At 44.1% G+C, this 139596-nt stretch overlaps 5 protein-coding genes, 1 long non-coding RNA gene and 1 other non-coding gene across 12 annotated transcripts; 4 read left to right on the plus strand and 3 right to left on the minus strand.

The window, feature by feature from the left end:
* Window positions 1-2761: 2761 nt before the first annotated feature.
* On the minus strand, window positions 2762-21974 carry MOK (MOK protein kinase). Its single transcript, XM_075427152.1, is given in 14 exon segments — window positions 2762-2842; window positions 2929-3129; window positions 4078-4189; window positions 4406-4579; window positions 4995-5096; window positions 7501-7679; window positions 8592-8640; window positions 9118-9173; window positions 9176-9198; window positions 12928-12998; window positions 14572-14661; window positions 16420-16534; window positions 20591-21187; window positions 21875-21974. Coding segments are annotated over 14 exon segments (1950 nt in total).
* TRNAI-AAU (transfer RNA isoleucine (anticodon AAU)) lies at window positions 21610-21683 on the plus strand. The gene has a single exon. It is a non-coding gene; the product is annotated as a tRNA-Ile (tRNA).
* Window positions 21975-21987: 13 nt separating the features above from the next.
* Window positions 21988-35275, plus strand: ZNF839 (zinc finger protein 839). Of its 2 annotated transcripts, none has more exons than XM_075426575.1 (8): window positions 21988-22588; window positions 23440-24369; window positions 26372-26623; window positions 27389-27481; window positions 27834-27986; window positions 29697-29837; window positions 30839-30977; window positions 32731-35275. In XM_075426575.1, exons 1-8 carry the CDS (start codon window positions 22082-22084, stop codon window positions 33708-33710), a joined length of 3195 nt encoding a protein of 1064 aa, XP_075282690.1. In that variant the 5' UTR covers window positions 21988-22081; the 3' UTR covers window positions 33711-35275. The 2 variants fall into 2 exon arrangements, with proteins under 2 accessions (XP_075282690.1, XP_075282688.1); XM_075426573.1 differs by having other exon boundaries at window positions 22006-22588; window positions 23443-24369.
* A 92-nt stretch (window positions 35276-35367) lies between these two features.
* CINP (cyclin dependent kinase 2 interacting protein) lies at window positions 35368-44281 on the minus strand. 5 transcript variants are annotated; one of them, XM_075426584.1, is made up of 6 exons: window positions 44222-44281; window positions 43488-43656; window positions 42187-42313; window positions 39361-39490; window positions 37599-37876; window positions 35368-35600 (listed from the first exon to the last, which is right to left on the minus strand). In XM_075426584.1, the coding sequence occupies exons 1-5, from the start codon at window positions 44226-44228 to the stop codon at window positions 37674-37676; spliced, it is 636 nt and encodes a 211-aa protein (XP_075282699.1). In that variant the 5' UTR covers window positions 44229-44281; the 3' UTR covers window positions 35368-35600; window positions 37599-37673. The 5 variants fall into 5 exon arrangements, with proteins under 5 accessions (XP_075282699.1, XP_075282696.1, XP_075282700.1 ...); XM_075426581.1 differs by lacking the exon at window positions 44222-44281 and adding an exon at window positions 43850-43954; XM_075426585.1 differs by lacking the exon at window positions 44222-44281 and adding an exon at window positions 43812-43830.
* TECPR2 (tectonin beta-propeller repeat containing 2) lies at window positions 44282-89022 on the plus strand. The gene is made up of 20 exons (XM_075426578.1): window positions 44282-44403; window positions 49011-49295; window positions 49419-49547; window positions 49960-50091; window positions 51060-51217; window positions 52310-52622; window positions 53424-53556; window positions 56845-57309; window positions 57949-58943; window positions 60349-60532; window positions 62503-62676; window positions 64856-65036; window positions 66491-66632; window positions 67967-68207; window positions 69009-69098; window positions 69920-70153; window positions 73836-73984; window positions 86712-86853; window positions 88079-88228; window positions 88491-89022. Exons 2-20 carry the CDS (start codon window positions 49062-49064, stop codon window positions 88646-88648), a joined length of 4404 nt encoding a protein of 1467 aa, XP_075282693.1. The 5' UTR covers window positions 44282-44403; window positions 49011-49061; the 3' UTR covers window positions 88649-89022.
* Window positions 89023-106696: 17674 nt separating this feature from the next.
* On the minus strand, window positions 106697-108193 carry ANKRD9 (ankyrin repeat domain 9). The gene is made up of 2 exons (XM_075426579.1): window positions 108095-108193; window positions 106697-107805 (listed from the first exon to the last, which is right to left on the minus strand). Exon 2 carries the CDS (start codon window positions 107742-107744, stop codon window positions 106866-106868), a length of 879 nt encoding a protein of 292 aa, XP_075282694.1. The 5' UTR covers window positions 107745-107805; window positions 108095-108193; the 3' UTR covers window positions 106697-106865.
* Window positions 108194-108670: 477 nt separating this feature from the next.
* Window positions 108671-120337, plus strand: LOC142362004 (uncharacterized). The gene is made up of 3 exons (XR_012764583.1): window positions 108671-110598; window positions 111115-118850; window positions 118965-120337. It is a non-coding gene; the product is annotated as an uncharacterized LOC142362004 (long non-coding RNA).
* Window positions 120338-139596: the final 19259 nt, after the last annotated feature.

Here is a 139596-nt window from a genome sequence, read left to right on the forward strand (position 1 = left end):
ATGCCCAACTCCAAATATATTTACACCAAGCAACTCACCATCTTCCTCTCGGGAAACAGCCCTGGAAAAGCTCATGACCCCTTGTGCTGGGAGTTCCAAAGGTAAGAAGTTGGAGGGTACTGTTACACCGTGTTGCCTGTAGACCTGCAGTCCTTAATTCCAGTTCCTAAGCTTAGCATCACACCTCCCTTTTATATATATATACACATATATACCTATGCTAGGTATTCAAACAAATACTGTATTGCCGTGTTGCTGAAGCTCTCTATCTGTTGGATCGGTAGTATCTGCTAACACGAAAGCACGACGAGCTGGGGAGATGATTCGCTGTAGCAGAGCAGTGAATCTCAGCCAGTGCCTCTGTCTTTATGCACCCCCTGCTGCACTTTGAGACACCACGGTCGGGAGCGTATTTTCTGCTTGGAACCGGAGGAAAGAGCACGCATCCAGCATGAGTCTGAGCACAATGAGAAAGAGCCGTTAGCTATACCCCTATGTTCTGCTGTTGAATTCTCGCTTTATTGTGATGTTCTCACTCTACTGGTGTAGAGCACTTCCTCCACTAAGACTCTGCTTCTGTATTTGTTCAGTCCTAGTGAGACAAATCTGCCATTCCTCTGGCATAGCTAGGATGAGTAGCAGCAATACAGGCTTCCCTGCAGAGCCTTGTTCATGTGCTACAGCCTTATTGTACAAGAGTTCTTGCCAGGGCTGGGACATTTTTCCATTCTTGCTATTGAGATTCTAGAAGTTTGCTATGAAGAAATAGAATAAAATGAGGAAACATACAGTAGGCCGTGATGCAGGTGCAAGATACTCAATTTGGATAGCCAAATTCGAATCAATACCAAAAAGTTACTCCACAGTATGCACCACAAACATTTAGCCTGCTGATATTTTCACATTTTAAAAAAATCTGGTAGCGAATGTCGTGTTGATCCTCAGCACAGTATGTGAAAAGAATACCTTCTTTGAGATGTGAAGATAGACCTAAGGCAGACAGGTGCTTTTAAGCAGTGGATCTCAAAAGGATTCATAAAGAACTTGAGTCTCGTGAGCTTCCCCACACTGAAAAGCTACGCTGTGGAATCTGGGCGTGCTCGAGGTGATGCAGCAGCTGAATGGTAGAACAAGGAATAGGATCTAATGCAGTCACAACAGAATCCCACCAGAGTTGAGACACCAATTCTTAAAAAAAACCAACCAACCAAAAAACCACAACAAAAAAGCCACTTCCTGGAAAGCCTCTGAGTGAGAAGAACTGTTATTTTCACAAACGCATACCCTAACACAATCCCAGAAGGAGAGCTGAGAGCATAATGGCAGAACACTTACTCTAGATGAACTGGTGCTTTTATAAAACCTTAATGTGTATTTTACTGCCTTGTTTGAGCTGCACCTTAACTAGTTAGAATAAACAGCTTGTCTGGATTTAGAGCATCAATCTCAAATTGATGCTCTGGGGTTGGCTTAGTAACTTCAGCGTGATCTGCTACCCAGTGCACTGCCTCTCTTCTTCATAGTGCCTCATCTGCAGCAGTGACTTCTAACACAACCTGCCCCATGCCTGCTTCCTCTCATCAGCCGTGGGCTGGCTTTCACTTTGCTGTTGCACAGAACATTTTGAACAGCAGCAGCAGCAGCCCCAGCCCCCAGGGTGTTTGGTTACTGGAAAAAAGCAGCTGATCACTTCCCAGCTGTGAGTGGAGTAACTTTTAGAACTATTGAAAAACAAACAAAAAACCCTTATCTGCAAAACCTGTCTTGCATGCATACTTGTAGGCAGAAGATTTTTGAACTCCCAGTTAAGTATGACTTGTACAAACTCATTTGCTTTTTAAATAGCAAAACAGTTTTCTAACACATTACCGAAGTGTTGCAAATTAATTATTGCAAATTTTTAGGACTTCTCAGGAGTTTTAAAATCAACAGTATCAAATTGCAATAACTACTCTTTGTAAGTAAGATAAAAATGCAGCCTTTTAACTCTTACCTTTTATAGCAGGAGCAAACAGTAACACTGTATTAAATTGTTACTGATGATCTGTGTGCAAAGTTTCTGAAACACGCTATGTTCCTTTACTGCTCTTTTAAGCAACTAACTGTAATACCAGTCACTGTTAAAATTTTTGATTAAGATCAATGGCTTGAAGAAAACTATGACTAAATTTTATTTCCTTTTGAATCAGATAAAAATATGCTTTAGCTTTCAGCTATGGTTATATAAAAATATTCAGCAGTTATAGAAACTGCATCAAAATCAAGTATCTCATATGACTGCATAACCTGCACGTTCTCAGTAAAGCTTGAGGTTGAACTTATTAAATACAGGAGGTGAATACTTTCCAGAGTTAACTGAAAAATAAAGGTTTTTTACATCTAAAAAATATACAAAAGTTAGCTGCTGTTTAAAACATGAAAACTTGTATTTTGTAGAAAAAAATTCCATTCCTAATACTGAAGCTCAAAGAATCCTTTCATGTTATTTTTAAACAACCTCCTCCACCACCAGGTTCTAACAGGAAAAAATACTTAGAAAGTTCAATACGGAGTGCTCTCTAAGCTCTGCCAGAACCATGCTTTAATTAAATATTGATACCCCTCAGGAACAGAATACCAAAATGACAGGTCAGCAGCCCATCACAGAAACACCAAGTAAGGCACCGCTGTTCCTGGGAGCTCTCTAACAACGGAAGCGTGGTTGGCGCGCTCTCACTCCGTGGTCGTGCTTTCCTCGCCCTCCGAATACTTTACAAGGTGGTCAGTAACCTCCTCCCCTTCGTTCTATAGTAGGTAAGTGGAAATGGTTCGAGGAAGACTTAAGTGCCTGCTGTTTCTCAGACTGTAGAGGAAACAACAGAAGTTTGAAATATGCTCTGAAAAACACATTTTGCTGGTACGCTTTCATGAGCAAGTTCAAGCCTGTACCTCTAGATTTGATCCAAGAAATCTAAAGGGCTGCAACACAGAGGTTCCACCACTTCCCTTAGGTGCCCAGAAAACTGAATGCATTGTAGGAGGAGGACAGGAAGTCAATTTGGCTACTCCAGAAAGATTTAATTTTGGTAATTCTCCCCGAGGAGGTCCATGTTGTTGTGTTGTTTTTTCCTGGACTTTCCTACAAGAATGCTTTCAAAATAAACAAGATTCAATTTCTTTCTGAGAACATCTTAATGAATAAAATCAAAAGAGGAAATCCAAATAATCAGCAAAAATCCCCAAACCAGCCAAATACTACTTCAGCTAATTATATTTTTTAAATTACTACCTCACTTGATGTTTCTTGCAATTTTTCCTGGAGGAACTTTCTTACAAAGCCCGCATTGATGAACCCCAGAACTAAACTGGTGGGAAAAGTGGCTAATCCTCTGGAAGAAGAGTTCATGCTTTCAAGGTTAAATGCGTAGCAGAAATAATTTATAATTTTTTTGCTACTGTAATTTATTTTTTTGAGAAAAAAAACTGTGTTTGAGAGTTTTTCGTGTAGTGCTTCTATCTCACCTTGCAGATACAGCGAACCCTTAAGAGTGAACATGTTGAGTATTTTTCACATAGCTTGAATATAAACAAAGTTGTAGTTTGCCAGACTTCTTAATCAGATTTTAGTGTCAAATATAAGTTTAGGATTTTCCCAGATATCATCTAAATAAATTATAATTACGTTTTAAAAAAACCCTTATTTGTTCAAAATGTAGACTGAAGGCCTGAGAAGGCACAAGCACACTTTCTGTCTCCGCTACAACTTCATTTGTACAACTTATTAACTCAAAGGCAGACAGCAAAAGAAGAGGATGAAGATATTTTAAAAAAATGTGGAACTGACCCTCTAAGTAACAGCAACTACTACAACTATCTGGTGAAGGGATTATGTGGTATCACACCTTCTAAATTGTAACTCATGATTTTCAGGGCTTGTGGAGCGTTGAACTGCATCAGATCCAATAAGGATCAGTGTTGAGGCAGACTGAATAAAACCAAGTAATCAGCTTAAGTAAAACATTTGTTTCTAGCTAACAAGCTCAGTGTCACAAATTACTTTCTCTAAATGGGCTAACAATTCTTCCACTTCAACATTACCTGTCTTTGACTTTCCTTTGAAATTTGCCACAAATGCAGAGGTACTTGCCCTGCTGTATTTCCTAATAATCTTAATTTGTTGTGCGTGGCCAAAGCTTCTCTATCAGCTGCCCTAAAAAGTTTGGGGAAAAAAGAAAAAAAAAAACCAAAAACCTCAGTTGTGCTTTAAGTGAAGTTTGCACTCAATGCAAAGAATTATGTTCATTGTATTGCAAGCCAAAGTACTAGCACTGTAAGCAAACTTCATTTCAGCCCAATTTAAATGATAAGCACGCAGTGCTCTCCCCACTTTATAGTCTTCAAAATGGAAGTATTTGAATTCACTTGCCAGAGTTCTTGAAAATAAGGATGCTGTAATGCTTGATGGGCAGCAATTCTCTCATCATGATCATATTTTATCATTGCATACATTAGAGAGAAGCCTTTGGGAGACAAATTGCACACCAGAGGAGGTGTTCCTTTTCCTTTCTTAAAGGGGAAATCAAAACTCGCAATTCTTGACCTGTATTAAGCAAGTTGAGGACGGTTATTTGTGCATATTCAGAGAGAATTACCATTTACTGAAAAAAAAAAATCTCATATGATTTAGGTAATCATTTATTAGGGACAAGTAAGTAATACTTGGAAAAAAAACATTTTCTTTCCTAACAAGTTAGGTCATTGGCCTCAAAGATACTACGGGAATAAAAGGCCACAGAAGGTTGACATGGGCTCAGATTTCCTCTGCTCTGCCTACAGGGACCACAAATGCGCGACTCTCTCCAGGCAGGTACAAAGGCACTGCTCTTTGGTCAGCAGCCGCCGCAACAGTGTTAGATTTTCGTGGTGGTTCCCGGAGCAGAAATTGCACACAGTTGTACAGTTATATTGTGGACATTTAAACAGTGAGATTAACAACTGTGGGAATGCATACTTACTGCTTGAACTTGTTGAGAGTTTTGTTAGCAGGAGTGCCTATAACGTCATGGATTTTTGAAATTTGGTCCAGCTCATTAGATCCAGGAAAGAGATGCTGAAGACTGCAAGGTATTAGCACTAGAGAAGACACAATTAAAGTAGTTTAAGTGGCATAACTGCCACTTCAGACAAAAATTTTCATTTAAGATGAAAGTACATTTTAGAATTGTTAATTTGTGGACAGTTTAATACCAACCAACAACTGAAGGATAAGATGTGAGGAGCAGATTAATACAACTGCATGTTTTGATGCAAACAGTATTTTGGGTTATTGAACAGAAACCTGAAGTTGCCCTCTCCTCATAGCTTTTGGATAAAATGTGAAGATAACATCCCCCCTGGTGAAAGGCAATGGATATGGGACTGTGTTTTCTTCTAGTGAACCGGCAAATCCCAGAAGTCAAAGTGTTTTCCTCATTTTAAGATAGCAGAGTCAAGCAGTCCCTCTTGTTGTGTATGCACATAGAAATACATATTTATAAGAAATACTCCATTCCTAACATGCAGGTTCTTTGCAAGCAGCAGTACTGGAAAGATGGTAATTTGAATTGCACTCCTGAGCTTCATCCTCAGTTAATACAAAACTTGCACAGAGTCCTTGAAAACATTGTTATCAATAGAGCAATCTGACTTCAAAAGTTACAGCCACTAACATTTGTTTCTCGCAGATGTTGCCTTTTTCCATGTTAGCAGAGCATTTCCTTGGGCTTATAATTTAAGAAACACTTCAGCAGCACCACGTGATTCTTGAAAGCAATACATTCAGCCCTCTTTGCAGAAGGAGGAAACTTGTTTCAACTGTTTGCAAATTCAATCAAACAGCTGGCTGCATGCTTCTCTGAATGTCTTTATGAAGCATGAGTAGAGGAAGGAGAAGAGAGACCTGATTCCTGTTATACAGCGATATCAAGACAAGCAGTCAGGAGTAGCGTTTGTGTGAACTACAAAAATGTGCTGTCTTTAAAGCTGTAACTTAGGGAAAAACGACTGTGCAATCCACAAAAAAATGTAGTCCAGGAACCATGATTTATAAGGAACAGAAAGAAGAGACCAAGATTTGAAAGATGAGTGTGGCTGAGTAAAAGATTAAAATTCTTACATAACGTGGTGTAAAGCATAAAGGCTTACGCAAATGTTCAACAGCAAAACCTGCAACACGCACTTAAAAAAAATCTAAACCCGTCCATAACTTCCTTTAGTTTCCAATAATCATCCCTCATTTCTCTCTGAACACATCTATCAGGTCTTTGAAAATGTGCAGTGATTGCAAAGAAGGAAATTTGTTACATTAAGCTAAAATTAGGAGGAAATGTCTTTAAGGTTTATTGCCCTAAGAAAACAATTAAAAAAATTGCAAATGCAAAAAAGTTTGCAGTGTGTAATTTTCTTGCCAAACTTCAAAGCCCACCTGATTCAAATAGAAATGGAAAAACACGGCATTTTTAAAGCTTTTGGTTGCAATTTACTTTGCAAGAGAAGTGCCACATTTTGGATTTTTCTGTTAACAGTTTTCCAACCGAAGCAGAACCGTTTCTACAAGTTAGCAGGCAAAGCATAAGGGTTGTCATTTAATGTGATGGTGATGGCAGCAGCTGCACTTGCCATGTGGAGGAGGAGGAATGAAGCACAGCAAATGTTATCACTCCTGGTTGCATCTCAGAGACAGCAGTGTGGGAGGAGAATCAAGACGAACTGCTGCTGTTGCTAGGGCACAAAGATATTGGAGAAATACTCATGGTGGTTATTCTTCCTTTTTTCTTGAAGACTAGTGACAAATTTTTTGAGTTATAATTTCACCATCATTGAAAATCTTAAAGGACTTTAATCCGGGTTTTGCTGAACTCTTCCTTCATGAGAATCCAACTTCGGCATACTCCATGACATAAGGTCCTGGTACAAGGGTCTTAAACACACTATATTATAAATCAAAGTAGTAAATCAGAGGGACCATCTTCTCTGATCTCCTTTGTTTTTGCAGAATAGTAAGTCAAAAAAGAGGGAAGTCCATTAACAAGATTGAGCATAGTCAGCAATGCTCATGAGAGGAAATGAGCCAGACTCTATTCAGAGATAAAGCAGAGAAAACATATTTTTACCAAACTCAAATATGAAGCCAATGCAAAAAAAAAATCAAAACCAAAAAACCCACCCGAAAAAAAAAAACCAAAAAACTCCAAAACAAACAACAAAACCAACTGTTCAAAAAATGTTATTTTACTTGCAAATAATATTTGTTGGTACTATGTTCTCTTGAATATCCTACTGCTTTATTATTAACCTGCCATAGGGTGAAGAGAGTGCCAGACAAGAGAGGATTACTGCCTCATGAATGCTGCAGACTAATCACAACAGAAGCTTCCACAAAACCATGGGAACAAAGATCCATACCATGTGCTCCTTATTTGAGTTATTTACCTTTGATTTTCTTGATTAATAATAAGCAAAACTCTCCACTGAACACTGTACCTTGCGATTTCATAGAAAACACAGCCAGCACTCCACATATCAATTCTATAACTATAGTAGCCGTTTGTAAGTAAGCATTCAGGTGCCTGGTACCAGCGTGTGGAGATATATTCTGTATGTGGCTGCTTAGAATAGATACTCCTACAAGATCCAAAATCTCCTAACTTCAGGGTATTCTGCTGCAGAAATAAAGTATTTTGACAAATCAGAAACACTAAAATACTCAAGCAAAGATTTTCCTTAAATGTGTGAAGTAGTCATCATAAAAGAAACCACAGATTACTTCAAACTTTCAGAAATCCCAGGAGCAGTATTATAGCAGTAAAACTGCATTTAAATAGCAAGTAGCTCCAGGCTTGAAGATATCTGTGTCCCATAATATGTGCAAATACCGTTCTGTACATCATTAAAGCTAAGAGTTAATTGAAAAGCGTATGGACTATTACTGAAGGGAAGACTAATAAACAGGACATCTGGATTAAGTTATTTTCTTAGAGTTCTTGTGTTCAGCAGCGATATATTAGGTGTCTTTGGCTTTTCTTTGTAACAGCTTCTCCTGTACACTTCCAAGACTTAGGAGAAAAATTTATCTCCAGAAAATAAAATGTCATAAACTGAGTTTTTAAATCCTTGCTTTTCAGACATTAGCAAAGTAACATTCTGAAACTGTCAGGAGAGTAGATTTCAACGAAGAAACCTTCTGAAAGCTAACACCTTCTGCTCTCTTTTGTATGAATAACTTCCACTAAGCGTAGGAATTGAATGAAGACAGAAAGGGCTGCAGAACTGAGCCCTGTCGCTTGTTTCTAGGCTAAGACAGAAAGGAAAGTATGTATTAATAGAGGACAATGAACAGGTTTTTAGATTGGAGTGAACGCACGCAGGCTGTAATGCATCTGATTCATTTCAGGTTTTAGCCAATAACAAATTTGCTTGCTCATTCCTCTAGATCAGGAATAGGGTATTAGAAAAGACAGTCTGTATAATTTTTAAAAACTGTACTTGTATTCATGAAGAAGCATTACTTTCTCAGAGTAAAGAGAAAAATACTGATATACTTCACTTAAATATTCTCACATAAAATTAATTACCTTTATTAGTATGTTTTCTGGTTTCACATCTCTGTGAAATATCCGATTTCTGTACCAATGTAAACACATCAGAGAGAAGAGTTCAGTAAAAAAGATAAACATTATCAGTGCTTCCAGTTATTTGTAAAAAAAAAAAAAAAACTTCAAGCAACTAACGCTGTCTTCAAATTATCAACTGCACAGTAAAAAAACTGAATTTTGCCACCGTGGTGAGACAACAGCTACCAGTATGGGCCGGGAAAAGGGCAAGCCCAGGAAAGGGAAGCTAGGCTCTCTGCTCTCGCTCTCCCCAGGATTACCCCAGGGCTGCGAGGGGGTGTCTGCAGCGGGTCCCAGAGCTCCTCTGGGGTGCTGGCAGCGGCTGCCTGCTCCCTGCCTCCCAGGGCTTGGCTGGAGGCAAAGACGGCCTCTGCCTCCCTGCAGCAGCCTGCTGCCCCAGACCACTGTACGTCTCTGCGTGGAGATGACCCCGAAACAAGTACGTGACACATTTACTGTGAAGCTGTCGCTGAACCAGGTCTCTTACCTATGTATGTAATCAAGAGATTTGCATAACTGGTACATGTAGCTCTTAATTTTTTTTTTTCAGGTAATGGCTTTCTCCTTCCTAGAATTAAATTTCAAGTTGTACAAGTCCTTTTTAGCAAACAACAGAATACAAAAAAATTACTCTTCAGCTTCCAATAGTGCACTGAAATTACCTTTTTCAATTATACTATTTCTGTCATTTACAGCTACCTCTGTAATCCATTTTTCACTCAGCTTCAGACATAATTTAGATTTTAGTATGCACCAGAATTGCTCAGCTAGCAGCTGTCAATTCAATAGTCTGTAACCTGCCCTAGCTTCTACTGCATGTTTTTCTTGCAGTATCTGCTTCCCCAAGTTCTAACAGAACTGCAGTATTTCACTTCTAAACATCTAATTTCCTCTCTAAACAAAGTAACGGCCCTTAAGGTTCAAGATTCATATCAATCCCCTCAAATTACTACACTGCTTAAATGACTGTGATTCATATTTGCCTTGCAAATTAAAGGTTAACCTATGTAGTTTAGCTTGCTATTGCTGTTGCACAATAATGACAGTTATAAAATTTATCTATTTTTCACAGCCATTCAGTAACGACTCAGCTTTTTTCTTTTATATGCTCCAAAGGTCTTTTAATCTTGCTGTAATGCCTTTATGTAACTCTGCACTGTCATCAACGGAGGCAGAAATGATCACATTTTTGAGAAACAAAGCAGGTACTGATCTGCCTGATGACAGTAGTATGAGTAACGGGCTGGGGAGGAGGAGGGAGATGATCAGGACACGAACTCTCTGAGGCCGCAAGTCCAAGCAGCCAGCAGGACTTGTGTTCCTAACTGACTCCAGGACTCCTCCAGCCAGCCAGATAATCCAGGGAGCAGGACTGGATAACAAAGTACTTGAAACGGAGTACTGTTTACACCGGGAATTGTAGTACTACTACCCCAGCAGAGATAAATGGTGTTTTTAACATGAGGATTTTTGTCATTTATAGTAGAAAATATTTTATAAAATGCAGCTATTCAAATCAACTCGGATTATTATTAGCATTTAAAAAAATCAGACCGTCACAAAAAGCAGTCATGCTCAATTGTTTTTTCATTACAGGTTGCTAGTCAAATCTGGAGCAGATGCTCTTCTACTTCCAGATTTATCATTAGAGAAACCCTAGTTGGAAGTAACGATGAAGTGAATCATGAGGTGGCGGCACTTCAGGCGACAATTGTTTTGGCTTGAGGCATCTTCCCCACCTCTCTGAGCCATATTTTTTTTTCATTGCTTTAAATGACCAAACTGTTCTTGATTAAACAAAAGGTAAGACTGTTTTTCAGTTGTTAAATGACTTGTGATACCACTATAAATTAATAGCAAGAATATTACGACTTTGTCTAAAGACAAACAGCCTTGTCTTGATTGAAATAACACAAATATGTCAGTTTATTAAGGAAAAAAAAAAGGACCAACTTTCCTCATTAGTAGCATTACAGTGAACAGTTCTCCTAATTACAGAAGTTTCTCCATACACCTTGTTAAATTAGAAATTCATTTTCAGTCAAGCCCTGCTTCAAGTTTTTCTTCATTACAAAATTTCATACAAACCATACTTGCCTCTAAATTTTTCTAACTTAAAGCTTAAGTTGTTCTGTTCTAAACCCAATTTTACAAGATTCAGAGTATTCAGAAAATGACAAGCCTTCGCACTACTAGACACTGTAGAAATTTACAAAAGACTACAAATCATTTGAATGTAACTACTTTTGTACACTCTGAAAACTGTTTTGTGACAGAGCATCATTAATGAACAATTTAATTGTTTTACAAATTAGTAACTCACTCCTTCAAATCACAACGCTGAAAATTCAAAAGGAGCTCCTTCTGCTTGCCATGGTCATCTAGCTATTCTCAGTCATAAGTGTTCAGAACTAAGATTAATTTTCCAATTTAATGACGTACTTGGAATCCTTGCCATATTTATTGTTTGAAATGACTGCCACATGTGACATTTCTTGATTTGGCAACAAGCCACAAGCAGAGTTGTTTGGGGGAGAAAACAAATAAAATTTCTGCCCCATAGGAAATTCTGGTGTTGACATGTCTACTTTGAAAATCCAAAATTAATTTCTGAAAAATGCAAAACACTTGACACAAATGAAATACTTTAATACTTCAAATATCAAAATACTTTATTTATTATAATTTCCATAGGAATCTGTTGTTCATTCTCCCATTTTATTCTATGATTTGACAAGCTCCACCCCATGTGCCTCCACCTTGTACAAGGTGAAAAAAAGACATTGTATCATGGGAAACACAGTCCAGATACAAAATCCAAACCATAAAGAAGAACCAGCAACTTTTAGAAGTTCAGGTAGACCCAGATTAATGTTTAGATAACCCCTAACTGCAGCATTTCAGATTACAACTGAGCAGAGATTTCATTTTGAACTGATTCACTGTGCCATTAAAAAGGAGGTTTTTAAAACTAAGTGGCAGGAAAACAATCTTCTTATGCAGAACCTGAATTTGCTAAAAACTGTATTTTAAAATTAAAAAACCATAGCAGAACACACTGAAACTATTAGACAAATTTCCATCTGTACACAATGCTTAATATAGCAGACTTTTTCACATGAAAAGAATGAGAGAAACACTGAGAAATGTAAACAAATGAAAGCAAATACTCTGACGTTAAAAAAAAAGGCAGTTAAAGAACAAACCTAAACATTCTGATTTTTCATACCTGCAGTACAGTATCTTTCCTGGAAGAAGATGATGCAGGATTATTTTCAATGCACTGGACTAATTTACTGTCCAATGAGGACTCATTCCTATATGCCATTACTCCAACTTTACAACTTAACAAACTTCTCCTGGAAAAATTAAATGTCTTATTAAAATCAGGAAATATTCATGTCTGCGTCAGTGATCAGCAAACAACTGTATTTTAACCTCAAATCCTTATCTAGGTCAGGAACAGAGTTATTCCTTTTGTTAGAGTTCTGAATGCTCAGTGTCGCTAACGTAACGTAATGTTTGGGAGCACGTTGTTACTCTATTACACTGAATGACAGTTGCGTGCTCAGTTATTTCAATTAATCACCCAACTGTTAAGACATTACAAAATTTTAATTATTCAGAAAAAAATCCTCTTTTAATATTGAATTATAAGTAAGGGCCCCTTCATTTGCTGTATCCAACTTGTTTGGTGTCTACGTGAGATCTGGTTTTAAATCAGCTTTTGTTCTAATCTTTTTTGCGGGAACACTTCCTCAAACTTTATGGTCTGCCATCTGCTTCGACAAACAGCTCCAGAATTTTTAAATATAGGAGGTTTCAGGGAACAATGTTATTTTATAGACAAAACCTGGCAAAAGGCATTTTTACCAGACATAAAACCTGAAAATCATTATTCATTTGCTTTGCAGTTTTTGAAACAAATGTGAGTAATTTTATTGTTATGTCATTACAGTCCTGACCTAACAAAGAACCTATTTAAGTTGCACTTTTTGTTACATCAAGCAATTATTTTGTGTTGTGCAGTCAACATTGTTTCCCTGTTTTCACATAATGTTTGACTGTAGAAATTAGACGGCCATTGACCTGGCTTATTAGAAACCTTCTGCATGCATCCATGCCTTAAACAAGTGGGTATACTGCACTGGAAAGAAATAGAGAGTAAAGCAGTACGACACAAAATTTCCCTATGAATTTTATAATATGTAACAGTGAATAACCAAGTGAAAAATACTTAATTCTACTTTGTGATTTATACATGGGTTTGTGTGTTTCTTAAGCATATGCTACATACCTTTTATCAGCTCATAAATACTCATGTCCATAAGTTCACATATCAGTGAAAGGGAGCCAGCTTTTTTATCACTGAAGAAACAAACAAGGAGACACTAAGCTATAAATGTCGATTCGTAGACAGCATAGAAAAAAAGTACTTAGTTTAACCAGCATTAAAATGGACATTTTCATTTTTAATTGAAACTTTCTGTTACAAGTTTTTCAACCTAGGGTCTGAGGTATCATAGTTTTAGTTTATACTATACAAAGTGTCCATTGCAAAAGCTAACTGATTACTCCACAGAGTTATTTGAAGGCATGCTTTCTGGGCATATCACACTGTTCAGTATCAAGAAATTTCCAGTAACTTAACTGATACAGTCGTACAATGAAAGATAGGAAAGCCATTACACCATATATAAAAATACTTTCTAGTTAGGCCACCAGTAACGTTCTATTGTATGGAAACAACTGGAACCTGTGTTTTGCTGACAACAGCAATTTTAAGTATTCTCACAATACAATAATACACTTGACACTTTATTTTCCATTTCACTGCCCGGCAGAGGCAGATGTCTTTAGGTTTTCAGTTTTTCTTGTAAGATAATTGCATTAAAGTACACCCCCTCTGCTATGTTCCATTAACCCAGACAGCAAAAGGTTGAGGGTACAGTCTGCAATTTGGTTTGCAGACAGACTGTGAAAGAGCTAGGCAAGCTGGCTGGCCATCTGGATCACACTTCGTTAACAACACGGCAGCTGAAGCTGAGAATTCCAGAAAGCTAAGCTGCTGACTCAATTACTGGCTTTCCATATATTTGTAGAAAACGGGCCTGTCAATAACAATGTAGTACCAGAGCCTGAAGAGCAAGAAAAAAAATATTCTAGAGCGGTCAACAGGTTTTGTGTCAAGTACTTGAATAATGAAGTACACGCCTGCTGTTGCACAGTGATGAAGTGTAACGCACAGTAATGGAGTAAATGCTGTCATAAAACCTGATCTCTTTGGGAGACAGAACACGTCCCCAGAAGACACTTAAGTGGCTAATGAGGCTAAGGAACCCAACTTCATCACTGATTGATTTCTTTCCAAATTCGTAACTCAGCTGCTGCCTAATTCAGAGGTCTAAACTTCTATTATTTGCAAAGGGGCGTCTGTAAAGTTGCCTACAACATGATACTGCCAAATAGTTTGCTTGGATCCCTAGTTCAAACTGACAAGTCAAACCAAGACCCCTGAAGCATCAGAGCCTATTCCAGAAGATAAGCTCTGAGCGTGCCTCACCAAAATACCGTCTCCAATAGACATGATGTTGTGCAGTTAAAGCACTCACTGGATATGGGGCATGGGTTGAAATCACCAGCAAGTATTACATACTATGAAGTTCAGCTATGCTTAAAATATATCTAGTCTGAAATTTTAATACTGATGTTGAAATAGTCTTGGTCTGCTGCAAAAGAGCCAGAGAAAGTGAGAGCTATGTCAGATTTTCTTAACATAAAGGGCACGAAGACTTCAAGATTTGACAAATTTGGTGGTGTTTTCTTTCTGCTGGAATAAAAAGCTGGGTAGGTGCCTACAGTTTGCCTCTAGACCCACAAGTTACTGAATATTGTTCAAATAAAGGAAAGAGGAAGAAAGAAATGAGTGCACCATACTTACAAAACAACTTCATGTAACATAAGGATATTAGGATGAGGACTCAGCCTTCTTAGCGCTTGTATTTCTCTCAGATTATTCACTTGCTCCATACTAAAGTTGAATTAAAAAGAAAAGAGGAAGACTGACTTGCTATCAGGGACTGGATTATAATTGTCTTTCTTCCCTGCCATAAGACTGTCACAATCTACTCCACTGTAGTCTGAACTTTGAAATGCAGGACCTGACAGACTGTTTGCCTGCTTTGCTTCTTTGTAGAGCAAACCAGTAATCAGAACGGCTTTATTCCTGCTTGCAGTCTGGAGTAGCTGGACTTACCCAGACAAGACAAGTAGTACTGTATTGTGCTCCAGACATCAGTTACCATGCCAAAGAGCTATCCGGGAGGAATTCTGTGTTGCATAATAGTGTGTATCATACTGTTTATTCTGCGCTGGTGTAGCATACATGCCAACTACTGCTCAGCATGATGCTGAAAGTGACAATCTAGCCTTGCCAAATTTAACATCTAAAATTCAGTTTTGATCGTAACCTCTTACATGAAAAATAGACGCTATTCAACTATTGTCTACTCTGAGGCTTTAATAAACAACAAAACAACAATGCTACAGAAACTCAGGGGAGGAAGCAGGAAACAGCGAGCTCTGCACGCTATTTAATGGATCAGACCAGGCCACGTATGCCTTTTCACAGTCAGACTTAAGGCTAAGCATCGAAACAATAGTTTCCAGTTTGAAACTAGGAGAAACACCTTGTACGGGCAGGTTCGGCTTAAAACACTTCCCTGTTGCTAAAAGCGTTCATTTCATCAGAAGGCTTGGTCAGACAATTTATCAAAGGGTTAAAGGCCTAAAAGATGTCTTAAACATGCTACATGAAAAAAAGTGTCTGCTTGTTATGCCCTACCATTGAACTGTATGCCATCTGCCCTTGATGTAGATAAGCGGTTTAAGCACTCTTTTGATGATAAATTAGACAATTTGGTCAGTTGTAGGTAATGTATAAATGGACCAACAGTTCTTTAACAACAAAACAGAGAATCAAAAGCCACATTACTTGAAGATATTTGAATTATCGTGGTTTTTTTTTTAAACTTACAGTCTTTGAATCTCCGAGTTCCATGGGTGAAATCTCACCCAAGAGCAAAATGTCCCATTTTACTCTGTATGTACAAATGTGTCACTCCCACTGATTTCACTCGGAGCTTAATATATTTAACTGAGAATACAAAGCCAGAGACCCAAAAGGCATTGTTTGACACTTACGTATTTGGAGGAGAATGTCAAGTCTATGTCTACTTCCACACAGCCCTCTTCTCTATTTTTGTAACTGATAAAAAGCACCTATTTTTTTACCATACAGCGTCTTGCTGATCAATGTGATTAAATATAAATGCAAATATGAAATAGAACCAATGCTATACATGGAATAAGGATAAATACATTTTTTTTTAAATTTGCATTAAAACAGTATTTAAAGTAAGACTGAATAAAGTATGGTCCAGGGGGAAGACTGACACATTTCCTTCTCTTATTATTATTTACAGCAAAACAAACAGCACAAGTATATTCAGTGCATTTGGAAACTAAATCAACTATTTAGTCCTCATTCTTCTCATTTCACCCTCAACTCAGTGGCCAGGCAGCATTTAGTACAGTGGATGACACCAATTAAAAGTACTCAAGGAAATAACCCCAAAGCCAAATAGGAAGGCCCTGCATAATCAGCAGCAGAATCCACTTTCTGTACTACATGCAATACACGTGTATTTAAAAAATTTCACTTAATCTTATATTTCTCTACCAAATTTAAATAAGATTTTCTGTAGTACTCTTTATTAATTATCTATACCTTTCAAAATGTCGCTTCATGTGCTTACATGCATAGTACTTTCCATCAATAAGACTCTGTGTCTTCAGAACATCAGAAAATGTTCCCTCTCCTATCTTAGCAACTGGTCTATATTCTAAAAACAAAAATATACTGTTTCAGTATGTTTAAAATAGAAATTGTTATGAAGACTGCATATCAAGCCATACTTGATTTGTTAAATTGCAATTGTTAAATTGTAAATTTTAAGTAAAAGGGTATTTTGTTAACACATAAGTCAATTCTAGTTCTGCAAAATTTTAAGACTTGAAGCAGATAACATAAGGGTTATGAAAAAAGCTTTATTTATATCAATTTCCGAGTCTTTTCCTAGTTTCCTTCAGAATTGATGTTTCTTTTCTTTCCCCCTTTATGCTCCTTCAGCTTTGTGATTAACTGTTCCTTAGAAATCCCAATGCCTGGTTCCCTTCACCAACTTTGTCCTCCTGTTGTCCTTTGTTTTTAGCACCTACAGATTCTATCCTTGATAATTCTTCCAGTAATTTCATCTGAGCAAAACCCAGTTCTGGTTAGCTTTATGCTGCTGTTGCTTTTGACATGGTGCTGTTATTTAAGAAAGATCCAAACCCAGTCATTTTGAGGGAGGCAAAGCAGGAAACCTCTTTCATCATATTCAACCCTTTATGGGAGTCAGAATAACTGCAGGAGCCTTCAGCCATGTCGATAGCAGTAAATTCAATGAAGTGTAGTTGCCTGTATTATTTACTGTGACAACAGTTCCTGGCACAGCTTTGGCCTGCGACAACCACCACTCTCCTAAGCACCTTCCCAGCCTGATGGGAAGACTCCTTCTAAGGTCATTCCTAAAGAAGTTTCTGTCCTACTGCCTTGTTTTGGAAGATAATTTACTAGCATAGATATGGGACATTTCACATCAGTTGCTCTTTGAGTCCAAGAAGATTTCCAGATATGTTTAATTTACAAGTAGAAAATACAGCCTCACAGTGGAGAAAGCCTGCCAAGAAATTTTGTAGAGGGAAAAGTTACTTAGGCAGGGACATTCTAACGCTGTCTACCAACTAGCAAGCAATTTGTGTTGCCTTCATCTCTTTTCTCCTCCTTAATTTTCACACTTAACTCCTGCTAAAAAAAAAAAAAAAGTCCTTCCTTTCCTTGTGATCCAAATGCTTATATTTTAATTAGCAGAAACCCTCCCCTTGCAAATCTCTCTGTCTGCAATACAGTGGCAGCACCTCTGTGAGAACTGTCAGTTGCTCTTCTCATTTTTATCACCTGCTGCTTAGGTTTTCTAATCATTATCCATCCTGCTGGATCATAAGCTAACTACTTAGGCCATCTAAATTTGAAGAATAGGAAAAAGCAGAGTAATTTAAAAATCAATGACACCATCTAATGAACTCTATACAGACAATTTGCATATAAAATTATTTTACAAGTAGAAACAGAATTTTAAAACCATTATGGGTAAAGGAGGCAATCTCTGACAAAGACTCCAATACAGGGAAGAGACCATGAGACTGTTTAATTCATGTGGCTGTTATTTGATAACCGGTCAATTAGTGCTTTAAGCAAGGTAATCCCTAGCCTTCAGCGTTGACTAAACAATGTGACTAAGCAAGTAACGTGCTTTGTCAGCAGAAATCACACTTTGCACTGTGCTCTCTACCCCCACCTTAAGTTTTAATTTCCTGTCTAAAGGAAGAGCTGAATATGAGATAGAGGTCATAAATTCAGAATACTTGAATCCCATTCATACAGAGTTCCGAAAAAAGTGCCTTTTTTTTAGTAGAAACTGATACTCTCCAATCAGTCAGATGCACACTGGCTACATTACGTGTGCATATGATGTTAGAGCCAGTCCCTGTAGCAAAAAATACTCAAGACAGATACAAAAAAAATTAGCTATTTGTTGACCTACTCTTTGATTCTAATAAATGGTAATCCCCTATTTTTCTTTACTTAAATGCAAGTAATTGACTGTCTGGCATTAAAAAAAAATCAAGTCATATGATCTGAATAGAAGACCTTAATATCTACGGTATACCAGCCATAGGTGTTAATGAACCAAAGTACTTAGGCAGAGAAACACAGGGAAAGCATTATTGTACGACATTTATTGAAAATATTTTTAGATATATAAAGAAGTCAGATAGTACATGTTTATATAATTTGTTTTGGTTTATATTTTCATCTATACCTGTATTTTGCTCCTACAAGAGAAGTCCAGACGACAGTGGAGGGCTCAAAATATTTTTTTTATTTTATTTTAAACAAAAGAATTCTAATAGTGTAAGAAGAGTTAATTCTTTACACACTTTAAAACATTCTTACAGCACTAAAGATTTTTTTTATGTAACCATGTAAGGTTTGTTAATTTTTTACAACAGAGCGCTATGTATACCAAATAAAAACCCCACACATACCAAACAACTGAGGATTTAACCAGGCACTTAATAGAGTGCCATCCAGTGAAAAGAATAATAGCAAAGACCTGAAAAATTTAAATTGATTGAATAAAGTGCAGAATCAGGAATAAGAATTTCATAATTTGAATGTCTCTTTGATGCATAAAATCAACATGTAATCTGTCAACAAAACAGGTCACTGAAGATGAGGGCGCTTTTCTCCTAGGGAGAAAATGAGAACGATCATGTGACAACTTAGTTATCGTTTAACGAGAGGCTGAAAGGAACTCGGACATTGTAAGAATAATAACATAAAAGTTCATATAGAATAAAAAGAAATAAAGTGTAGACTTCAAATGTACTAACAATATAAATTTTGAATTTGCATTCACAAGCCACAATTTCTGGAGAATCTTAAAAATCCACTTCAGCACCACATAACTGATCCTTCCAAAGCAACCAGCTGGCAAAAAAACCCCATCAAAACAACGGACTTCAAACACACCCTGAAAGAGGTCACCTCAAAGCTTGTCAATTTTAAGCTATGAAACTTACTACAGCTACAAACTGAAACTAATTACCAGTTAGTTTACCTGAACTTATGGTACTCGAACAATGACAGAAATGGTAAAACTTTTATCAACATTTTAAGACTGAAAGCTTTGAGGATGAAATCACATAAACAATGTTTTAATTACTCTTGTTTATAACATTAAAGAAGACCTAATCACCAGTTCGCAATACTTTCATGACATCTATAGCAAGCTAGACATTACCTAACCTCTTCCCTCCCTCCCCTCCATTTCCGCACACGCAGATGTTCAGGCTTAGAATGGTTAGCGGAAAGGCAGATAAAGGTTAGGAAGAATAAGTTGTAGCAATCTGAACTAGTCTAACACCAAGAAAGTGGCCATGAAAATGGCGTAGAGGTAATTATTCAACAGAAGGACAGTTTAATGTGAAAGAGGCTACAGGATCCAGGAAATTAAATAACAGTATAAATAAAAATTATGGGCAAGTGATGGAATTCAAAGACTACACCCCTATCACTGTAACTAGAGAGCTAAGAGCAATCATACGCAGTTAAAGAATCCAATGCAAAAGGACAGTAAAGAGCACACTAAAATAGTCAAACCAGGATACTATAAAATCCTAAAGCAAATATTTTGTTGCGAAGATGCTGAGGAAGATAAAGCCATGACATTTAAATATGATATTGATGCATGTGGGAAGAGAGAAATAACCCCAAAAATGAAGAAAGCAACAAGAAGTTCAGCTTCAGCCACAGTCACAAGGCCACGGCACACAATTGTTACATTCAGAAACACACCTAACGCGTGGGACGTGACATGTGGTGATTTGAAGCAGGACGCTAATGGAAGGAAAGGCTTGCAGAACAAGGAACGAGAAAAGTTAGCAATTTCTGAGAAAGTGCCGAGAGGGACCAGAAGACAGACAGACCACTGCTTTGCACGAGTGGGAGAAAGATTTATGAGCACCCTGTTGGAGAGGAGGGCTGTCACGCCGAGAGACCAGCGCGTACATGCGCGATCTCGGCAGGCAGGGCTAGGAGCGGGCTGCAGCGATGCCGGTTTCCAGGGACTACAGAAGCACCTCCCGCCGCCTCAGCCCGGGTGCTCCCCCCGGGCCAGGGTCGCCGGTGACGGCCGGCCTCCGCCGGGGCCCACGCCAACCCTGAGGGAGGGCCCCCTGCCCGCGGCCTCCACGCCGAGCGGAGCCCGCCGCTTCCCCCCGCGCCCCCTTACTGTCCATCCTGCGCTCGCCTGCGGGTCCCGGGGTGAGCGAGAGAGCGGCTGGGCCCCCTCCCGATGGCCGAGCGCCCCCCGGCCCAGCCCTCAGGGCGCCATGTTGTGTTCCCGTCACCCTGGCAACCGCGCAGGCTCGGGGCGCCACGCACGCGCGGCGAGCACCACGCAGAGGCAGCCGCCTCGATTGCGCCGCCGGTGCCGGGTGGGCGGGGGGCGCCGTGCCGCTGGGGCGGGGTGTGCGCGTCCCCGTCGGTCCCGGGGCGCGCAACCCTGCGGCGGTCACGCGGGCGGCCGGCGAGCTCGGGTGTGTGTTCGGTGATGCCCGGGCCCCTCGCGGGTTCCGTGCGCCGCTGCCGGTTTGGCTTACGCGGGCTTTGCTGCTGGCTCGCTGGGGGGGCGGTGGCGCGGCTCCCCGGTTGCCGCCGGGAGTAAACGGAGAGAGGGGGATCCGGGCGGCGGCCCCGCGCCGCGTTCGCCCCGTTCTCCTCACCGGGCTGCGGCGAGCCGGCCTCCAGCGAGCGGCGTTTCGGAGAGGGGTTTCCCGCCCCTCTTCCGCGGCTTTTGGCGAACGGACGTAACGCGTTTGAATGCGGGCTGCGAAGCCGAGAGGAAAAAACGTCCCTTAAACGCTGCGTAGAAAGCGAAATACCAGGAGAAGGGGAAGCATCTGTTCGTGCAAACTAAGACCATAACGGGGCATTAAGCACCCAGAGAATAAATGCTTTACAACAAGTGCCCCGAATAAACGTTTTGTTTAACTAAATGAAGCTACAACCATATGCTGGAAAACTTGGGGAAGCGTTAGCCGATTGACTGAGGGGTGAAGTCACCCCGCGCAGCTGTCCCGGGGCTGTCGCTACCTCCCCGGCGCGCCCGAGTTCGGGGGCTGTTCCCAGCCAGGCGGGCTCGGCCCCGGCGCTCCGGGGGCCCAGCAGCCCCTTTACCCCGTCGTACCCCTTCAGGCGGAGGGGCCGCCGTGCCGTTATCCACTCCTAGAGCAAACGTACACGTCGGCTGGCCGGTTAGCTCAGTTGGTTAGAGCGTGGTGCTAATAACGCCAAGGTCGCGGGTTCGATCCCCGTACGGGCCACGTAGCTTCATATTTTTCTGCCCGCTGCTGCTGCACCGGGACTCGGCGGGGCTGCGGCGGCGGGCGGTCGGAACTACGCTGCAGCGGGAGATGGCGGCGGGTCCGGGGCCTTCCCTGTTCCGCGACGCGCCGAACTCGCGTCAACTCGACTCGGCGGGTTTATATCACTCTTGGGTGCCACCCGCGGCGACCCTCTCCGGGCGGGAACCGAGCTGCACGCCGCGCCGCCGAAGGTTTTTGCCCCTGCGAGGCCGCCGTCGGCGCCGGGTGGCCCCGCCCCAGGGGCGCCATTGGCCCGCGTGCCGCCGGTGCCCCTCGCTTCGCCCCGCGCCTCCGAGACCTCCCCGGGGGGGGAGGGGGGGAGCAGATGCAGCTCCCGCCCCCTGACGCCTGCCAAGATGGCGGCTCCCGAGGAGGGGGGCGCCGAGGCGCCGCCGCCTCCCCCCCCTCCCGCTGAAGACGAGCCCCCCGGAGAGGCGGCCGCCGCCTGCTGGGCTCCCCTCGGCGTGGCGGAGGGGGAGGGTTGGGGCGCGGCGGGGCCCGCCGGCCCGGAGCTGCTAGAGGTGACGGAGGAGCTGGCGCAGAGCCTGGCCGGCACCGTGCTGTACCTGCAGGCGGACGGGAGCCTGGTGGAGGGGGCGCGGCTGAGCGCCGAGGAGCAGCGGCGGCTGCTGGAGCAGCTGCTGGCCGCCGCCGAGAGCCCGGGGCTGCAGGCCGCCGCGCCGCCGGCCCCCGCCGAGCTCCGGCAGGTCACCGAGCAAGTCGGCGAGGCCCAGGAGCAGCCGGAGCCCTGCCCGGGGGCGGGCGCCGTGCAGAACGCCGCGCTGCAGCTGCGGAGCGCGGCCCGGCAGGTCGCCCTGCAGCAGGGCAGGTCCGCGGCGGCTGCCCGCCTCCTCCCGCAGAAGGTAACCGCGGGCGGGCGGGCGGGGAGGGAGCCTGCGGCGCCCGGCGGGCGGCGGGATCCGCCGGGGGGGCTGGAAGCGGGGGATGCTGCTCTTTCCCCTTCCCTCCTCGCTCCCACTCGGGTCTCGCAGCTGGAAGACAGAGCTTTCAGCGCGGTGTGGAACAATTCCGCGGGCGGCTGTGGGTGCGAGCTGCCGGGGTCAGTGTTTGGGCCCCCGCCACGCGTGCAGCTCAGACCGCTTGGCAGAGGTGTTTCGCAGCGACGTGGGCCCCCCTCGCCGAAGGTGACAGGACCTGGGCTTTCAGCCCACGGTTTGGGGTGCCAGGGTGGTCGAGTAGTTGCTTCCAGCTGAGGAGGGGAGGCCGTGAGGGGAAGGAGTAATAACACACCGCTGCTCTTCATCATCGTCGCAAAGGTTTTCCTGATCTGAGCGCTTACCGCAGCGTGTCCCGGGTCTGGTGTTGGGCCCGTGTCACTCGGCAGGCTGTAGCTCTGCGTCCGAGTTGCTGAAGGTTACGGATCTGCCTTGGTGATGGCGCTGACTCTGCTGTTCCAGAACAGGCCCGCTCGCAGGAAGCAGTGCTCTGGCGTGGCCGAAGAGCAAACTGTACGTGCTTTAGCTGAACAGCAGTCACATCGGTAAATGCGCAGGAAAGCCTGTAGCTTGAAGGAAGGGAGCCTGTGCTTTGATGTTAAATCTGTGCTTTGATGCATTAAAATAGAAAACTAATGATGTGCGTTGGTTTCTCTGTGCTTGCTTTAAGGGCACATGTGTATCGTCTTGATAAGTATTGTCTTTATTTATAAATTCTATGTTTGTGTAATCTCAACTCTTCCTTTTTTCCACAAAAGCAGCTGGAAGCCATTTGTGTCCAAGTTCAGCCAGGACAGATGAAGGAAACTGAACGGCCAATGCCATCGTTGGCACCAATCCAGTCCAAAACTATAATGCTGAGTCAGTCGGTTGGTAGAAATTCTAGCGTACCGGGACTTGACATTATTAATCCCCAGATAATTAGGATACAGCCTGTTACAGGAACTGAGCAGCAGCAGCTATTCCTGCATAGTTCTTCCGAGTCTCCAATTCAGTTGCTTATGCAGAGACCTTTACCATCTCATGAATCAGTGTCTGTGAACAAGATTCCCACATCTAAGATGCTAAATGGACAGAAAGCTACACGTGCCACAGTGTCGGCTATGAGGTCTCCAAATAGTACCATGGCTGCAGCAAGCTCAGCAAATACTCTGGTACCATGCCTTGAAAAGAACCAAAAAGATGACAAGTTAAAAAAATCCTTGAAAGTGAAAACTCGCTCCGGACGGATTTCACGCCCCCCAAAATACAAAGCTAAAGATTATAAGTTCATTAAAATGGAGGATTTGGCTGATGGTCATCAGTCTGATTCTGATGACTATTCTGAGCTGAGTATAGAAGATGATGAAGAAGGAAAGGTGAAGGGAAAGGATGCGTTATTCAGTTCTTCAAATTATAATCTGAAACCCAAAATGTTTAAATGTCAGACTTGTGAAAAATCCTATATAGGAAAAGGAGGATTAGCAAGACATTATAAGCTTAACCCAGGCCATGGACAGCTGGAGTGTGCACCTCAAAAAATACCTTTAAATAAGCCTAATGGAAGTATATTTGTGGACAGTGCCTGTGGAATCACAGAGGAAACGATGAGTCCAGCACATTTGGATTCAGCTGCTGTCACTTTAAATAATGAAAATGCACTAGCTACCAATCTGGAAGAAACTGTTGATTCAAAGGCTGGAGAACAGGTAAAGTGTGTGACTTAGAAAAGCTGTCAGTTCTGTGGAAAGTAGAGTGGCAGTTTTGTAGCAGCATAGTCTCGTGCTGCTCAGAAATATCCCACTGATACCCGAAATTAAACAAACTTCCCATTGGAGTGCTTTAAAAATGAAATTACTGTCTCTTGCAGTGTTGCAGGAATAGTATTCTTGCACAGGCATGTAGAAAGTTCACCGAGTGTTCGTTTGTTACTGGGTTTCTTACATACGGTTTTCGGCTTGAAAATGCGTAAATAGCGTCCTTCTCTGCATTAGGGTAAGAATACTGTGGTGTTCAGTTACAGCTTTAGCATGACGGACAGCAAGACATCATCTGCTTTATCAGTTTCTGTTACTGAAATAGAGGTTTTTCTGTGATGACACTTGTTCGGAATGCAACAGTGGACCGCAGCTTTTCCTAGAGCAAGTTTTGAAAGTGTGGCTTAGCTACCCCTGCAAACCAAGCGTTGGTGAAACTTGACTCTGAGTTGGAAGCTGCTTTAGCCACATATGTTTTTTTCTGTGATGTTTTAAGCTGGTCACTTCAAAGTAAAGGTTCTCTTTTAGTATTAAAATGACTCTAACATGTTGCAGCAAGAGCTAGTACAGTTGCTGTCTAGGAAAAAATACTCGTTTATATGTAGCAGTGTCACATTTATTACTCCATTTGTGAATGTGAAGTTATTCTCAGAAACGTGAAAATGTACAGCTTAGGATGCCAGTGCAGTTAACAAACCTCCCCCATCCTCTACACTCTCCTATCATCTGTGGAAAAAGAGAATGCAGAATACTGAGGTCTGCTCTCTGTATCATTATGTAGTTGTTACTTCCCTGCGCAGCACTTGTTTTACCCCGGATGATGGGAATTTAGAAAAATTTCAGTCAGTCTCGTATGTAATACTGCTGACTCCTCGTTTGCTGTTGTAGCTGCTACTTTTAACTAGCAAATACAGATTCTACAAATTTGCACTTTTGACTTACTGATTTGTTACGGTTTTTGACCAGGTAAATACTTTCGAGAAAGAATAGCAGGATCATTAAAACTGGTACATTGATGCAGACTGGAAGGTAATAAAGATCCCCATACTCAACCTAGTCCTTATGTCACATTTAGAACTAATTTAGTGATTTAATCCCTGGGTAGAACTGACATAAATTTTCCCTTTTTAGAGCTTTCCTAATCACTAGAACAGCAGGGAGCTACTGAACATCAGGATAAAAATGTACTGATGATGAAAAGAAGCCTGGTACACGTCAGTACTGTTGTAACTCCTCTGTTAAAAAATTCTAGGACATTCTTAGAAATTCTAACTTGGAAAAGAAGACAAGACATGTTCAGTAAGAAGTTGCTGCTTTGATCAGTAAAAAAATTTTGCATTGAAATCGCAATGGTAACTTAATAGAAAATACTTTGAGTTTGCCATGTGGTCTAATAACAGAAGCTACTTCTTAGCTGTGTTCTTAGGGAAGACTAGTGAGTTTGAGATGTGGAAACTGGGCAGTGCATTTTGATTTGTAGTAACTGGGCTTGTCACTGTTCATGGCTGTTCAGAGTTTTTGTTTTTCATATAAAGTCTTCATGCTTTGACATAGTTATAATAAAATCCAGATTTTTCATTGGGCTGTTTTACTGCTAATTACTTCTACAGCCTCTTTATTTGAAGAGGTCATATTTTACTTCAAAAATATTAAACATATTTAACTGACATAAAACAGCTCTTTAATTGTGTTCCTTTAATCTTTGTATGACATTTTTTGAATCAAATATGCTAACTTTGCAAATTACAGCATACATGTGTTGCAGAAGTAGTGGTCTTACTAATGTGTTGGATTTATTCCACAACTTTCTTTGCAGTTATGCTTGTATCCAGCCTTGCATTTATTTAATATGTTATCTATCGTTTGCATAGATGAAGAACCTTATTATAAATTGTCTTCCTCAAAACACTGTTTAGAATGGTGAATAAATACTTTTCTCTTTCTTTTAATTAAGACTTGTAAGTCTGCAGAAGGCAGACACTTGTTGGCAGAACAACAAAATGAAACCAGTTCAGGGCACCGGGGACCCATAACACCAAAAGGACCTGGAAGACCCAGACGACCAAAGAGACGTGGTCGACCAAGGATGGGTGGAAGATCTAGGTGTTCTGGAAGGCTTAGCAGACCTGGTCAGTCCCCTTCAAAGTCACTAGGTAGTGTGTCAGCAGAGCACAATGTATTCAGAAGAAAAGCTAGGTTAAAAGAGGTATGGTTCTCTTCTGCAATTACTTCACAAGTATCTTCCCCCTGCCCTTTTTTTTTTTTTGATCACTTATTTTCAAGAAATCATTTTCAAAACGATTGATTTTCTCTCTTCTTTATTTTTTTTTTTACATCCTTGTTTACTGACAAGATGAAAGCCTAAGGCATCTTCTAAGAAGAAAATACTAAGTTGTCTTTTAAGGAAAAAGTACTTCCAGCAGAACACTGGACAAAGGGAAAATGGGAACTCAGTCTGTAGAGGGATTTTTGACATGTAGATATCCTCTTGCTATCCTTTTTCTGGAGAAGGACAGTTACTAGCTACTATTATGTATCTCCTCCAACACAGTAAAAAGAAATAACTGAAGTTGGGCAACATTGAAAAAAAAAAACAACCAACCAATGAACAAAGAAGCTCTTGGGGGAAGATAGAATGGGGATTAAAATCCATGCAACTAACACATTTTTTTGTTTGTTTCCTGTGTGTTATGGAAGATCCTTTATGGCTACTAAATCTACTGATGTTGCTGCTCTTTCTATGAATTGGCAACATTTGTGGGACTGAGTTTTGTCTGTACATGGGTGGTAACTGTTTAGAGGTTTTCTAATTTATCTCCTCTTTTGGTGTTACATTTGCATCTATTCTCAAAGCTGCTTAAACATACAGTGTATCTTTCAAAAAAAGTAGTGGAATTTTATGTTCGGAATGTGGGATGCATAACCTCTGTAGGCTGCTTTGCTCTAATAAACTCATTCCGGCTTTTGACAGCTAATACAACAATGCAATAATGAAGACTTAATGGAGCTGGCTCTCCCACGTCTTACAAAGCTTGTTACAGTATATGAATTTCTGTTGATGAAGGTGAGTTTTTTTTATGTTAAAATGCTAAACTATTTTAGGGAGGCTTCCATTAGTATACATAAAAAGGTTCCTTTAGAGATGCATCTGAATTTCCTAAATTAGAATTGTGCAGAATGTAGATCTTCTACACATCACCTCAGTCTTACACAGGCAAAACTCTGGTAGGTCTCTTGATGGAAAGACTTGCTTTTTGCTGCCTGGTTCAGTGGCATTTTTGAATATTCCATAGTCTTTTGACTTGAACGCTTCTGTTTTTAAAATGCTGAACAAAACAAACAGACAGGTTTTAATTTAATTGTTTTTAAAATACAGGGAGGGGAAACAAACCCTATTTTTCTCCTCTTATTTCTAGGTTGAAAAAGGGTATCCAGCCAAAGCTTACTTCCCAGATGTGTACAGGGAATTTGAAGACTTGCATAGTATGGTAAAGAAAATGGCTTATGATCACCTCAGTAATTCTGATTTGCTGAGTTGCCAGCAGCCCGTTGAAATAAAAGATGCTAAGGTAATAAAGCACTCTATTTGGAACTGTGATTTTTTTGTTTGTTTTATTTATTTTAGATGCTTTGCATTTTTATTTTTCTCTGATAAGCTTTGTCATGCTGGGAAAGTTATTTGAAGAAAACATGTTTTTTGATGAGCAAAAATAGACATTATCGTGAAAAATTCAACAACTAACCAAAGAGAAAAAGAAATTAAGTATAAAACTACAATTCTAGTTTATGGAAGTAGATACAACTAGAAATACAAAAAAAAAAAATTCTAGCAGCACTCACATTTGTCTTGTGTGTCTAGGGTTGTATGAAGCTGCATGTTACTGCAAGGTCTACTTAGCATTAACTGCTAATCAAAGTACATCTTGGTGTTTGATTAGGAAGGAGGGGTCTAGATTTAAAATGAGCGGCCTTGATTTAAAGGGATAAGTGGTTTCACTGCAAAGTAAGGATAAACTAACTGCATTTATGCAGTTCACAGTCATACTAACAAATATGAAAGGTAGAGAATTCATTAATAAAACTGTGAACTATTATTTCAGTGACTCTTCAGATTCATTGTTTCTGCAGCTGCATCTAGAAAGACAATGTTGGTTTGGTTTTCTAGTTGTGGGGGTTTTTTTGTTTGTTTGTTTTTATGTGGGTCCGTTTATCCTATCAATCTATGTTCCCCTTGCTTAGAATAAAACAGCTCTTTCTACATAACATATTTTTGGTTTTCCCTTCTCTGTTTCCAGTAGTGCAAGCACTATTTTATATACTACCTCCAACAAAATTTCTAAACGATGTGCTCATTAAGGTACATCAGCACTGAACTTAAAACTACTATGAGAGGGGAGCATACTGGAAAACTCGGAGTAGGGATGGTGGAGATAAGATTTTGGTTCTTATAATAATCCTGGTTTAAAAAATGAAGTCTCGTATAGGTTGGTAGGAGTGGTTAAATATTTATTTTTCAGAATAAATCATGATGTTCACTGTACGTACTAAAAAATTTTCTACAATTACTGTGTGCTCATCTGGCTATTTTGTGATTAACACTGATGTTTTCCCTTTGGAGGCAACTTGAAGTTACACCAAGTAAAAGGATGCCATTGATACTGGCAGTCCCAAAATGGAACCTTTCTTGCTTCACTTCAGTTCTAATGTGCCTTCTTAATATAGAATTATGCTCTTAAAAACAAAACAAGAACAAAAAAACCCCAACACGCCCCCCAAAAGGAAACCCAAAAAAACCAAACAAAAACCCCCACACCAAACCCAAACCAAAACCCCAAGCAAGCAAATGAAAAAAACCCAACCCAGCCTTGAGAAGTTGTGTAGGAGCACACCTACATGAGGATGAAGCACAGGAATGGAAGGGGGGGAGGGGATCCTTAACTATTAAGAGATACTTTTGAACAGGAAGACTTAAATGTTTTTTAAATAATGGAGAGCCTTGACAGTGTTCTTTATTAAACTCTGCTAACTGTCTCTGGATTCTATATAAAACCATTGTACTCCTAATTCTTTTGAGTTTGCCTGTTAATACTCACCTTCAGTGAAGGTCGTGTTCTATTAATATGGAGAGTAGTAGAAAACATGGGAGTCTGTGACGATTGTCAGATTAGACCCTGTGTAGTTCTAGTTCAGCTTCAAGAGAACAAATCAGTATTTCAGCATTTATGTATTCAGATTGGAGAGACTAACTTTTACTTTTTTCCTACAACTGTTTTTTAAAGGTTGCTGAATCACTAGGAATTACAGAAATACTCACTGGAGAACGAAAGACGCAAGGTGTAGACTCTTGTTCACTATGTGTAACTAAAATGGTTAGTGAGCAAGTGCCTGTGGAGATACTGGGACAAAAACGGTTACCTGAGGTATGGAATACCTTTGTAAAAATTAAAAATGAAACTAAGACAAATTAAACCTTGTTAAAACAGATAATTATTCCTTATAAAATCATACTAGTATTATCTGACTCATGTTAAAGTAAGGCTTTCATGGTGTTTGGAGTTTGGAAATACTTAAAGAAGTACTCTGTACTGTGGTATCGTAGCAGAGCATATGAACTAGCACGCTAAAGATGTACTTTGTGAACACACTTGGTACCATTCAGGACAGAATCTCAAAGGCTAACCGGTAATCTCATGATACAAGGAAGAAAGAATTTTGTTGAGGCACTAGTAAACAAGGGGCCCACAGTGAGAAGGACCCTCAGATTCCAGTAACTTGTGCTGGAGTAGATTGGCTAACCTACAGCAGGCTCAGACGTTGGAGAAGTGGTTGCTCTGCTAATTGGCGGTTGGCAGAGGTGCCGCAGAACAGTTCCTTTCTTTCTAACAAGTCAGGTGACCAGATTTAGTCTCTTTACAGCTGTAGCAGGGAGCCATGTTTGCTGTTCTTGAAAGTCACATCGCTGCGGTCTGTCCCTTTAACTGTTCTACTTTTTATTTAATCCAGAGTTGTTTCTGGCAGTGGATAAGTAAGACTAGTGCTTTTCCATTTTCTGCCGGTGGTTAAATTTAAAGAGCTGATCAGTCTTTCTTCATTTACCAAACAGGCTGTTCACACCCCTTTACTGAAGCCGGAGAGAGACCTTGTAGCAGGTTTCATGCTGTACAGCTAATCACAAAGGCTCAGAGAGAAGCTGGTCTGTTGAAGCAAAGGCAGATTGTTTCAACCAAACACTGAAAGTAATCGGTGGCATTTTTGTGAAGTGTGAGGGCTGTGCTTAAATCCTGACCTTTTAGGAAAACTGTAGCATAAAATCCTGTTTTCAAGGAGAGTGTCAGTTCACTGCCCACGGTTAGTTTGTGATCTTTTCCAATATTGTCAGCTGTTATGGTGGCAGCCAGTTAATTATCTCTTGTATTGACAGAGCTCAGGGGAGGAACTGTTGCCATCAGCCAAAAGGACCAAGTTAGAAGACGTTATGGAGAATGTGAATAATGCTTATGCCAGTCAAGATGAAGTGAAAGAAAAGAGTGGGAATTTGTGTACGCTGTTTGAAAAAGATGGTAACCTCTTCAGATTTTCCAATTCTGTCCTGTTCGTGGAGGAGCTGAACAAATCTTTGTTCTTCAAGCTACTGTGGTTTTTGTGTTAAGGCTTCATTTCTTAACTTGCTTCCCAGGTCCTTCAAAAGCAGCTGTTTAACTGGAAAGGCCTCATCGGGAGGGAAAAAGTTGCGGATGATGCAGACTGCAGCAGTAGCTCAATTCTGAATGCATGATAATCCGGTTATTGATACTGCTGCAGTACTGTGAGCATAGTACCATCCTCTGCCGTGTGCTTCCCAAACGCTTCTGTCCGCCCTGTCCCTGTAGTGGAGATGGTGCAGGCCTTTGAGCAGAGGGGGCAGAGGGAGAGCAGAGGAAGAGGGAGCAGTGTGCGCGTCCTTCCTCTTGGCCCCAGCAGGCCACAACAGCAGAGTCGTCAGAGCTTTGTGGGTCCTGGGGGAGGGGGAGAGCTGGTGCAGGCTGTCCCATGCCCCAGGGGACATGCGGGACCCGAAGACTGGAACTGAGGCACCGTTCAGCACCACAGTCTTTGGGTGGTTGCCTTTCTTTTTATCCCATCTTGGCCTTTATTCCCCCTGCCCCTCAGATTGGCAGGGTAACAGTGGATTAGAAAGCAAAAGTGAGATGGGTACACCCTGTAATTTCCCCAAACTCCCCTGGTCTTTGTGCGAAAGTGTTGCAGTAATTCGGAGGCATTATGATCGCTGTTGTGAGATTCCAGCCCTTACCCATCTCTAGGGAGATGTGTGTATCAGTACCATCCTCTTGCTGTGTAAATACCTTTTGTTGATGTTGCTGTAAGCTGCTTTGCTTTTGCCCTTTGCACTTCTTTCTGTCAATGGTTGTGTTTTTGTTTTCCCGCTTAGTCTGTTTTTCTTTCTCTGAAAGGCTCTCTGCATGACCGTGCTTATTTCTTGCTGTATTACAATTTTCTTCTGGGCTATGAGTTTTTAAAATTTCATTTCACTTGCACCTGCTAGTAGGGCTTTTGCTAGTCTGCAGTATGAAAAGATAAAAGTGGTCCCTTCTGCAGTGATAGGCCTCTTGTTATGCAGTGGTATCTTTCATAACAACCACTCCACAGCCTACTTGTGTCTTTTGATGGTCACTCATAAAACCTGGCAGCTCATGCTACTGCAGCTTGGTAGTTACTGTTCAGCTGCCTGCTGGGTTTGTGACCTGGCTCTTGGTCCGGGTCAGATGACTGGTAACATACACTACATTTCCAGTGCTTTTTACCTTTCCTGTCACAGGGCGAAAGTGCAGTAACTTGATGACATGTCTGAGTCCAGGATGAGCTTGATTATCCACAGAAACTTTATCAAAGTTTAAATGCTTCTGTCAGTTTATTAACGATAATGGGGATGAGCAGCTGACAGCTTTGTGCCTGGTATATTCTTTGTCTTTCAGTGTTACCAGCTGTATGCCAGATGGAAAAAATTGAGTTTGACTTTCAGCCTAGGTTGTTTTCAGGATTAGGAAAAAAAACGTTGCTTCTAATCTAAGTTTCCTTGGTATGGAAATATTCAACAATATTTCACTATCCAAAAATTCCTTATGTATTTTTATACTGGCTTTCTCATTGGGAAGTGCTATGAAACTCTTGTAAGGCGCTTCAGGTTTGCTAATTTGGGGGAAGAAAGCAGGGAAGTAGTCTAGCTTTTCCTGGAAAATTACTGCTGAAAAGTAATTTTTCTGGACATGCAGTATTAGATTGCCCAACAAAATGGTATTTCTTTCACCTTTTCAGGTTTTAATCCATTAAATGGAGAAATCCTGCTTTCAGAAGACAGACATATCACTTGCTGCACAACTGGAAGTACATCACCAACAGCAGAGGAACATAACTCACTTGTTGATTCAAGAGTTAGAATTGATGCTGAAAATTCAGGTACCTTCTCCCAGGCTGTGAAAATGAGCATGGAGTATTGTCAACCTGTGAACATACAGGGACCACATATGGCAGGTGACGCATCTCTGCTACATGCTGAAGTTGTGTTGCCTCTTGAAGCAGGTGGCTCCCCTGGATTAGTTCAGGCACACTTTGTGAGTGAGAATACGGCAGGTGGACTGGCAGCTCCTGAACTTTCCAACTCTGCGTCAGAGAGTGCGGTGGGCAGTCAGAACACTAACTTACCAAATGGTCACAATCAGGAAGATCAGAAACCGCAAGAAGAAAACTGTAATTTTGCAATTAAAGAACATTCCGAACAACTTCATAAGGCTGATATGACTGATGAGATGCAGGAACTTGAAAAAGTTTTTTCGGCAAACATTGTGCCAATAAGCTACCCGCACAGTGCTCAGGCTGAGTCACACCCGAACCCCGTCCAGGAAGCCTCCCTGTCTGCCCATGTGAGCCATGAAAACTCTTTTAAGGACATGAATGAGTTTCCTTGTGGGACAGAGGAACCACAAGAGCTGGAGAATACAGTTACTGTAGATGAAACTGTAGCCTTTGAGATTACTGATGAGAGCCATGATTTTTTGTCTCAGGGACATGAACAGATTTTTATTCAGACTTCAGATGGGCTTATCCTGTCTCACCCAGATACTGCCGTTTTGTCTCAGGCAGAAGGCATCGTTATTGTAACCGATTCCAATGGTACTACAATGCACATTCGCACACCTGAGGGGATACCTTTGGAAACTGTGGAAGCATTACTGGCAATGGAAGCAAATGGCCAAAGTGAAGATATTTTGCTCTCGCAAAGTGAATTGGAGCCATAAATTAGAAAACTATGTATGTTTTCTTCTGGAAAAGACTCTATAAAATGTATATTTTTCTAATGTGAATACTGAAATAATTGAAATTTAACTTATTTGTAAACTGTTTCTATGCCCTGTACTTTTTATAACTTATGTTTATATGAATCTAGCAGCATTGCAACCAAAAATTCTAGAATTAACATCGTTCTATTTGCTTTATATGTTGGGGGTGGGGGGGGAGTGGAAATCTGTCAACCCTAAAACTGTTGCACTATGCCCTTTTGTTACATAATTCCTCTTCTCTCTAGCGATCTAAAAATGCAGTAAGTTGTACTGCGGTTCAGCAGTGATGTGCTGTGTACTGGCAAGCTGTATATGGGTAGAATAAAAACTATATTAAAAATGTGCCTTTTCTGTGCCATTGAGATTACAAAACACTTTGTTATTGCGCTTTCTTGATGTGCACTAGCTTGATATTCATTAGCATCTAGACTTGATGCGCATAAATCTGCCTGGAAAAACGGGCAGTTTTAAATATAATCCACACTTGTGCATTCCGAGAACAGTGTGACAGCCAAGCTGATCCTTGCTTAAATAAGCATCCACTGAGTTAGAGACAAAAATAGCCTCAAACAAGATCTGATTTGTACTGAACTGTTGGAAATGTATTCAAGTGTGCTGGTCTGATGTTCAGCCACACCTTTAAAAATTGCTGTTACTTAGACAGAAATGGGAAGGTGTGTAAGCAGTGATCTGATTTTCCTTAAGCAGACACCAGATTCTTTTCTTACCTTAGTCTGTGATGGTCTATTTTTCTTAGACTTGTATTTCTTGTACTTTTTTTTTCTTTCAGATGATGCATCCTTTATCAGTTTGAAGCTTTGACCTTCCTAGTAGCTCCACACTACTCTGTGATACTTAATCATAATAAAAAGGTATCCTTGACTATAATCCCCATGTCTCTGTGCAGACAGAAAACTTACCAAATTGCCTATCTACTGCTATCTTATATTTTTGTCATACCTTCAGTATGTTGCTTAGATGATAATATTTTTGTGGAGACCTCCTAGAAGCTTCCTGTCCAGGGCACTGTCTTGTCTTTCAAGAAGCTTAGGAGGTGAAAAAGAACAGCCTGAAATGGCCAGTCTCTTTATTTTGTTCCTGAGCGATTGTAGACGTTACTGAAAACTGGTAACATATCTTTGCAATGTGTGTCACCTCATTGCTAAATACATGAGGCTACTGAGATAGCTGGACAAATTGGCTAACAGGACCTGTAACATGCAGAACTGTTCTTAAGTGTGAACACTAATTTTTCATGGTCTATGTTACTGAGGAAAAACTTAAACTAAAATTGAATCTAAACGAGAGAGGACAATTTCAGAGATGAAACGATCTGCTCTACTCTTTGACATAGCTGGGCTTGAATTTTTTTTGGTCATTATTCTGGATTTTTTTCCTGGTTACCTACATAGAAGATTAATTTGATTAGCCAAAACACTGCATTTCATGTGTGGATGTGAAAGATGTCATCACATGTTAGTGAGGTCCTGTCTGGTGGTTGGGTTTATGGTGTAGTTTTTGGTTCGGGGTTTTTTTTCCCCCTTTTTTTTATGAGGTGGTAATGGTCAGAGGATCCAGGCTTACCTTATCAATAAAGATACCATACAAAGCAATGTTCTGCTGGTCTTTCACAGCCTTTGATTGCAGTGGGCAATTTTTTATTACACTTTTGTACCAACAGTCTAATAACTATATCTGAGGACTTAAAATACAACAATCAACTGCTTGGAGCTATAATGACAAAACATCTCTGCAACGATTTTGCAGTAATCTTCCTGCGTCTGACAGCAGTCAACGAGCAAGGGGGTCTGTGAATATGAACACTCCTTCCTGAAGAGCTTCTTTCCTCTAACAAACAAGAACAAACCACAATTTACACCTGTGCAGAAAATGAAAATTTGCTTCAATTCTGCCTTCCCTATTGATTTGCACATGCTGGGAAATACAATACACCCACTCTCATCTTAAAAGAACAGTTCTATAAGTGAACCAACCTTTCCTCCTTGGAAAACAATTTTCAAGTATGAAGGTGTTTCCATAGTGACAAGGGTCTCGCCCTACCCGGATAAATTGAGGTGGCGGTTAAACTTGGCGGAACACTTGCCACAGAAGAATAATAAAACACAACAAAGCTTTTCATAACCAATTGTATTCTTCTTGAGCTACAGCAGAATTTCTTTTTAGACGGTAGAAATTTGGGGTAAGAATAGAACCCTGTTAAGCTGTCAGAAACAACCTCACTGTTGAACAGAGCAACATATCGAGAAAACTTTTCCAATTCATGTCTGCATTCTGTTATCGCAGGCAACTCATGTACTATTTCCCTTACCAAGCTTGTGGGGTTTCAGCTTCGAACTAGTTAAATGACCCTCCTTCCGCCAGAAATTTGTTCCAGAATCTCTCAGTGTTTTAATCAGATTTTTCTGGTGTCAAACCACAGCCATTATGGTCATTTCATAGCAGTGGGCATTTCGTGTTACTGTCTTTTAGTTCAAACAGTTGTTTCAAGGAGAATCAAGGGTAAACATCTGTCAGGGTACAACAGTAAGTCAACAGCACTTGGAAACACTATGTAATTGTGTGAAATCGGAGCTCCACATCAACAGTTTATATAGGAGCAGATCATACACGCAATCAGTAAGTAGGAGGAATTTAGATTATTAATCATAATGAAGTAAGCAGAAGGCCTGAATTCGCTACGTGTTAGGGGTTTAACTAAAAATGTGATGACACAGCTGCGTAGTTTCCACGCTGTAATACACTTTTCTGAGAAGTGCTAATTTGCAATAGCAGCTAACAGTTATTACAGGCTGGGTAAGCATTGCAGCTTCTCCAAGCTGCCCAGGTCTGACAGAACGGTACGCTAGCGATTATTACACCTTTAGGAGTCAAAGCAAACAAGGGTACTGAATTCCACTTCAGCATTCAGCTTTTGCATTAACTGCTTCTCCTGAACACGTGGTTTGCTCTCTTTTCCAAGAAAACAGCATGAAAAAGAAAAGCAAGAATCTGAGCCACTGATTCTTGTCATGTGAACTGCTGATCAAAAACAGAGGGGGCACACCTTCAGACCAGACCCACTTGACGTCAGCAGCAGTAATCCAAGGAAAAACTCACTGAGCCCTGTGACAGGGAGCAAACAACACAGGGATAAGGACGTGACTGAAGCAGGTCTTGTTTTTATTCCACAGACACTTCATGAAACATCTCAAAAAGAAAAAAGTTACAATGAATTAAAAGAGACAAGAGCTTTTCATACAGTGACTCTGGAATGGTGAGTTGTACTAAGCCTTCCCAGCGTGCTAGGACAGGCTTGGATCACTCTTTGAGGGTGACGTACCTAACCACACTATAACCAAAACCAAGCCACAATTTGTACTAGCGTCTGCGACAGCATTTCAGAACCACATACCAAACTATGTGGATCCTTTCGGATCCTGCCTTTTGTGCTTTCATTGCCTTTTCCCCATTTATAAAGCAAGTACAAAAGCACTACATCTGTCAAGTCATGCACAAATACCCCCATGAAAGATCAAGAAGTGCTGAATTTCTATGGTGAAAGGGACAACGTAGGTATTTTAGACTGCCGAGACTTGGACAGTAGTTAAGTTCTTGGCTGTAGGTGTCCGTGTGCACTGAATCCCCCCAGACCACCAAGTAGTGCTGACCTCTTTTTGATTATACAGGACTTGGCCTCCTACCTGGAGCCTCTCTATTGCACTTAAAATGGATAAAGCAACAAAACCCAGGTTCTCACATAAAGAAAAAGGAGTACCAGCTGAGACAAAATAATAAATACAAATAGCAAAAAATATTTTTAATAAGTTTTACAAAAATTCAACTTACTTGGTAAGCCTTGCAACTTGCCATTTCAGTTTCATGTAAGCATCATTAGAAGCAATCCATGTGACATTTGAAATGCTAGCACTGTCTGTGTCCTGTTTCCAGCAGCATGGCTTCAAGCAGTAGTTTGCTGCTGTTCTCAATATAAGGCTGGTACAACCATGATGATAAATAGACCATCATCAGATCCTGGTCAGCAGAATGAGCAATTTCTTGTACAATTGTTTGCTTGAGTTGTAGTTCCTTCCTGTACATTTCAGAGAGCTTCAGAGAAACCTCATCTGAAATGGGTTGGAAAACCAAGCACATTGACCAGAACATTTCAGCAATTCTCTGAAAGTTACATTACACTTGTAATAAGCTGATCATTAAAAACCCCTGCCTTACATAAACTACTCCCCACGTTTAGACATTTTGTTTTTTATAGCATTCATAATGTTTGTACACTAGAATATAAACCATTAAACAATCTCCTCAGCTGTTCAATATATTTTCTACACTTGTGATTTTGACATGAATCCCCGTTTCATTCTAGAATAAGCAGTGGTAGTGATTCTCAGGACCCACTGTAAAATTATCAATTATACCTATTCTTTCAAATAACTGAAATTTTATTTTAAAATTTGGTAATGCTATCCTGAAATACAAGCTTCACGTTTTAGAGTCACTGTTGATTTCAGCTGATCTAAAGGATGCCCTCACATGCAGTCAGGCACTTCCATGATGTGTGATCACCAATGAGTGATACCAATAGTGAAAAATAATGGTACAACAAAACAACAGACCGAAACTAGAGTGTGTAATGTAAAAATTAATAGTTACAAGTTATGTTAGTAATAATGGTAGGGGGTTTAAAATGTATCTATGTAATAATCTTTAATTGTTTGACTTTAAAAAATAACCACAGAAATCACTTTTAAAGAGACACTGATCTCGCATTTCTGACTTAGCCTGAACTACTACTACTTTCAGGAGAATTTAGACTTTCATGGAGTAGAGAGTGTCACTAAATGACTCAGTCACAGCGAGCATTTTGACAGCAGTTGTCTTTGTCATTCTTACCCTTTTAAGCTGGCAGAAACTAACACATAAAATTCCCTCCAACTTGTGGTAATAAAGTAAAGCAGGGCTTCACAAAGGTGTGACTTTGCCTGCAAATTTAACTGCCTTCTTTGTGGAGTGAATCAGGCTTCTCTTGAATTTTTTTTAAAACTGTGGTAATACCAGTTGGGAGGCAGTGCCTTCTGCCATCCAGTGAATGCTAAAAGGATTGATATTAATGGTAACTGAACATTTCTTTACTTGTCTTGACTGACATTGAGATCAGAGGAATTTTTCTTTGGCTGCATGACAGTTAACCGAGGCATAGCTGCTTCTTTGCATTCAAGGATTTCATTTCAGCATCAAGTAACAAGTCAAGCCAGTTAAGCCTATGGCTTAACACTACCAAGCTGCAAGTATGTCTCTCTACAAAGGATACGGCTGTGGCAGCTCGGACACTGTAAGCTGCTGACAAGCTTTGTTTTACGCTGTAATTGTTGTGTGTCAGACACGCCTGGCAATTCATACAAGCTGTCAGCAGCAGTAACGCTACACCAAGTGGTGCATTCACGTGTTTATTGATCAGTCAATTACAAAGGAGACAGACAGGCTCGCTCTGTCTCTAAGGCAAGACATCCAGATAAAAGGGTTTCTTTTCCAGTCCTTAATTCGATGACATCAATGACACAATGCAATTAGCTAAGATAATCAATATTTTACTTACAGAAGTATGGTGTGGGCCATGTATGAAAGAAGGGTGCTGTGCAATTCCCAGCTCCACAGTGGAACGTTTCCAAGTCACAGATTGCTTTAGTAGTCGAAGTAAGCTTTTCCATTTTCAGTTGTATTTTTGTCTGAAAATCATGAACATGTAATGTGAATGAACATCAGGCTACTATATTCTTAAACATTTTTTAAAAACACACTATTTCTGAAGACGATTTAGTCTTAACCTTTCTAACTCACTTTTCTGGACTCCAAACAGGAATCAAAGCTGGAATTTATATATGTATTTAATATGAGATACCCTAAAATTATGAACACTGTAGATATGACTTACTGACTCTGATTTTGCGTAATTCTTATGTTTCCCCCATGTGGCTATATATTAAAGCACTCATTTTTTTCACCTCTCTCTGGGTTTTTCCTATAGCAATTTAGTATTGGGGAAAAACATCAGACTGTCTGTGAACAAGTGTGATGCAAGCCCTATAAACACACGCTTTCTTACATTATTATGTCAAGATGACTTAAATTTGATTTCAAAAGACCAGCGGCAGGTGAGAAAAGCAGCTCAAGCTACAACTGACAATGTATCTAGGCTGATCTAACAGCTTGCTTCGAAAAACAGGTCATTCCATCCACTTCCTTTGTTTGCACCTGACTGTGCACTACTGATGGCGACTAATATTTACAACAAAATGGAGCTTGCAGGCAGTTTTTGTAAGTCAAAAAGCTAAAATACAGATATTTCTATAAACTTGTAAGCTGGTACAAACTCCTAGGGAATGAAAAATAAAGTATGTCTGTAGTAGCTATGTTTAGTATCCAATCTAACACTGGCTGCTTAGACTCCTATTACTCTGGAGTAATAAAAAATTGCATCAGCACACTTAGTAGTCTGTATACAAAACTACCTCAGGGAAAAAAAAAGAAAAAAAAAAAATTACTGCTACTTTTTGCCACAGAACAAAATTTGAGAAAAACCTATCTGCTTTCCTACTTCACTCTAAACACTGGACTGGTATTGTGTCTACATAAAAAAATACATCTATCATATCTATAAAATCTTATATCTATCTTTAACAGAGTTACTGACTACATCATTGGCAAGGGAAGAGCTAAAGATATGTCTATCTGGTCTTCTGTAAGGCCTTTGACATGGTCCCCCACAACATCCTTCTCTCTAAATTGGAGAGATAGGGATTTTACGGGTGGACTGTTTGGTTCCGAGGAATTCGTTGGATGGTCACATCCAGGAGGTAGTGGTCAACGGTTCGATGTCCAGATGGAGATCGGTAACAAGTGGTGGCCCTCAGTGGTTCATTTTGGGACCGATGCTGTTCAGTATCTTCATCAATGACATGGACAGTGTGATCGAGTGCACCCTCAACAAGTTTGCGAGTGCAGGGTCCTGCACCTGGGTCGGGGCAACCCGTGCTATCAGTACAGGCTGGGGGATGAGGGGATTGAGAGCAGCCCTGCCGAGAAGGACTTGGGGGTACTGGTGGATGAAAAGCTGGACATGAGCCAACAACGTGCGCTCACAGCTCAGACAGCCAACCATATCCTGGGCTGCATCCAGAGAAGCGTGGCCAGCAGGCTGAGGGAGGTGATTCTGCCCCTTTGCTCTGCTCTGGTGAGACCCCACCTGGAGTCCAGCGTCCAGCTGTAGAGCCCCCTGCACAGGAAAGACATGGACCTGCTGGAGGTCAGAGGAGGGCCATAAAGATGATCAGAGAGCTGGAGCACTCCTCCTATGAGGAAAGGATGAGAGAGTTGGGGTTGTTCAGCCTGGAGAAGAGAAGGCTCCGGGGAGACCTTAGAGCAGCCTTCCAGTACCTGAAGAGGGCTTATAAGAAAGATGGGGACAGGCTTTTTAGCAGGGCCTGTTGTGACAGGACAAGGAGTAATGGTTTTAAACTAAAGGAGGGTAGATTTAGACTGGATATAAGGAAGAATTTTTTTACAAGGAGGGTGGTGAAACACTGGAATGGGTTGCCCAGAGGGCCGGTAGATGCTCCATCGCCGGAACCATTCAAGGCCAGGTTGGATGGGGCTTTGAGCAACCTGATCGAGTTGAAGATGTCCCTGCTCACTGCAGGGGCGTTGGACTAGATGGCCTTTAAAGGTCCCTTCTAACCCAAACTATTCTATAATCTTTTACATGGGCCTCTACTATGGCAGAAGGCTGTGAAAGTTCTTTTCAGTAAGAATTTTAAATTACAGTATCAGGCAAAAAAAAATATCTTTTTGTTTCCTGTCAAACTGACAGGTGACATTAATTTCTAGCAATGCATCCAGAAAAAAGGTGGGTTACACAATAATTCTCTTATTCTACTCTCTAGAGGAGGAGTTGTGCACGCGAACTGCAGGTAGGCAGACTAAAAATAAAACTGCATTATGTCTGATCAAAGATAGCTGCAAGGATATGATGGCAAGTAAAGCACTGCTTTATGCTTTGTTGTTTGTTTTGTTCTAAACAGAGGGAATATTCAGGATGAGAAAACAGAAGAGAGGTGCAGTTTTAGAATGCACTTTTTGTATGACTCACATTCAGAAGACCACTTTATAAAGCGAGGAGTAGAATTAAAAGCAGAAGGCAGATGTAAAACCAACTTTCAAATTCACCAACCAAGCAAATAAATGGTGCACACTGGATTTATGATCACTTAGGTTTGAAGCCAAAGAACTATGAATAAATATCCCAATCTTCTGTTTAGAATCTTAGAATTCATTTACAACAAATACTTGAGGACATTTCCTTATATCATACTTGAACACACGTGGAATTGATTCATATTGACTAAGACTGAAAAACGAGCATTACCATTTGCTTTAAGGTCTCAAGTAGTTCTGCACAGCAATTGTCCAGTTCTTTATTGTATTTCGGAGTTGGCTTTTCAGATTCTGTGGCACTGTTATCACATGCTATCTCCAGTTTGTTGTCTTGAAATCTAAAATAGAAACGCAAGGCAGAGTAAGCAACTGCATACAGGCTTACTTGAGCTGTGCAGATTTAAAACCCGTGTGGTCTGATCCTACAAAATCTCTCTCTCACAGGCTGTTCACGAGAATTCCTAAATAAAAATAGTAAGAGACATAGCTAGCCACGCGAGCAGTTGGGGCTGGTATCATAATCTTCAGAGGAACACAGAAGGACTCTACCTTAGAGCACGTGCTTGAAAAAACATTTGCAGGTATTAAGATAACACCTCTTCCCACTTTACCTCACCCCTGTGTTGGAGGTTATACTCTCATAACGGACAAGGTATGCCCAGGCTTCAGCTGCTCCAGCTGACCTTCTGGTGCATCACCACAAACTCGCCTTCATGCACAATTTAAGCCAGGACATTTAACTGTGAGCCCAGAGCAGCTGATATGCAGACACAGACCCCGTCTTGCTGACTTTCCCACAGAAGCCCTAAACTCAGACAGGGGAGAGGGAATTGCTAGAGAGCAAAAGCGACATCTGACACCATCACAGCAAAATATTCCTGCGCTTGTGCCTGTCAGAACCCTGTCAGACAAACCCTGTTCAGCTACCAGGACTCCAGAAAAGTTTCTTCTCAAAACCTTTTTAGTTATAAGTTTTTCTTTACAGCATGAAGATAACAGCTCTAGCAAAGTGGTTTGGTTTGTTGTTGTTGTTGTTTTTTTAAATTTTCACTGTTGTAACTTTTTTCTCTACATAAATAACTGATTCTTTCTTAAAATCTGATGACATTTTGACTTTAGTGAAATTAGGTAATACTGGCCTCAGCATAAATATGCAAGAGAGTAAGGGAACTCACAGGGGCTGAGATCTATAGGATTAGATTATAACTTTGTAAATTATGTAAGTATTTTAAATATGTTATGCTTGACTGTATAATAAAGATTTTCCATTTCGTGCAAATATCATTACTTTATGAGATTATTTTAATCTTTACGAGACATTTATGATTTGAACATAAATAGTTTACGCAAAAAAAAGTGCAACTGCTGAGTTTGATCCAAGCGCTGGTTTATCTGCTCTGACATGTTCTGTCCCCCATCTCCCAGAAGAACTTTCTAGTGAAGAAAACGGATTAATTTCTCAGTAAAGGCAATCTTTACGCTGCCTTTACTTGTATGTATTAACATACTTACTGCTCACTGATCTTCACGTTGACGATTTTGTTTGCCGCAGTAAATCCACTATCATTCAGTCTCTCCCATTTCATCATTAAATTGTGCCAGTCTGCTGCGTTATCTTTGATTCTTCTTGCACTGACAGATAAAACAGGTCTTCTTGGAGTACCATCAGGAGGACTTTTTGCTAGATGAGAAAATACAGAAATCCAAGTGATTTCAAGCATACAGAAACAAACCAGCGTGCCGCCTAGCAGCTGCTCGTGTAAATGAGTTCCTTGCTTTGATTAAAGCAATACTGAGCAGAGTAAAACGGAGTTTACGCTGTCTTCAGTCACGAACCCGAATTTCCGGGCAATCAAAGCAAATCGCGTTGTTACCGAAACGCCGGCACGCTGCCTTCAGCCAAGCAGAATCACAGGATGGCGGGGGCTGGAAGGGACCTCTGTGGGTCATCTGGTCCAACCCTCCTGCCGAAGCAGGGTCACCTACAGCAGCCTGCACAGGACAGCGTCCAGGCGGGTCTTGAACATCTCCAGAGAGGGAGACTCCACAAACGCTACCGCGGCGCCGGGCGGTAAGAAACCACCTCAGCGATTACGCCATGACCGTCGGAACTGACCCTGCCGGCCGGCGGGCTGGCAGTGCACGACGGGCACAGACCCCCGGCTCGTTATGAGGAAGCACCCAGGCCCGAGCTCCGGCTGCCCGCCGCCCCGGGCCCGGCGCAGACCCCCCCCGGCCGCCCTCACCCGCCATGGCGGCGCCCCGCGGAAGTGCGCTCACGTCCGGCCCCGCCCAGGCCCGGCCCCGCCGAGCAGCGCAGGCAGCAGGGGCTGCCGCCGCCGCCGCCTCGGGGCCTGAGTGCCGCCGCCGCCGCGCTCTCTCCCTCTGCCCCCGCCGGCAGCTGTGGCCGCCCCGCGCTCCTGAGGAGGTGAGTGGGGCCGCGCCTCCGCGGAGACGGGCGGGAGCCGCCCAAGGGGCTACCCTGGCTCTCGCTCTCCTCCCCGGCCGCCGCCGGCGGGGCCTGTCGCGGCTGCCTGTTGCGGCGGGGCCGAGCGGGTGAGCCCGGCGCGGCGAGGGGCAGCGGGCCGGCCTTCCCTCCCACCCGGCTGCTGGCGGCTGGCCTGCGGGGGGTGCGCTGCGGCGCTCGGGGAGGGCGGCGGAGCCCGGCCGGGGGCGAGGCGGCCGTTGAGCGCCCGCAGAGCGGCCGCAGGGACTCTCCCCCCTCCTTCCCCCCGTCCCGGCCGGGGCTCTGGGTGCGGGCGGTCAATCCGCCGTAAGCTGAGGTAAAGCCGGCGGGGAGGCGTTGCTGGCCGTCCGGCCAGGAGCCGCCGGCTGCGTTCTGCCTCCCCTGTCAGGACTGGCGACCCCTCAAGCGCTAGAAAGCAGGGTGTTGGGAAAGAAAGGTTTGAAGCGTCTGCCGGGAGATGGGCATGCCTCTGAGGAAGGAAGGTTTTCCAGAGAAACGGGGTGTCCCAGGACCGTCAGAGCGAAGCCTGCTTCCCGCCACCCCCCTTGGCACACCTGCGTGCCCAGTGACCCTGCTACTCCTTTTTCCATCCTTTCCTTTGCTGTCACCTGGCTTGGCTTGGCTTGTTTGGGTTTTTTCTTTCAGAAGAAACTCTGCTGAGCCAGAAACACCACACGTGGAGCGGCGCGGGTGTGGGTCGGGTAACCACGGCCTGTGGGCTGGCTGGGGCTCTGAGCCCCTCCTGGCAGTGGGGTGTGCTCCTGTGTTCTCCCCTCTTTTTTGCTGTGGAAAGCTCTGGAGATGTGGCAGCCGGGTAGCCTGCTCCTTAGGCTGAAGATGTGTGAAGCATTACAAGATAAAACTGCTTTTCTTTTTAGTTGGCAGGGTCTAGCTGAGATCAGAGGCTGTTGTGTTTAGCTGTGGTCATGCCTGTGAGTTTGTCCATACTCTGAAGAGCTTAAATTTAACTTTTTATACCAAAGAGTAAAAAAAACAGAGCTGTTGCCCCTCTTGTACAGACAGGACAGTTGGGCTGAGAGAAATGCGGTGACAGCTTTAGCAGTCCATCTGTGGCATACCCCGGCACTGAACCTTGAACCACGGTGTGTCCGTTTCACTGCGGGGTTGTCTCTCGCTTTAGTTGCCTCCGTTAGGCAGCATTGAGCCCCATTCCTGGCTCTGAGGCCAGAGAAAACTAAAAAAAGTTTGCTTTTCAAAACATGGCCTTGAATGCAGTGTTTAAAAGCTTGTTGTGAGCTTTGTGAGTTGGGAAGTACGGACTCTTTTTGTCTGGTGATTGTTTTTGATGTGGAACTTCAAGGTGTTTTTCTCTGCTTTATCATTGCTGCAGGGTGGCTGCTTAGCACGAGCTGATTTGCGCTGCACAGCTGTTACGTACCTCAGAGTAACTGTGGCTGACACGGTGAACATGCGCGTCCAATTCCAAAATCTGAGAAAACAAATTATATCCGCTGTTTGCCTTTGATTAATGAAGTAGGAGAAACAGATAACATATAATCCTAACTCTGTTAATAAAGAGACTACATGTGATACACCACGGATTGGGGGGGGTGTTGAAGACTTTAGACTCAAAAGCACAGAATTGTGGTGTTTGTGCAGAGTTTTTGAATATGTAGGCCATATTGCAATTCTCTAGTCCTTTATATATTCGTTTTGTGTAGATAAAATTACTTAATTAGCAATATTTTTAGTGAAGTGATTATTTGAGCTTTCATTTACATGTTTTCACGCAAGAGTGCAAGTGTTTTGTTAGTGTGTAAACCACTCAGGATGAAGCTACTTTGTGTATGATGGCAAGATGTTATAGTTTAGTAATACGTTTTTTTGATTGTACAGGGTGACTGGGCTATAAAGAACAAAACCTGATTTTACTTTTTTTTACAACTTTGCTATCAGAGAAGATTGAAATAGATTGTATATAAATTTTAGGAAGAATGAGAACCAGACAGCGTGGGTTTTTTTAATTTTACTTAGTATATGACAAGAAATAATTCCTCCCAGTGTTTTTTTCTGGGGGGGCCACCCCTATCAAACTCTCCCTTTTTTTCTCTTTTAAAATTAAGTGTAAACTTACAAAAAATGCATCGGGTTGCAGATAGAGTGGTTGTAGACGAAGGAGTAATAGTCTTTTTCTGGATGATAGAAATTTCCATAATTCCAGAGTTTGGAATGAATTATTGTGGTCTTGCCAGTTTAGTTGAGCTGGAAGGGTAAGTGATGGAAACTAAGAGAGAGAATGATTTCTGAGGACTTGCGAGGTTCTTTGGCAACTGGGGAGTGTGAGCTGGTTCTAGCTACGAGAGCAGCTTGGGGTGATGACAGAAGTGAATTGTAGGACTGACAAAAGGGACTCAAAAAACAAAGTATCTGAAATTCATGAGGCAGTAGCTATGGAGTGGTAGAAGTTGAGATTAGACAGAGGAAGATTTGTACATGTGAGACTTGGGACAAAGAATGGATTTTGTTTTATTAGAAAAAAGAAAGAAAAAAAAAAGACTAGCAGCTAGTAAAATTACTAAACTGGCAAAGCAGCACGTTTAGAACTGTAAACAAGGGTCTTTAGTAGTGGGTTCTCTATACTTGGTTGTAGATAGAAGATCGTAAATGGTGAAGGAAAGGGCGGGAGACAAAATACAGCATAGGAAATAGATGGTGTCTGAAAATATTGTAAAAGAGTGGTGATGCACTGAGGTTATCTGTTAACTTTGTAAGCAACTTTGAAACCAATTCTTCATTCAGAAACAGTTTGAACATATTAATCAGCTAATCCTTGTGATATTTTATGAAATAGGTGTCATGACAGGTAGTGGAGATTGGAATTAATTTCGAAGCTCTAGCAAGGAGTAAAATTTATCACAATTAAGAACATCTAATAATTTCTGCTAGCTTAGTTACTGGCAGCTTTTTTAACACAGATAAAATGTGGGTCCAGTAACCAATCTTTGTTCCTCTGGTTTTGTTTGACGTGGGCTTGAATGGCTAATATCATCCAAGTAATCCCTTTGGGTTTAGTGGAATTGTGTGTTGACAGCAAGTGTTGCAGGGCCCAAAGCCAATGTGCTAAATCCTCCTGCACAATAGCTGAAATAGTTTGAAAATTGAGACATCAAAGCTTTTCGCAGCAATGGAGATATTAAACTAGAGCAGCTGTATTTTTTTCTAATTTAGTTAATACACACTGTCAGCTGTGTGTGAAGCTGCGAAACAAATACCATTTTCCATCCTTAGAGAAATAAAAACTAGGCACAATAGGACATATCACACAAATTGTGGTAGTAATACTTTACAGAATGATTCTGAGCATTTAGAAATGTTTCTGACTTCAGTTGGCGTATTTCTGGTTTTCATTTCTCTAAGGAAGTTATAACTGCTGAAGCTTAAGAAAATCTTCAGTGTTACGGACCTAGAAATCAAAAATCCTTGTCTTGGAAAATGGCAGGTATGTTTGGCAGATTCTAAACCATTCTGTTAATCAGACTGGCTCGTGGCAAAATAAAATTCAAGAAGTGAAGGTTTCTTTCCTTTTCTGTGTTCTGAAGTCATCCGTGAGGAGAATAGCTACTACTGCAAAATGCTCTTGTCAAGGCTGTCACCCCATGATGAGAAAAAGTACTGGGTTTAATTAAATTTTATAAATATTTTTACATACGTCATGGTCATATTAGCTTTTTCTGAAGATCCCAGTACATTACTACTGTGATGAGCTCTGACTACATTTTTTTCATGAAGAAGACAAATAGAACCTTTGTTTACATTATTCTTAGAAAGATACCAGAGTTGTCCCCTAAGTGTATGCACAGTATGACTTATCAGCATAAAATTATTTCCTTAACCATAAAGAGAAATGTGGGCATATGGTACTTTTTTCTTTTTCCTCCTTATCTTTCTAAATTCAGTTGCTGCGTGGATATTGTCCTGTGTCTGTCAAACTCTGATTTCTTTCATTTTTGCATTGCCCCTTCCTTCCCACACCTTTTTTTTTTTTTTGTTGGTTATTATTATTTGATTAGATAGCAGATGTAGCTCTAAATGAATTGTTTCTGAACCATGTTTTTCTTGGGGTGCGGGACATTAAGGAGTTGAGCATAAACACTGTTCAGGCACTTCGTTCGTGTTGTGCTAACACAGTGGATATCATGTGCTCTCAGCACTGGGACGACTGAGGGTAGAGGTTGCAGATAGATGAAGAAATATATCGCATGGATTGTTCAGTGTCAGAGCCCTTACTGTTCTTTCACTAGCCCCATGAGAAGAAATACTGCATTTGAACTCAACTGTGAGCTCACAGCTACAAGAAAAAGTGGTTATCCCATATTTGGTGGTTACCTTATTTCCTTAGATGTGGACTGAACCTAAGAAATAAGCTTATTCTTAAGAAGAAGGTTCTTCTAAAAAGAACTTACATTCACTAGAGTTTAACTTGTTTTTCATCATAGGAAACAAAACCTGAGCATTTCTGCATCCCTACTTGCTGAATGGTGGCTTTCTGCTAACCATTTACTCTTTCCAACAAAATTAGTGACATGTCTTTTGCTTTTGTCTTTCAGATTTTCTTACACGGTCAAGTCGATGTGTTTATTTCAGCCTTAGAATTGCTGATGCCAGTGCTTGCTATGGCATCTGTGACTCCACCGGTTATATTTAAGGAGTTTTGTCCCTTATATTATCTTCTCAATGCCATTCCTACAAAGGTCCAAAAAGGCTTTCGCTCTATTGTGGTATACCTCACAGCACTTGATACCAATGGAGACTACATTGCTGTGGGTAGCAGCATTGGAATGCTTTATCTCTACTGCAGACATTTAAACCAGATGAAAAAATACAATTTTGAGGTAAATACTAACTTAAACTTTTGTCTCTTCCAATGAAACCTTTATCGGCACTGAGTTGCTCAGAATTGAGCTGCTTTTTGTCTCATTAACTTTGTGAGTTTTGTATATGCTTTATTTCAACAGGGGAAGTGTGAATCTATCACTTCTGTAAAGCTGTTGAGCTGTTTCGATGATCTAGTTGCTGTTGGTACAGTCTCAGGTCGGGTTGCAGTTTTTCAGCTTGTGTCTTCATTACCTGGAAGAAACAAACAGGTAAATCTTTGCCTTTTGCTGAACTTCTGTGAGTATTAGTGTGGTGAATCCTAGTAGAGCATTATAGTGTTTCTTTATAATAGTAAAAATCAGATCATTTTGCCTGACAAAATATCTGTGGATATGTTTTAGGCTTCATATGTTACATTTATAGAAGCAGTAATCTTAAAGTATGTTTTTCATTACAGCAGATACGTTTAACATAAAATGCTGTTGAAACATTCCTCATTTGTAATAACTGGCTGAGCAATTTGGTAGGAGGGTTGATTGATTGAGGTTTTTTTAACACAAATTAGAATGGCCTGCATTTAGTACTTGACCTCTTATTTATCAGTCCTAGTCACTGGATAATAGGCTTTGTCTGCGTTTTTTCTTCTGCTCATTCTTGTATTGCTTTGGTATTATTTAACAGCTTCGGAGATTTGATGTTGCTGGTATCCACAAAAGTAGCATTACAGCTTTAGCTTGGAGTCCCAATGGAATGAAATTATTCTCTGGAGATGATAAAGGGAAGATTGTCTACTCTGCCCTAGACCTAGACCACGTGAGCATTTGTTATAGAGACCTTAATTCCCATTTACAGTTTTCCAAAAGCATGCTTGTGTGTTGAAGTATTTAGCAGTTAGTCCATTGCATAGTATCATTTATTTAATTGGACTGTTCTATTGGTACATATACACTTGGCAAGTGAACACACCGAGCAAGACAGCCGTTGGGTATCCTTCACAGCTGCCTTACATTTAAAAAAAAATAATAATGAAAAAAAAGTGGTGATCCTTCCCATTTTATCATGTTTCTGTCTGGCATAACAATCCACATCTCCCTTCAAATTTCAGCCTGTACTTTCTCCTTGTTTCTTTAGAAAGGGTACACTTGAATGGTGCGACGTTGCTGATTCACTGCATTGAGTAATTACTTTTTGCCAGAATTGTTCAGCATCTTGGTCTAGAGTATAGAATGAAAATAATGCTTGGGCTCTACAAGGTGACTCTAGCTTGTTACCAGTAAATGGAATTTTTCTAATGGCTTGTTAATTAATACAGACATGAGATGTCAACAAAATCAGTACTAACTTGAATTTCTATATGGGAGAGAAATGTAAACAACATCCATCCTGATTTACCTATGACTCTCCCTCATTTGGTTTCACAGAAAGCGTTAACTTCTCTGAGTGTAACAGTTGTCTCAGCATTGTATGAACTGGCGGTGGAGAAGAAGAAACAAAATGTGTCCTAGAGTTTCTGTTGATTTCAAGTGAACTGCGTTACCTGATAATCCAAGAGAAATTGAGTTTCGTAGTGTGCCATTCTGGTACACACAATCTGACTGCCCTTTTGTCTGCATAAAGGGACTCAACATTCATTAACTGAACTGCGTACAACAGTAGCTCAAAAGCTTTTGTTTGTTTATTTGTTATCTCTTTCTTGGGCTTATTAATTTCTTTGAAGTGTTAGTTATTACCTTATATTTTTAGAAAGGTTGATTCTTGTTAATTGCATGTGTCTTTAAAAGGGTATTTGCAACTCCAGCCTTGTATTGGAAGAGCCATCTTCAATTGTCCAGTTGGATTACAACCAGAAAGTGCTGCTTGTATCTACTGTACAACGGACTCTACTTTTTTACACAGAGGAGAAATCTGTCAAGCAAGTTGGAACACAGCCCAGAAAAAAGTAACCCTCATAAAATCTTGATGCAGGCACATCTATTAATTCTGGCTTTTCAGAGTGGATTACAGAAAGAGCGATCTAAGCAGTGAAATTAATACAACACAGCAGTCTGCTCATAAAAAGTTAGTTACAGTAGCTTTGTGTGCTCAAATGTGAAATGACAATTCTGCCTACTTAGAAAGTACATGGTTGCAATTATGTTGCAATCATATTTTCAGGGCACTATTATGCAAAAATATTTAAGCTATTTTCTCATTGTTTAAACTGAAATCACTGCCAAACTTCCTCTGCAGTTTCTGTTGGTTTACTGTGAATTGGTGTGAGTAAGCGATCAGGTCCATCTCATCGGTGATGTAATATCTGATGCAAAAAGCAAGTCAGCATTCCAATTTTTCTTATACACTGAAGTGAATTAAAAGGGAAAATGTATATCAAGCACTTAAAGTTGACTTGAAGGTTAGGAACTTCTTGTATGTCCTTCTGGCGTCTTCTATTGTATAATCTTTTGGATATGAAGGAGGGCACCCAGTCTTAGAACAGGATGACAGACTATATCTGGAAGTAGAGGAAATTGACTTTGAAAGAAGGTTTAGAATTTATGTTTTGGTGATCTGAATAGTAAAAGGAATACCAAGGACCATCTTATGTACAAAGGGATTTCTTGTGTGATAGCAGTGGTGGTTTTATGTATGAGAGATGAGGATTTTAACAGTTCAAGTCTGTTCCTTGTTCTTGCAAGTAGAGGTTGTCAGTTTCTGAGCATTAGTTCATAGTGTTTTGCTGGTTTTTTTTTATTAATTCTGGGAGAAGGATGGACTGCATAGTAGGGTTTTTCCAAGATGGACGAAGAGTACCGTTAAGGCTATGGCGCTTATTAGGAGGAGTCATTTAGCTCGCCTAACTGATGTAGTGTCTGAGCTCTAAAGCTGAGGGAAGACTGTTGTTATTTGGAAGCACTGTTCTTCTCTTACTGTAACCAAATTTCTGCTTCAGACGTTTGACTGAATACTTTAATTAAAGAACAAAACTTTTATTTTTGATAACTTGCAGTTGTAAATCTGTGCCATTAGTTTTAAAAATTGTTTTGCATTTTAGCACTGGCAAATTTGGAGCATGTTTTATACCTGGCCTATGTAAACAGAGTGACCTGACACTATTTGCTGCCAGACCTGGGCTTCGTCTCTGGAAATCTGATGTTCATGGAACTGTTCAGGCCACATTCATATTGAAAGACGTATTTGCTGGAGGAATAAAAACTTTTGAACTGTATCCTCGTTTGGAACCACCGGACAGAGGAAGTTACAGCTCCCCAGAGAAACACCTTGGTCTTGTTTCGTGCTTCTTCCGAGAAGGATGGGTGCTGACCTGGAATGAATATAGCATCTACTTACTGGACACTGTGAACCAGGTAGATAAATCTTGTGGGTGCATATTTTGTTTCTTACTTGTTTTTGTTCATGCTGTGCCATGAGACTCTCTTTGGGTTATCCATTACATTTCTATGATTTAAATCCATATTTAAACCTAACAAAGACGACTTTCTTCTCTCCCTCTTCAAGTTGTTGTTGCAATGATATACTCAGAAACAAACTCGATATATATAAAAATTAAATATATTTAAACCTTCCAGTCTGGGTGTTAAGATGATAATCAATTCTGATACTTAGCAGAGCATATCTAAATCTAAAATCTAGTAATTAATATAAAAAAAAAGTTTTAGGCCTATAAAATGAACCTGGAACTATTTATTCTTTCCTTTCTACTACTGTTGGTGTCTGCAAAAACTCAACTTTTTTTTTGGTATAGAGCGAGCTGTTATCTATTTTGTCTTTTTAAAAAAAGGCATGCATGAAAGTGAATACAAGCTAATATCTTTTTGTCTAAATGGTCTTAAACATTTGTACTGTGGCTCTTTTCTGCTACCAAATTGTATGGCGTGTAAGTAACTGGTTGCTGCTCATTTGGACAGAGAAAATGAATATACTGATGGAGTTAAAACTAGTAGAAAAAAAATGAGCTACATTGTGATTAAAGGATGCTTTCCTATTTATTTTTCTATTTTCTTTCTTTTTTGATAAGATAAAATCTTTATTCTCTAACTATGTATGTTGATTAAATTCCAGTAAATACTTTTGTTAAGAGCACTGTCTTGTCCAAACAGTGTGTTAATCTCATGCCAATAATTTCTTTCTGTGTTGACTCTTTATAGGCTCTGATTGGTGGCTTGGAAGGGTATGGTGATATCGTGTCTGTGTCCTGTACCAACAATGAGATTTTCCTCTTAAAGGGAGATAGAGACATAATAAGAATTTCAAGTAGACCTGAAGGACTGCCATCAATAGGTTTGTATAGATTAGCAAATTTTAGTATGTACCTCATGGAACATGGTGACTATTGTACCTTTTTTAATACTAAAAAAACCAACACAGAATCACAGAATCACAGAATAGTAGGGGTTGGAAGGGACCTCTGTGGGTCATCTAGTCCAACCCTCCTGCCGAAGCAGGGTCACCTACAGCAGGCTGCACAGGACCTTGTCCAGGCGGGTCTTGAATATCTCCAGAGAAGGCGACTCCACAACCTCCCTGGGCAGCCTGTTCCAGGGCTCCGTCACCCTCAGAGGGAAGAAGTTCTTCCTCATGTTCAGACGGAACTTCCTGTGCCTCAGTTTGTGCCCATTGCCCCTTGTCCTGTCACTGGGCACCACTGAAAAGAGTCTGGCCCCATCCTCCTTACACCCACCCTTCAGATATTTATAAGCATAAACACCAACCCAAACGAAACCAAAACCCCACACAAAAAGCTTCAGGTTATTGCAAAAACCTACCAGGTTCTGTAGAGTTTACCTGTCTGTTTCTACAGATTGTATTTAGAGCTCTGATTTATCTGCTGATCTGAGCTGCTGTTCTGGCTGCAGTGAGAATGGGAGTATAAAGAAATTAATTATGATTCTTCGTTTTTTTTTTTTAGAGCAGATCAGCATTATCCTAGCCAGACATCTCTAATCTGTGCATTTGAGGCCTTATTCTAAACTATGATCCTGAAACAATCTGAATTCCTGATCGTAGTTCTCTCTTTACTGATCAATCTCGATTGTCTGTGTTGGAGATGGCTGAATATGTTCATTCTGTGCTACCTGTCACCACCCACATTCCAGAGGAAATCTCAGCGTTCACAGAACCACAGAATAGTAGGGGTTGGAAGGGACCTCTGTGGGTCATCTAGTCCAACCCTCCTGCCGAAGCAGGGTCACCTACAGCAAGCTGCACAGGACCTTGTCCAGGCGAGTCTTGAATATCTCCAGAGAGGGAGACTCCACCACCTCCCTGGGCAGCCTGTTCCAGTGCTCTGTCACCCTCAGAGGGAAGAAGTTCTTCCTCATGTTCAGACGGAACTTCCTGTGCCTCAGTTTGTGCCCATTGCCCCTTGTCCTGTCACTGGGCACCACTGAAAAGAGCTTGGCCCCATCCTCCTGACACCCACCCTTCAGATATTTGTAAGCATTTATTAGGTCCCCTCGCAGCCTTCTCTTCTTCAGGCTGAACAAGCCCAGCTCCCTCAACCTCTCCTCGTAGGGCAGATGTTCCAGTCCCCTCATCATCCTCGTAGCCCTCCGCTGGACTCTCTCCAGTAGCTCTTCATCTTTCTTGAACTGGGGAGCCCAGAACTGGACAGAGTACTCCAGATGAGGCCTCACCAGGGCAGTGTAGAGGGGAAGGAGAACCTCCCTCGTCCTGCTGGCCACACTCTTCTTGATGCACCCCAGGATCCCATTGGCTTTCTTGGCAGCCAGGGCACACTGCTGGCTCATGGTTAACCTGTCGTCCACCAGGACACCCAGGTCCCTCTCCGCAGAGCTGCTCTCCAGCAGGTCCACCCCAAGCCTGTACTGGTGCATGAGGCTGTTCCTCCCCAGGTGCAGGACCCTGCATTTGGCTTTGTTGAACCTCATCAGGTTCCTCTCTGCCCAGCTTTCCAGCCTGTCCAGGTCACGCTGAATGGCAGCACAGCCTTCCGGTGTATCTACCACACCTCCCAGTTTGGTGTCATCAGCAAACTTGCTGAGGGTACATTCTAACTCTTCATCCAGGTCGTTGATGAAGAAGTTAAACAAGACTGGGCCCAGTACTGACCCCTGGGGGACACCACTAGTTACCGGCCTCCAACTAGACTCAGAGCCGCTGATGACAACCCTCTGAGTTCTGCCATTCAGCCAGTTCTCTATCCACTTCACCGACCACTCATCCAGCCCACACTTCCTTAGCTTCCCTAGGAGGATATCATGGGAGACTGTGTCGAAAGCCGTGCTGAAGTCAAGGTAGACAACATCCACGGCTCTCCCTTCATCTACCCAGCCAGTCATGTCATCGTAGAAAGCTATCAGATTGGTCAGGCATGATTTCCCCTTGGTGAATCCATGCTGACTACTCCTGATAACCTTCTTTTCTTTCACTTGTTTGATGATGGCATCCAGGATAAGCTGCTCCATCACCTTTCCTGGGATGGAGGTGAGGCTGACCGGCCTGTAGTTCCCTGGGTCCTCCTTCTTGCCCTTTTTGAAGATTGGAGTGACATTGGCCTTTCTCCAGTCCTCGGGCACCTCTCCTGTCCTCCAGGACCTTTCAAAGATGATGGAGAGTGGCTCAGCAATGACATCCGCCAGCTCCCTCAGCACTCGTGGGTGCATTCCATCGGGGCCCATGGATTTGTGGACATCCAGATCACTTAAGTGATCCCTCACACAGTCCTCGACCAAGGGAAAGTCGTCCTCTTTGTTGTTCCCAGCAATGAAGAAGAAAGAGCTGGCAAAACACCCAAAGAATACTTGCTAAATTTCCAAAAAGAATTTGAGAGCTTACTTTCTTGTTTGACATCTGAGTTGCTATTGGGTTCAGCATCTATGTTACTAGAATTCTAGAAAAGGAATTAATAATACTTTCTTAATGATGGTGCTGGCTGATTTCTCAGTGGTAAAGATTGTAAACACCATTATCCAGCGTATTACACTCACAGGATGACTACTTATGCATTTAAAATACTCCATCTTAGCTTTGTATTAGCAAAATGCTGGTAAATATACTGTGAAGTCACTTAACTTCTTTATCATTGCATATTGGCCATAGCTTTAGTCATCTAAGCAGATCTTTACTCACAAACTTCTAGGGGGTGTTTCCTGTTGTAACTTCCAAGTATAGTTTGAAAGGAGCCTTCCTGAAGTGTATTTTCTTCTAATGACCACAGTGCTTATCTGGTAAACTTTGCTTGATTTTTTTTCAAGATGCTGAATATTTGAATGAAGAAGTTGAAGATGCAGGGTGACACTTCAGTACGTGATACAACTGAGTCTTCTAAATTAGACCTGTACCATTCTTCATACATAAACATGAATTCAGATTTTTATTAATAGAAGTTCTATACAGGCTTTGGGGGATTGATTTTACTCAAATGGTTCATATAGATTTGCTTACATGAAGTTTACATTGTGTGTGTGCATATATGTATTTGAAATGTTGCGAACTTAGAATATTTTTGCATGGCATAAAGCTTCTTTTCTTTCAATACTTTCCAAGAGCTATGCTCCTACTTGCTTGACGCACTAGTATTTATACTTTTATTTTTCTTTTGGTCAGTTTCAGATGTGAATTCAAAATTGCCGAATCCTTTAATAGAAACAAGTCCTAAACCGCTGACCCCAGTATCAGTAGTTGCATCTGCATCATCTAGCCCTTCAGTGGAAACAGATAAAAAATTGGTCACTTCCCCTTCAGTTACTGGTGATAAAAATGACTCTTTAGTGAAAGATGATCTGGAAACTCCAACACTATTGGAGAAAAGTTTTGATAGAGTGGGAGACTTGAACAATGAAACAAGAAAAAGAGGCTGCTCTGTAGTAAGTGAATCTAGAAGCAGGAGCAGTTCAGTGAATTCTGTGGACAGTGGCTCTAGCTTTATGATATGTGCAGACCAACTTTCAGAAGCTCAGAGAGAAGGTCAACCTTCTTCACAGCGGTTCAGCGCAATCAGCTCTGAAGATTTTGATCAAGAACTCATTGTAAAGCCAATTAAAGTGAAAAAGAAAAAAAAGAAGAAACAAGGTAAGTCTAGCAGAACTTTCCCTGCCACTGCTCTTTATTAGAACATGTCGCTTTTGGTGTTTCACCCAAGAGAGTTTGTGTTTATATTGTATTGTCATGCTCTTGAGATAATTTGAGTGGTTGTGGTGGGCCATTTACATTTTAAGATGAAAGCCTGTTTTGAAAGTGATAAATGAAGTCTTTTTAGATCTATTTGTTTTAATCTTTTAACTTAGTTTTGCTTTATGTAAACATGCTTAAGGTTCTAAATATATGGGTTAATGGTAACATACAGTGGGCTCTGCTTCCAGTCTTATGTTGGAATTGTGTAATATGTATTCCTCCTATTTAGAATATGTGACAGTGTTTGTCTTAGCCATGCTTTTTAGTTTGTTAAAATAGCGTGCATATTTGATTATTATTGTTTACTATATTGGTATTAGAACTTTAAAATGTTTTGCTGTTAAGACTTTTTTGGCTTTGTATGTATCATTTGGTGTTGAAGTTGGAAAAAAATCAGTATGTGAAAATTTAGATTTAACTCTATTCTTCCTCCAGTGTTAAAAATATTTTTATTTCTTACTTTGCATCAAAATGTAATAGATTTTATTAATATTATTTTCCCTTCCTTTTTCTTTTTGGTTTGTTTTGTGAGAACAGAAAGTGGGACTAGGAAAAACCACAGCTCTCTGGAAGGTACACCAATCTATGAGCGTCAGCTTTCTGGTGATAGTCCACATTCATTGAATGCAGACTCCTTTTCCATGACTTCCAGCCTGATGAGTGGCAGCATTGACCGTTTGAGTACTGGATCTCCAGATCAGGAAAGCATGTTCAGTGTGGAGTCCCATACAATCTTGCAAGAAGATAATGGTTCAGAAACTTTCAGTGTCCTACAGTCTCCTGAGCCTGCAGCTGTACTGATTAATGAAGAAAATGGAGATACGGTTGATTTACAGAAGCTTCCCAACAGTGACAGTGGCATGGATACTTCAGCTGTTATAGATACTCTGACATCTGTCTCTCCTCTAATCCTCACGAAAGACTTGACAAACAGTGTAGATGGTGAATCTAATGGTAGTGTGGTTTCTGCAAGCAATGAATGCTGTACTGGAAATCTGAGCCAAGAGGAGGAGCAGGATTTTCCCACATTGTGTAAAATAGATGAAAATTTAGGTAAAATGAAGCTGCAGGATACTGAGAAATCTTTTGAAGAGCCAGACCTTACAGACCAAATGTTTCTGGAATGTGATGGCGTACTAGGCATTCAGACATCCCTGACACCAAAGGAAGGTGATGAAACTGGTAGGGAAGACCAACAGCAGCTCTCTCTAATACATAGCGCTCTGTCAGATCCGTCTGTGTTCCACTTTGATGTTTCCAACGATGTTTATTCAGATAACACTTCCATTTCTGGATGGAATTTTGAAAGTGCAATCAAAGCTAAACCTAGTACTAGTACTGCTGAATGGATAACAGACACTCACGAAAGTAAGGCGGAGAAATCTGCCTCAAGTGATGAAGAGGATATTTATGGACATGGATTACCGTACTCATCCTCGGAGACTAGCATGCCTGAAGTTGATGCTGGGCCTGGTTCCCAGGATATGGCCAAGACAAGCCTAGATGAAATGGTGCTGTTAAAATCTGATCAGGTATAAGTTTTCAATTTAATTGCCACAATTAAAAAATTAACATTTATGTAATTACTATCTTTTACTTCTTTAGGAAAACCAAGTAAACAAGGAAAGCATAAAGCAAAACAGCAATATGTGTTGTAACTCTTACTTCAGAGTAGTTGATGTGCACTGACAATGTGAAGAAGATTCACCAGCTGGTTTATTCCCAGCTCAACAAAAATGCTCTCATAAACCCATCCATTAAAGAAAGAACATTAAAATCAGGTCATGCGCAAAGGCTGCTGCTTGTTTGGGTCTCCAGTAGCCCAAATTCTATACAGGGCTGTTCCCAACTTCAACTGACTTCACAGGGAATTAATGCTGGTTATCTCTCATGGCTGGCCTCTGGTTAAGGATTGTTTTACCTGTAAATACTCAGAATAAGGGTTAGTCTTTCTTTATGTCCTAGACAGCAGTTAGTAATATTTGGAATGTTGACATTTTTCCTTTTTCTGTCATCCCTCTTTCCTTCAATATTATTTTGTAGGTGAACATTTCCAGAAATAGTAATTCTCATATAGACTATAGAAAAGAAGTACTAAAATTAATTGTAAAATCTGCAAAATTGCCAAAATCATTGAAGTCTTAAGAAGAGAATACAGTTCTTACAGATTTAAAAAAACAGATCAGCTCGAACCTAGAACAGCCTTGCATTGAAATGAACCAAATATTTGTTGATAAAGGTTGAGTTGTAAGTTCATGGTATCCTATTTAGTAACAACTGCAGCCCAAAGTGTAGAAGACTTTTAGTTTCAGGTTGTTGTACTGTTATGCTCTGAAATGTTCAGAAAAGCTCCACAGATGCTTACATTATAGGTCATGTTTGCAGTGCTTGGGTTCACCTCGTGCAAGCGATCAGAATCTAAGGTAGCAGTCTGTAAACCAAATTTCTGTAATACGTAGCTCCGGTACCGTACAGAGGGTATTGGAGTTGGATTTTTGGCTGACTCTGTGCTCCAGCTGTCTTGTACCCTTCGCTTATTACTTCATGGACAATGAATAATTTCCTGGACTACAGACAGACTGTACATGTTCATGAATTCCTTTTTGCATCTGCTGTTTCCTTTAGGTGTGTGTTCTTTAATTAATAAGGGAAGATTTTCTACTTTTTGGAGGTAGATGACAGTGTGGAGGTGGTGGGTGGTTTTGGTTGGGTTTTTTTGCTAAAGCTTTTGTTCTTATTTCATAGTACATACTATCTTAGAGAATGCTGACAGATGTAGTTTTATTTTACACAAGGCAAATTTATTCATTGATTGAGGTACTTAAGAACCTTGAGTTTAGCTTTCTTAATAAAAATAGGGGAGCTGCTGTGCTTATCTAGCCATTTGCTTGTGCACTTTGGAGACGCCTGACGCTGTTCTGACTGTGCAATTTCTAGTTTGCAGAGAGCTGGATGGGGTACTCCGGCCCTGGCTGCGGCATCCTGAGCCTGGCCATCTCGGAGAAGCACATCTGGTGCCTGGACTGTCGCGGTGGCCTCTTCTGCAGTGCTCTGCCTGCTGCCGCGCCGCGCTGGCAGCGGTTCGAGGACGGCGTCCAGCACGTGGCGGTTTCACCCTCAGGTCAGTTGGCTTCCACTGCCCGGCATCCCCCGAAATGCAAGGCTTGCTTAGGCTCCTGTGTTTCCTTGGCTTTTCATATTTTTTTTCATAACGGCTGTTATTTAATTAGGCGAAGCTTGTCGTTTTTCTGAGATCGCAAATACAGTTTGGCGCATATGCAATTTCCACATAGGTAGTTTATTGTTTTTCTGTTTAATACAGTGCTTCCAGAAACTTGGTTGTTTGGGGCTTGTTTCATGTAAAAGTAGTGTGTTTTTTTTTTTTTAAAAAAAAAAAAAGAAGTCATACTGGGTGATACAACTGCATCTTCTCTACCTCTGCATACCAAGCTCTGGTTTAAGAGGCTGTCTTTCTAACAGGTTCACACTGCATTTTGGGAAGTTTTCAACATGTGGCTGCCTGATTAAAGTGAACTTCAGAAGTAGCAGTTCAGTGATAGGCGGAGATGAATGAAGAGATCTTTGTCTGTACCAAGCTTTGAGTTTTGATATAGAACTGCTTATGATTCCCAAATTTAAAATTCTTTTTGTTCTAAATGTAGAATTGGTTTTGTGTATGGGGTTGTTGGGGATTTTTTTGGGGGGAGTGGTTTAATGCTAAAGGAAAAAAAAAAATGGTTTTGGTGTATTTGTATATGAGTTTGTTATGGGTGGTTGGGAATGAGGGTTACGTTGGATTATAATTAAATGCGTTTTCATTATAAACTTGCGTCACTTCTGGCCTTCCAGATTGTTTCAGGACTGGTGTGAAAATGCAGATTTCTCAGACATTTTCTTTACTTAGTCTGCTGCCTTGCTGCTATATTTCTTCCCCTGTCATCTCTAAAAGCACATGTCAATCTTCCCTTCTCTCTGTAGAGGAAGATGTGCTGTTAGTTTTAAGAAAAAAGGTGTTCTATTTGATCTGTAGCTGAACTTTGTTACGGACAAAAAAATTGAAGAGTGGCAGTACTAGGTGAGATCGTAGGTTCATCCAGCTCAGTATCTTAACAGTGGCTAGAAGCAGATGCCTGCAGAAAAGTAAAAGGAATGGGCTAGCATGTATGATGTTTGCCCTTCATAGTTTCAGATGCAGTTGTTGGTGCCTCAGAGGTTTCCTGGGCAAAAGGTTTCTCTGCATTTATTATTTCTCAGTTCCAAGAACTCACCCAGTTTTTCACTGAATCCATACAAATTTCTGACATCCACAGTTTGCCATGGATGTATTAACACAAGAGCATGTTAGCCACAAACATCAAAAGGGAATTAAGTGTTACTTTGTGTAATTGTTCAAACGAAGTTAATATGCCAGTGTACTGCTCTGGTACGAACCAGCCAATCACCAGTAAAGTTTGGAATGCCATTTGGTTTTCTTTTTCTGAGCTGTCCTTGCTAATTCGAGTGTGTGTGGGGGAAGTTCTCAGGATGGATTTATGCAGTTGCATTTCTGAGTTTTGTCTGCTCGTGACGTGCTACGTAACAAGCAGGTAGTAGCACTGCCCGCTGTGGCGTGGGACAGCTCACCTGTTCAGGTGTCTGCAAAAGTTATGATTTACTATTAGTATTTGTAAGAGGTGAAAGTACTACAATTAACCCCCTTTCCTTTATTTACTGAGGATGTACCAAACTAGTACAGAAGCAAGCCATGAACTTCAGTATCTTAATAATAGGCTTATTTGGCCTTGACATGGAACTTGTTTTGTTTGCTAGTTTTCAGGGTGTAACTAAGAAGAGGTGATTTGCCGTTGAACACTTAAAAATCACACATACTCTAATGGTAAATGCATTTCAGCAATTCCTAGAGAAGTTGGCCGTTGTTCTGGTCTTGCTTTTAAAAAAAAATTATCAGTGTTTTTAAGTCTTGCATTTTTGTTTAATGCTACTGGTTTGCCTTTCGCCTCACATTAGTGAAGGTGTAGGTAGGACAAGTCGGCTGTCTCTGTTACAGTAATTGCTAAGTGATATTTTGTGCTCTCTTAACTCCTCGTACAGGGGCTCTTCTCTGGAAGATTGAACAGAAGACTAACAAAGCATTTGCTTGCGGAAAAGTAACCATAAAAGGAAAACGCCACTGGTATGAGGCTTTACCCCAGGCTGTATTTGTAGCTTTAAGTGATGACACTGCCTGGATTATCAGAACAAATGGAGATCTGTATCTGCAAACAGGTACCTGAATTAACTACAGACTCTTTGAATTTTTGCAGCCTAAATTTATTAGAATTCAAGACTGTGGAGTGATCACAGTTTGTTTTAGACCTTTATCCATAGCCAGGATACAGGGAAATCTTCTTGTCTTGAGAAATGGTTGGAAGCAGTTGTGAGATTCTGTGTAATTAGGAGGCTGGAAAAGGCAGTTTGTGGCAGCTTACTTTTTGTGCCGAGTGGAGTACACACAACCTAGAGAACTGATGACATGGGAAGGATATGGGATGGATGAAAATAATTGGAAGAGGATTGCAGAAAATACTGAAATAACATTCTTCCCTTGAAAATGGTGTGGTGCACTGAAACAACTGAGCCTTAAGTGGATTTTCTTTTCTTGCTTTAAGGATTTTAAGGAGGACTGTGAAAGGCAGTGAGATAGTGTGTGGCTGTTCAGAAGAAATTCAGGTATGGGGGAGCAGAGTAGGAGGAAGTAGAAGCTGTGTGTTTTGAAAAGCACAGATCTGTTGGAGGCAGGAGTTACCACATGATAATGGAAGGAAGGTATCCTGAGACAGATGATCATAAAGTGGTTTGGAAGTATAGACGAGTGGTACGTATTTTATGTGACAGAGAAAGCAAAGCCAGTGGAGGAACGGAACAGGCTGTGGAGTCTTTACAGCTGCCTTCTCACTGGATGTGCGTGAGGCAAGAATCAGAAAAAGGGATAGTGCAGTGGCAACTGTGAAGTCATGACCTTGGTTTTATCTGCTTCAGTGAGTAGAAGAGGATGCATCTGAAAGGTGTGATGCAGAGAATATTCAGGCTGAATACAGGGACCTAGAATGAAGGATGGATCTCCCAAGGTTTAAAGCTAAGGGAGAAGAGCATCAGGGACACTTGGGCATGCTGGGCTTTGCAAAGAGAGCTGAGTTGGTAAGGAAAAATTACAAATAACATGATGAAGGAATTACTGTAAAAGTAAGAGGAGGATTGGGTAAGGAGGAAACAGTAAGACACACTAAAGCAGGATGACATTTCGGAGTGGTTATCAAAATTCTTACTTATCTTCCATTTAATTCTGGTAGTCTCCTGATTTCTCTTGTAGGTTTAATTGCTGTAGCACTATATAGGCATTCTTCATGATTAAGAAAACTTTAAATACACAGCATTGTTTCAAAGATACTCCTAAATTATATACTTTTTAACTGAGTTTAGTAGTTACAGAGAAATTACGTGGCCTGCCCAAGTTCACATGCATAGTGCAAAAAAGTGTGGATAGAGGTGATAGTGAACTTCTGATGCCAATCACACAGGGCTCTCTGGAGGTTTGAATCTATTTTTCTTCCCTGTGAGAGATTGGTTTGATTACACCAGCTTACATTCTGCTATTCTTAGGCTTCTAGACTTGTCTTTGATGCCAAAAATAAATTCTCAGTGTATCTGACTTGTTCATGACAGGCAGCCAGCGATAGTTGTTTCTCCAGATTCTTTCCATTCCCTGCACTGTCCTGTCCAACTTCTGCAACAGAAGTGTGTGCTCAGGGGTTTGGAAATGAGCGTTCTTGTTGTTTTAGAATATCATACAGATGAGTCTGTTCATACCTCCTTTGGCAGCATGAGAAGATTAAGCAAAAGCTGTGTCGCTTGGGGTATTTCACATGCAGCTGTGTAAATCAAGCTTCAGTGTAATTGTGAAGAAGACACGTTCCTCTAGGTTCTGTGTATAAATGTGTGTACTAGTACTACACATTGTGGCATGCTTTTGTGATTGCTCTGCTGCCACTATTCAGATCAAGTTGCCTCTCTCCCTGGCGTGTTTGGTGCAAAAGTTCTTCCATTACTGCCTTTTTCTTTGGTGCTTCTGCCAAGTCTAATACAGGTTTTATAAATGGAGATTCCTGATGCTGACACTAGAGGGAGAAAAGGAACAGAAATGACAGGACAGCACTTGTGCGCTCTGCAGGATGGTGAAGGATACACAGTGTTTTATTTCTTAAAATATGAATTCATCTATATCAGAGGAAATGATTAATAGTTTATAGAAAGAACAGTCGATCAAGGGAATAATGATCAAATGAAAAATGTTAGCATGTCAGGGATATTCCCCTCCTCATTGTCTTTTGTTGGGTAGCTTTGTCTCTTTTCTTTTAGTTGTAAAAAGCCAAAGTTTGTAAAGCCATTCTCCTTTTTTGATTCCTAGGCCTGAGTGTGGATCGTCCTTGTGCGCGAGCAGTCAAGGTTGACTGCCCTTATCCACTGTCGCAGGTTACATCCAGAAATAATGTTGTGTGGGCACTGAGTGAGCAGCGGGCCCTGCTGTACCGGGAGGGAGTACGCAGCTTTTGTCCTGAAGGAGAACAATGGAAGAGTGATATTGTCAGGTACTTACACAGTGGTGGGACAGCATCGTAGCCAGAATGACACAATTAACTGTGCTCAGTGCTGTAACTCCTTGGTGTTTGAAAAAGTGTTACCTGAACTGATGTGTATGCATATATGTGTGTGTGTGTATATGTCCTTTAGTCTTATTCCAGACATTCACAGTAACTGTTGATTTGCTGTCTGATGAATGACTGCTACATAATGAAAGAAATTGCCATAAACAGAAGTGGTAACACAGTTAAAGCAAGTTTAAGAAAGTGAGAACAATTTTTAAAAGATCTTTATAATGTCTGTCAGTATGACTTTTCTGATTAAATACTGTTTCTCTAATCTGTGTCATAATGGCTTTAATGAGCTCTCCAGATATTTGAGTGAATTTTTTCTGAGATTAAATCTCAGCATTTTCTTGGTCATCCACACAGCTGGATAATACTTTTCTGCTTCGTGATCACAGATCTTTATAAATATTCTGGGTAGCTGGCATCTAGCTTTGACGTTAATCCTACGCTCGTGATAGTTTGTGATAAAGTTAACAGTGCTGAGTGTTTACTGCTGGCTTTGAGAATCTAGAACATAGTCTCTCTTGTGACATCAGCCTTAAGCAAGTATAGGAAGAAATTCTGGTTCTTGTCGTTATATGGTTTTATCTTCTATTCAGTATCCTGCTGTGAAGCTTTAACTTCTGTTACCTCCCAGCCTGGTATTTGGCTCTTGAAAAGTCTATGGTAATATTCAGTGTCTTGTTCAAATCTGAAATTTGCGTGTACTTTAATTAGTTTATTTAAAGAAAATATTTGCTTGACCTGCACCTTAGGTACACTTAATGTTCTTGAGCTTTGTATTAAAATAGCAGAAAGCAATCCCTATTTGTTCTTAAATTGTTGAGAAAGGTTCTCTGAAAGAAATGCCATTGTTGGCTACCCTTCTGATCTGATACGATCACTTGATCTTGTTGACTTTCTGAGCTTGAAAATTGTTTCTTTCTGCAGGAGACTTACAGACCTAAACTCAACATTTATCTTTGCCATATAGCTAGGTTGAGCATTCTATTTATGGCCTGCTAGTATTGTTCTCAGAATAGGTCAAGGAAGTTGGAGGAGACAGATTTATGAAGCTGCTTTATCAAAACCTTAAAGAACACAGCTCTTTATTTCTTATTTACTCAACAAATTAGTTTTTATTTAGTTTTATTGTTATACGTCCAAGTTTCAAATCTCCAGTGATCTTTGAAGGACTTACTTTTTTTGTTGTTGAATAGTTTTTAGTTATGCAAACTAATAAAATTTGAATTACTGAATAACTGTGAAAATTTGAAATAAATGTGGTTTTGAACTTGGCCACACTGAGTTCGATCATTTTGAACCTCTGTTAGCGTTGTAACAGCTTCCTTAAAATACTACAAGCGTAAATTTGAAGTAAGGTTTTTAATTTTTTTAATTTTTTGCATTTCCAGTGAAATGCAAGCTTTGGAACCAGTGTGCATAACCCTTGGAGATCAGCAGACATTATGGGCTTTGGATATCCATGGAAATCTGTGGTTCAGAACTGGTATAGTTTCAAAGAAACCACAAGGAGATGATAACCATTGGTGGCAAGTAGGCATTTTGTTATTTTGCTTTCAGTTTAGTCTTTTACCTTGGGTTTATTATTTGCCTTGTTTTCCCTTGAGATTCTAAGATAAAATTCAATTAATTGTTTGATGTATTCTAGCACTCTCTATTCAGTATATTAAAACTGCAGTGTGGCTATGTCTGAAATCCCTTTTCACGTCTGCTGTAAAAAAGGGGAAATGAAACATCCCATGGTCATCCAGAGCAGCATCACAGCAGTTTTCAAGAACACAAGAAATGCTCTACTAGGTTGTATCAATGATGCATGTAGCTTGGCATCTTAACAGGACATGCTGTTTAGGCAGAGCATTCAAGTCTGGCTGCTGAATGCAGTCTCTTCTCGTCTTGCAGTACCCATCCTTTTCCATAGCTAGATGAAATAAATAATAAGTAACCTTGCAAAAAATTTTCTGTTACCTGTTTTTCCATTCAGTTGAGGTTTCTTCGAACCGCGTGGGGCTGCTTGCTTCAGTGCAGATCATGTGGGTAAAACAACTCAGTTACTGCAAGCAGTCACCTGGTGTTGATTTAGAATACCCAAATCTTTGTTTTGCCCAGCTTTTCTTATTTTCCTCAGAGATCGGGATGGGGAAGAAAGGGGTACAAAAACGGTTATACAGAAAATTTATTTTTCTACATGTCTACCTAAGTTAAAGGAATTTCAGTTTATTTGCATATATAATCTCTTCTTGCATGTGGGCATCATGAATAGCTTGGCTTTGAGGTTATTGGCAAAGTGCTCTTCTTTTTGTGCTCTTATGCATTTCCTTCCTTTCTAGGAGTATCCCAGAGTGTTGCCAGCCTAGTTGTCCATGACAGAACTTGGGCAATTACTTATTTAGACCTCCTTCTGCCTAATGAATAAAAATGCCCACGAGGTTGTTGTAAAGGAGTATTACATACAAGTTTTTGCGATGTGGTTCAACTTGCTACACTATGCAGGTTTCTCTCTTCCTTTGGGAAATAGAAAATTCACATCTTCGTTTATGGAGTTCAACATGTTTTTAGGGGGAGAAAAGAAATCTCATTACAAAACAAAGAGCTTTCTTAAAATGCAGAATTCAAAGTGGATTGGGAGAGATTCAAAGGGAGTTGTAAGCTGATGTTTAATATTGGTTCTAGTTTATTATCAAGACTCTTACTTATTCAAAATGTACTGTTTTTATTTTTCCCTTCCTACACTTTGAAGTTTTGTAAACTCTTGGTAGATTTCCTGTGTGTAAAGCATACACACACAAAAAAAGCTTCTGATGAAAGGTTCTGCAGTTCACCCAAAAGATTAACTAATTATCAAAACCACCTTTCCCCCCCCCCCCCAGGTAAGCATCACTGATTATGTAGTGTTTGACCAGTGCAGCCTGTTCCAGACGATAATCCAGGCAACTCATACAGTGGCAACAGCAGCTCAGGCGCCTGTGGAGAAGGTGGCCGATAAACTTCGAATGGCATTTTGGTCACAGCAGCTTCAGTGTCAGCCCAGCCTTCTTGGAGTTAACGGCAGTGGAGTCTGGATCTCTTCAGGCAAAAATGAATTCCATGTTGCAAAGGGAAACTTAATAGGTTGGTGTCCTTTTACATCTAATATTTTTAAGATAAGAAAAATAAATAGGAGAAAGTAACCCGCTACAGTTCTGTCACCACAAAAGTTATCCATGGTGAGTTAGGGCACCTTTAACAAAAAATTCCATGTTTGCAAATTAAATTCAATGATTAATTAGCATTTGATCTTAAATACTTTCCCAAATAAAGGGAAATATTTTTGATTGAAAATTCATTCTCCACAAGTGAACTGTGCACATTACTCCTTTTAGCACCTAAACTTGTCTCTGCTCTGGGGTGAGAGGGCAACCTTAAGCTATTGTACCTGTTACATCTGGCACAGTGGAGTCTGGTTTATGGTCGGTGTGACGGTGCAAAACAGTAATGTTATGCTTTTACAGGGATAATAGAGGAATTGCTGTATTTAGTTTTCTTGCTATGTTGTTCAAGATAGAATTTTGATTTAGTACATTTTTTTGATCATGGTAAACACTAAGAGTAGACCCAGAACGTTTTCTGTTTAACCTTGTCACCAAATTGGTCTCCTGTTGAAGACCGTTGATCTTCTCCCTTCTCCTCCTTTTCTGCATTCCCAGTTTTCTGTGGGTGTGTACATAAGTATATGTATGTGTCAGGAAGAGTTTTTCTCCTCCCCCACCCTGCAAACAGTTTCTTGAAAGATGTACACAGAAAATGTTGTCTAGATGATACTTAATAATTGATTGCAGTAGAACTTCTTTAAAATGGTAACGTTTTAAATAATGACATATTTTAATAGAAAATTAAGTTTCATACTAATACTATTCTATTCTTTCTTTCAAGGCACTTACTGGAATCATATTGTGCCTCGTGGTACTGCTTCTGCCACAAAATGGATTTTTGTGTTGGCTTCCACAGCTTCATCTAAAGAAGGTTAGTGAATCAACAGTGCAGGTGTATAATATCTGATTTTTAAACAGAGTGGAATTGATGGTGTAAGTAATTAAATACCCTGAATTACTTCAGATTGTGGGTGCATTTTCTATATGCAGGGATCTAAAATATTTGAAGTATGGTGGAAATACATCTGTAAAACTACTGGAGGTGAAAAACCCCATATCATTCACACTGCCACCTTTAGCGTGTAGTGGCATCCAACAGAGAAACGGGTAGTCCATTGGGAGCAGTAACTTCCTAAATTGCCGCAGCATGAATTGCCAGAAGTTGTAATGTGAAATCTTGGAGCATGCTTTGCTGGAATGCCTGTGCTAACCAAGTACTTCTGTCAATGCAGTTACTGCAGCAAAATTGCACATGTTATTGATAAAAATGTGACCACAATAAGGAATTAAACTGCTAGTTACAATAGTTAGCAGTTGTGTTATCTAAGTACACTAGTTTTATCGGAAAAAATGTGTGATTTAGAGCTGAAAAGGAATGCTGTTTTCAAAGGCAATTATCAAGGATAAAGAAGAGCAAAAAAATAAAAGGAAGTGATAGTGCACTGTTATGTATGTCTTTTCTCTGTTTCTTCAAATAAGATCACCCCCTTTCTCAAATCAAGTGAGTAAGTAGGTGCCTAAGTAAGGGCTCAGGATGTGTATTCTTGCTTCAAAACCTTACCCTATGAGCATAGCCAGGAAGCTATAGTTTCATCTTCAAATGTACTGATCGTTTTTCAGAAGACGTAGATGCCTAAGCTTTCTCAGAGTGGATTAGGAATGATTTTAATAACAGAAATGTCCTTTCTATAGGAAGCTTTCTGTGGCTGTGCCAGAGCAACAGGGATCTATTTTGTGTCAGTGATCAGAATCCTCAGTTTCGTCCTTCTACGGTGCAGCTGCCACCGGAGGCTGAAATGGTGCACTACTCTGCCTGCCAGGATGCCATCTGGGCCTTGGATACTCTTGGGCAGATATTTATCAGAACGCTTTCATCCAGCTGTCCAACAGGGATGCACTGGACAAAACTGGATCTCTCTCAACTAGGTATGACGTTTTTATGGAGGAGGCTCTCTCTTGACTCTCTTAGCGGACAGTCACTATTCTCCTTCAGAAGTATCTTTTGGTTTACTGATATGGAATATTACATTTGCTGGATTAAATCATACCTTACACTAATGGGCCTCACAGCTGAGGACCGTAAAACATCAGGAACAACTATGGCTTTCAAACAATGTTTAGTTTAGCCTTTTGCTAGAGACAGCATGTTTACTGTTTGCAAGATACTTTATATGTATGTGCTTCTTACAGTTTGTCAATCTGAGACAACTCGGCCTGACAGTGCTGTGTAGGTATACCAGTAGCTTTAACTGGTCTAGGTCTTGTACTGCAGTGTAACTGTAATTGTGTGGCCCTGGGCAGTTCCTTACACAAGGCCCTGAACCTTGTGGTTAAACGCATTCTTGACAGATCGGTCAAAGCTTCTTTAGGATCCTGTCAAGGAAAAAATATGCTCCAAGAGTTGCATCAGCCATAAGTGATCCAGCTGATAACACTCTTATGTTTGGGTTTATACCGATCTAATGATTCGCGTGATGTGAAGAATATGCTGCTGGTTAACTGCTCTTTTTATTTGGTTAGGCATAACACCAAGGTTGTTGACCATGGTTTTTTGATGATTAAAATATCCTCCCAGTTTGGCTCTGGGGTAATCAGGCCACTTGTTGGCTTCATCGGTTATTTCTTTGATAGTCTTGACTGTCTTCATGCTAACCTGCATTACTGTTTCAAGAGAAGATAAAAAAAAATGAGACTGTGCACCATTCTTGCATCATTTTAAAATAATTCGACTGTTTTGCAGTTTTTCCATTTTTTGATGGCAATGTTTATGTCTGGTCTGAGAACAGACAAGGAATTTTAACTTCAGGGTTAAGGAAAGGCAGACACAGCTGGCAGAATTTAAGCCTCGTACAATTTTAGTATACAATTTGTAATACTTCATGGAAAACTTTTTAAAAGAAGTCTTTTAAAATTAATTTGTTTGCCAATTATACACCAGGTTTTCCAGACCTGATGAATTGGTTCCAAATCACTAATTGTACCATAGTTTAAGCACTGCTTGATGCCCTTGACCTTCGCTGACATACAGGATAGGTTTGTCCACTCTCTCCCTCTTGTGTTGCTTAGTAGAGTTTGAAACTTTTCTCATGATATTGTTGCTTTCCAGCAGTTTAGATAATAGCTGTTTAACTGAAATAATAAATAAACTGAAATAATAAATAGCTTCTTGCTATTCTCTGAAAATCTCAAAGCATTCGTAAAGGAAATCAGTCTAACTGGTGCTAGCTGACTGTAATACCTGGCTTGTGAACTTCAGAAGTTCAACCTTTACGTTCAGATGTTCCTGTTAGCTTTGCGGCACATGGTGATGGTATTGCAGAAATCTTGGGTCAGGAAATTCTTAAACTTTCCACTTTACCTGTCACTGTGTGTTAATATTTAAATGTGAAAATATTTTAGGCATTCTTCCTCCATTTGAATGCATACTGTAGATCACTGCTGTCAAGATAGTGTGTATCCATGGTTATAATATAAGTACCTTTATTCACTCTAATGGGGCTGAAGAAATTGGAGAACTATTGTTACTGCTCACGTGTATGTTTAAGTTTATTACTGAAACATTAGGGCTGTAATTTGAGGGGGGAGAATAAAAACAATCAAGTTGCTGTAAAATGCAATTTAGAGTTCTGTATGGAAGTGATGGGGTTGCCAGGCTTAATGGTGAAATATTCATATTATGTTGGTAGTGTCTTCCTCTTGCCTTTACACTATGTACTGGGAGTAGTATCTACGGAATCATTTTAATTAGGGTTCCACTATCGGTATCAAGGTTTCTAAACACAGTAGAATGACCTTTAGGTTTCAACAATAAACAATGCCTGTGAATCATGCTACTTTTTCTAAACAGTGGATGAATGTGGTTAGCGTGACCTTCTGCTATGATAAAAACAATAAGTGGGAGGAGGGAGAAACCCCAAAACATTTACATAAGGGCTGCATTTTTGAATATCAAATTGTACTGTGGACGTAAATAATATCAACTATGCCGAGTAGGTGATATGTGAGTCCATGTTTGAGTGCTCTGATGCTTGTCTGGATCAGAACATGTCAACAGCTGAGACATCATGTGACAAAGCCATTACTTCGAGTCATGCTTTATGTTAGAAGGAATAATGAGGTTTTAAGTAAGGTTTTGACTTTGTAGCTGAATGTTAAGCCTCTGCCTGCAAAAATAAGTTGTTCTAGATGTTCTCAAGCAGAAGTTTTTGTGTATAGTTTTTGTGTATAGTTTTGTCATTTGTTTTTAATAGGAAACTGCATGATTAAAAGAAGTTTTGAGGTCAGATGAATTGATTAGAATTCCTGTGATTCAGAAAGTTAAATATTTTTTATTAGTGAGAAGATCTGTTTACTATTACAGATAACTAAAAGAAAACTGTGTAGTCCTTTTGTTTCCAGTTCTTTCCCCCAGCATGTCTTAACAAAAGGGATATTGCCTACTGCGGAAATAAATGCTTTAAACTTGCCCTCTGTGGGATAAAATTGCACCCCTCTTTTTAAGGAACACTGTATATGATGCACTTCACAAGGATTTGTTGCCAGATTTCACATAACTGAAGAGAGAACCGTTACCAAGAATGGGATATCCCAAGCAGCACTGGCATGTTCAGTCAACCAGCGAGGCCTATTTTTAGAGTCTTTAGTTTGGAGTCTGACCAGAGCATTCCTTCTGTAGTATATCTTTGCTGATTGGGTCCCTCTTCCTGCAGAGCATGTTTTCCATTGCTTAGCATTGTGTTGTCCCAACACTGGCAGGAAAAAAAAATAAAATTAAATGTTATGTATATTACATTACATGGTTGTTTTAAAATGAACGTGAAAGAGTAAGAGTTCCAGTTGATAGTTAACTAGCAGTTCTTTATAGTCTAAAATATCAGGTATGCTTCTCTATGATCTTTAATAGCAAGAATGATTGATGTGATGGGGCGTGCAAAAAAAACCCAACCACCCCAAAATTCCAAAACATACTTACTCAGGAGCTTTGTTTTCATTGTGCTGACTTACATAGGGTTAAAATACTGCTGCACTTTTGAGATAGGTGTGATAAATATGTACATTGTTGAATATAAATCCATTTGAAAATCAGCTCCTTTATTTACAGATATGACACTAGTGTGTTAACACTGAAATGCATAATCCATATGCTCTCATATTTTTAAAGTGCTGGTAGCATTAGGGAATGTTCTTTGCTGAACGTATTAGCACATCAACACCTTTAAAAGTCTGCAAGCACAGCCAGCTACAAAGTTCACATTAGGTCATGTGAAAGTTTCTCTAGGCACTGATAACATTTGTCACAGAATGTTTCCCTGCTTGAATTTGGTTATTTTAATAGCATATTTTTAGTGTGCTTTAGAAATTGCAGTATCCTATGACTAAAATATTTATTTTTAGATTTGAAAGATAAATACCTCATATACGCTATATGTTGGTTTTATTCATTATATCCAGTGATTTTTTTTCTCTCACAAGTTTGATTAACTTTTAATCATTTTTATGAGACTGTGTTTAAAGCTAGTTTAACACAATCAAGTCTAAATAAAAGTTTTCATTATTAGCTGAATTTGAAAGGAAAATACCAGGTTGCTAATAGTCTTTTTGTTATTAGGTGCTGTAAAGCTGATCAGCTTGACCTGTGGAAATCAGCATGTTTGGGCCTGTGATACCAGTGGTGGCATTTATTTCCGTGTAGGAACTCAACCACTTAACCCAAGTTTGATGCTTCCTGCGTGGATAATGATTGAGCCACCCATACAGGTAAAATGTTGACTACAGTTCTTTGTAGCCCAGTGGTTTAGCTCTATACATTTGAAAAATAATAATTTTAAGACTCATGGAAAACAGTAGAGCCAGATTTCAAATGTGTAGCTTAAAACTTTGTCCCACATGTTTGAATTCTACAGGATTTCTCTCAAAAAAAAAAACCAAAAAATAAACAAACTACAACAACAAAAAAACCCAAACAAATAAAAACACCCAACGAAACAAAATCCCTCCCCTAGAGTCTGTATAGTGTACTCTGAATATGCCACCTTATCACCATAAGTCATTCCAAATTCATCTTTTGTTTTCCTTTCTGTTCTTAATGAAAGTTTACTCTTCTTGTAGCACAGCAACTTTACAGGCAGGTAGTAGAAGGCAGCCTTGAACTATACGCTGAATACCTTCTATGCGCTTGCAGAGAGGCTGACCTGGCAAACAGCGCAGAGCAGAGGGGGAGGTAAGGCTCTGCTCCTGTGTCATGGTGCTGAAGCGCCTGCCTCCCTCCCTCTTTCTTTATCCTCACCCTTGATGAGTCTGGGATGCTTGCCAGGGTGCTGTGCCTAGATTTAGGGACTCCCCTTATCATCCACTGCAGTACAATTGTAGCTCTTCTCCCTTGTTCCTAGAATGGGCAAACTTTATGTCATTTCTACCTGCCAGCTGAGAGGATGAGAGCAGAAAGAAGTCTCCTAAAGTACCCTGGGAGCATCTTTTCTGAATCTAGAGAATGGACAAAATATGTTTCTCTGGTGACTGGTTTATTTTTTAATCTCTCCTTAAACCTCAGTGCTTGCTTTTCTTGCTGCTCTGATACTTTGCAAGTTATGCTATGAAATGGGTGTAATTTCTGTGTTGTAGGTTGGGACTCCTGTAATGGAGCTGACCTCTGACTACTGATTTCATTCTTTGCTCCTTGGCATGAAATCACTTCAACTGACTGTTGATCTAGCATAGTAGCACTGGATGTGTTTGCATACTTGATTTACGTTTTATAATGTTACAGAATTTCTCTTGAAGATTTTGAAATGTGTGGTAGTTTTGAAAGGACATATTAAGAAATAAATCTCTGGTAGTGGAGTTGCAATAGTTTATTTGGCTTTTACATCATTCCCTTTCAGTTCTGGTTATCTCTCATCAGCCAATCATTAGCCCCTGCTGTGAATCTCAGGGTGTAAGAGCAAAGAAGGGCAGGGAAATGAATCTGCAGATTTGCATCCCATCAGTTAACCCAGCACTGGTTAGACTTGTTCTTCTGTGCTGGGAACATGGTCAGTCAGACCTGAAGAAAGTGGCACCTTGTTTTGCAGAAGAGCAGAGCAGAGTGGTAAAAAAGTACCAGCATAACATGCACCAAGGGCTACATTACGCTGCTCATTCTTTGTGTGCTGCAAGTGGGTCTTTCTGATGCAGTCTAGAAGAGACAGATTTTTCCTGCTAACAGGGTAGGGCAGCAGGCAGAGAAGACTGGGGATATCAGTGATGATATCCTCCATAAGGCTAGTATTCTTAAATAGGAGGGAAAGCACATTCCAGGATGTGTTCCACTTAAACGGAGTTTGCCAAAAGACACGAGAATTGAAGTTGTGTGGTATCCTTTTACCAAAGATTTGTCTGTCCAGGAAGGTAGCCCAAAAAGCTGGTTTTCTACACTGGTGCTATTTTGTCTGTACTAAGTGCATTCCCTACTCCTCCACTGAGGTAAATTAAACTACTCGGTACAAAGGTGTTTACAAGAAATTTGGCTTTGCCGTGGCTTATTACTTAGCAGTGACTTCCTTATGTAGAAAGTTTTTAATTGGACAAGGTTGAAAATCAAATTATTTCTTATTAGCTTATGGAGGAAGCTGGATGATGTTGCATTCTAAAATGATAACCTAACCTTTTGATACCCGGAGCAGTATCATTCTCTTTCCTGTTATCTTGCCAACACCTGACATAGCAAGTTTAATGAGTCAATATGAAAGGGCAAAAATTCAAACACTGCTTGAAGAGCAGGTGAAAAGTCATGGGTTACATGCTCTTTTTGAGACAATTCCAGCATGTTAAAACAAGTCATTAAAGTACTGAAGGAGCAGCCATTCATGTTTTTACAAAGGCTTAATGCAGAAGAAGAAAATATGTGAACTTTAAAATGATTTTTGAATGCTAGGTTAGTGTTTGGATAACGAACATAGCGTGATGGCTGAAAAGTGGACTGTTCCATGAACAATATTTGTTATTAGCAGCACCTTACTGTTATCTGCCCCTTAATTGACTTTGACAGAGTTCATGCTGCATGACTTTATCTTCAGAACAACAAATACTGTAAGAAGTATTTGTGAATGATTCAGTCATTTTCTGTTTGAAGAAGGAAATCAAAATTGCCTTTCACTTGCTTTAAGTACAGGAGCATTCTCAAATAACGTAATTTAAAACCAACTATGGATATTTCATTCCCTAGTAAATGTCAGAGCCAATATGACTTGCCATATCCCAGATCTCATGACTCGTGAGCAGCTACAGACTCTGCTTTTATGGTGTCATTTCTCGTTAAAGGAGTGCTGCAACTGCACAGCATCCATCTTTGCACAACTTCACAAAGGTATTCAGGGACAATAGTTTTGAGGAGATTTTACATTCACCGACTTTAGCATGAGTAACTTTAGTTCAGTCTTTGCTCTGTGATGCTGTATGCTTGGGATTTTTTTAATCTAGGCTAAAACCATTCTCATTTGTTACGCTTCCCTTTGTAACTCCCTACCGCAGTATCTCTTGAGATGAAAAGTAACATTTTATGTTCTCTGCCCTCGCTCTGCTTTATTTTGTCCAACACTTCAGAAGTGGTTGGTAACATCATTACAGTAGCTTGAGCACTAGTAGTTTATATGTAGATGTTTTCTGTGCTTCATCCATTCTGTTCTGCAGTCTTAGAAGTCAAAATAATTACATGGTTAAGCAGCTTTTTGGAAGCTGCTTTAAGGACATTTACAAAGCTGATCAAAATTATTTGAAATTATTTTAGTCCAGGAACTAGAAAATGTTTTTCATTCTGTTGTAAATATACAGGATAAAACTATTATCTGCTGTAATATGCCTTGATATTCATTAAATTTAATTAAAAAAAATTAGCAACAAATGTAACTATTATTTACGTATATCCTATAGAATATGTTTTTATATGTGTGTGCATGTATGCTTATGAAGATTTAATGCTTTTCAGCTTTCTGGTCTAAAGAAATAATAATTTAAAATTAAATATAAAATTAATATAGTCAAGAAGACTAATTTGGGTGATTATGGAGTTTTTATGCATAAAAACTGGCCTTAAGAACCACCTTCTCAGATTTACATTAAGGGATGTATCGGATAAGCAGAACTTTATTTAAGAGGATTAAAGGAAACAAAAATCAGGACAAGTGTTTGTAATGAGTGACCAGTCATCTGTTGCTTGTAAACAATTGATCTTACCCTAAAAATAGATTAAACATTTTATTAATTGCCATTCGCTTAATTAGAATCATAGAATAATTTAGGTTTGAAAAGACCTTAAAGATCATCAAGTGCAGCTGTAAACCGAACACTGCCAAGTCCACCACTAAACTGTGTCCCTAAGTGCCACATCTACACGTCTCTCAAATGTCTCCAGGGGTGGTGACTCAACCACTTCCCTAGGCAGCCTGTTCCAAACTGAAAAAGCAATTTTATTAAATTGAGAGGTTGAAGTATCCACATGGCTTGTCCGAACTGTGGAGTAAAGGGGGTTTATTTAAGGAGATGTTTATTGTTTGGCTACTCTATAGAGCTTTTGTTGATCCTTTGCAGTTCCTAGGGTCTCAGCGGAAGAGTGCCACTTAACTTAGTTTGCCATAAAATGGTCTCTTGCAGTACGTGCATTTCAAGTTAGAGAAACTTTTATTTACTACTGTCCCCATAACAACTTAGTAATTGCTCTTTATATTTTAACCTTGATATCACAGGTAAGAGAAGATAGTAGAAATTCTTACTGATCTAGGAGGAACTGTTTTTTTCTCACATACACACACAAAGAATTAAGGCTGTTCGCACTTCCACTGTCATTCAAAAACTGTTAAAACTGTGAAACAAATGGTAGTTAATATAATTTGAAATTTAGGGAATTTCTCTAATTCTGCAAAATCCATACATGCTAGATTTCTTTTTTTTTCAATACTGTACTTTCTCTTAATCTACGTTCAGCGTGAGCAGGTTGGTTGTGCCTTACGGATGAGTGGTGACTTGTTAGAAATGGTTGTCATGATCTTTGTTTCCTTTCCTCTCTTTAAAGTTCTGCTTATCTGACAGAACAGTTAATGCAAATCTGGAGACTTTCTTCCTCTGCCATCTGCCTTGCCTTTCCATTTTTCAGTATGGTTTCTATTATTATTAAGGCCAGTTACTTTTTAAGTGGAACTTACAGGAGGAAGCAGCGAGCACTCCTCGAGATCAGATTGTGCCATTAAATCTTTCTTGGTAGATGCCAAAATCAAAGCTGAAATGTAGGAAGGGTTTGTTTGAAATGATCTTCAAGGACTGGATATTTGGAGGAAGGGGATTTTCTGTTGAAAATGCTTCATAACTTTTACTTCAGAAGCATCCATGCTGCTTTTGAAAGTACTCCGTGGAAAATTGTACTTTCTAATACATAATCCACATCACTGTTCTTTTGAAGTCTGATTGTTTTCAGTAGCGCAGACTAGCTTACGTTACCTAGCTGTTGCACAGGTAGCTTTCTGAGTTGCTGTGAGTTCTGCTTTGGAGTACTAAGATGAGATGCAGAGGAAGTATCTTTTATTAGACCAGTTCTGGAGAGGTAATACACTGATTAAAGCCTTTTGGTTGTATGCAGACCAGACTAGCTAGTCTATTGTTCCATATAGCTTTACTCGTGTGAGGCCTCCTGAAGACGTTAATAGGGAGAGGATTTTCCTGGAGGACTGCACTTTTCAAGGTGACGCAGAGAAAAGCTGTATTTGGCAGTTGACAGAGTAGCTGTATCAAGGTGGGTTGCAAAGAAGGATAGGAAGACAGGAGATCAAAGCTCCTGCTGCAATGTATTTTGTTTAGCTGATTTAGAATGCCATAATATTTAAGTTCAAATGTGTAGTACTCCTCATAGGCATGCCTTTCTTAAGAAATCGCAAGTAAAGTAAAAGGTGCTGTAGATACTGAAAAAAATGCAATACCAGCATTTTTACTGAAGTTGCCTCACGCCAATTCCATTGCTCAGTTCAGTGCTTATTATCTTCCTTTTAGTTTCTGGTTAAGAAAACTGCTGTCACTGTATTTCACTGTATTTTTCTGCTTTGGAGTTTTACCCTTCTGATACTTGTTTTAAGGCATTGCTATCACCATTTTCAGAAAAGCATGCATGTAGCCTGTCACATTAGATAGCAATTACTATCAGCACCAGAAGGTTCAGATCACAGAAAGTGCACAAAATGAGATACACCCAGAAAACTGAGCAGACGATCCTTCCTTAGCCTTTTGAAATATGATCTCAAGGTGGTGTATTTGCTGTTTGACAAGACTAGTTTACACTGAAAACAAGTCTTCCAATGTGTCCATATTTTGGTTAGCTAACACAGAATTATATATTAATTTTTGGAGAGATTAAGAAATATATTTAACATTCAGTTGGGTAAATAAAGCAACTACAGGTTTTGTTGTGTTTTTCAGAATTATTCTGTAAAAGTAATGGTGTAAAAATTAATGGGTAAAGGATAATCATCTTGATTTAGTAAGCACATACCTTGGTTTCAGTGGAACTGTTCACATGCTTGCAGGTAGTGATAGCTGGAAGTAATTTAATAAAATGATTTTGAGAGACAGTCATAAAAAAATTACTTGTGCTAGGATAAAGTAAGTTTTGGGGAATCTTTGGGTCTGTTTCATTTTCATTAAAGCTACATCTGCATTTTCTGAATTCTGGTTAGAGCAGTTTTTATTGTTAGTTTTTTGGGTGACTGAACTTTGTCTCTCTTGATTTTAAAAGCTGTGGGGAGCTGGATCCAGCTGACAGGTTTGTAACTGGGAGCTTAGATTTTGTGAAATAAATTGGGGCAGCAAAGGGGGGTGCTAAGCTCACTATGATCAGTGAAGAGAACTTCAGTGAGCCAACAAGTCTGCACAGAGTACGGAGACACCCTGGGATAACTGGTGTGCACATCAGACCCTTTGACCTTGAATTAGGAGCTTGGAGGCCGCTCCCATGGTGTATTACTCTCCCTATTTTACAATGATGCTGTAAGCAGGCGAGGTGCTGACAGCCTGTCTTTGCAGACCAGCCCAGTGATCTGTTGCCTTCCCAGGGAGCTGGAGGGCTGGGTTGTGGTGTGTCTCCTGCTCGGATGGCCCTTCCTGCAGGACTGCCAAATAGTTTGGTCTGTGGGAAGACCCTGTGTGCTGACCCCAAGTTTGATGAAGTGAAGAAGTAAGCAAAGCAGAGGAGGTGGACTATATATTCTAGCAAATGGATTGTCGTAACTGGGAAGCAGAGACCTTGTTTCTGATCCCTGACCCCTGGAGTACTATTGTTTTGATCCAGTAGTTTAATGCATGGCATCGCCTTGTATTTGGGGGTCATGCTTTACCTGGGACAGTACTTAGTCCAGAGCTTTAGCAGTGGATGAGTACTACGAGATGAATAGTAATTGTTGTATCCTGAGTACATTGCCAGTGTTCATGCGGTTTATAGCATGTATTTTGCATCCTGACAGATTGTAACTCTTCAGAATCAGTCAAAATTTGTTGGGGTTTTTTTTAATTATTATTTTTTTACCCCCTCCCTGAGTTCGTGGGATTTTCTTTTACCCAGAAAATAATCTGGGTTTTTGGTTGTTTTTTCCCTCTGGTTATGTAAATGAATAGTTACACAGAAAGGTTATACACATTTGTCCATAAAGCAGTGCAGTAATGAAATGGGAATTTCTTGCACTAACTATGAAAGGTCTGTGGTATTTTCATCACAAACATGTTAAATAACATGGACAAACTTTAAAAAGTAAAACGACAAAAAAAGCAACAGTTTGACAACTGTTTAAAATTGTCAGTGCAACGCAGAGCTGAGGCTGAAGTTAAAAATGCATGTCTGTTTTTACCTTACAAAAATGCTTTACTTTCCTTTGTAAGATACTTAAGTTTCAAAAACTATGGAGGTGCACTTTACTGGCATGGTCTGTGTGAGAGGGTGTTTTACTGATGCTCTTTAAAGGTGTGTTTTTAAAAAACAAAACGAAAACCTGCTTTGGTTACTCAGAGCTTTGCTTATGCAAGGCTTTTATTACTTCATGCTAAATTATGTTCTGTTTCATGGGAAGTTGTTGCACGTAGTGTTTCCTTAACATACATTTCTGTAAAAACTTTGTTTTTCTTGTCCTAATAGTTCATTTTTTCAGTATGTTATTAAAAATAGCGGTAGTAGTATTTATAGACAGCTTATCTCCTACACTACAGTGTACAATCTTAGGTATAAGACAGTGTGACCAGATGACAAGTGGGCAAACCTAAATAGGCCTGTAGTCTGTGTGGTCTTTAAAATGACTGCATTAATTTTTTTTTAATTGCTTGTGAGGAACAGTTGTACTAAATATTTTGAAAGTATTTTCGGTTCTGTTGAGCTTTATCATGCTGAATAGTCGCATGGGTTTGGTATGACCTTTTCTAGGATTTGATGCCATATATTTTAGTCTTTCCCATGTTTCTGCGAGAAAAAACCTTGGAATGAAATATTTAGAATCGACCAAGGAGAGGTCAAGGAATTGACTCCTTGGCTTTTCTTTTCTTCCTGATTGTGCTAGCCGCAGACTGGCGATACCCAGCTAAGGCCCTCGTCTGTTTATTCACTAAGGCAGAAAGCAGGGGAAGGGGTCATGTTGTTGTTCTGAGGCTTCTGAGGAAAATGGTGCTCCAGTTTTTCAGTCAATAAATAATAATCTTTCTCTGACAATTCAATGGCAGCATTACTGAAGAACATGTGGCTTCCAAGAAGACTAAACATAGATTCGTAATCTTTCCTGCTCCTGTATATTGCCTTGAACTTCTCTGCAGAGAAAAAAGGGCTGCTTAATTTAGCAAGCCGTTCTCCTCGAAGTCTGAATGCAAAACATTCCGGTCAATGCTGCTCTTAGGTTGCTCTTGCATTCTTGGTATCTCTAATGCTGAAAGCGCTTTACAACCTTCATTCAAATGGAACTCTGAAGATAATATGCAAATAGTCAGGCCTATGTTGGGGGGATTCTCCCTAAGTTGCAGTCTTTGTTTGTTATACTAGTTAATAGGGTCTGGATGTCTGTTAGCCATGAAAATAGTCAGATTAGTCAGATCTACACATAGTGCTTGACAGTGTGAGAAGTATCTTTGATCTGACCTTCGTACAGCCTGGCCTGAACACGTGTTCCTAATTTGTCTGTGGAAGGTGAGGAGAACATTGGTGCTGGTAATGAAAAGGATTAGGCTTGGACAGACTGAGAATGGTGTATTTAGTCTGCCTCGTCATGGATATTTGCAGCAGAACAGAGATAATGGAGGTCTGCTGATAACATGGACTCTGTGCTCCTGAAAAGTGACGTGGAAAATGTTCTGATGCCGTTTTTGTGTGCGTGTGTGTGTTTGGCCTTTCCTCCTTGACAAGGAAGTTGAATGGCTGTGTTTTGGGTTCAGCTGTGACTGAAGCAGTTACAATAAGACAAAACTTTTGAGAAGTAGGTTGGGGGAGGAGGGCGAACTGCATTCATTTTTACTTTGGATCTTGTTTGATACTACTGTTTAAATGAAGTTCCTACACTGAAGCTTATTTCTCTGTGGTTTGCAGAAAGGAAGGAAGTTACTTGCACAAAAATATAAAGCTGATGGACAACTTGGTAACTTAAATATATTTAGCACAGACACCGTTTCTTCATCTCATTTAACAATTTGTCGGTTAAGCGTTTCCTTCAAGCTTACTTCATTTTATCAGCACTGTTTTCTCATCGGACACCTAGGTGTTAACAAACTATTTTTCATTGTTTTTGTTTGTAGCAGACAAAGGTATTCACAGCTCTTAGTGTGTAGTTTCAAATGTTGAAAAGTGCATAGTTGGCATGTGTTGCAGTCCATGGTTGTAGTGGGAAATCCTCAAAAGACAGAGAACAACTGGAGTTTTTGTAGCTGAAGTACAGGACCAGAGGGCAGGAGGATCTGTGTTCTGTTCTTGTCTAAAACAGTCAATGTCCTGCGATTTTTTGAGTTTAGGAATTTTTGGCACCACAAGTAAAAGGAGAACAACGTTCCACCATTTTTTATCAGATAACACTGAATCCATTAATGCTCTATAACAAGATGATCTCTCACAGTGATCAGTATTGTGGATAAACCCATGAACAGAGTTTGGTGTGTCAGCGTCTGAGGAGAAAGGCTGGGAGGCTGGTGAGAGACTCTTTAAAATTCCAGGCTCTTCAGTAAATTACAAATACGACATATTTCGCAATCAAGGTATATAAATCTCATGAATGCTATTGGAAGTTAAATCGGCTGAGAAAAGGCTATGCTGAAATAATTTATTTATTTTCATGGTTATCAGTCTCTGAAGTGTTATCAGCAGACTTACAGATTTGCACAGGTATCTCCCACTATGAGAGAACTCTATTTAATCTTTAGCTGCAGCTGTAGAGATCTGTTTCTTATTATATAGATTATAAAATACTTAATGCATGCTTATGGTAATTAAAACTTAGTGAAAATGAGGGATATCTGAGATTATGTCAGTATGATTGTTCCAAAAAAGGGTACATTATATCAACAAAATTTTAGATTAACTGTATCCACCCATGAGAACACCTTTTTGTTCTAGATGGCTGGTTTCTGGGTTAAAAAAAAACAACAAACCAACCCACAAACCAGAGGTAAAACCTCTGCAATAGGCTCTAAGAATTGCCTGTACTTGTTTCCCAATGCCTTGTCACCGTTTTGTGCCAAAAGCTGCTGTATATTATCATGTCACTATCTGTCCTGTCAGTCAGGTCCGTTACCATCTGTTTCACAGCAGAAAACTGCAGTGGAGTGGGGCGTTTTCTGTTAAGAGCATTGGGTGCTGCCATCAGTGTATTGCCTGGATCCTTTGTAAGGAGAGTGAGTAGGAGGATTGTTTTATTGATGTGAGTTTATCAGAAAGAGCTAAGTAGCCTGAAAAAAAGAAGAGAAACTGAAAGTGAAATACCCAGAGAGGCAGAGAAACTGGAGGCGGAAACAGGAGGTCACTTAGAAAAACAAAGAATGAAAAGAATTTTTGGCCAAGCTTGTAGAGATGTTACTTTGAACTTCATAATTTCCATTTGTTTCTTGGATGTGTTGGTGCTGCAGAATAGGGTAGAGGTAATTGCTTTGAGTATGCTTGAACCTGCAGTGGTATCCAAAGCAACCTAGCTGAGCATCGTGCAGCTCCTTTCATGCTGCCGCTTCGGGGTGTTTTGTCTGCCTTTCTTAGCTTCCACTACCTATAAATCTGTAGTAATGCACAGGCTTAGGTACTAGGTATAAGCACTCAGTAAGTTTTTCTGGATGGAAATACTTCTCCAGTTCTTTCTCAGGGAACTCTTTTCTAGACAAATGACAGAGCAAGAGAGGAATGGGATTCTGACGCAGAAGAGTGGAGAGCAAGGTGCGCAAGTCCCAGCAGTTCAGTAACAAGGGTCACACTGAGCTATCTGCTTGCTTGTGAAGGACTGGAACATGAAGTGTTACAGAGGTGGAGCACAGACAGACACTGGCAATTTGTGGTGTGAAGGAGATGGGGAAAGAGTGGCAGAAAGTCCTAAATCTGAGGAAGATGTGACAGTGGTAGAAGAACATTGTGGGGAGGAGGAAATAAGTGGATTTTTTAAAAAAAGGAAAGAAAAGAGGCAAAGATCTCCTGTTAAGTGCAGTAATTCAGTCTGCATGAGCTATTTATTGCACAGCTCCCTTACTTGAAAACATAGGACTAGAAGAGCAGAAATATGGAGAGGGATGTGATGAAGCTGGAAGCAGCACAGTAGTGAGGCACACCCCACGACAGTAGTGGGGGGGGGGGGAGCAGGGTGGAGCAGGAAGGAGTCGAAGCCAAAGTTGCCACAGAAAGAAGCAAATAAAAAATGGGTGAGAGGAACGGGGCCAGGAGTGAGGATAACTTCCAGTGAAGAGGCAGTAAGACCAGAGGGGAGAGTTTCTGTGGGGTTTTGAGGTGTTTTGTTTTTGTTGTGGTTTGGGGTTTGTCTGGATGGTTTGGGGTTTTTTTTTGGGGGGGGGGGGGGAGTTGTTTGTTTTTTTCAATACAGTAGTTTAGTTTATTTGTAATATGGCAGAATGCGAATTTGGAAGTAGCTAGGCAGTTGCATATTCTATGTAGTCAACACTCTTCAAGACAATTAGTGTCTTACTGTAAGCGTTCAAACTGCAGCCACTGTGAATTTACTGTAACCACAGGTAAATATTTCATCAAGCTTGTACCAGCCTCCTCAAGCTTCCAACAGAGGGCAAGTACCTAATGAGCACACAAAGATGAGAAGATAGTCTGTCAAAGGCCTTGCAACCTGAATAGACAGGATTGATCTGGTGATGGAAGTAGCACTTGGTAATAGCTGGGTCAGACACATGTTAGCACCAGAACTTTAACAGCAAAACCAAAGCAGGTAGCTGTTATGTACACAGAAGGCCCATTTGGGACTGGGTTTTGTGCTTGTATGCACGTGCAGATTATGCTTCTGTGTTGCTAGGTTTATACATGCAAAGAGCTGCTTCCTCTTGGATTTATCATACTGGAAATTCAGCTTACGCCTGTGAGGCTAAAGCAAGAAATGCAGTGCTTTGTGAGGTGATGACGTCTTTCAGGGCATCTTACCGTCTTCTTTAGTGGCTTTGTTAGTCTGATGGGGAGAAAAATTTTTCTTCTTGTTCTTATCTGCGTTTTATTTAAAGTACCTGTTTTGCAGTATATTTGTGTTCGCTAAACCTGTTGGCTGATATATTTTGCTACAAAATCACCATCTTTATGACATCCATAACGTGTTGTGGTCAGTAAGGCTGATTTTGAACAGCAGTTAAGGCAAATCTCCACAGAAGCAGACAGAGTAAGGACTTGCATGGGAGCAGAATGGGAAGTGCATTTCACTCGGGTTTGCCAACAGATAGCGGTGTGGCTGCTCCAGTACTGCAGTGGTCTGCAATGGGTTCCGCAGTTGTACTCCTGTGGAATGGAGCTCAGGGAAGAAGGCAGGTGGCTGTTTAATTGCAAAGAGGAGACATTCAGATTGTAGAAATGTCCTGCTTGTGTATGTTTAGAAATTGCGGAAAGTGCAGATTTCGTTATGTTAGGAAAATTTTCAGGAAGGCAAGAGGAAAATACTGCACTTTGTGCATTTCGGTGGAAGAGTTCCCTCTTCAGCTTGCATTGAAACTGTACCTGATTTGAATAACAGTGGTTAAACAAATAGTAGTATTGTTAGACTCAGATGCTGAACATTAAATATGAATATCAGTATCAGTAACTTTGGGTGACATTCGTTCATGTTCCTTTTCTATTTAGGAAGGGATTGACTTTTTGGAAAATTGGTAATTTTACACAATGACAAATAAAATGTCAGTTAAGTTTCTTCCTGTCTTTAGTATCTGGTAAATAATTTACTTCCCTTGTGTACTTCTGTGAAGAACAAGTGATACAATAGTACAAAGATACAGTAGTACAAAGTATAAATACTGTGCTTAATTTTTATAGCCAGTAGGAATCAACTTGGTCAGCATTCATTCAAGTCCAAACGATCAGATGTTGTGGGCAATTGATAGCAAATGGAATGTCCATGTACGAGTTGGAATTACAGATGAAATGCCTGTAGGCACTGACTGGGAACATGTACCAGGTAAAAATTAATGCATCAGTTCCTTGTTCTTTCTGCAGTTTTCTCAGTGTTGTTTTTTTTTTTACCTGTTGCTTTTTAAATTGGGTAGCAATGCTTAAATCAAATATTTTTCTCAGCAATCAAGGGTACTTATTTATAGGAACATAGTAAAGTGTTTGATAATGGTTATCTTTTAAAGAGGACCTTGGTTTTACTTAAAAACACTATGTAGTTAAGAGAAATCTGATTTCTTTGATGAATTTCCATCGCATATTATTTTAGGCTGCTGCCACTGAATTAGTAAATGGTACAGTTCCCTTTCAGTTGGAACTAAAGCAGTATTCCTAAGCAATAGGAGACTGCTGTGCTGTGGGAAGTTTTGTATTTAAATGTGATACAACATGGGGTTCCTATCCAGATGTGTCTAACAAAAACCTAATGCTATTTTACACATCTTTGTATTAATCTTACGTGCTCGGCATATTCTAGATTAGGTAATTACATTTTTGCCTTTCCTGTAAATAAAATTAAATTTTAGTTGTTTCTGTCTAAATAAGCGTGTATTGATGCTGTCTGCTTTTTGAAGATTTTTCACTGCATAAATGCATGGCACTTAGTTGCAGAGTACTTGCTTTCTTGTGAAGAGAAAGAAACAAAAAATCCTCAACGTCTGTAATGTTAACCATTTTTAGACAAACTGAAGTCACAACTGTTAGATTATTCCACATGTGGTAGTAAAATGCAGCGGAGGCTCCAGAAGTATGTTTTGAAGATCCTCTGACTGGTTCTTGCTTGTGGCCGTGGACACATAACAAAATGTATCCACAGTGTGATACGCTTATGGTCAATACATGCCGTTAATACAAAGTCTGCAACTGGAAAGCTTTTTTGTTCACCAGCATTTCATGTGCTGCAGGTGGCCTACTTTCTGATATTCAGCTTATGCAGGGCCAGAAACTAAGATTCAAATAGCATCTACTCCATTCAACTCCCATAAAGTCAGTGTGAGGAAGTACGTAGTCCTGAATTGTCTTCTCCAAGACAACTGCCAATCCATTCTTAGAAAGCTGCCTGGAAAACGAGGTGTTTATTTGTTGCTTTTATAATGGCGAGTTCTTCTCTGGTACTAATATAAGAATATATGAAAACTGTTACGGTCTTGCTGTCTTAATAAACTTTTCTGCAAGTGTATTTAGTGTATAAGAAAGCCTGTGACCGTTCCCTCTTCCTGTCCAATTATGTTTAGGTTTGCAGGCTTGTCAGCTGGCTATAAGTACAAGAACTGTTTGGGCACGCTGTCCAAATGGAGACGTAGCTCGTCGATACGGCGTTACTGACAAGAATCCAGCAGGAGACTACTGGAAGAAGATTCCTGGAAATGTCTCACGTTTAACAGGCAAGTTGGTTTGGCATGACAGTCCAAAACATTGTGCTGCCTGCTTTTATTTCTGCCTGACGATGCTCAGGCTGATTGTATGCAGGGAGAGCTTGGTACCCTAAATGCTTTGTTTGCTGTGAGAGTTTCACCAAGGGTGCTTTTATCACATTAGTAAAAACCTTCTCTGGGTATAATTAGAAAAATAGATCCAAATATTATTTAATGTTTATAATTGGAACCAGCTACCTTAATTAAAAGATGGATAATTTATGCTTTGCAGTGACCCCTCTAGATGAACTGTGGGCAATCAGTACTTCAGGATCCCTTCTCCAGCGCCTCACTAAGACCTTTAGCCATTCCCGTAGTTTGCAGAAAAATAATGACACTTCTGTTCTGCTTCACCCTGATGATTTTGAAGATGAATGGGAAGTGATATGAAGTCTTTCAAGTTCATGAAGCAGTGAAAAATACAGGACAGAATTTCTGTAATGTATGTACAGAATGTTGGATCTAAAAGCCACTCATATTGGACCTATGATATTAGCACTTTTGTATTGAAAAACTGACCTGTTAAATAGCCCCCAAGCTGTGAGTTCTCATGTTTGTTCCATTATCTCTTGGGCGACTCTTTAGGTGTTGCATACTGCTATTGTTATACCGTACTGCCGTAGAAGCTCCTTTGGAAATAGAACTGTTAAATTCATCTTACTAGCAATGAAAGTGACTATTTCACAACAGCATGCGCACTAATACATGTGTACTTATTTTGAGAAGGAATTCTGTTGCATTAAAATATTTCTTTACAGCAGAAACATTAAGCACTTCTCAATTTCTTCTTGTACTTGGAACTCCAGACTGATGGGAATGCTCTCCAACTGTTGTACTTCTATTTAGAATTATTTTCCCTTGCAGCACTGAAGAAAATTTGGCAAAGTATTTCTTAGTAAGATCTCAGAACATCATGTTTACGCAGCATTGGTGTTGAAATTAACTTAGTTTCATCCATTTCCATATAAATATCTGCAAGGCTATACTAATGGTCCATTTCTAGAAATTTGGTTCGTGATTTGGCTTCATTCACAAGGGAGAAGTTTGGATTACACCTAGTATCGAGGGGACTTTTGCCCATTTCACACAGCCGTCGGGAAGCTGACAGATTTTGGGGGGTAAGTCCCAGTTTGGAATAGGAAGGAGTTGCATGTTGGGTTTGTAGTACAAAGCAGGAATGTACATGGCAGCTTTCGTAGTTCCTGTTGTGCTATATTTGTGCCTCCAGCCAGTGCTTTAACATTTGGACTCAAATTGTTTTGAGTACCAAACTTAGATGTATTAAAAAGAAAAATGGTAATTGATAGAATTACCTATATATCCCATTAAAAATTGTGATATTGTGAGAAAATACTTAACAATATTCTGATTTTTAGCTATGTTAGCTAAATTTTGAAGTGTCTTATACTTAACAGATGTTCCAGCAGAGGTTTGTGATAAACTGGGAAGTAACCTAAGTTAATCATTGCAGTTTATTTTTCTTTAAATTCTAAATCTTCTTTGAAAGATACCTCATCTTTTTTAAGCAATAGAACTATAGATGAGAGAACTTGAGTTCAGTATGTAGGCGGAGGAGTTATTTTGTGTTTGTTCTAAGCTTATAAATCATCAGAATGTTTTACGCAGCTGCTAACCAATACTGTAAAAGAGCCAGCTTCAGAAAAGGCCGGGAGTTGAAAAGTGGGGATGTTTCTGTTTTGAGAACTTAACACAAATGGAAGAGGATGTGTTTTCCTTTTAACCTCTGTTCTTTTTCAGAATAATTCATGTGTGTACTGCACTAAACTTGGAGCAAACATGGTGCAAGGTGAGAATGTGGATTGGTGGAGAGAGAACCAAGTTATGTCACTTTTTTTTTTAGTAGCACGTGTGATATTGGCTGTCAGTTCTCAGTCTGATCTTTCAGTCTTGCAGGAAGGACAGATTTGTTTGCCTTTTACAGATGATGTTTGCTTCATTGCTATCTCATCCATATTTGGAGATTACCCCAGAGGGTTTTTTTAGCCTGTCTGGCGGTGGATTGTAATGGAATCAGCTTGCGAAGTAACCCCGTCTGTTTCATGCAAGCATAGCTTGGTATCTTGAGGACCCCAAAGAAGCTGAAATTCAGCTTGAAAGTATCTTGTGGCAGCTCCTGAGTCAGTCACTTCGGAGAAGGGACAGGAGTACTTCTCTGTGCCCTGCCAAGCACCAGATGCTCAAATACAATGGCATTATTTAATAGTGACACTTTTGTATTACATTTTTCAAAGTCATCTTAGTAATGGCTTGAGCTTGCTAGTTGTTTGTTTACTGTATAATACTGTACCTTGCTATGGTCATTAATATTAAATTGGTGTCAAGACCTCTTCTCAGACTACTTTTTAGGGTAGTTTTAATAAAATTAGGATGGGTTTTTAACTTTTATTTCTGTATTTAGGTTCTTGGTTTTGTTTGTGCTTTGAGACAAGTGCAATAAACTAGATTTTTAAGAAATAAATTGCCGTGGTAAGACTCATCTGTTGTATGATTCACGAGAGTTCTCTGTGTCTGGAAACCGTCTTGATGCGAAAGACAGCCATGCTTATGAAACCCCTGCCCTACTGTTACCCCAGACTGTATGGTAATGGCAGTGTAAAGACCTGGATATTGTAAAGTTCATTTCATATATTTTTTTAATTGTGACAGGTGTGTCAAACCGGCAAAGGGTCATCTTCCAAGCAAAGGCAGTTAAATACTGCTCATATTTCAATATTGAGCTTATTGCCTCCGTGTTACAATGGTCTTGCTGTAATAGAAGTAAACGAGTTTATTTCCTTAACATGCTTAACAAAAATTGCACTTGCATATTAAATATTTTAGCTTTCAGTGAAGAACTTGCATGTGTGGCCAGAGCTAGAAAATGTTCAAGCAGAAAATACGCAATTGTACCACGTGCTGTAACTGCACCCTTCCTTGCATGTGAAAACAGCTGAGCTCAGCTGAAGCTGTCCTGTGTTTCTGGCCTTTAACTGTGACTGCAGCTGGGCCTTCAAGAGGGCACCTTGGCTTCACTTCCCAGAGAGGAGAACTGTTTCCTGGTGGAGCTGCAACCTGGGAACTTCATACAAGAAAGCATAGCAATGATTAATGACACTTCTGACACTTCAACCCACGTCCAGCCACAGGAATCCTGTTCAGACTCAGATGGCGATGTCCTTGCTAATCACCATAGTGTTTATCTTGACAAACCGGTTCAGCTGCTGCTGCTGGGTCCTGCAGGGAAGTGGCAGTCTCCTTACAGCACCAGGCCCTTGCTGTTACGCAGGAGAAATCCTTCTGTCACAGCTTAAGGAAGTTCAGGTGACTGCTGAGTTGGTATGAAACAGCTGTCTTAGATGTCTAAGTAACTCTTGTTTTTCTTTGTCTTGCAGCAATAAAAAGGAGTAAGATCATGTTAAATGGTACAAGGAAAATCTTTCACTAACAAATGTCAGAGAAAATGCATTAATTGCTGAAGTAAGATAGTAGAACTGTTGTTAGGAAACATCACTAAGAAAATGATAATGGGGAACACTGAATTATGGACTTCTGTCACTGTCTAAACAGAGCTTTATTTATACAGGTACAAAATGTCACTTTTGTTCCAAACTCTTTTTAGCTGTACAAAGAGTGTCTTTGGTGTGATGGACAAGAACTCCTCCCTTCTTCCCCACACGCACCAGACCCCATCAGGAGGTCTAAAGCCCATAACTTCTCTACATTACTTCTCAATAGATGAGTTCTGTCAGATATCTCAAAGGCACTTGTGGGTTATTTCAGACTAGCGTGGCATTCTGGCTTATCTTTTTGCTCTTCTCTTCGAACTCCCTTTAATGACTAAGCTGCTGCTAGTTGTTTCTGCTAAAGTTCTGTATAGATTTCAAGGAACAACCTTGAGACAGCTGTTCAGTGAATGTTGTTCTGAGTGTAAATGCCTGAAATTCAAGTGCCTGCATGCCTATGCCTTTGCTGTGTTAATTAGCAATCAGAAAAGCATAAGTCATATATATTAAGAGGTGGAGATCTCCTCATTACCTTGGTGAAAAATACACAGTCTTCAGTTTTTACATTAACCAGCCCTGTCCACATCCCATCCCTACCACCAGGAGTAGAGAAATAAGATCTGGGTTGAGGATTTCTAACTGTAATATGCAAGATGCAGGTTGTATTCCTCTTACAGCCTTCCTGAAAGTGAAAGTTGTGTGTTGGAAATCGTATTATGGTGGCAAGTAGCCAGCAAAGAAAGCTGATGTATCCCTTGCCAAACCAAGTAGATCACTCTGATTGTTTGATAATGAGTAATTGTAGTTAAAAATAACCACTCTCACATCAGCAGAACAGAAGAGAACTTGTAATATAGAGGACTAGATACTAATTGCTGGAAAGTGAAAGTTGAGTTGCAGTCATTATCTTTTGTGAATTATTACAGCCAGAGCTCCACTGATAAAGATTAAAATATCTGGATAAATGAAATTATCTCCTTAGACTGATGAGTGGTGATACCTAGGTTTATCACATAAATAGCTGTGGATTTCTCATCACTTGAAATCAAGATAGGAAGTGAGGTTTTGGGTTCAGTGCAGGAAATGTAGATAATACCATGGCTGGTATCATACGTGAAGCTAGGTGAAATTACCATTATGATTCCTTTGGTCTTTGAGTTTATCTGCCTTGAAATCTATTTGAATATGTCTATCAAAGTTGTTATATTAGCCATAAAGTTTAAATCCTGCTTGATGGTAGTGGGGGAAGAAAAAGCGCTGTAGAAAAAGTAAAGATCTGTTTGAGAAACTTTATGTTCTTATGCAACGTGGGCTTTTTTAGTATAAAAGCTGATACAATGATATTAAAATACCAAAAAATACTAAATCCTCCAAACTGAAAAAAGCCTTTTCTATATTTGCCCTCGGAAATGACTGAAATATACTGATTTTTATAGCCTCTGATTCTCTGGTGAAGGCACTGAATGTAGTGCACAACTGAATAGCACTGAGCAGAGCTGTAGTCATGAATTAATCTTTCAAACATTATTCACTATTTCTGGCCAATATAGAAGAAACCAGTGACTTATTTTTCCTTTTTAATACACCTTTCTCATAACCTCAGCTGAGATTCACTTGGGCAGCTAGAGATACAGGAAGGAGACTTCAATTTACAACGCTTGTGTTTTGAGTCTCATACCCGGTGAAAATATACCTACAGAATTGTGTTAATGTCCTGTACTTACCATCCTGAACTTGCACAAGTTGACTGCATGTTTTATTTGCATTCGGTGGACCTGTAGTCTAATCAGTACAGTGAGCTCTCTGTTGTTATGAGTGAGCACAGGTATCTTGTATACAGAATGGAGAAGTGGCAGAGATGTTATGTCTGTTAATGCACGAAATGAGAATACTCAGTAGATGACTCCTTGCTGAAGTTGTTATACTGCTGTATTTTGCCTAACCAGGGGCTGGATGAATTTAGCAAAGCTCCTCTGGGTCAGGTGAAAGATCAAGCTAATTAAACCTCTCCCAGAAAAAAATAAAAGACTGGGAGGAAAGTTCCAGGGCAGCCCCCAGCAGACTGCCTGGCACATGTGCCTGGCTACGCAGCAGGGGTATGTACAAAAAAGAACGAATTTGCTTGAACTGCAGGGGAGAAAAATGCAACTGCCAGCAAGAAACCCTACAATCCCTGGTTGTTAGAGGGGACAGACGAGCCAGCTGATCATGGGAAGTGCAAAGTAAGTAGGGTAATTGCTAGGATGGCTGAGATTTTACTTGCTCAGCTCCCACGCTTGTCTTGCTAAATCCGTTCTCTGCCCCAACAGATGGGCTATAGTCTGTTCCCTCCGTGAGCTGCACCCAGCGCTCCGAATTGGGAATAACAAACATGTGAAGCGGCGGATCTGCACTTTGTTCCGTGGTGCTGTGGTGAAAGTCAGTCCTTTTAAGTTAAGGAGTACATGATAAATGATCAGTGTAACACTTTGAAATAACAGGTTTAGCGCTGTTAATTCACTTTATAATTACTGTAATAATAATGCTGACCTGGTTAAATATTAATATTGGTGCCATAGGTACTTGTGTAGGAGATCTATCGGGCTTCAGATCTAACTAGCTGGTTACTTAAAATACTGTCAGCATGGGGTGTGCGTTTAAAACAACAAATCTGAAATACGTATTTGTCTGTACAAAGAACAGATATGTTGGAGAGCTGAATCCTGTGGCTTTTAAGGCCTGCTGACTTCTTTTCATACTGCTCCCTGCTTAGCGGAGAGATCTTTCTCCTGCCCTTCCATGCACAACTACATGATCACATGGCACCCTCATAGAGTGTTCCTGGGCGAGAAACACAGGACTGCATAGAGGCAATTCTGAGTGGGTTGTATGTCACCTTCTTTCCTTCCTTCCTTCCTTCCTTCCCATCTTGCCACTTCTGATGGCTCTAGGACAGGAGCTGAGGTCCAGGGAGGCAGCGAAGCAGCTCCTTCTACTCAAGCTTTGGTATTTTATTAAAACTGACATTAAAGCCAGCAGGTTTTTGTGTTAGTTTGAACCTTGTCCATAGTCTTCTGCAGCATGTTTTTCACCATTGCTGGCAGCTCGTAATATGGTAACTTCTTAAACCTGATTTTATTAGAAGACTTTCAGGATGGAAGGTGACAGATGGTTGGTGTTGGGTTTTTTTTTAAATGGGCAAGAGATGCTGTGTCTTGCCAGATGAGTTTTAAAAGCATACTGAGCAAGGTGAGCTCAGCTTTCACTTAAAAGGCCATGCTTCATTCAATCCCTAAATTTCGCAATCATACATCCAGTGCTTTCGCAAAGCCAGTTTTAGGAGCAGGTTGACATCTAACTGTCAGGTTCAGAGACCTAAAGAAGAATGTTGTCTCTGCAGAACTGTACTGCTGAGAGCTAGACTTCACCGCCTACCATAGCACATTTGTTCTGGGCAGCACGGACAGGCCCATAGCCTACATATGATGCCCTGCCTTCCGTGGTGGGTAACAGGAGTCCTCTGCAGGTCTCGGCAAGTGTGTAGTTTCTTAGGTCTGTCTCTGAGGATTCTTGTTTTAGGTCTAGGGCTCCCTCCTACAGTTCCTGAAGTCAGCCAAGGTGGAATGTGCCTGTGTACCTACATGATTTGCATATCAGTATCCTATTTGCTTTCTGCATTCAAGATCCTCATCTTTCGTTACTGAGCTCTGTTAGTTTTACAAGTATGAACTTGTACAGAGTGAGTAAACTTAAAATAGTTATTTTCCAAATTCTTGAGTGGGTTGGCATGGGTCACCACTAAAACTTCCTTGCAGATTTTCCTGCACTTTGTCCATCAAGCTTTTAGTAAAAAGCACTGCAGAAGTTGTACACTTCTGTAAACCAAATACGGTCCACTTGTCAGTGCCTGATGGACCATCGTTTGAGGATCACTGCTCCAGAAACACTGTTGCAGTAGAAATGTGTACATATTCTTGCTTTCCCAAAAAGAATAAATGATCTGACAACTAAGAATATGGGTTTAGTTTTGTTTGTTAACATTGGTAGCATTGATTTCTTAGCCTATATTGAGCTGTTTTCCCAATAGCAGATTTGCAATATCTGAATTCAGTTGTCATGGTGAAGCTCAAGAAATACTGGTAACAGTTATAACCAGACTGTGGTGACTAGGAAGAAAATAAGCTTTTGATTATTTCAAAAAATTACTTTGTGAAAACACAGCCAGGCAAGCAGGGAATAATGGAATGTTTGTCTTTCATGTTTAGTCCTATATAAATCCACGGCAAAGCTTTCACTACAATGCATCTGGATAAGGCTTCAGGAATAGTAGTAGGATCTAAGGCTTCACCATATGAGGTCTCTAGAGGCAGCTCTGCTTCTGTTCAGCTAGGTAAGGGATGTATTTGGAAGCCAACCTAGGAAAGTGATTCTGCACAATAAATGCGTCTACTTTGTATGAAGTGATAGCCAGGTACGGAGTGTCGTTCTTCCTTGGCAGTCACTCATAAAGTTTTAACATGGATGACATTTGGGGAAGGCACCATCATTTTTTTCCTCTCTTTATCCCAGTGTCTCTGCTGTAGTCCAGACAAGTGAGGAGTGTCTTTGGAAGCCGTTCTGTGCGGCTGGTTGGGAAACAGGAGCACATCTTTTCAAAAGACCTGGGCACCTCTGTAGTAGGTTTTGTATAGTATTTGCAGTTTTGGTCCCGGTTCAGGGTGAAGCTCTCTTGCATTGTGTAGTGCTAATGTAGTTTCTTTTCCCCCCTGATATTGATGTGTTTATATCTAGGTTACTATAAACAGCTGGAAGCACCTGAATTTCAGGAAAGAAGTTCCAAGAAAACCAGTATTAATAATGAACTGAGCAGAGATAATGACTTGGGGCGGGCAGGAATAAAAGCCAAAGAGCCTTTAAAAAATACCTGCCTTAATCCATGGTTGCTAGGGTGAGTAGAGGTAATATACTTTCAGGAATGCTGAAGAGAATAATTCTGACTTGTGGAAGAAGAATGAGGAAAGGAGAATCAGGCTTAATGGCAGGAAACATTTTCTCATGGTAAGGCTGATTGGGTTGTGCTGTTGTCAGGAAATGGTGGCAGTCCCATTCTATGAAGCATTTCAGACTGGACAAAGGGAACAATCCCTGTAATGATATAACGGGGTCAGAGCCACTTAATATTTTGTTGTTTTGCTTGATTCTTTTATGTAGGTGGTATCAGCTTGTTCTCACTTCTTGGAGTACTCTTATATCTGTTTGGTAGATCTGAATGGCGTTAGCATAAAGTCAGGGCTTTTGAAGGTGCAGAACATGTGCACTTCTACTGATGTCATTGGGTGCTGTGGACACACAGCACTTCTGCAAATCAGTCCTCCAGCATTCAGGGCTTATTGATGGCCTCTGTGAAAACAGTGCCCTTTATTGTAGAGGAAGCACAAATGCAACCAGCTGGCTAGTAATACATGTAACATCACCTGTAATAGCTGTAGCAGAAGTGGGGTTTTGTTTGCCTGTTTTTATTTTCAGAATCGGTATGTCAAGAGCATAAGATGAGAGGGATTCATTTAACCACTGATGATTTGACATCACAACAGTATGGCAGATTTATAAAAAAAAGTGGTTAGACTTCCATAGTAAATCTGTTTTTGTCAAGCTGTAGGTGCTGGTTTCAATAATCTTTCTCCCCCAGAGGTGATCCCTCCACGAGTGGATGCACACATTTATTATCAACCTTTGTCTTCAACAGGTCTGAGCTGTGTGGTGTAACCCTTTTTTTATTTTTTTACCTTGTAATTTTTCACCAAAGCCAGCCATCTCATGTATTTCTCCGTGTTTTCTTGTGGTAGCAGCACTTCCCGAAGGGATGATCAGCAGTAAACTTGTCTTTACTTGAAGGCAGATGAGGAAGGAGGGCAGGCAAACAAGAAACAGGAATTGAAGGTTTGCTGCTGACAGACTTACTGTGGTTGTGTTGCTCAGGCATCACTTGGGAGTGGTTTCCAAATGTTGCTCAGAAAGGACTAAACCTGAGTGGTGAGCAGGGCAGGGTGACCTTCGCTAACTAGAAGTTCAGTGGGGTGTCAAACTTGAATTTTACCATGAGGGTGTGGGCTTGAGAGTAGCATGATGGTCAGGGCAAGTACATCCTACAGTATAGAAAAATGAGCAACAAACCAATAAAGAATTGTATTTTCCCATTGCAGAGGCTGGGGAACCGGGAAGGTGGGCAAAAATGCCATCATCATTGTGCTGGAGCTTCACGTTTTGATACCACAAAGAATACAGGTTCTCCATAAGCTCTGAGCTCGACTTGCTGTCACAGTGCCTGCAGCCCTTTGCCAGCTGAGCTAAAAGCCATCGGCTCAGATAGCCAAACTGGCTTTTTTCTTCACAGATACTAGCTTACAGAGGGAGGTAGGACACACATCTTTCTGCTACACTGTAGTTAATGCCTACTCAATAAGGCCACTTGTGGTCATCATTGCCTTTAAAACAGCATGTTCGGTACGTGTCCCATCAGGAGGGGTGTCTCCTACAGAGTCAGCTGCATCAGTGTCACGTCTGGATCTGAGTAAAGCTTCAGTGTAGCCTAATTAATGAATAGGGCCTGGTAAGGTCCCCGTCCAAAGCAGGGATTTAGCTGCATAAATTTCTATGCTTTTGTTTTAACAGGGAACCTACACAAGATTTGTTTGGTATCTGAGCAACCAGTTTCTAAAGCATCAAATCTGAAGCAGGAGGCAGGAAAGGCTTCTTTTGATTCTGGAACAAAAGACTTCCGAATACTCTTCCAGCTCGGTATCCTTGGTTTGGTGCGGCACGGTGCTGCTTTTCCATGCATGAACTGCAAATGCTGAAGAGGTGAATAGGTGCAGATCCAGACTACCAGCCGGGCCCTGTCACCTCTCGAAGTGAGTGCTCAGAGCTGCTTAGCACCCTCTGAAAGGCACAGCGTTTGCTAAGCAGAGCTTTTCCTTTGGAGTTGGAGGTGGGCAGAGCCAAGCTCTGTGTTACTCCTCCCCTCCTCTGCCTGGCTCTAGCTTGGAAAATCACTCCCTCACCTATCAGGGGCAGCAAGGCAATTCGCTCCCCCATTTTCCTCCTCCCATCATTCTGCAAAAGTGGAAAGAGGATGGGAACACTAAAGAGTCGGGCGGTTTGAGCAGAGTGCAGAGGATTGCAGTTCTCTTTTTAGCCCCGGCAGGCTTAGCTCTGCAATAGAGAGAAACATTTGCCTGATAACTCCCTGGTTTGTACAAGCAAAAATGCTGTTTGCAGGTACAGTGTGGACTATTGCAGAACAAGGTCTGCTGCTAGCTGGCTTGTGTTGAGTGAGTGCCTATGAAGAGTTAAAGGCCACTCTGTGGCCACCGCAGGGCAATGCTGAGCCAGAGACCTCTCTTGGTAAGAATATTTGCTGATACCACTTGAGAAAATGCTCCAGCTCAGAAGCTGGGATTTAACTGCTCTATGCCTCTCTAAATTGGAAAGGGAGGAGATGTGATGGGATTTGGCTGTTCATCATGTGGGCAATGCATCACTACCACAGGCATATCATTGCTAGGCATACATAAGCATGTACGTAAGCACAGCTGATACCGTGTGATACCAGAGAATTAGGACCTGGAGTTCTCACAGCATTCATGATGCAAGTGTTTGTGGTGCCTGGTCCCACTGTCTGCCTGGCATGCTGTCCTCCCCAGCTCCCAGGTGCCTCCTACTCTGCGCTTCCCCAGGGGTCTGATCTCACTGGGGAACTGGGACTTACCATTTCTCTTCAACAGTGAAGGACAGCGTGGATGCTGGCCATGCTCTTCGTCTCCAAGAGCAGGACAGTGAGCAGTGCTGGAAGGGTCCAGTGGCAGACAAGACTCTTAGCACAGGCTGTGCTGGGGGAGGGGGCTTTATTCCTCAGAGAAGGAATGGGGGGGTGGACTGTCTCCTGTTGCACACCCAGTCCGGGGTGATGACCCTCAGGACAAGCCATAGTCTCCTGAGAGATCAGACTGGCTGGAGCAAAGGGTTAGGAGATACACCTGGAGTCTTTCACCTAGAGCTTGGTGCCATGGCTGATGGGGTGACAGCTGGCTGACCTGTCAGGAAGGTTGGGATGATGTTGCTGGATGTGAACTGGCCATTTCTGGCCAGCACGTTGTACAAAGCTCCCAATACCACAGCTGATGTTCTCCATCATGAAGGCAACCTGGGCAATACATGCACTACCTTAACTGTGCAGCTGGCATTTCGCTTTGAAGGAAACGATCTGGTTTTATCCTTCAAAATATTCTACCCACGAGTGACTCATCGAGTGACTCACCTGGTCTGCCCTCCCCGCAGCTCTTACCTCAGGGCTGTCTCAGAAGGTGTTTTCCTGCCAGGGCGTTCTTGGTCTAACCACAGCCCTGGTGCTGCTCCTGGCAGGGAGGATGAGGTAGCAGCAAAGCTGAGTCAAATCTTGGGCATCTGAAGGAGGAGGCAGAGCCGAGGGAGTGCCGTGCTCTCCCTGCAGGCATGTGAGTGGTTCCCCTTGCTAGCGCTGAGGGCTCTGCAATGGCTTTTTGTCAGTGGCCCTGTGGCACTCTCAGTAGTTTTCCTAAGCCCTGAGGTCCCAGCATCCCTCCTGCTGGGCAAGCCTGCAGGTGTGCTGTAAGCCGAAGAGGCAATGTGCCCCTCTGCTCGCAGAAGCGGTGGACAAGCAGTCGCTCAGGTCACCTCTGTTACCAGTTCAGGACTTTTGTCCAGCCTGCCTTTGGCCTTAGCCCTGTCTGTGCGTGTCGTTAACAAAGGACTGAAATCGGTCTGAGAGTCTGCATCCTTCTGCCTTGTCGCTTTGAGTCACTAACCATCAATAGCTTTCCTTGTTACAGGAGTGGGAGAGAGCAAGAGAGTGCTAGCAGATGGTTTGGGGGGAAAGGACATTCAAAACTCGTCTCCTCAAAAGGGACTTCATTCTCTCTCTTACTGTAAGTTAGAAATTACTGATCCTTTTAGCCTTTGCTCTAAAATGCTGCCTCAAACATTGTCAGGGAAGTGACACCGCATTAAAAATAAGAATGTGATGTAGTATAACATGTTTACTATAATTTACTTGCACCATTAAAAAGAAGAACGCTAATGATTATAAAATAAAGCCTGAATATTAAGAGCACGATGCCAAAAAACACCCTTACATCAAAACAGCAATTACTGCTGGGGCTGGAACAAAGGAGCAGAGGGACAATTTTGGGCAGGGGTTTGCTGGCTGTGAGAGCAGATGGGGCTGCACAGCCTTCTAAACAGGGTGCGGGTCTGCGGGCACTGCCCGGTCGCTGGGGTGTGAGCAGGAGCGGGGAGGACGGGCAGTTTGCCCTCGGAGCCGTGTGGCTGGGGGAGAGGAGCCGTGGCGAAGGGGACAGGAGTTGGGGAGCCAGGCAGCAGGGAGGGTGCTGTCCTCCTCGGAGCTGGAAGCTGCTCCCTGTCCTGGCTGAGGCGCGCAGCCAAGTGCTTTCTGCCTGGAAGCCTCTCTCTTCCCTTGGCCTCCTTCCATTGCTTTCCACAGAGGAGCCTGAGGGAAGGGCTTGGCTGGCCCCGATGCCTTGCTTGTCTCCCTGTTGAGATCCGTGGAGGTTCCTGCCCTCGTGCTCGCCTCAGGTGGGGAGCGCAGGCACGGGGAGAGGGGCCCACGGTCTCCCCTCGTATCCCAGGCCTGCAGGGGTCTCGCCGTGGCTCAGAATGGGTTGCGTCAGGCCTGAATGTGGGGGTTGAACTTTCTGGGCCTAATACGCTTGCTTGAAGGAGAAGAGCTGATGTGCACCGTACTTCCAGCTAGAGTTGTAGTAAGGGGAACATAACCTTACAATGGCTGGTGCGAGTGGAGCTCGCCCAGCGCCCTGACTTACTGCCTCAGACTCCTGCTGAAGCCCTGGAGAGGGACGGATCAAAGCCCCTTTCTGCCTTCCCTGCTTCTCCGGAGTGGGTCTCTGCCCCCCTCCATGCTGGCTCAGATCCATTCTGGTCAGTTCTGGCATTTGCATTAGGAAGTGACTTAATTTTTCCTACAGAAGAAGGAGGCAGGGGTGATGCCAGGGGCTGGTCTGTGGTTTAGGGACAGATGAGAGATTGAGGTGATCTGGATGGGGCCTTTGCTTTGTGCAGCCACAAGTTCCTCGTAGAACCTTGGGCGCTTCACTGTTTGAAATAAGCTTGGGCTTAAAGCAGATGCTGCAAATCAATCAGATGCGGTAGGCCCAACACGGGAATTGCTGGCCTGTGGCATACGCAATTTAGACTACATGACTAGACTCTTCTGGCTTTAGCAGTAGTTCCTAAACATGGTGAGCTTGTCAGCATTTGAGGCTTCTGAAGATTTGCTTTGTTGATTAATGTGGTCTGTCTTTCAATTTATCAACTAAACCACTGAGGAAAGAGATACCGGTCCTTTCAGAGGGCATTGGGGCAAGTGGGGGGAACCTTTTTATCAAAGCTAAACTTGGATTCATTTCTTTTAGCAGCAGTGAGGGACCTCTGATGTTTTTGCAAAGTGTATTTCTGTTTTCTGCTATGACTGCTGAGTTATGTTTTGCAAGAGAGCTCTACTCCTCCTGTTCCTGTGCTACACATGCATGTGTACCTGCTTGGTGGAAGAACCAGGAGTAAATCAATGCAAGCAGCAGCCTTGCAGCACCATAGCAGTGATCCTTGTGCATGGTAATAGAGGACAGTTTGATGTGGTCTGAGCAAGTAATAGGCAGAGTTTCCTTTTCACACATTGTAGGTGGAGGAGAGACCACCGAAGCTGGGCTGGGAATTAGCGGTGACCTAACCTCAGACAGCTGCTGACAGCACCCAGAGATGGAAGTACTGTTGCTAGCATAGGCGTTACAAAAGTTGGTTTGCAAGGATTTACAGTGCTGTTTAAATATTAAGCACATGGCATGGGTGCCTTGTTTGCCTAGTGGGGAGCATTGCTCTGAAGATGGAATGATGCAATGCACAATGATCTGCTGATGTCAATAGATTCGTTATATTGCAAGTCAAAAACCTGTACAACTTGCATACCAGACAGGACAAACAAGGATTAGGAAACAAACCTGGCACCCTGGTCCATTTCTAGTCTCCAGCTTTCCATGCCTCTGTGCTGGATCTTTGTCCTTGGTGTTTTCAACTTCATTTTCAAACCAGCCTATAATTGCAGCCATACCTATAGCCAAGGCCTCCTCTCCTGGCGTGGCTTGCTCTCGGTGGTTTCCTGCTTCCTCTTCTCCTTTACTTGATGCCTGCCTGGTTGGTTTAATTTGCAAGACTTGTCCACATGGAGCAGCCTGTTCATGACCAGCCTTCTTCATCACCCTCTGAAGCTGTGTGAAACCCTCACATATTTGCGGCGGATACTCTTCTTCAGTGGTGCTGAGTGTTAAACTAAGCGTCTAACTGATGTTAGATATTCCATATCTATACATCTTCACGAAGGGAGTGATTTTCAGGTGTATTTAATAACTGGATCTTCTGCTAAAATTAAGGTGCCCACCTCTGGCAATGCCCATACCAGGAACAAGGGTGCAGCTTTTTTGGCAGGACAGTATGTCAGAGAGTAAGACTGAGGCAAATGTTATAGTAAGGGATTTTTTTTAGACTATTTAAACCACTTAGTTGTGTGTTCATGTCAATTTAAATTCTTTAACTACTAAATATTTTGGGTAAAAGAAGACTGTTAAAGATCCCAAATGCACCTTTTAAATGAGTTACTCAAAAGGACAGTAGACTTCAGCGGACTCTAGACAGGCTAAACTTTGTAACTCCTGAAATGTTTAAGGGAGCTGCAGAGAGGAGTCAACTGCAAAGAGTCAAAAATGAAAGCAGCCCAGTGCTACCTCTCTCCCCTTGCTTTCCAAATGACAGCGTTTCAGGCCTTTTTTACCTGTCACAGCAAATAAAACCACTTTGTACTTAAAGGTGGGTAGTATATGGATATTTTGTTTTGAAAGTGCTTGAGCAACACATGGGAAATATTTATTACATTTCATCACTGTTTTGTGGTAGAAAGTAGTTTTTTAGAGGAACTGGCTGTAACTTAGCTTTTCAGGAATTCTGGCTCTATATACTGCCTTATATGCTTTTGAAAGTATTTCCTACAGATGAGTAATTTGCCTTGTATGATGTGATTAACCTGTGCAGGTAAGACAGAAGCTTTTACATATATATCCTTACCCCTGCGCTCTCATGGTGTTAGAACTCCGTGAATCGTTGTGGCCAGCTCCCTGACTCTAGCACTGGCAGTCGTCTTCTGCAGAGGCGTAACGACTGTCCATGTTTGCTTTATTAAGCTTGTCAGTGGTGTTGCAACTGGCACTAATTGGCATTTTTGCTGGCAGCCTGCGCCAAGAGGCGGAGAACTGAATGGGCTGTGGAGCACTGTGCTCCAAAGGTGGCAGAGGACAGAGACATGCTGGCAAGTCGGTCTGAGGAAAGCTGATGCCACTATTGCTCGGTCTGTAAACAAGGGACTTCTGTTCCCAAAGGCGAGAAGCCCCAGCTTTTTTCCAAGCTGTGACTCTGCTTGAAAAACAAGTGTGGACCCAGCTGGGTGAGTGAGCTGTGTAGTCACCGGTGTAGTTTGCCCACAGTTCCTCTCAGCCGCTCCAGATTAAGCATCCCAGACACATCAAGGAGCCACACGTAGCGAGGTCCGTCGGTGACCTTCAGCAGAGCGATCCCAGCATGGGCTCGGCAGCAGGCTTGACTTCTGTCCTGGAATAACAGGAGGGGTATAGCAGTTAGCTGACTTTGGACCCGTCACAACATACTGAGGGGACCCTTTCTGTTTGTTAAAGTGAATTACCCAAGAGCTGGTGGGAGGGCGGTAGGGAATCGCAGGGGCAGCTTTAGCCTTGAATTCCTGTTTTGTTAATGGGGGCATTTTAAGGTGTAGGATGCCCTGCCCAGCCTGTCACGCTGTTCTGATGGGTAATTACCCTCACAGCTTGGGAGCAGGAGCATCTTCCAGCGCTCAGTTCAGCTAACCAACGCCCCCCCCCCCGCCGCCGCTGAATGGCATTATGTCTCTGTCAGCAAGGCTGATAAACCTTTCCTCCCACCCCCGGCTCTGTCTCTTCCCCCACCTCAAGACACTTTTCCATGTGTGAGTTAGACCTGACTGCTATACTTCTTGTCTGTTTTGGAAGATGCTTCCACACCATTATTACAGAAGCAGTGGGGAACATGCACTCAGATAAAGAATTTAGCAACATAGATTTAAATTTTTTTTAAGTGGTTAAGCAACAGATTAGTTCTTTGGATTTCTTTATTTTTGTTATCGGCAAGGTAACTGGAGAGAACAGCTGGATTGTTGTATGCTTTCCAGCAAGGGACCTAAATTTCCCATGGTAATTAGTTTAGAGCGTGTATCAGGTTGGTTTCTTGGGAAAAAGGAACATTTGCTCTTCTAGGAAACATTTTCAGTGCCATCAGTCTAAGAATAGCAATCTTATTTCTGTTTCATCTCGAATTTCAGAAGTATGGCTTATCTTTTATTGTGCCTGCAGTACGGAGATTATTTTAGATGAAATACCGCTCTGTTCTGCTGAAGCATGAACAGCTTATAGCGCCTCGTTCTGTGGTTTTCTTTTACTTCTTTTTCCCTAACCAAAATTAATTCACGAATAAAGAAATTTGTGCCTTGAACACGGCCTCTTCCCTCTGAGCACATCAGTTCCTTGATGACCCCAAAGGGAACAGCAGTGCTGAAATAGTTCAAGTGGCGAGCAACTCCCTGGCTGCAAATTTAAGCACTGAAAGAAAACCCTGCAGTTTCGCTGACGGCTTCCAAAAAGAGAGGCAAAGCTAAAGCGCGGTGGCCTAGGAGATGTCTGTCATTGCCATGCTGGTGGAGCCAGCGCAGCTCACTCCCTGCAGAGCGGGCAGGGGCAGTGCTGGTTTTACAGGGAAGTAAGCAGCACGACTGCCCAGAATGCTGTGGAGTAAAGGTTGCAGAGCGAAGAACTGAAGCTGTCCTGTTTGCTCAGGGCTTTGATGTGTCTAAACACAAGTGTTGGAGGCAGGACATTACCCCCTCAGGGGCTTTTTGATCTGGAGCAGCTGTGAAGATGTTTTGTGTACCTTGGAGGATCTCAGAAGGGATAGCTGGGGGAAGGCTGGGTATCTAAGCTACTCCTCTGGTGGGCAGGGTGGATACCAAGACTGGCACAGCTCTCAGCTGAACCTCAGCCATCGCATTCTGCTCGGGACTGGCAACGGAGGGGCTGGAATCCACCAACAAAGCTGCTCTAGGGTCCTGGGCCATTCTATATAAATCCCTCTGGCATGGCCGAGGGCAGCTGGCTCTCCTGCTCTGTGCTACCCTCCTCACCCTGCAGCAACCGCACAGGGCGGCCGCAGGCTCCGGTCCTGCCTCCTGCCAGGGCAGGAACAGTTTTGGCCAGAGCAATGCGTGCACTTCTGCTCCGGCTCCCCTCTGCCTGACAGCGAGTACCTTGGCTCTCCGAGAGGAACAGAGAAAAACTTTGCAAGGACAACAAATGTTATTTATGCATATTTTAAAAATATATGTTGTTCAGCTGTGCATCCCTGCCAGCCTTGTTTAAGGAAGCTTTAACAGTATCTGGCTTCTCTTCGGTGTTGTGTACAAGATGAGGAAGTTTTCATCTGCGCCTTTAAAAAAGCCCCGCATCCCTGCCAAGATGTATTAGGAGAGCTGTAAAAAAGGAGTCATCCTGTTCCAGGACCGCGAGGTTTATGTAACAGGGAAATCCTAACAAGCAGATACTCCCCCACCCCGTGCACGCTTTTCCAAGGCACATGCCAGCTCAGGGCTTCTTTCAGTCGCTTGATTTGTATTTTGATCACATCTGCCACTGGTTTATTTGGATATATTTACAAACATGTTCTCCCACATACCCTCATTCGTACATGCCGTAGAATGGTTTTATAAAATGCAGTGCAGACCTCACCTCACCACAAGGATCTTTAAATAAAATATATTGTAAACTGCCAGATACAATTCTTTTAAAAAATACAGTTCTAATTAAAACAGACACTTGGCTGCCGCGTTAGCAGCTTCATATGCCGACACATTTTTAGCACAAGAGTCTATTTCCGTCAGGTGAGCAGGAGGCTCTCGTACCGCCCCTCTAGCTCTCCAGTTTCAAGTCCAAAGGCTTGAGAAAGTGAGGCAGAGGCAGATTGTCCAGAGCCTCTGGGAAATGCTCCGGTGGAATGGTCCCGATCAAGACACGCATGGCTGTGACGAACAGCGCCGGGGGAGCGCAGCCCACCAGGCACTGGAACCTGCTCTCCCCCAGGAGGTCCTGCCACCGCTGCCGGTTGTCCAGCAGCTGCTGTTTCATGGCGAACTGGAGGTCCTGAGGCACGAAGAAGAAGAGGCAGTCGAGGCAGAGGAGCTTGGCGCGCGCGTTGGCTGCCGGCGCGTGGGAGATCTGCTGCAGCAAGGTGTCGAGGGGGGTGTTGCCGGCGCCGTCCCGCAGGCAGGGCGACGCGCCGTGCCCAAGCAGCAGCAGCAGGCACTCGGGCCGCGCCAGTTCGCAGGCCACGTGCAAGGCCGTCTTGCCGCCCTCCACGCGGCTGCAGCCCCGGCGGTCCAGGTGGGCGGCTCTGTCGGCCGGCGGGAAGGCCTGGATGGCCTTGAGGATTCGGAAGAGGACGCGGACGCGGTTGTAGCGGACGGCCATGGCCAGGTGCGGGGCCGAGGACTGGCAGCAGCTGAAGCTCTGGCCAGGCACGGCCAGGGCGCTCTGGGGGAACTTGGTCAGCAGGTGCCGGGCATAGGGCTGGTGGTCGTGCACCAGGGCGTAGAGCAGGGCCTCCGAGGGCGAGTACGCGCTCACCTTGCCCCCGTCCTCCCAGTGGAAGACCTCCATGGTGCGCATGTCCTCCAGGAACCAGACGGGCAGCAGGTCCCTCACCGCCTGGTAGAAGGCGAAGGAGGACTTCTTGCACTGCTTCTGGGACTGGGCGCCGTGGCCGCCGACCCACCGGACGCTCCAGGGCATGGCGGGCTCCGCCGGGGGCTGCCTCCCGCCCCGCCGCACGCCGGCCGCATCGGGCCCGGACCTGCGGGGGGGGAAAGGCCGGTCAGCACCGGGCGGACGGGGCTCCCTGGGCTGCCCCCGTCCGTCCCGCCGCCGGCGCGGGGAGAGGCGGGCGGCAGGGGACACCCGTACCCCGGTGCACGGGAGCTCCCTCCCTCCCTCCCTCCCTCCCTCCCCTCGGCGCACAGGGCGCCCGTATCCCCCCGGTGCGCGGGAAGCCGGTAGGCGGGAGCGGCCTCCATTCAGCGCACGGGACCCCGCCGCCGCCCGGCTGCCCTGCTCCCGGCTGGCCCCCGCCGCTCGCCGCTCACCGCTCCGCTGGCTCCGCCGGCCCCGCGCTGCCGCTGCTTCCGCCGTCGGTACCGGTGCCGCCGCCGCAGCGGGAGGGAGGCGGGCAGCGGGCGCGCGCCGCGCCGCCGCTGGGCCCTTTTTATCCCCACCCACCGCCCCGCGCGGCGAAGGTCGGTCAGGACCGGGGAACTGTCCAGCCGCCCCCGATTGGCCGCCGCCCCGGCTCCCCCCGGGCGCCCATTGGCTGCGCCCCGAGGACGGGGCCCTGCACCAGCGCGTGCGTCACGGGAGGCAAAGTTCCAAGAAACTTGGCTGGCGGCGCCGGGCCCCGGCGGGGGCGGGGCCTGCGGGGGGCGCGCGGGGGGCCGGGGGTCCCGGGGCCGGGGGGGGGCGGGGCCTAGGGACGTGGCGATCGGGGGGTATGGGGTCCGGGGTGATGGTGCCCAGGGGGCGCGGGGTCCCGGGGGTGCGGAGTCCGCGGCGCATGGGGTCAGGGGCACACGGGGTCCCGGGGGTCCTGAGTCTCTGGGGTGCAGGGGGCACAGGGACCCAGACATACAGGGTCCTGGGGGCACGGCATGCAGAGAGCATGGGGTCTCGGGGGTCCTGAGTCTCTGGGGTCTCGGGGGTCCTGAGTCCATGGGGTCCGGGGCGCACAGGGACCTGGACACATGGGATCCTGCAGACATGGCGTCCGGGCCACAGGGAGCCGTGCACAGGGGGCTTTGGGATGCCCGGGCTCTGCGGCATAGGAGACTGCAGACACGCAGTGCCCTGGGGCACACGGGGTGCTGGGCAGGTGGTGTCACAGCTGGCCCGTGCCGGACGTCAGCGCGTCCCTGTCGGCGATGGCCCTGGCGGGGCCTGGCACTGCCCTTCACACAGGCTTGCTGCAAAGATGGTGGCTGTCGCTTCTCTCCCGGATCGTGACATTTGCCTGCAGCCCTTCCAGCTGGCAGTCACCCGTAAAGCGCTGGCTACGGATGAGCAGGGAGATGGTCGTGGCGTGGGGTGAGCCTGGCGCCCAAGGGACTCCCCCCTGGGGCACCTGCCGCCCCTTGGCCCTAAAATTCGTGTACGTGGATGGCAGCAGTGCACTGGTAAGGCAACTGCTGTCGTTACTGGGGTCTGCTCTCCCAGAGGGCCTCCTTGCTGACAGCAAGTGCGGGTATCTGCTCCGTCCTTGTCCCCCCCCCCCGAAGCGGGGTCAGAGCATTTCTCCCCTCCACGTGGTGTGTTTGACCCCCAGCATCTCCGGCCTGCAGCCATCGCCCTCTCGGTCAGGAGGGTGGGATCAGGCTCTCTGCAGGTCGGCGATGCCGGTCGCTGTCGTGTTCATGGCCGACAGCTCCAGTTTCTCCGTCCTCGGGGTTCCCCAGCCTTCCTTTCACCAGTGCGGGACCGCCGCTTCTGCTGGTCTCTGCTGGAACAGGCGATGCTTTCCGCCGTCCCAGCACGACGCCCGTGCGTGCAGACGGGGGGGGGACGGCCAGGCGCCGGCCGAAACTCCCCGCTTCCTCGCAGCCCTCTCCGCGAAGCTGCTCGGGGTGGCGGGGAGGGAGCCCGCGGCACGCTGCCGACTCCCCCCCCGGTGACCCCGACGAGGATGAAGCTGATGAGGAACAACCGCTCCCTTTGTCGTGCCGCTTCTGAACCGCCATTCAGCCGGGGGAACAATGCTCAGACTGTGCTGGGTCCGCTTTGCGAGGCACGTCCTCCCGCCGCGCGGTGCTCCCACCGAAACCTGGGGGTTCGTGCGGGGGGCTGCGGGCGGCTGGGGGAGGCGGGCAGGACGCTGCGCACTGCTGTCGCGCTCAGAAAGGCCCCGCGACCGCGTCTGAGGGACGAGAAATCAGGGCAAGGTGCGCTGAGCTGCTTTGCCAGAGAGAATTACATCCAGCGTTTGTCAGTGCGATTCGTCACCCGAGGATCCCCGCGGATCCGCCGCAGCTCCTGGTGTCTCGGCTGTCAGCCGCGGCACAGAAAATCCTCTGTCATCGCTCGTGTCCGATTCCAGGTGAAAACTCATCAAAGGCAGCCGCTTCCGCCACTCCCTGCTGTCGTCGGGGCACTCGCCTTTCAGTTGCATCCCACTGCTGCAGGCATGGGGTAATTTGTACCGAAGTGCAGGATCAGAAGAAATGGTTTAAAACCAGGTAGTTCTGTAGCCCTTCCTTTGTGCCCGGTGCAGCCTCGCTGTCCGTCGCTGATGGCAGCAGTATCCGCCACATCGCTTCATGTCGCCAGTGCCAGGGGATGGCCCTGCCCGGCCATAGACGCTGTGTCCTTTCCCTGCCGTCACCAGGACACTGCCGCAGATTCCGATGCCCAGCGTGGTGACAGAGCCAGGACTCCCAGCCCTTCCTACTCATCTTCCGTGCATGCCTAGGAAAGCCAAGCGGTGTCGGAGCCCAAAGGCTGGGGATTGGCACAGTCACAACGCCCAGCTGGCTTTTGCGTAGGGAGTGAATGTCTGCGGTGTGGAAACGGGACTGCTTCACTGGCACCAAGCTCTCCTGTGGAGGTACGGGGACCAGCCACAACCAGCGTGGGCTTCGGACCCCAGCACTGGCTGGAAACCAGGCCAGAGCGTGCCGAGTCCCCACGGCCTGGCAGCCGATGGTCAGCCCAAGGCTGGCCCCTGTTTGCAAAATGTATTTGTCGTGCGCATTCGAAGCAGGAGCCTGCCTGTAGGAAGGGCAGCCTGTTTGTGGGCTGCACTGGGGAAGGAGTATCACATTTGCCCCCAAAATTGTTTAGAGGATGCCCAGCACTAGTGAAGAAACACGATAGCTCAGAAAGGTTTTAATTTTGTGACATAAATTTTATGTGCAGCCCCCTGGACATGACTTGTTTGCTTGCAGTCCGGCCTGGCTTTAATCGCTTTGAATTAAGTAACTGATCTTATTCCTGATCCGGCTATGAGAGGGCTTATCACAGGTTCCTTGGCACATGACGAAGATTACTCCGTTGGTGCAACCATGTCCAAGCAATGTGATGTGTCCCCTCGGAGCTATTTTTTTTCTTCACCTTCCTCCAGGACGGCAAACCTTTGGTTTCTTCAGCCGGTGACCAACTAAAACCCGCTTAACGCCACCAAAACCCAGCCGAGTAACGGGACGAAGGGAAAAGCTCTGCCGTCTCTTGCAGCAGACGTCGTTTGTTTCCTGAGGTTTTCATTAAACTGAGGGCAGGATCATATTGACTTAATGCATGTTATTGTAGGTGCAATTAAAAGCAGTAAGAACATAGGCAGTATCAGTGAGTACACTGAATATTGTTAATGTTTAGCGCTGGCTTTGAGCATGAGATAAAAGATGGGCAAAGAGTTCATCCCTCATTTTTGAAAAGGGCTGAAAGATACGGGTTTTACTCCAGTCTTTGCAAGGATTTCGTGTGCGGGTTTGACTCTGCACATTTGCCATTTTCCTCTCTTGAAAGCGGGCTCGGGACCAAAGGGCAGCAGAGTTTGGACAACAGCCCCAGACCCATGATGGGCTGGAGCAGCAGCGCTGCCACTTTCCTTTAAGCCTGCGGCCCTGGGGTCTTCGTCAGCGAATCGGATAGAAACGCCTGATGTCCCGTTTAGCTAAAAGGAAACATCTTCAGGGAGAAGTAAGGAGCGAGGAGAGTCAGGGTCTTGCAGCGGGGGAGCTGGGCTGGAATACGCACGCTGTGTGTCGCCGTCCCACCACGGGGACGTCTTCGACCTCCAGTTTAATCTCGCTGTGCCCCCAGCACCCCGTCTGCAGTAACGCTGCTTTGGCCACCCTGTTTTAGCCGGTGAGCTCTTTAGGTCAGGGATAACAAGCAAATAGATCGGTTTGGTCCTTGGGGTCCTGGCCCTGCGTGGGCAGCGCTCCGCTCTTCTGTCCTGAGACAGGGGACAGCGGCTGGTGGCCTGGCGCTGGCCTGTGGGGACACAAGAAGGCAGAGCTGCTGGCAGTCACTGGACGGGACGGGAGGTGTTCTCCGTTGGTGAGGACGCATCAGGGTGGCAGCCTCAGGCACCTCTGTGTAGCTGTGATGAATAATAGCTGTTGCTGACACCTCGTGGAAGCCTTCGATAAACATTTTCTCCAGAAACCTTTCTGTTTCGCTTCCCCTGCTGCTGCTGGCTCCTCATCGGAGGAGCTCACCAGCTCATCTGTGTCACCTCCGAAGCACCCAGCCGGGAAGCAGACAGCAGGGCCCTTGGGGACCCTCCTTTCTCTCCCCAAGGAAGAGGAGGGGATGTCTCCTCCCCGCGTGGTGGTGAGGACAACTCGCTGTGGGTGGCCGTTGCACATCAGATGCAGAGAGGAAAGCACCCCCCTCCTATACCCACCGCCGAGTCTGCAACCTCCATCGTGTCCATGCCTTTTCTGTGCCTGCTTTGCCCATCTCCGTTTTTCAGGGCGACACATTGGCAAGCGGTTGTTACAAATCACTCTGCCCTTTCACTTCAGAATCTCGAATCGCTTTGGAAAAAAGACACAAGTTTTCCTGGGAAGTGGGAAAATATTTTCATTTGAGAAACAAGGTCGCCGAAGATGCTGTGGAGAATCAGCGATGACCTGGGTTGGGGTGTTCCTCCTGGCTTCCTTGCTGAAACTGTCAGACAGCATTGCTCGCTCCAGGGGAGGAGTCGTGGCCTTGAACCCTGTTCTCGCTGCTCACCCCCGCACTGTCTCGCTCAGCACCCGCCTATTCTTCCTCCTCAGTCTTCTTTTGTTTTACAGCCACTCTCTCCTTGCCTGACTTTGTACGAGTCATCATTTCACGTGGAGCCCGAGCTGCCTGGAACCCCAGCTGCTTTGCTTTCTCTGCTGCGCTACAGGGTCAGCTCCGTCCTGACCCACAGCACGGAAGAAAAGCTGCTTTGGAAATAGCAAAAGGAACAAGCCTTCTCTTGTTACTCTGGTTTCCTGGCTGCTGCTGAGTGAATGTGACACCCTTCCAAAACTCTGCATCCCAAAGGATGCTTGGGCGCCCAAGTGAAGCTCATTTTAGGAATGAAATCTCTCCACCGGCTCTGGAGGAAATACGCAACATGGGGGTTGACTGCTGCAGATCGTCAGTGCCAGCTGATGGGAGGCTGCATTAGTGGCTCAGCTGGTGTCACGGATCTGTTGAGGCTGTCAGTGTCCACTAGTGGGATAACCCAGTTTTTGGGCTTTGAATCCTATTTTTCAGTCCGGTTCCTTGACGGAGAATGCAAAAGACTATTCTGGCAGAAGTGAGGTGGGCAGCAAGGTGACAAGGTCCTTCAGCTGCTGGTATCTCACAGGCCCTCAGGGGTGATCACAGGCTCTCATCAGCGTCCCCTGTATTTTGGCTAGGTTTGCAGGCTGCCCCTCGTTAAGCCTTGATTTTGGCACCTGTAGCAGATGAGCTACATCCATCCTTTTGGGAACTTAGGGAAACTCCCCGAGCTGCAGCAGAGATTAAATTTGATCCAGTATGTTGCAGGGGGAAGCTGAAAAGTGTGCTTGTCCCTGAGAGATGAAAAGGTACCTTTTGGGGAGCCTTTCTGTTTCGTAAGCAAGCGGATGAGAGGGGTCAGAGAGCTCCTGACGCTGGTGGACAATTTTGGCCTTCAGCTTGATGTTGGTTGTTAAAAATATTATCCCAGATGTATTAATATGACCAGACTGGATTGCATCTGAGCTGAACATTGTGAGCCCAAGGCAGGACATAAATATAGAAGCAAAACAGCCTGACATAAGAGTCATCTGTCCTCTTCTACACAAGAAGTGAAGGGGAAAGAGAGGAAACTTCTTCTGTGGCAATGTTTAGATGCTTCCAGGCATTACTCTAAGCCTCAGAGACTGCCTGTGCCGGCGTCCCGGGGCACAGCAGACCCCCTCACTCAGCCCCTAGCGTGCTGTGCCCCAGGACTGCGCACTCAGCGCATTTTTAACCTGGGGTTAGATTTGCCTAGACAAGGTCTGCAATCAGGAATGACTGTTTGTTTGATGTGTTTGCCTAACAGGATTACCCTTATCATAATCATATAGCAGCCCGGCCTTGGCAGAGCAAACCCCAAGGGCTTGAGGGGTCAAACCTTTGCCTCCCTCGCCCCAAATGCGCACAGCATAGCCTGTCTCTGTTACCGTGCAATATCCAGCCAGTGCTTCGGCTGGCAGCCAGTGCTCCACTTTTGGAAAGAGCAGTTGTGCCATATACTGCTGCCTGCTGACATCACACTTGGCATTTCTCTCTCCTCACCTGAAAAAAAAAAACATCAGTAATATTAAAAGGTAGAAAAATTATGTGGTGTTTTACAATTAGAGAATGCAATGCCTTCCCTGTTGGGAATTGCTCTGAGCAGGTGCCTGATTGCATTCAGGGGGAGTTTTTTACCCTCTGGCTCCCTAAGAATAGGTAATGAACAATTGGGGTTCCTGCTTTTTGGGTTGTATATGATGAACATGCCTAAAATATTTACAAAAGCATCTGTTTGTCTATAAAAGTGTATCTGTGCTTACTAAAGTTTGCTGATTTAACAGACTCTAAGAAGGCACAGGATAAGAGCTCCATTTTCCTGCAGATAAGTAGGGTGAAGGCTTTGCTAAAGCAGAGCCTGACTCCGCTGGGGATCGGGGCCCAGGCTTGCCCACCCCGGTTACTGGCCGGGGTGGGGGGCTCCTCCTTGCTCCCGAGAGGTGTCATTTTAACCCCAGCACTTCCCAGTCCAGCTGGCGTGAGCCTGGCCTTACCAGCTCCCCGGGCTATTTGTGGAAGCAGAACCTGCTGCTCGCTCTTTGCTGGTTCCAAAACCAGCAAGATCCTTTATTTATAATGTGCTATAATTGGCTTGAATGAAACCTGTGGTTCTCTGGGCTTTAGGGCCACAGGACTGGTGGTGCAGCAGCACCCTGATTCCGGGGGATGCTGCCGGGGGTGCTGAGATGGCTCTGCGTAAAGCCGAGGGATGTGTAGCTACACGGTGTGAGCCGCATGTTCACGGGCTCCCGGCTTCTGGAGCAGGCTGTGCTTGTCAGGGCCATGTAGGTCCCTGTCTCTAGATGAGGTTTGTGGGGATGGAGCCTCTCTGGAGCAAGGCAGAGTGAAATCTTCCCGCTGCAGCGGCATCACCGTGGAGATGCTGGGGTGCTGCAGGGAGCATCACCCTAACCGTGCTTTTTTCCCCCCAAGGCAGTTATAGCTGGGATGTGAGCAGGGCTCTGCGACTCAGAAATTACCTATTTGACCACCAGGCCTAAACAACTTGAGTTTGCCTGTGACTAGAGTATATTTAATTTTGGTGGCGTGAGCGGCTCTTCAGACCTCGCTGTTCAGAGTGAAACTGTTCTGACCTTGTAGTTCATCGCAGGGCGAACTCCTCCTAGCTAAGAAAAAGAAAAGCAGCCACCTCACTTATCTTTAGAAGCAGGTATACGTGGTATAATGCTTACCCAAGGGTTGTACTTGATCAGGTTTTGCTGTATAAATCCCTCTGCCATTTGAATCCTAAAACTTCATAGATATAAGGCCAAGCAGAAAAATTAAAAAAAACCAAATTTGGCTAAGGCTTTGCACATCTTTGAGGACTTATTTTTATTCCCTTTTTTTCATTCTCTCTGCTCTTGGCTGCTGCTGGGTCTGTTGAAATAACAAACAGGGATGAGGAAAGAGGGCAGCTCTGTCATGAGCTTCCTTCGGTGGGAAGCGGCTGCGGTGCAGCAGTGAACTCTGACGGCAGCTGCCACCGCAATAGGCAGATGTTCCTCTGTCACGCACTCCCCAGTAGGAAACCAGTTTTCTTCCTGAAAAAGACTGGATTATCAGTCAAAAGCCTTTTTGCTGCAAAGTGGTGTTTAGAAAGAGTCTTTCTTTCTCCCTTGTTTTGTAAAAAATAGTCAGAAGTCTTCTAATGCTGCCTGAAGCAGCTCTGCTGCCAAGAAAACCTCTGGGTCTGGTGAGGAGGCCTCTGTAATATTTCCGGTTTCTCTGTAATTATTTTCTAATGAATTTTCAAATCCAAGTATAATCAGGATGTTAGATCATAGCAAGTTCACAGCAGGGTTCTTCAGTGTGTTTTTTCTTTTTCTAAATCAGTAGCTATCCTCTATGCCGAGGCAGTAAGATCACGCTGTGCGTGTAAAGGCGCCTAAAATCAGGGGGGCAATGCCTTTTACCTGCAGCGTTCGGCACCGGCATTGCTTTATGCAATTCTCCATTTGGAAGCGTTGCCTTTGCCACTGAAATTATTGTAACTGCCTGATCAGATTCGTCCATTGGAATGTCTTTTTGTGGCTTAGTAAGTGGCTGGGGGCTTAGGGTGCAGCTGCCCTTGCCGGGGTTTCCCTCTGCTCCTGCACACGCAGTTTAGGGAAATGGGAAGGCTGATGTTTCCAAGGTGTTGCCAGTATTTTGTGATGCCTCCAGCCCAGAAAAGAGAAATAAAAGAAGGCTAAAAAGATGATGTGAGGTAAGGGGAAGATGAGATGCATGGCAAAAACAAGCCAGGTATAAATAGTGAGGCTGATATAAATAGTGAGGCTGAGGAACACTCGAGCCCAGCTGCTGAGCGCGGCAGAAAGGTCGGCTTGCTCCCTGCCACTGCCTGAGACGTGTAGGGTGAGTGTGGGGGCCCCGGCGGCTGCTCCCCCTCGGCTCTGCTCCCCAGACATCTCCTGCAGCCCAGCTCAGATACCGGGACCGGGCCGGGCTGACTGCGCTCACTCACCATCGCCATCCAGCTCAGCAGCAGGGCTGCCCGCCACGGGGCTGGAGCAGCAGCCGCTGATGAGCGCTGTGTTTGGAGCACCCACAGGTTTTTAATTTGCAGAAAAGTGCCAAGACCGTTTGGGCAAGGTCTTGGGCTCCTTCCGAGGTTTTCGCAGAGCAGCTGGGGCCGCAGAGCACGGCATGCTGCCGAGGCTGGGCAGAGCCGGTGGCCATGGCCGTGCTGGCCACGCAGCCCGTCTGTCCCCCACGCACGCCAGCGTGGCCCATCGCAGATAGGGGTTGTCTGCTGGGCTCCGGGGAGGGCTGTTCCTTGGCAGCTCACCTGGAGCTGGGTACGGCAGCATCTCCTGAAGTGCCTGACGATGCAGGTGGGAATTTCACATCAATAAAATGGGAATTTTTACTAAAATCAGTCAGAAGGCTGCTAACACAAGCAGGAGCACAGGTCTGTGCACGGTGAGTTACACGCAGCTCCAGGGACTGGAAATGTGTACGAATAATGAAGATTTCCAGCGTTTTATAGCTCATGCTAAGAAATACTGCAGGACACGGACAAAATACTCAGGCTCCCCTCTCCACATCTCTGCTTTGCTGCTGCCAGCCTTTAGCCCCACTCTTCTGCCCCCAAACCAGGGATGACAGAAGAAGTGCCTGTGTCCCAGTTTGCAGCCAGGTGTTTCAGCTTAAACTACTGGGGAAAGTGGGTCCGGGCTGATATACCACTGCAGTGTGGTGAAGGGATGTAGGTCCTGGAGTAATGCCTGTGCTCAGAAGACAGAACAGCCTTGGGCTGGGCTGGGCTTTTTTTAAGTGGTGTCAGCACTTGAGATCACTTATGCTTGTGATTGGGTATAGACCACAGGAAACACAGGATTTCACATTGATTTACCCTGGAAAGCTTGCTGCTGTCTCTGTAGCACAAGTACTCCTGGAGACAGGCTGCTCGTGCAATTCGTGTGTTCTGTGGAGCAGAAAGAAGAACATTTTGGCGAGGATTCAAGCACCTTTCTCTGTTGTTCTGGTGATAAGTGCATGATAAGAGTTCAAGGTCTTTGCTTGCTTGTATAGAACAAAACCAGCTTTTCTTAAGTTGCTGCTGGCATCCCTCAGCTTCCTGAGGGTGCTGTTCTGGGTGAGTATGATAAGGTTGTGCTGTGTGGGTTGTGGTGTGTCCTACATCAGAGGTGGGCTTCCAGTCGCTGGCACGCCGCAGTGGCTATGCCACAGCAAGCATGTGGGATAAGCTGAATGCTCTCTCCGAGGGACTGGGACTTCATGGAAGGAGCGTGGGATGGTAGCACAAGTCCATTGCAGATGGTAGCCCACTGCAGTGGTCCTTGCAAGCAAGCCAAGGATGGCTGCTGTTTTAGCACCATCATTAGGTTTCACAGTTGACAGCCTGTGGAGATGTGAAGGCAAGGCAAGCCTTCTTGGTGCTGCTGCTTCCACCTTTTCACAGAATCACAGAATCACAGAATAGTAGGGGTTGGAAGGGACTTTTTGTCATCTGGAGAAGATGGGACTGGTTCTCTAATGCTTGGTTTGTGCTCTCAAAGACTTAAGTGTGTCTGAAGGCTGGATATTTTTGGCAGAAGTGTAAGGATGGTGATGTGAGCAGAGGTGAGGCAAGTTCAGAGCAGCGGGATGTGACATTCAGGCCTGCTCTAGAGGCTCCGGTGGGCTGAACCAATCACCAGGAGCTGAACTCCTTGGGTCGCCTATGGTGGAAAGGACTGAGCTGCATCCACTCTGCTCGGCTGCCTTCCAGCCCCTGCTCTCATGGGGCTTCCCTGGCTCCGTCTGCCTGACGCCGTGGGTAACTTCCCAAAGCTGGAGCCCCCGCTGCCTCCGTTTCTGCAAAGGCCTGTTAGTCATTTCCCACTTATAAACAAACGTTTTAGAGACGCTGGAGGAGCTGAGCCACCAAGAGGACAAAGCTCCATTGCTTTTAAACCAGCTCATTCATCGGTGAGTTGTGTCACGCAACAGCTCAGCTGCTGACGAACTGAAACCACCCTCTGCTTGCTGTGCAGGGGACAGCAAAACGTGCTGCTTGTGCCGGCCGGTCTGCCAGTCTTCGCTTTGACTTCCATTTTAAAGGTATTGTAGATGAGGTGGCTTTATTCAGAGATTTTTTTAAATTATTATTATTATTATTATTATTTAAAATACTTTTTTTGTATTTATTTAATTGTTTTTCCTCTTTTTTCGCAGAGAGGCCTGAGTTTGTCTCACCGCTTTTCCGCTGATGAGTCCATGCTGACTTGAGACCTTTCCTTCTTCCTTACACCCAGAGGGCTCCCCGGGTTTCTTGGAGGACGCTTGCAGTCGTAGGACAACAGGGAACTGAGGCGTTGCTGTTGCTGCAAGCTGAAGGCAAAGGACTCAAATCAGTCCTTGCAAAAGGAGGAATCTGCTCACCCGTGTTTAACCGCTGCCTGGCTTCGGCGCTTTTCTAACCTTCATTTCCACCTGCGTGACCTGCCCGTAGGTGTGGGCTCGCGCATTCCTCCTGCTAACCCGGGCAGGGCATCGGGCGCCTGGCGCGCGGTTCCACGCTGACGTCTTTCTTGAAAATCCGATGTGACTGAGGGCATGCACAGCTTGGGAATGAATTATTGCCAGAGCTCCTGGAGCAGTACCAAGCAGCCAGCCCTGGGGAACAACGCTCTCGCAGATGATCAGCCAGCCCCTTCCTCGAAGAGCTCTTTGGAAGAAAACGCTTGTAGGGCTTAAAGAGGAGAATTGCTTCACCACAAAATATTCCACAAAGAGGGCCAAGTATTGTAAAAAGAGTGGGAAGTGTTTAAACCAAATTTTTAACAGCCTATTAGGTATTTTAGTGAAGAGATTTATTCTTGACTCGTTAAAAAAAAGAGCCCAACTTGATTATTTACCTAAATGCTGTGTCACGAGGGGTGGAGGCTGCAAGCCTGAGGCTGGCAGAGCCGAGAGCTGCGGGGCTGCCCAGAGCTCCTGAATCTCGGCTCCAGGCAGAGTGGAGCCAAAATCAAACTGTGTTTGGCTGCTGGGGACAGACCTGCCATCAGGATTTTTTTCTCAGCTTAGCGGAGTTTCACCCCAAGATCCCCACTGACGAAGGGATGCTCGGTGCCCCACTGTCCCACCTCCACTCCCCGTCCCATGCTGCCTGCGCAGCATCCGTGGGTGTCCCGGGGGATGTGTGAGCTCTGATGGCCACCCAGAGCGGCGGCCTGGGACCTGGCTTGGGAATTAGTGTAACTCCCATCGAAGCTGCTGGGGTTCGCTTCAGAGCTCAGCGCAAGCCCAGTGCTCTCTGAACTGGGAGACCTCCTTGAGCTCCGGTGCGAGGGGTGTATTGCTGGGTTCTGTGAGCCTTCGAGGCTCCCTCCACTTCACTGTACCCTTCCAGGAGCTGGAAAGCAACATTTTCCCCCTCTGCAGCAGCAGCCTGTCTCTGTGTCCGTGAGACAGGCTCGGTTGTTTGGTCTGGGTGTCTCCAGTGACGCTGGTCAGGCACAAAAATCACGCAATCTGAAAGGAGCAAAATAAGAATTACCCCAAATGTCAGATTCTTTCTGTCTTTAGTCTTTTTTTTTTTCTTCACGTTATTTATCTTTAGGGCTCATTTTCCTAAGCTGTTTAAAACTAGGGAAACCAGCAGTTTGCTGTAGCTAAGCTGGGAGCGCGGTCCAATTCCCCAGGGCTCTGCCCCCGAGGGTCGCCGCCGCGGGGCCGCTGCGGGGCCGGCTGCCCCCACCCGGCTGCAACAGCCGAGGGCTCCCCCTGCAGCTCGGCGGAAGCTACTGCAGGTCTGGCGGGAGCTGGGATGGGTTTGTCAGTGCTGATTTTCATGTTTATAAAAAAAACAAAAACGGAGACAGGACAAATGTAGCTTGCTCCACTAAAATCCCGAGTCAGTTCTACCGACTTCAGCAAACACGGATAGGGTTGTCACAGAATCACAGGTGGCAGGGGTCTGAAGGGACCTCTGTGGGTCATCTGGTCCACCCCCCCCCCGCCAAAGCAGGGTCACCTACAGCAGGCTGCACAGGACCTTGTCCAGGCGGGTCTTGAATATCTCCAGAGAAGGAGACTCCACAACCTCCCTGGGCAGCCTGTTCCAGTGCTCCGTCACCCTCAGAGGGAAGAAGTTCTTCCTCATGTTCAGACGGAACTTCCTGTGCCTCAGTTTGTGCCCATTGCCCCTTGTCCTGTCACTGGGCACCACTGAAAAGAGTCTGGCCCCATCCTCCTGACACCCACCCTTCAGATATTTATAAGCATTTATTAGGTCCCCTCGCAGCCTTCTCTTCTCCGGGCTGAACAAGCCCAACTCCCTCAACCTCTCCTCGTAGGACAGATGCTCCAGTCCCCTCACCATCCTTGTAGCCCTCCGCTGGACCCTCTCCAGTAGCTCCTCATCTTTCTTGAAGTGGTGAGCCCAGAACTGGACTGAGTACTCCAGATGGGGCCTCACTAGGGCAGAGTAAAGGGAGAGGAGAACCTCCCTCGACCTGCTGGCCACACTCCTCTTAATGCACCCCAGGATCCCATTGACCTTCTTGGTAACAAGGGCACACTGCTGGTTGGCACTTTTCTTCTTCCCAGGACTCAACCAGCAGTTTCCCAGAGAGATGTGTTAGGCCAAGGATGGTGGTATAACAATTAAATCCACAGGTCAGCTCCCACTGCGGTTTTGCCCCTCACATGAAAAAAAAGGGGCTAAAAGTTTACATGGATCAAAGGGGAACTGGGCAAGTTCATGGGGAAATGTGCTGAGGGATCATAAAGCTGCATCACAGACCGAGGATGTGCCAAAGCAGCAAACTGTTGGAGGCAGCGAGTAGTTTTGGGGGAAGCTTTGCTGGATTCTCTAATCTTGTAGTGCCCCATCCTCCGGCCCTATGGCTCTCATGCTGTCGCGGACATCTGTGCCAACACTTCCCAAAGCGGTTCGGGCTTGCTGTTGCTGCATAGAATCATAGAATGGTAAGGGTTGGAAGGGACCTTAAAGATCATCTAGTTCCAACTGCCCTGCCATGGGCAGGGACATCTTCCACTAGACCAGGTTGCTCAGAGCTCCATCTAGCCTCGCCTTGGACACTGCCAGGCATCCACAGCTTCTCTGGGCAACCTGTTCCAGTGTTTCACCACCCTCATGGTGAAGAATTTCTTCCTAATATCTAATCTAAATCTGCCCTCTTTTAGTTTACAGCCATTCCCCCTTGTCCTATCACTACACACCCTTGTGAAAAGCCCCTCTCCATCCTTCCTGCAGGCCCCTTCAGGTACTGGAAGGCTGCTGTAAGGTCACCCCGGAGCCTTCTCTTCTCCCAAGAAGAAATTCTTGCCGAATTTAGGCAAATGTAGCTTAATGTATTACACAGAGGTCACAGCTGAAATGTCCTTTCCACCTTTACCTGCTTAGATCCTTTTTCAAAGGAAAATTGAGCTCCCAGAGAATATGCGCACCTTGTGCACCATGTACACCAAGGTCTGCCCACCTTGTGCATCACCTACACCAAGTTCTGCACATGCTTCAGGGGCATTTACCCCAGTGTATTGACCTGCCCCATTTTGGGGACGCAGTGGGGCTTGGTCAGCAGTTGGCAGGGGCTCAAGAAGAGGTTGGTGTGCTTTGTTCCCCTCTAACCTGCACATACAGACACGCTCAGCTCTCAGCTGGCTGCTGGCACAGCCCTCAGCGTGGCACAGCCTGTGCTTTCTCATGTAAAATTCAATAAATTCAGCATTTTCAGGACCTTAGCATAATCAGGGTTTTCAATCTTCTCCTTCATTGCCTTCTAATATACCCTCCTGACAATTAACTCGGCGTGTTGGGAGAACGCCAAATGCAGGGTAAAAGACTTCGTTTTTCTTTCCCATAATTAAACGTCGTGTTTGCTGCTGTCTCTCCCACTCGATTAAGTGTCCGTGTACAGTCTAAAATGCTCTTTAGTGAATTAGCATAAGGTCTGTCAGGATTCGACCGATGTTCTCCCTCCCGCTGCATCTGTGCAGCTCCCAAAGAGCAGCGTCGGCCGGCGGCGGGGGCCTGGAAGGGGGCTGTTCCCCCGGCCTGAGCCATCCTCCTGCAAAAGGTGCGTGCCCACCTCCCCTCCCCCCCGGCCCGAAGCAGCCATGTCCAGGGACGGAGCTCGCGACCCTCCGCGTGGCATCGCGGCTGTGCCCGTCTCGCTCCTGCGGGAAAAGGCTTTTCACTGCAACCCTGTAAAAAGTGCTTGCAAAACCTCCCCCGGTCTCCGTTCTGCAGGCTGATTGAGATGGCCAGCTGGGGAAAGAGTCCTTCTTTTAATTACACCTGAAGACATGTTGGAGAAGCATTCCCTGAGCCGGACTCTGGCAACACCTAAAGAACTGTGAGTGATGGCAAAAAAAGACAGTAGGGTGTCACTGAGTAAGGGATGCGTGAGTTATGGGCTGGGAGATGCGGTAAGTGTAGTAATGTTCTACCAGTTCAGGCTGAGCTGGACGTGAGGTGACGGCTGGGGTCCTCAGCATGACACAAGCAGCATGGTCATCCCAACTGGCAGCCCTGACCTGGGGAACGGCTTGTCCCTGCTTGGAGCGTTTCCCCAGATGGCATTCGCTGGAGCTAGTGCCCCTGTTGCCACATCTGCCAGGGCTGCTCTGTGCCACCAAACTCCAGATAAAGGGTGCCGGGCAGGACAACTTTTCAAAGAGGCACTATGCTTCTGGTCAACTTTTCAGCACGGCCCCAGCTCCTGCTGGGAGTCTGTCCGTATCCCGTTATGTCGTGCACTGTCCAGCCCTGCTCTTCACCCTCCAAAATGTTCCCACTGTGCTTGTCCATTTGCTTCATTCTTTAATTTTGCTAAATTTTAAATTTTCACGGCTTCAGTTTCATTACCAAGTCGAGAAGTAGTCTTTGTGACACTGGAGGATGGGTCATTGTGCTTAGTGAGCTGGGAGAACGCTGGGTGGCAAGGGGAACAGAGCCAGCAGATAAACCTGGGATATGGCTGCGAGTCCCAAGCCCTCCTTGCTTGGAGGTACCTCTGCTCCTTGAGGAGGGACCTTGCTGGGTGGGGTCTCCGACCACGACCACGGCTATTTCCCCACCTCCTCCTGCATCCCCTCTCTGTGTTCTCAGATAAACAGCCACAAAAAGGGAGCCTTTGTTTCCAGCAGCGCTGGGGGAATGGCTCGTGGTGGTACAGATAACCCTGCCTGCAAACAAGCCGGGAGGCTGCAGTACAACCGGGAGGGTGCACAATGAATTATTCACCAGCTGGTTCCTCTCCTTTCAGGACATTTTACTGTAAAACCAGGGGCCAGAAGTGGTGCGTGTGAGAGGTGTAGTCAACTGCACATAAGGAGCTTGGGCTTTTGGCTCGCCGGGTACTCAGTCCAGCCTGGTGACGGAGACCTGGTTCGTGCAAATCTGTGTCTGGACCTCAGCGGTGTTTGATCGCAGGTGACCCATAAAAATGTTTTCTTTGCTCTCTGGATGCCTGCTGAAGAAGTGAAAATCTGACTTACAGAAGTGCCAGGTGCCCGCAGCTTTGGCAGAAGTTAGTAGGAGCGACGCTTTAACCATACAGAGAGTTTCACGGAGCCGCACACCCCGGCAGCTCAGGCCCTGGGGCTTTCCGCTCCTGCCCCTGTGGTTAATGGCCGTTTGCAGCCTCTCCTTGGTGAGCCCCAGTCCCTGCGGTGGGCGTAGCGACAGCCCTCTGCTCCTCGGGCTGCAGCCAAAGCAGATGCTCTCACACTGGTGGAGCTGGAGAAAATCTCTCACAGACTTTTCTCTGAGGCGCTCAGAGAAAAGCCCGTGAGAAAAAAATACAGGTCTCCGTGCCTGAGTCCAGCGCTAAATGATGCTGAGCTCAGGCTGAGCACGTACTGCTCAGTCGAGGGACTATGTGTATATGTGTCTTTTTATTTCTACCTTTGGCTGAAAACTGTTGGCTAAGATGTGAATAAAAAGCATTGCTTTTTTTTCTTCAACATGGCTATTCAAACTGCCATGAAAAATATGATCATTCTTTTCTTTTATAACCTCCTATGAGCTCTCGATTTTAGCCTCCACTCCCCAGAGTCCATAAAATAAATGGATAGAAACACCGTAAAAATGAACTAAATCCCAAAACATAGCCAGTTCATATCCTGAGCGTCTTATTAAAAGTGTGTTTAGAAAATACCCCTCTCCTTACATAAATATATGATTGTTTATAAATCTGTAGCTAATTTTAAGCTATTTGAAACAGCCTTATAGTAGAGTGACCTGCCAGAAATAGAGCTTTACAACAGGGTGCCAGATGACCACACTAAAGAATAAGAACAGAGCAGATATGAAGTATCTGTACTTCAAAATGTTCAGAAACGTGTTGCCTACAGAACTCATAGGTTTCTAGAAACACAAAATTAGGTAAAATTGTTCATTTGTTTCACGTATTTGGCTTTACGTAATGCTTCCCTCCAGATGTTCCGCACCCTGCCATACTGGGAACTGAGCACTCAAACCAGGGGTCGGTTGGCTACACCACCTCCTTCTCCAGCCTTTCACCTTCTAGCAGCAGGTCCCCCAGCCTGCTCTCTGCCACCACCTCCACCTTTGCAGAGCAACCGCAGGCACCTGCGAGAGGTTGTTGGAAAAGGACAGTACCGTCTCGTACTGCCTCATCTGTTTGCATAACAGCTATCTGAGGGCCGGAAAGCAGAGTCCTTTGTGCCTGCCATTTCAAGGGAAACTTGTGGAGAGGGGGAATAGAGGAGCGGATGTAAAAGCAAGTGGAGAGGGGCATTGCATTTCTGTTCCTTGCGGTGAGCGCTGAGGCACAGTGTGTTGAAAACCTGGCCTGTGCTGCTGAGTCCTACTTGATCCTCTGGCCCCATTGGATACGGGTGGTGAGAAGTACCTCCAGCCTCCCGGCTCGCAAGCTGACAAGGTCTAGGCATGAAGCTGAGACTGGTCTGACCATTCCCCAGCCCTGGCCAGGTCCTGTTCCAAGGCAAGAATAGCAAGATTAAGTTCTGGATCTTCCTTCATCGTTGCCCCCAGGACAGGACCATCCTTCACTGGTGCCCTCCTGCTCCCAAGTGTACCTTTAGCACCAGACTGGAGGGTGGCATCCAGGCTTGCCCTCTGTCTGTCTGGCAAGAGTGGAAAAGGGAAGGTGGAAACAGCTGAGCTGGTAAGAGGAAAATCCAGCCCTGCCAGGTTGTGCCCCAGCTCTGGCTTCCATTCCCTCTGCAGGTCCCTGGTGGGGGTAGGTAAAATGTTGCTGCCCCTTTCGTGGAGACTGAGCTGGCCCCAAAGTGGGGCTGGGCTCGCACTGCTGGTGGCGATGGTGGGTGCTCAACGCCGATGTACGTGGTTATGTTCCTGGCAGTGGGTACAGCAAAGTGTTGCCAGATGATGAGACCGCACGCAGCCTCAGGGATGCTTTTAGATTTGTCTATTAATAACTCCCTATGTTTTCATTTCTGGGAACATAAATATGTATCCCCAAATGCTCCAGATTGTCACAGGCCTCATCAAGCTGGGAGCTGGTAAATTGGAGGCTGGTTGCAACTCTGTCCAACGTAAAGCTTTGTGATTGATCGGTGTGGCCGAGCGGTCCTCGCCTCACTGGTGTGCCAAAACCCTGGGTGCGTGCGCTCATTACGGTGACGGTGATGGGCTGGGAACAAAGCTCAGGAGAAAAGCTGTGGGAGCAGGGCCAGGCCTGGAGCAGGCTGGCATAACTTCAGCTGATTTGAATGTGAATTACGCCCATCTAGGCCAGGCCTGGAATTTGCCCCTGGCGTGGGCTGGCTCTCCACAGCTTCACTAAACTGAGTTGATGCCCCAAAAATGCTGTTTGTGGGAAAAGAGCTGAGCAAAAGCAGACGCTGGTGCCAGCCTGAGCTGTGATTTTGCCTATGGAAGATTGGAGCCATATGAGCGATTCTTTTTTCTTGCGAGCTGACTTAGATTTTAACTTTTGTTAAAAAAGAAAGAAGTTAATATGTGCATACAAATGTGTGTGCACGGGATGCAGACAAAAACTCCCAGCCACGCACACACACTCTGTAAATACTGTCCGACTCTAGTGTAAGCGGTTTGTTTCTGGATTTAAACTTCCCCCAGATTTACTACTTTCTCAGTGGAGACTTTGGTGTGCTGTACACAGGCCTGCCGAGGTGCTCAGTGCAGATGTTGGATTTGATCTGGTTGCTGCTGGTTTCTTGGTGATTTGGGATCTGGGCTTTGTCACATCAGTCCTGTTTCTGACCCCAGAAGTCTTGCTGGGCTCTGGACTACGTGAGCTGCTGGTTTTGGGGTACATGGATAAGTTGGTAGGGGAACCCCAGCCTGGAGATTAGCATTTGCACTCCTCCCAAGCTTCACTTTGTAGCGTCTTTTAGCTGTTGGGTGGCTAAATTAAAGTGTTCAACCTAGTGGCAGCATAGGAGGAACACCAGTGACCCCACTGATAGGAACACATGTGCATGTGTGTGTGTAAGACCAAATACAGCGTAATGTCTATCAAGAAGATGTTTGCAGGTGACAAATTATATCTGCTGCGACAAGAGCTGCCCCGGTCCCTCTGCAGCTGGTGAGACCATGTCCCTATGCCCAGTGCTGTCTCTTCATCCTCTGGAAGCACAAAAATCACCTAGGGCGAGTTGCCACCTCCCTGCCAGCTCAGCATGGATCTGCCAGCTTCAGATATCACACTGAGCCGTTATCTGTTACAAATGCAGCTCTTCCTGGGATCAAAGAGAACACCCGGTATTGAAAAAGACTTATCAGAGCTTTGGCTCCGTCCCTGTCCCCCCTGCTCGGGGCGGACAGCCACCCCCGGGAGGGACAGAGGACACGGCCCTGTCCTGCAAAGATCATGCTCTGCTTCAGAAGCAGATGGCACTTCTGGGCACCCGCTGCCCACTTTTCAAAGCCTTACTAACTTACACTCCCACGTTTGGGCTAAGCCAAAACAAATCGCAATTTAGGGACTCTGTATTCTAGTCACTCACATGAGAATTATTTTAGGACAAAGAGCAGCAGCATTTGCAGTCTGTTGCTACACTCTTTGCAAGTATTAATTTGGTCTTGTTGCTGGGGGCACTTTCCGGAGAAAGGAATGGCGAGAAGAGAAACGATATAAAGAAAGCAGAGAAGGAAACTGCAAAGCGAAGGTCTTTCCCCTGGCATGTTAGAACCAACGTCCTGTCTGGAGATGGTCTTCACCAACTGTGGTGAAATGTCCTTGTCCAGATCTCTGTGCCTGAGCACAGAAGCAGACAGAAGAGCAGTTTCATCCCCAAACATGCAGAAATAGGAAGGTGAAAGGATACCTTCCTGCTGCAAAGCGTGGTGGACACCTGGCTTCACGTGGAATCACCCAAAAGCCTAGTGCAGTGAGGAACAAAATGTGGCTGTAGTGATCCAACTGCTTATGGAGCTAGGGAGGGCCTGAAGCCAACTAATTTGCTAACAGCATGTTTGTGTCGTGTAATCTCATGTTAGTTTTTAAAATGCTAAATCAGGAGTGAAATCATGATATTTCTAATCGCTGGATTTAGTTCGGTCTTTCCAAATGGGATAACACAGTGGAGTGCCACATTCATTGGAGTTGTTTTGTTTCATCCCATTTGATTTCCTAGTTTCTCTTGAATAGCTGAGGGCTTCCCAATAAAATAGTTCTGTGTTGTGCAGGCTGCTCAGAGCAGGTCATCTTAATGAACCATGGCTGATGTTTCAGAGAGCGTCTCAGAAACAAGAGGGTGTCCCGCAAACCCAGGCTGCAAGCCCCTGTGCTGTCGGGTGTCAGGCAGATTCTTGCACTGGTTCTCCCCAGCAGGACCAAGGCTGTAGGAAACAAGCTATTGGTGAGATTACTGCATGGCTGGGCTCTGGTTTTTGGGGCTTAGAAACTCCATTAAAGAACCAGTGCAAGTTGTAGGGCAGAACGTGCACTGTGCTGAGCTGGGTGGCACTGGGTTGGAGGCTACTGGTACACGGGGAACAGTGGGAGGTGGTGTTTCCTAAAGTTCAGTCCCCACGTGCAAAGGCTGTTGCAAGATGCATGACTCATCCTTAATGGGCCTTCAACTGTTTTTGTTACTGTTGCTGTCCCAGAAGGCCTGGGCTGGTCAGGAGAGGTCCCATGGCGGACAGTCCATGCGCAGCCCCTCTGCTCTGCTCATGGGGCAGGGCAGCAGGCTCAGGGGCCACGTCCACCCCTGCCTGCCTCTGCCTGACTTGGTGCGGCAGGCATCCTTTCCCCGAGGTGGGAGAAAGACAGGCATGGGTCGGGAGAACTTATCTTTGCCGTTGGGGAAGTCCCCCTGGTTTCCCCCAGCCAGGTGCAGGATAGCCCTGGGAGCAAACGGGGGTTTCCCAGCCTGCTCGTTAGGACGGGTTAGATGGAGACACCCCGTGTGCAGTGTTGTGAAACCGGATCTGATTCTTTTCTGTGACTCAGATCTCATTTTACCTGCCTCTTTCCTACCCACCAGCAGCTCAAGGAGCCAGCTGTGTGTTACGTTCAGCCCTTGCTTGAAGCCAGCGATGTTCCCGCAGCTTCCAGTTGGAGCTCAGAGCTCATTGATGGCTGATGGTTTCCAAGGACCCCCCATGCATGCTGTCTTCTCTGTCCCTCGTGAAACAGAGGCATGAACAGCGAAGGAAATCAACGAAGTGACAACGATGACAGAGTCCGTCACAAACTGAATGAATCAGCAGAGACACCCTGTTTTCAGTCATTTATGTTCAACAGACCAAATCTTCACAGTTGAGTTTTCTTGTTCAGTTCCCATCGGGTGCTCAAATCACATTGCAGTACTTTGCAAATATAGATTTCCACCTCATGTGTAAAAACAGTGAGATGAATAATTTTAACACAGCTGCTTCTTGTAATTCTGTTCTGGTTTCAAATATTCCAGGATCATTTTAGAGCTCCAGGTCCTCGCTCTTGGTATTAGAGTCAAACCCCAGCTTTTATTTGATTTTAAATTCTGTTCCAGCCCTGAACTTCCACCTTCAAGTTTTGCCATAGGAAGGCTTAGGAAAATGAAGAAATTAAAATACCCTCTCAAATACATTATTTTTAAGATCACTTATGATTTTTACATTAGATAATTTGAGCCCGATGTTATCTTTAAGTGCTGGAATCACAGCTGATAATAGAAATAGCATATTCAAGATAAGGTCCCTTTCAGACAAATAGTATGTAAGATGCTGATCAATATTAAAACTTCTTGAAAAAAACCCTATGACATGAAGAAACACAGGTGGTGTGGGTGCCTGGTTCCGCAGGGTGCTGGGTCGGTGCAAACCCAGACTGAGACCCAGCGCAGCTCACTTGCCTCCAACTCCTTGTGCACCACCGATGCCCAGAGACCCACAGAAACCACCTGAAGTGCTAAACCCCTCACCAGGTGGGTGGCTAAAGCTTTCATTTAGACAGAAAAAAGCTTTCATCAACCTACAGCTCCTGCAAGTTGGCCTTCAGGTGGTTGCTGTTAGTTATCTAATGCTGGCTATAGAGGGCACCTAGAAGCTAGGGGCTCTGGTTTGACAATCCCAGAGAGAAGGTGTTGCCTTGGGACACAGCTCTTTGATGGTATGTTAGGTAGTGGTGTGGTAGTCCTGGTATTTGCGCTGGAGGGAAGATTGTTTTGTTAGCTTTCTGCTGGAGGGCTGAGCAGTACCTGCAGGGAGCCTTCCTCTGCCTTGGAAGATGAAGGTGGGCTCCTGCCTCCCTGGAATCTGTAAGAGCTGGAATGGGCTAATGAGGCTTGTGTGTGTTTTGGAGGATAAAGAAGGGGAGCCACTTCGGATGTCTCGCTTTTAGGCTGATTTTTGGCTCAGTCTGGCCCTTCTAACCATGGCTGAACATTAACAGCTGAAGGCTTAACAGTAATATGCTTAGTGTAATAAGATTTATTATTTTAAATGCCTGATTAAGAGCCCTAGGGACTGGAATCCTCCCTCCTGCAGAGGCACCAGCAAGCGCCCTGGCACTGGTGGGTGAGGCTTCCCTTCCAGCAGCAGCTACCAGCGTTGTACACCTCGCTCCCATGTCCAGCCTACTTTTAGGTGTAAAAAAGCATTTCATTCTGCTCCTGCCAGCCTTCGCTCCTGGTGCTGGTTGCATCAGGGACTCCTTTGACGTGGGTTTCCGCCCTCTGAGCTGGATGGCCATCGACGAGTTGCTTCATCCTGGCTGGGAAGCAGGCTGTACGTGAGGGCGCTTGTAATGTGGGGCTCTGGGGCACAGACCTTTGCATCCGAGCAGCTGCGCTCACACGGGGAGCGGTGCTACAAAGCACCCGTGCATTGCAAAATGAGCCTGACATGTAAAGGTGCTGCGTGCAATGTGCCCCTCTCTGGGGCAATAGGCTCAGAGCAAGGTGGGAAGGAAAGTACATTTCTACTTCTAGCAGCTCAGCCTTTAAGTTCCCAGGTGAAGTAAAAGTTCAGCTTGATGATGAAGTATATTCTGCTAAATGTCTTCAACTGTATATTCAAACTGTACCAGAAAGTCAGACCAGAAATTTAGAAGAGAATTGAATCCGAATATTAAACCAGCAATTTCCCTGGAGGGAAATTTTCTCAACTTGTCTGATTCTCCAAGGAGACAGTATTCCCAAAGAACTAATTTTGTAACTAATGATCAGATGAAATAAGGCTCTGTCGAAGGTTTAGAAGACCTAACTTGGCACTAGTTTGAAGGCATGTGGAATTTGTCATTAGTAATAACGAAAGTATTGTTTGAAACTTTCCCATTGAACATGCATTTCATGCATTTTTTCATTGAAAATGCACTTGTAACTAAAGCCACTTTTCCTCTGAATCTGTGAGGTTGGTAGAAGGTGGTTATGCCCTCTGCAACCTGTATCAAAGGGGACGTTCTGCCTTTCTGTAACATTTTCCTTTTATTTGAAGACCTTTTGCAGAAGCTGGTGGTAGTTGTCATGACGTGAGCGAGCAACAGAAAAGTTGCCAAATGTCTTGGAAACACAGGCAGCTACTTCTGGGAAAGCGATGGCTGAGGGCTAACAGAAAGGCGACCGCTTGGTTCCAAATTTAGATTCAATGTCCCAAATAGCATAAATCTGCTGAGTTCCTTCTCCGTCTGATCAGGCCTCTTACAAATCTTGCGCTTGGGCTGCTGTGTCTCGAGACATTTGAAGGTAAATGCCATCTCCATTTGGCACTAGCAGAATGGCTGAGCAGATCAGGGATTATTTCTTATGTATTATTAGCAAGTGTTGGAAAATATACTGATTTTTCAGTGTGCTCTGCCCTGGACAGTGGAGGAACATGCAAAGCACAGCAGCTCTGCGCTGGTGTGGGTGAAGGACTTGGGGTGAGAGGGCTGGGGGAAAAGGGGGTTGCTGCTGGGGAGAAGTTGGTGCCGTTCCTCCCATGGATGGACATTCCTGGGGGAAGAGAAGGAGTTCTGCCTTCCTCCCTGCCTCCCCCCTCAGCAGGAGCAGATGCGCTAGTCCAGCTGTATGGACCATCGGGTGCCTGTGATGGATCTGCCATCCGTGTGGCTGTCCCCAGAGGGGCACGGTGTCCATCGAGGAGCAATAGCAAATGAGGGACCAGAGGGTCAAATGCTGCTGCTTTTCCTTTAGTCCTTGGCAATGCGGTACGATGCCATTGCCAAAAAAGTGTTGTCCAGCCAAAGGACTGGTGTTCAGTTCCAAATACAGCAAGGGAGCTGTCAGAAGTGGGGAGATGCTTGAAATGAGCCATTGCTGGGTGGGTGTTTGTTGACTGATGACTGGGAGGACCTGGGTGGATGTGTGAAAGGGATAGGAGTAAAATTGGAAAAAGAGTTGGAAAGATTAGGATCTGCCTAATGCGCCTGTGTCTGAGAGGCACGTGAAAAGTGCTGTGAAGTCTGACAGCGCACTGTCCCCAAAGGCTGCAGGATCAGCTGCATCCCACCGCCTGGCAGAGGATGTGCTAAGCAAGGGTGGCGAACTTCAGTCCAGTGGGTTGCACAACGCCTGCTCCCCTTTAAAATAAAAAGATGGCTTAGCTCAACAAGATGTACTACAGATGGCTTAAAATATATTCCTGCGCCTATGTGTTGGCTGAGCAAAGCTTGTTCAGCCTTATGAACCAGGCGAGTGTGCACAGGTACTCAGGAGAAATTAAGGAAATGTTGATTGCTGGCAGAGCAGCATGAGCAGAAATATTGGGGAAAAAGAGTTGTGTTTTCTCCCACATCTCTTCTCTCAGCAGGCACAGCTGCACTGTTATCCACTGACCCAGGCTTGGAGGAAGGAGAACCTTCTGTGCACTGACCTCCTTTTCCCTTCCTTTCCCGCTCAATCTTACACAGCTTTAATGTTGTTCTGGGCATGTCCTGCAAGCACTGAGTGCACCTCTGGTGACAGGACCTCACCTGCATGGCCTTCACACCTGAGCCATGGCTGTAAGGAGCACAGAAGCAGAAACCAAACCCAAAAAGCATTTATGGACACCACGTGCCTCATTGAGTGTTGGTGGCATAGGGACATCTGAAACTCCTGTATGGAAGGATATCTGCTAACTGGGAGGTTGTGAGCATTCCTGGTTGAGGTGGATCAAGAGAGGAAGCAGACTTCTGCTGCCCTCTGCACGTGGATCCCTGTCTCAGTGTCCCGCTGGGTTGCAGTGATCTGCCCTGTATCCTGACCAGGTGCCGATGGCCGGGAGACACAAGGATCTGCACACTTCAGCCCACAAAACTGCCCTGCCCAGTGGCTGGTGGTGCCCAGAGTCACCCCAGGAAGAGCGTGGGGAATGTCCTTACAGGGGTCAGGGTGAGTGCCCGAGGGGGATGCCAGCCTCAGGAGGCCTCTGGTCAGCGTCTGAGCCTAGATGAGCTTCCTCTCAGCAAATGCTCATGCTGGATGACTCCGCGGCGCAGTTGTGCGGTGGCAGCCGTCCAGCCCTCAAAACCACAAAGCAACAGAAACTTTAAACAGAAGTGAAGGGCACCTAGGGGAGGCCTGCAAAAGGCCCAAACTACTCTGCTTGGGACCATATCTCCAATGTGAAGTGGGGCAATACCCCGACCCAGTGTGGCCCCAAGCTCCTGGTGTCGCCTGTGGCATCCTGGGGTAGGTGAGACCTGCTGGGGAGCACAGGGTGAGGCTGGGCTGCGCTCACCTGCAAGGCAAGAATAGCCAGGTTTCTTCTCACTTTAACTATTTTTAGGTGGGGGAGTGGCATGAAAGCCAAATTCTCCTCTCATTTGTGTTGGTTTTCCACCAAACCCCAGAAAGACTCTAGCTCGTGCCAGTGCAGTGGAAGAGCTGTCTCAATGTTGGCCCAACCTGCTGTACCAAAGCCCTCAGAGTTATTGCAATGAACATATCAGATCTTGCACTGATCCTCCCTTACTGGATTTGGCGTCAGGTTGCCAAACAAAATCAACCTCTTGGGAAGGTGGGCAGCCTTTATAGCAGTTGGCGATGTCTTTTGCGTTTTTGTGGCTCCCCTTGAAGCTTCTCCTGTGACTCTGCCCCGTGGGAGCTGGTAGGGATTCGTCTTGAAACTACTGTGGGGGCAAAAGGCTGTTCGAGCCTGCCTTGAGCTTTGGGGGGTGCCTGAGCCTCAGGGCTGAACCGTTCTTATGGGCTTGGCCCCAGCCTTGGGCTGTAGGCGCCCTGTTTGTTGCTGGCTCCCAGCTGAGCCGCCCTTCCCTTGGAAGTGATGGGCTGCTGTCCTGACAGCGTGTGGGTCCTGCAAGATGCTTTGAAACCTGGTTGTGACCAGGGATACTTGATCCCGCTTCTCTCATCACATGCCAGTGTGGGGGCAACGTGATTAGCCTCACCTAGAGCCTTGGTTGAATATTTGGAGAGTTCCCCTCCCAAAAGTAGGTGCGTTTTAGAGGTTGGTAACTGTTCGCTTAAATTCACAGAATCACAGAATCACAGAATAGTAGGGGTTGGAAGGGACCTCTGTGGGTCATCAAGTCCAACCCTCTTGCCGAAGCAGGGTTACCTACAGCAAGCTGCACAGGACCTTGTCCAGGCGGGTCTTGAATATCTCCAGAGAAGGAGACTCCACAACCTCCCTGGGCAGCCTGTTCCAGGGCTCCGTCACCCTCAGAGGGAAGAAGTTCTTCCTCATGTTCAGACGGAACTTCCTGTGCCTCAGTTTGTGCCCATTGCCCCTTGTCCTGTCACTGGGTACCACTGAAAAGAGCTTGGCCCCATCCTCCTGACACCCACCCTTCAGATATTTGTAAGCATTTATAAGGTCCCCTCGCAGCCTTCTCTTCTTCAGGCTGAACAAGCCCAGTTCCCTCAACCTCTCCTCGTAGGGGAGATGTTCCAGTCCCCTCATCATCCTCGTAGCCCTCCGCTGGACTCTCTCCAGTAGCTCTTCATCTTTCTTGAACTGGGGAGCCCAGAACTAGACAGAGTACTCCAGATGAGGCCTCACTAGGGCAGTGTAGAGGGGAAGGAGAACCTCCCTCGTCCTGCTGGCCACACTCTTCTTGATGCACCCCAGGATCCCATTGGCTTTCTTGGCAGCCAGGGCACACTGCTGGCTCATGGTTAACCTGTCGTCCACCAGGACACCCAGGTCCCTCTCCGCAGAGCTGCTCTCCAGCAGGTCCACCACCAAGCCTGTACTGGTGCATGAGGCTGTTCCTCCCCAGGTGCAGGACCCTGCATTTGGCTTTGTTGAACCTCATCAGGTTCCCCTCTGCCCAGCTTTCCAGCCTATCCAGGTCACGCTGAATGGCAACACAGCCTTCTGGTGTATCTACCACACCTCCCAGCTTGGTGTCATCAGCAAACTTGCTGAGGGTACATTCTAACTCTTCATCCAGGTCGTTGATGAAGAAGTTAAACAAGACTGGGCCCAGTACTGACCCCTGGGGGACACCACTTGTTACCAGCCTCCAACTAGACTCAGAGCCGCTTATGACAACCCTCTGAGTTCTGCCATTCAGCCAGTTCTCTATCCATTCCTCCCTCCCAGGAGGAGAGACATCTCCTGAAGGCATCTCGCGTGCTCGTTGGCTCTGTAAAGCCGGCTTTGCTTTTTGTGGGACCGCGGGGCAGGCGCCTGGCTCCGGTGTTTCTCCTTATGTGGTGGGCGGCTCCCTGTGCCCGGGGGCTTTGATACCCACCATGGCTCGGCGTTGGGTGCACGGGGGCTGCTGCCTGTTGGGTCTGGTTGTCTTCAACTCCCTCACGCAGGGAGGAGCTCGGTTGGGAGCTGCTCTGCTGGGTTTTGATGTTCTCTGTTTTCTTTCTGAATTTCCGCAGTCCTTGTCGCTGTCGGCCGATGGGTTTTTATAAATCCAACTCCACTAGAGGGCAGTGTGATCTGGCGTGGGGACGGGAGCGAGCGGGCGAGGGAATGGCACAAGGGGCGCGGGTGGGTGTGATGGTGGTGGCGACCGTGGGCCCTGGCCTGGCGTGGGGCTGAGCAGGGGGCTCGGCTCACCCCGGAGTGGGGCCCCAGGGCTGGGGCGAGAGCAGCTGCCGTCTCGCTGCTAACCCAACCAGCGCCAGGATTGCTGGTCGGGGCGGAGATAGGGAAGAACTCGACAGTCAACGAAATGTCAGCGAAAAGGGAGGGGAAAGCCCCAAGAAACCCTGAGCGCTGCTGAAATGGCAAAGAAAATGCGTGGGTGGGGGGACGGATGACACGCATGAGCACGTGTTTCTGCTGCGAATAGAGGAGCTGGTTCTGCACACATCTTTCTCTTCCCTGGAGGTGTCCAGGTGGATTGCTCTGTGCTTTGAGCACCGTCCAGCGTGGTGGGAGGTGACAGCGCCTGCCATGAGTTGTCTGTTCTCTTGTCCTGCCCCGGGGTGGGGGGCAGGTGGGTGCATGGGTCACTTTGTTTTCCTCAAGTCTAGGGAATTGTATTTTATTCAATATATTGACTACTAAAAAGGGTTGGCTTCCTTCCCTGGTCTGGGTGGGTAAGGTTTGTTGGAACGTCACACCACGCGGTTTTGAGAATGCGTGCGATGCAGCGTGGCTGCTGCTGGGGGCCTGGAAAGCTGCAAAAACTAAGTTTTGCTGTGGCTTTTTACTTTGCAAGGGCATGGAGGGTAGCTGATGGTCTGTGTCTGGTGACAGAATCAGAAACACCAAAACCTGCAGGAATGGGCCCAGAAGGGCGATGGAGGCAGGGCAGTCCTCCAGCCGGATGGCCAGCCCAACTGTGGGGTGGAGGAATGGGAGTGCGCAGGGCTGGCTGGGCGGAGAGGTGAGGGTGATGAGATGCCTTCATCACAGAAGAGCTCCAGGCTTTGCTAACAGCAAGGGCAGGCTTGGTGAGCAGCTGTGGCAGCTGGCCAGCGGCTGTGCAGTGTGACTGTGAAGTGCATACACCTTCAAATATGGCTTGGTGGCTGCAAGCTGATCCCTCCTGTGGGCAAGCCACACTCCCTCTGCATCTCGTCCTTCGCAGAGTGTCCTCTTCTTCGAGGGCCGAATGCTGTCCCGGATGCTTCATGTCCCAGCTGCTGTGGTGGCTGAGCACCACATCCCTTGCCCACAGAGAAAAAGTGAGGAGGAAGATGACCTGAGGGAGTCTTTATCTGCTCCAAATGTGGTTTGGGGTTTAAGGCCACCTCTTCGTACAAATTTCAGGGGTTGTGCTGCAGCAGTAGACTCTAATGCTCCAGCAGTGGCTCTTGGCTTTGGCATTCTTGGTGTTCCGTCAAAGCCCCTGCCGTGAGCTGTCTGTGCTGGACTGACAGCTGTCCCCAGGGAAGGCTGTAGCGCAGTGTGTGCGGTGCCAGGGGGCCTGTGGGATGTAGCACCCTCCACAGCTCCTGGTGACCAAACACCTCTCGAGCCCAGGGTGGCTCTGACTCTGCCCCAAGCCGGTTCCTGGGGTAGCCACAGCCAGAGAAAGGGTCCCCCCTGGGGGAGGTGACACCCCACACCCTGCTGGAAATCGCACCCAATAAATTTAACGTGGATCCTGCTGCGAGGTCGCACATCAATAAATAAAATGTGAATTGCTGACTTTGATATCCACTTGCAGGGAAACTAACCCTGGGAGATGATAAAATGCAGTTGTACCAAGGAGTTACCTAATGAAGTTTGACTTCAATTGTTCTGGGTTTTCTTCAGCTTTTGGTAGACGGTCTTCACTGCATTAACACTGTAGTAGCTTTCCTCTCCTGCCCAACACCTTGGCCACATGCATGTGGGACTTGGTGGCTCCTTCCAGAAGGCTGTCAAGAAAGCAAAATTAATTCCAGTTCAGTACATTATGTCATTTTGTTTTTCTTCTGTGGTTTATTTTTCTTTAATTTCATCTGCTCCAAATATGGCTACACAGAAATTTCCACTCCAACTCAACACGTGAGCTTTTGACAGACAGGCTTGTTTAAGACCTACGGCTGAAAGAAATAATTAAGGTTCCACTGAAAATGCGGCCTCCCAAATGAAGGCAAAAGTACTAAGTTTCAACTTAGTCTTACCTATGAAGCCAAACCTGAGATGACAAAGTATCTAATATTCTATTGCTGGTTGTGAGGCACTTGAACCCCCTTTTCTTTTTGTGGTGGAAGCTTGGGAAGGCATAAAAAGCCCCTCAAATGCATTTCCCTCCCTTCACAAAACCAAAGCCTCCGACAGCTCTCTGCCAGTGGCAGGGAGGGCATGATTTTCTGTTATCTGCTAATGTTTAGTAGGGGAGGTGCTGGGCAGGGCAGGATAGTCCTCTGCCCAAAAGCCATAGGGGAAGGGTGAGTGGAGGAACGTGGGCAGCAGCAGGGGCGGTGAGTGCCTGCCGTGTCCACAGCCCTGCGGTTGCTGGGTGCTCAAAGCCTGTGGGTGACAGAGGAAGCCAGCCAGACGAGTGATGGTTCACTGGGGTTTGGTGTGTAGCATATCGGTGGCAAGTGACAGGTGTGCAGGTGCTGAAGGGGATGGATGAGGAGCAAACTTTGACTTCCCTTCCAGAAGCCTGGCCCAGGCTGGGTTTGCACCAGCCACATGGAGAGCTGAAGGGGATGCAATGAATCAGACCCACCACGGGACGCCTGATCTTTTCCCCAGGCGTGTTTCCACCTCCAGCCTTGACTGCTTGCTCTCCCATTCCTACCTCCATGGGGCTGCCAGTGTAACTTGGGGAGCATTTGGGCATCTGTCCTCCTCAGCAGCCCCCTGGGACAGAGCTGTCCCCAGGGGCCACAGGGCCGTGCCAGCAGTCTGGGTGGGCTCCCACGGTCAGGAGGCACCAGGGGCTGGCAGCACATGGAGCTGTGGAGACGGTTACAAATGCACCTAGCTCCTTTGTGGAGCAGAACGGAAAGGCAAGGAGAAAGCCACCAGGCTGAGAGGTGCTCTGTCTAAGCTGCCGTGGGGTATTCACGCTCTGTCCAGGCTCAGAGGGGGAAACCTGCTTCCCCAGTGCTCCCCTCATGAACCAGGATGCAGCCTGTCAGGCTTTAGGAGTTTGGTTTGAAAGCCCTGCTTTCACACTCAGTGCTTGCTGTTGGAGCCGGAAGCCCGTGTCGTGCTGGTGGTGAGCTGGTGGAGGTGACTGTGACCCCATGTGTCTGTCCTGTTCCTCTGCTCCAAACGCTGTCAGGGCTCGGGGAGCATTTGGCAGAGCACAGCAGGGAGCAAGCGTTTAAAAAACTTCAGGAAATACATGTTAAATGACTTTTTGTTTTTTTCTTTAGATTAGCAAAGAAAATGAGCACTTTTATAAGTCTGCAGGGCTGGTGTTCTAGGAGCCAAGGGTTGTTCTTGTTTCACCAGGGCTAGGATGAGTCGCGTCTCCACACCTAGTTCTTGCACTGCTGAGCTGAGCTTCGGAGCTTCCAGCCCTGAGACCTTCCTGGGTGATACCTGCTCCTGGTCAGCTATAGCCCTCAGAGC

Source organism: Opisthocomus hoazin, chromosome 7 (assembly GCF_030867145.1).
Source record: "Opisthocomus hoazin isolate bOpiHoa1 chromosome 7, bOpiHoa1.hap1, whole genome shotgun sequence".
In the NCBI taxonomy this organism is placed as follows: Eukaryota; Metazoa; Chordata; class Aves; order Opisthocomiformes; family Opisthocomidae; genus Opisthocomus; species Opisthocomus hoazin.

Coding starts and splice junctions, on each gene's coding strand:
- CINP (XM_075426581.1), bottom strand. CDS start 43,925: ATGACCCACAGAGGTCCCTTCCAGCCCCCGCCATCCTGTGATTCTGCT. Junction 42,314..43,487: donor AACGTGAAGATCAGTGAGCA/GTAAGTATGTTA, acceptor TTTCTATTTTAG/ATTTCAAGACAACAAACTGG. Junction 39,491..42,186: donor TTGAGACCTTAAAGCAAATG/GTAATGCTCGTT, acceptor CATGATTTTCAG/ACAAAAATACAACTGAAAAT.
- TECPR2 (XM_075426578.1), top strand. CDS start 49,062: ATGCCAGTGCTTGCTATGGCATCTGTGACTCCACCGGTTATATTTAAG. Junction 73,985..86,711: donor TGATTGAGCCACCCATACAG/GTAAAATGTTGA, acceptor TAATTTTTATAG/CCAGTAGGAATCAACTTGGT. Junction 88,229..88,490: donor AAATGTCTCACGTTTAACAG/GCAAGTTGGTTT, acceptor TATGCTTTGCAG/TGACCCCTCTAGATGAACTG.
- ZNF839 (XM_075426575.1), top strand. CDS start 22,082: ATGGCGGCTCCCGAGGAGGGGGGCGCCGAGGCGCCGCCGCCTCCCCCC. Junction 26,624..27,388: donor GAAAAGCTAGGTTAAAAGAG/GTATGGTTCTCT, acceptor GGCTTTTGACAG/CTAATACAACAATGCAATAA. Junction 27,987..29,696: donor TTGAAATAAAAGATGCTAAG/GTAATAAAGCAC, acceptor TGTTTTTTAAAG/GTTGCTGAATCACTAGGAAT.
- ANKRD9 (XM_075426579.1), bottom strand. CDS start 107,744: ATGCCCTGGAGCGTCCGGTGGGTCGGCGGCCACGGCGCCCAGTCCCAG.